This window comes from Budorcas taxicolor, chromosome 7 (genome assembly GCF_023091745.1).
Source record: "Budorcas taxicolor isolate Tak-1 chromosome 7, Takin1.1, whole genome shotgun sequence".
NCBI lineage: Eukaryota > Metazoa > Chordata > Mammalia > Artiodactyla > Bovidae > Budorcas > Budorcas taxicolor.
The window spans coordinates 21,612,403-21,756,581 of NC_068916.1; the positions used below are offsets into that span (position 1 = coordinate 21,612,403).

The 144,179-nt window shown below is 42.0% G+C and overlaps 3 protein-coding genes across 8 annotated transcripts; 2 read left to right on the forward strand and 1 right to left on the reverse strand.

Moving 5' to 3' along the window:
- The first annotated feature begins 6,463 nt into the window (after window positions 1-6,463).
- On the forward strand, window positions 6,464-32,485 carry SEPTIN8 (septin 8). Of its 6 annotated transcripts, none has more exons than XM_052642509.1 (10): window positions 6,464-6,596; window positions 17,627-17,747; window positions 18,745-18,940; window positions 19,282-19,462; window positions 20,500-20,661; window positions 21,228-21,324; window positions 21,521-21,689; window positions 21,898-22,030; window positions 22,117-22,307; window positions 31,507-32,485. In XM_052642509.1, the coding sequence occupies exons 1-10, from the start codon at window positions 6,567-6,569 to the stop codon at window positions 31,670-31,672; spliced, it is 1,446 nt and encodes a 481-aa protein (XP_052498469.1). In that variant the 5' UTR covers window positions 6,464-6,566; the 3' UTR covers window positions 31,673-32,485. The 6 variants fall into 6 exon arrangements, with proteins under 6 accessions (XP_052498469.1, XP_052498471.1, XP_052498470.1 ...); XM_052642511.1 differs by lacking the exon at window positions 31,507-32,485 and adding an exon at window positions 25,047-25,475 and having other exon boundaries at window positions 6,465-6,596; XM_052642510.1 differs by lacking the exon at window positions 31,507-32,485 and adding an exon at window positions 25,047-25,472 and having other exon boundaries at window positions 6,465-6,596; window positions 19,276-19,462.
- Window positions 32,486-42,876: 10,391 nt separating this feature from the next.
- KIF3A (kinesin family member 3A) lies at window positions 42,877-119,831 on the forward strand. Its single transcript, XM_052643323.1, has 19 exons — window positions 42,877-42,906; window positions 44,138-44,411; window positions 60,406-60,550; window positions 60,688-60,772; window positions 76,542-76,647; window positions 99,843-99,982; window positions 100,377-100,574; window positions 101,095-101,269; window positions 106,086-106,184; window positions 107,826-107,897; window positions 109,974-109,982; window positions 112,934-113,090; window positions 113,332-113,512; window positions 113,944-114,054; window positions 114,546-114,671; window positions 116,097-116,150; window positions 116,662-116,730; window positions 117,302-117,426; window positions 119,783-119,831. Exons 1-19 carry the CDS (start codon window positions 42,877-42,879, stop codon window positions 119,829-119,831), a joined length of 2,205 nt encoding a protein of 734 aa, XP_052499283.1.
- An 8,487-nt stretch (window positions 119,832-128,318) lies between these two features.
- Window positions 128,319-135,981, reverse strand: IL4 (interleukin 4). Its single transcript, XM_052644185.1, has 4 exons — window positions 135,847-135,981; window positions 135,524-135,571; window positions 130,678-130,803; window positions 128,319-128,417 (listed from the first exon to the last, which is right to left on the reverse strand). Exons 1-4 carry the CDS (start codon window positions 135,979-135,981, stop codon window positions 128,319-128,321), a joined length of 408 nt encoding a protein of 135 aa, XP_052500145.1.
- Window positions 135,982-144,179: the final 8,198 nt, after the last annotated feature.

The following is a 144,179-nucleotide window of genomic DNA, read 5'->3' on the forward strand; positions in this document are numbered from 1 at the left end:
AGATTGACAAAACCTTGAACATTCTCCCCAGTTCTCTTGACTCTGAAAAGAAACAGATACGAGTCCTGCTCTCCTAGTCTTCCTTTCCTGAATGAGTAGGGTTACAGAGTGTACTGGGGAGAAACAGGGGAAGCTTGGAGCAGGATCCATGGTGCTGACTCAGCAAATGGAAATAAAGACTCCAGAAACAACACTCCAGCTTGAGAAACTGATCCAAAGCCCGAGTTATTCTCCTTCCTTGGAAAAGGTATATGGTGTCCCACTATTCATCCTCATTCAGCTGACATGAGCCTTGGGCTGGACATTAATCAGAACCTCAGGACAGGAACATGCACAGCGATTCCAACAAACACCACACCCTGCTTTGGCTGACTGCCCCTCTTCCCCCGCGACCATTCAGACGACCAGAAAGTGTACAGGCTAAATCCCCAGCCTATTGCTTAGGTCAGAGGGAAAAACGGTTTGGTCCCAAACCTGGGGAGATGGTCAGTAAATGCCCCTCTCTTTCCATCAAGTTATAGCAGCATAAAGAAGGTCTGGACAGAGCCAGCAAATCAAGATGAAAAGAAATGGATGCAAACACATAGTAGCAAATGATAGATGATAAATGATAGAGGGGAAAACACAGCAAAAAAAAACCCAAAAAACAAAAAAAAAAAACCAAAAAACAAAAAACAACCCAAGGGCTCCTCTCCTCCCCAAGGGAAATTTCTTACAATGGCTTCATATATAAAGCAACTTAATAAGAATATGAACTTAAATTAGAGGCTCAAAGATGGGATGATAAAATAAGAGCATTGGTGGAAAGGCAACAAAATGAAGACAAAACAGCATCATTATAGAACAAATAGATACATAAGAACTAACAAGAAAGAGAATTGACCCCACAGAAGTTCAAATTACTGCATTGGGGTAACTAAACAAGGTAAACAGATTTAAGAAATTAGAATGAATAGAAATGGAATACAGATAAAGATGATCCAATATAAGGATTAATTGATATCCCCAAAGAAGAGAAACCAAAAATAGAGCTAAAAAAGAATGTTTAGTGCAGAAAAATCAAAACTAAAACTTCTGGTTGAAAGACATTATATTCCAGAAAAGCTTTATTCAGAATGGTTAATACTAAAGCATGTTTTAGTTAAGTTACTGAACTGGAAAAAATAAAGGATGAAGAGTGACTGCTTTAGACACACAAGCAGGAAAAAAAAAGTCACCCACAAGGGGGAAAATTCAGGCTGGCCTCAGACTTCTTCCTAGAAAAAAAGGAACAAAACTTACCACATTCTATGGGGGAAAAAAGTGAGACCTAAGAATATTTTATCCAGCCAGGATATAGTTCCAGTGTAAAAGCAACAGACAGACATGCTTAAACATCCAAAACCCTTCTCGAAAGAACAGCTTAACAATGAAATTCAGTCCATTAAGAGATGAATTGAAATAAAGACCTCGTAAATGGAGAATCTTTGATACTAGTTAAAGGACCAGTCATGAACACTGGATTTATTTAAATCTAGAATGTATACTAAGTAACTAGAACAGAACATGATTTTCATAAACTTGAACAATGTAACAATATGTAACAAAAGTCAGGTCGCAGGATCAAGAGCTGTGGAAAGATGGAAAGAATCATGAGAGCTAATACACACACACATACAGAAATGTGCAATTGAAATGCAAAAAAAAAAACCAAAAAACGGACTCCAGCCTCTTAATGTTTTTCACGGTTTTTACTTTAACCTCAGAGGTATCTTTTTAGGAAGTAATCTCTCTTGTGGTGAAGAAGCATTATTTGAAGCTCAACTTTTCCTTCAGTTTCACTTCTTTAAATTAAACTTCTTTTAAATTTGAGCAAAATTAAATTTAATTATTAAAATGGCATCTCTATTATTGTTCAATTCTTACAAAATATCTCTATGATATTTTCTCCTGTATGTAACTAGGCATAGTGGGTTTTCTGGAATGATGTAATATTAAGGTCATTTCTGTGGTTGATTCTGAAAGGTGTATATAGCTGGTTATTTTCTTGTCATTTTTCAAATTTTTCATTTCTCAATAAATAAATTAAAAATTAAAGAATTAGAAAAAAATTTCGGGCATCTTACTCAACACATTCAGAAACAGATTTAGCAGAGATTGCTACCATCCCCCAAAGTCTACTCTCCTAACATTTTATGGAATTTTTAGCTTGTCATACGATGGCCAAAATAAAGACCCCATTTCCCAGCAGTGGCCAATAGGATATAAACAGACGTGCCATGTAGCAGTTTCTGGAACCATCTGGGAGTGTTTGCTCATTGTTCTTTATTACCTCCATTCCCTCCCACTGTCTGGAATGCTGACTTCACCACGTGGGACCATGAGGTCCAGGCTTTTCAAAGCAAAGCAACAGAGGAGGTGTGGACAGAATGTCACATCACCGAGACTGCCTATCTGGATAATGTGAGAAAGAAATATCTACCTTATTAAAACAAGTAAACCTTATCCCACCTGAGCCACAGACCTACACACACAAATAGAAATTTAGTCTTTGATACCATTTGCATTGTACATCAAGTGGTGATGAAACAGTAGGTTTGGCACACACATAAACAAACCACTGAGGATCTAAATGTGAAAAAAATTAATGTTTCATTAGAAGATACAAAGAGAATACCTTTATGCATTTGAGATAGGGAAGGACTTTTTTTTAAAGGCAGCTTCCCTTGTGGCTCAGCTGGTAAAGAATCCGCCTTAAAGGAGATTTCATGGTGAAAACCATAAGGGAAATAACAGGTAAAATTTACAACATCAACATTTTAAACTTTTGTATGACAAAAAAAATTATAAACAAAAGTAAAAGACAAGCAACAATGAGGACTGTCAAGGTCAAGTTCAGTGTGTATGTGGGGTAGGGGCATAGAGATGGTCAATTAAGTTTGAGGAGGGCTGCATATTCCCTTTACCACTCCGACAGTGACGATGCATATTACCTTATCAAAAGCTCTGGGGACTTGTACAGAAACATTTTCCTGTATGGAACTAAGCCTTCCATACATACAGTTGTTTAACTATGGGACCACTGTGTGTATATGTGTGTGTAACAGCTATGAAGTTCTCCAGGGTTTCTAAGAAACACTAGGAAATGCTGCCCTGGTGGCTCAGCTGGTAAACAATTTGCCTGAAATGCAGGACACCTGGGTTTGATCCCTGGGTTGGGAAGATCCCCCAGAGACGTGAACAGCAACCCGCTGCAGTATTCTGGCTTGGAGAATTTCATGGACTGTATAGTTGATGGGATCGCATAGAGTCAGACACGACTAAGTGACTTTCACCATCACTATCAGGAAGTGCTGCCGTGAGAAATAACATTTCGCCTCATGTGAGAAATGATTGCTGTATTCAGCTTTGCATCTTCACAGATAACTCGCCCTCCTTCAGTAGTTCTGACCAGCAGCAACACTGAAGGAGGACGGGGCAAAGAAGGAGGAGGAGGAGAATGTGATGGAGGGAGCGAAGGAGAGGAGGAGGGGAGGGGAGGAGAAGGAGCAGAGACTGAAGACGAAGCGGGGAAGGAAGGAGAAGAGGAACAAGAAGGAGAGGACGAGAGGAAGAAAGAAAAACAAATTTGAGGTTTGGGGAGTAGATGTAAATTTTCCTAGTAAAGCCGAGCAAACGTATCCCAAGAGAAGGAAGACAGCTGTAATCTGGGCTCTTCCTTCTTACAGCCAGCAACTAGGGCTGCTAGAAGTAGATCATTTTGAAATATGACCCACTGGGGGCTAGTGGGAAGAATCATTTTAGAAATAATTTAGGGCAGGTCTCAGAAAGTTGTGATGCAGAAAATGGTAGTTGGGACAGATTTCTTGCCAGTTACATTGGAGAAAAAGGAAATAACAGATCTGGTCTGGGATGATCAACTCAACACCGAGTGACCGCCCCCCCCACCCCCCCCCAAACACACACACCCTCTCTAGGTTCTGATATTAAGGCATCTGTCATCTTGACAGGAAGATTTTATTATGCATTTTATTTCAAATATAGTTTAAAGCCCTTTACTCATTTTATTGTGTTTAATCCTGTGGCAGAGGTACTATAAGTGAAAGTCGTTCAGTCGTGTCTGACCCTTTGAGACCCCATGGACTACACAGTCAATGGAATTCTCCAGGCAAGAATACTGGAGTGGGTAGCCATTCCCTTCTCTAGGGGATCTTCCCAACGCAGGGATTGAACCCAGGTCGAGAGTGAAAAAGTTGGCTTAAAGCTCAACATTCAGAAAACTAAGATCATGGCATCTGGTCCCATCACTTCATGGCAAATAGATGGGGAAACAGTGGATAACTTTATTTTTCTGGGCTCCAGAATCACTGCAGATGGTGATTGTAGCCATGAAATTAAAGGACGCTTATTCCTTGGAAGGAAAGTTATGACCTAACTAGACAGCATATTAAAAAGCAGAGACATTACTTTGCCAACTAAGGTCTGTCTAGTCAAGGAGATGGTTTTTCCAGTGGTCAAGTATGGATGTGAGAGTTGGACTGTGAAGAAAGCTGAGCGCTGAAGAATTGATGCTTTTGAACTGTGGTGTTGGAGACTCTTGAGAGTCCCTTGGACTGCAAGGAGATCCAACCCGTCCATCCTAAAGGAGATCAGTCCTGGGATTTCTTTGGAAGGACTGATGCTGAAGCTGAAACTCCAGTACTTTGGCCACCTCTTGAGAAGAGCTGACTCATTGGAAAAGACTCTGATGCTGGAAGGGATTGGGGGCAGGAGAAGGGGACGACAGAGGATGAGATGGCTGGATGGAATCACCGACTCAATGGACACGGGTTTTGGTGGACTCTGGGAGTTGGTGATGGACAGGGAGGCCTGGAGTGCTGCGGTTCATGGGGTCACAAAGAGTCGGACACGACTGAGCAACTGAACTAAACTCCCACATTGCAGGCGGATTCTTTACCAGCTAAGCCTCCAGAGAAGCAAACCCTAATTCTCAATTTTAGGATGAGGAAAGAGAGGCATAGGTAAGTAAATTGCCTAAAGTTAAAAAGATAGCAAGGGATAGAGTCAGGGTTCTAACCCCGGCAGTTTGCTCCAAGTCCAGCTTCTTTAACCACAGCTTTGCCCAGTTCTTGTAGATAACTACAACATAGCTTGTGAAACACCACGATAGGGAGGAACAAAGTGAACACACTGAGTCAGAAAGGACCAGCAGGATGTCGGTTCACCTTAGTGAGTGTTTGCCCTGGAGAGAGGGGAGGGGAATGCCACTTCAGGGTGACAGGATCAACTACCTGAAAGTCAGCAGATGGGACAGGGAGGGGCTCCTCTTAAAGCCAGGTATGCCAAGTCCACATATGGTCTTTGGGCACCTTCAACCAGGACAATTTCCTGAGTCAGAGGGACAGGCTGGGTTGTTTCTCAGGAAACTGTTGGTGGGTGGGAGGGGTGTGGAGGGTGGATACACCCCGGGTGAGGCCACTGGAGGAGCAGGAGGCAAGCCTTGCTATACATATTTCCAAAAGAGAGAGCAGAGAGAAAGGCAGAGAGAAGGGAGAGAAAAAGAATATCACAGCATTTAGAGATGGATTTGATATAGTTAGTCAGTGAAAAGGTCCAGAACCCCCTGAGGCCTCTGGCTTGGGCAAAGGTATTCGTTTTTCTACGTTTTGCACAGGTTTTGAGCAGTGAGATTAGCAGAAAGAATGTGCATGCTTAGGGAGCCTAGTCCTTTCTGCACAGCGCCCAGATTCCATGGACATTTTCCCCAACCCTTGGGGGCAGGAAGGGTGACAGTCACTTGCAATCTGATGTCCTGACTGTCGCGCTCGGCTTTCCTATTGCATGAATCCCGAGACTGAACTGCGCATCCTGAGCGTTCGTTGCGCAAGAAGCTCAAGGCTGGTCCCTGGCCCGGGAAGGCCGCCCGGCCGGACGCGCGGGTCCCGCCCTGTGTGCCGCCCTGGCTCGGACCGGAGCATCAGGTGGGGCCCAGGGACCGGTCATTGGAGGCTGAGGCGCCTCTCCTGCACCGCACGGGCCGCAGGCAGTCGGTGGACACTCGGGCCGGTGGTCCCAGCGCACTGCAGACTCCGGCCGACCGGTTGGAAGCGGCTTGGTGGGGGAGACCTTAGGGCGCACGCGGCACCCCAGTCTCCTCCGGGCGGAACGGACCTCCTAGCGCGCGGAAGCCGGACACTCCCTCCGGGGCTCGGCCCCAGCCTCTCGGGGACCCGCGGCAGGCCAGCAGACCCCGGTCCCGGCCACCAGGCACTGCCCTCCCGGGCCCCCACCTCGGAGACTACAAGTCCCAGCAGTCCTCCCCGCGGAGGCCCCCGGCTGCCCCCGCGGAGGGGCTTGGGCCGCGCGCGCGGCCGGAGCGGGCCGAGCGGCGAGGCCGGTCCCGCGGGCGGGGGCGGGGGCGGCTCCGCGGCTTCTCCCGCCGCCGCCGCCAAGGGGAGTTTCCAGGAAGTGGCCATATTGGATCCATTCAGCCGCAGCCGTCCGGGCGGAGCGCGTCCCGCAGCCGGCTTGTCCCCGTCGCGGCCCGGGCGCTCGCCCCGGCTCGCCCGCCCGGTGCGGAGCTCGCCATGGCGGCCACGGGCCCGGAGCGCTTCTCGGTGAGGGCCCCGCGGGGCCGCGGCGCGCGCGGGAGGCGCGGGCGCGGGGAGGGGGCCGCCCTGCGGCTGGCCGGGGGCGCGAGCCGGGCTGTCAGCGCCGCGCGGCCGGGCCTTGACGCCAGGCGAGCCGGGGGACCCTGGAGCGGGCTCCTCGCGGCGCTGGTCCCGGGTCCCGGGGCGTCGGGCGCGGGCGCCTTGCCGGGAGGCTGGCGGGGTCGCCCTCCTTGGGCGAAGAAAAGCAGACCCTTTTCGCGAAACGAGCAGATAAATACCCGCCTGGTTGTGGCCGGGTGTGACGACAGACTGGGGCCCCGCGGATCAGAGGAAAGAGCTAGGATTCTCCGGAGCCCCCTCTCCCTGAGTGTTCTTTGCACGGCTGGGGAGATTCCTGGCCGCGCAGGTGCTGCTGGATGGGCACAGTCGGTGACGATGAAGCCCTAGGGATCCTAGGAAGTCCCTCGAATGAGCTCAGGGCAGTTGCAGACTTGGGTCCTGAAGACCTAGGCCTGCTGCTCCTTCCCGCTGCAACCCCCGCCCCCCCCTCCCCCCCCCCCGCCAAGCGCCAGGATCCAGGGTGCGATTCCAGTGGGTGCCTCAGTGGTCGGGTCTGAGGCAGCCGTTCCCCAGGAACTGGAGCGATTCCACATTCAGCCCAGTGGATGTTTGTTTGGCCCCAGTCCGGGTATGCCTCCTGCAGGGGTATCATCTCTGGTGGTCCCTGCAGAGGTCTCTGTGGACTTGAGCCAGCCAATAACCAACTTCCCAAAGGCTTTTATGATCTGTCCCTCCACCCGACTCCCCCCAGGGAGAGAGGCCTTTTGGGGATCGTATCTGCGTGTCCCCCAATGTCTAAGGCTGGATTTGGGTGTGTCTGGGAGGTTGAGCTGTGACAGTGAAGGAAACTGTGTCCTCTTGGCAGCATGTGAGGCCCTGGTTAGTGCTAAGGGGGAGGGAGGAGGGCCCAGGGATGTTGTGGGTAGGGGGGTAAATGCTAAATATGTGACTGATAAAGTATTGGTTCTGGGGCTAAATAAGGGATTCAGGACTTACGTAATTAATGCTATAAATATTGTCATCTGAATTTATATATGTAAATTTTCTCTTTAATCTGAAAATACATTTGTTGGTCTATTTTGGAAACATGCATAACTAAAGCAGGAACTCTTGGTGTCGTAATTTTAGACTTGAATGTTTTATGAGGGGGCTGCGAGTCAGTTCATTGAGTTTAAATACAGGAGGAGCAGATTCAGAGGTTGGGCAAATCAGAGATTCACCCCAGCCTTGCACTCTGAATGAGAATTTATGTACCCCAGGAGGGCTGTGCATGAATCCCAGCAGACCTGCTGGTTAGCTGGAGACCAGCAGCAGACCTGTGTTTGCACATCTCTGCCTGCATGCTTGTGTGCATTTTCTGTGCCCAGCTGACCAGAAAGTTATGTCTGGGTCTTGTCTTTCTGTGGCCAGAGGTGGCTCTAACAGTTGGTCTTGCAGGTGGGAGCTGTATGTAGAGTAACTGGAATCAGACTGCCTGACATGAATCCTAGATTACTACTTGTTGGCTGTGTGACTCTGGGCAAGTTGTTTAACCCCTCAGTGTTCTCATCTGTATAATGGGATAAAAATACTACGTCCCTCATAAGGTTATAGGAAGGATTTAATGAGAGGGTCCAGATGAGGTACTTAGAACAGTGTCTGGCACATGATGAAGACACAGTAAATGATACATGATACTTAGCACCCGTATGGATGTGAAGATTGCCCCTCTGTGTAAGAAGGTAGCAGAGAATGAATTTGCTCTTTTCCAGGGCACCCTCCCTAGGGGCTCCCCGCTACTACCCACCCAGAGATTATCCTCAGAGGCTGAGCTGAGGGGTCTAGCTGCAATGCCAGGCAACGGGCTGGAAAGGCTCTTCCCCTTAGATTCCTGTGTTTGTAAAGATTTCAGGTATTATCACCTTGGTAATAATGACTGAGGCATAGAGAGGGAACTGACACAAGTAAGGATGTACAGGCTGAGTTCAGGATGGATACCTTCCACACCCTTCACGCTCTGAGCCATCAGCCTCCTGGGAGGACTTGGACATGGTTGAATTTGGGTGGAGACCTTGGGTTGGGTTTGGCCTGAATCTCGGAGTCTGGACTCCATTCTCCTCTTCTATCTTGTCATCCTGGGAAAATGATTTCTTCCTTTCTCCTGCTATAAAGTGGAACAACCCTACTGATACTCTTCAAAGAGTTTATGAAGATAATTGCAGTCTGTGACATGTTTGGAGATATGTTTAGCTGTCTTACCAGCTGCAGGGTTGAACTGGGTGTTAAGCAGTAGCCATGAAGTTATAATTTGATAGAGCTGTGGCAGGTTGACACTGTTCCTCAGGCTAGCTTGGTGGTCAGACCAGCTCAGGAGGGCATGGGAATTGTCCCAACCTGGAGCTTAGATGAGCATATGGAATGATACTTTTTCTTGGGGGCGGGGGAGTCACATTGCATGAAATGTGTGATTTTAGCTCCCTGACCAGAGATCAAACTCACACCCTCTGCATTGGAAGCATAAAGTCCTAACCGCTGGACTGCTAAGGAAGTCCCTGGAATGGTACTTTGAGGTCAGTGTGTGCTGGGTTCCTATTGTCCACAGGCTGAGTGACCTTTACATTTTGACTGGGCCTTGCTCAATGCTAGATCAGCCCTGTGGTTATGATCAAAATCTCCTAGGATGTGCATGTCTGGGACAGCCCTCTGGGGTTAGGGTTAGGCTTAGGGTTTATCCACTCTTCCTGTGCCCTTCCTCCTTGCTGGATCCCAGACTCTTTTTCTGCCCCAGGGGCCATCTCCTGTGCCTCTCCTGTCAGAATCTCATGGGGCAGGGTTCAAACTCCATGGTGGGGGAGGACTGAGGAGGGGCTGGAGAAAATGAAGATCTGAGGGAGAGAGGGAAGAAGCGTGTGGCATGGCAGCCTGGAGCCTGGCACTCCTCCCAGCCAGTCGCTCCCCCCACCCCCATCTCCACTTTATCCCCAGCACCATCTGTCACTTCCGTTGTCACCCCTGTAATCTTGACACTTTCCCAAGAAGCAGGCTATCCAGGGAATGCCTATTCTGTCCTCAGGCAAGAGCTGGTGGGAAGGAATGTAGACAGCAACCCCTTACTCAGGTGGGGGTGTCACAGAGGGTGTCTCCCTATCCTATCAAAATGGCCAGAGACCTCTTTGCTGAGCTGCTCTGAAGGACAAGTGAGAACTGAGCAAGGGACATCTGTGCAGCTCTCAGTGCCTGGGGGTGGGGAGGGGTCATACATGGGCACCGCCTGCAGAGCTGAAACTCCATGCCCTTCCCCGGGAGGTTGGTCCACCCTGCTCTGCCCCCCATGGGCATTGTACCATGCTATGGGTGCTCACTTCAGGAAGGTCTGCCCAGGATCTGGATTGGCATGGACCAGAGCAGGGACACTGATGAGAAGGCGCTGGTGATCCAAGGGGGCACCTGACAAGGGATTGACCAGAGTAGGAGCAGAGAGGGTGGTAAGAGGGAGACTGGCCACAGTGCTGGCAGTGCAGGAGAACAGATGGAGGCTGGGAACCCAGGGCCGGATATTTATCAAAAGCTTTGGATGGCACGGAGGGTGCTGGGTGCTTTGTGTCCATCATCTTGATGCCAGCAGCTCACCTGAGACCTGCCCCTCAGCCCCCATGGACCCCTTGTGATGACAAGAGAGGGTGGAGCCCTCTGAGTTTGGAGCCCAAAGATGAGCTAGGTGGAGGTATGTGTTTGGGGCAATAACCACCATGCAGGTTTCTGTGGCTCTGGTCCAGCTCCCAGAGGGAAGCTGCAGCAGGATGACGGAGCAAAGGGCCTGAGGACTGGCTGGCCTCTGTGTGTCCCCTGCAGCCTCTCCGGTCTTCCTGCCTCTCTGCTGCCAGGTTGATTTTCTCTCAGGATCCCAAGTCCTGGCCCCCAAGGCACAGGCTTTGCCAGACAACTAGGTTTGGAGCTCTGCAGGCAGGAGGGAGACACGTGTGCCTGGGGAAAGGATGCCTCCCAAGGTCGTCATGCCCTCATGATAGAGCTGGGGTGCTCTTTACTGGAGCTGTCTGCATCCTCAGGGCTCACGTGAGGAACCGTGGCTGGGAAGAGGTGGTGGACGACGAAGCACGGGGCGTGTGGGCTGTAACATCCATCGCCCCTGATGGCACTGGGGCAAATTAGATGTTCTCCTCAGAACACATGGCTTGCAGATGGTTCTTGGTCTTTCTCTTGGAAGCTGCATTAGAGGGACAGAACCAGGAGAGGAAGTAGTAAGAGCCTATTTCAGATCACAGGTGCTGGCTTCTTTCTGAAGGCTCTCCTGGGCTTGGGCCACCTGAGGGCTGTGCTTCGAGAGGGGCTGTGGGCCATGGATCCAAGTCCACTCACCAGATCTGGCTGTGGGGCCTGGGTGCGAGTGTGGCACTCTGCCTGGTGCTGGGGTAAGTGGCCGTGCTGCCCTGAGCCCCTGCTGGCTCACGCTGGTGCTCATCTAGCTCTCTGCTTCTTCCCAGCACCAGCATCCATCCTGGGGTACGAGGGGGGGCATGATCACCTTTGCCGCTCACATTCTTCTCTCTGAAGTTGGGTGGAACAAAGGCCACCTCCGTCCCACGATGTCTAGACCCCTGTGGTCATCCCTGCTGCAGGGAAGTCCCCAAGTCCCAAGTGGAAAAGTATGAACACCTGGGCTTCCAGTACCTTCTGTGGCCCAGAGTGCCTTCCCCATCTGCTCTGTGGTGGGATGGACCATTCCCTCCCACGGGAGGCGCAACACCACAAAGCCTAGGAGCATTTTTGTGTCCTGGATCTGGGGAGGGCTGGGTGGGCCCAGAGGCCGATAACTGGGCTTTTGGCTTCTTGGAAACCTGATTTCGACATGGGAAGTGTGAAACAAACCATCCCAAATTCCTGAGTGGCAGTCCTGGCTGGCTGTGTGCAGCAAGAGGGAGGAAAGTGCCCTCAGTGAAACAGGGAGCAGGGAGACTGAGGCACTGGGTGGCTTTGGACTCCTAGGGATAGTTTTGCTTCCAAGGTCCCTTCACTTCTCAGGGTGGGGGAGAGGATGGTGGGCCTTGAGAGTGACTGGCAGCCTTCTCCTGGAGCCCAGCTGCCACCTTGCCGTTCTTGCCTCTTCTGCTACCGTGCTGGCACCAAGAAGGCTGATCCTGGCTTGTGTCTTTTTCCCAGGTTTGTTGCCGCCACAGGAGAGAGACTATTTGGTTCTCTAGTGTCCTCTTGAGTGGGGACAGGTATATCCTGTCTCTGTTCTTCTCTCCTGGTCCAGGGTGGCAGTATTCCCCCACTTCCCATCACCCCTACCCCACGCACATCCCTGTGGTTATTTCCCGTAACCTTTGACCTGGGTTTAGAGGCTTGCTGTGGAATCCTGGGACTAGAGCCTAAGCCTTTCCTGGGAAAATTCCTAGGATTCCTCTCAGACTCAAGGACAGTTGCGCCGTGACCACGGGTTCTGGCCAGAGGCCTCTGCTCTGGCTATTTAAGGCCCAGGCTGCTGAGAGTGGTGAGAGCCGAGGGGAGGGCGGTTTGTACCAGGAACATGGGTGGAGGGGGTTCCCAATGGCACAGTGACTCCTGGGTCCACTGCACAAGGACTCTGTAGGGCCTCCTGGAGCTGACTGGCGGCCTCCTGGGGCCCAAGTGCCCAAGCCTTCTCCTGCCTGCCTGTGGGGTGCTCAGGGTGGCGGGAGCCTGAGGGGAGAGAAGAGTCCGAAGTCTGATGCTCTTGGAGGGAACTCTGTGGAAGGCCTGAGTGGGGCTACTCTTTGCCTAGGATTTAGGAGCCAAATGCTTGAACGGTGGAGTGCCACCTCTACCGCTACCCCAACAACCATCCTCATTTGGGAGGTTCGTTCTCAAGGGGCTCTTTTCACCCATAGATTCTCTGCCTATGTTGGTTCAGACATTCAGCAGATTTCCACTTCCTTCTGGATAAAAGCCTCTTTCTGTGTGGGCAAGTGCCAGACATGGTTTCCCCCCAAATCCCACCTCTCTTCTTGGTAAAAGGGGCGGCTTCTTTCGGCTGGCGATTGGGGCTGCTCCAGAAGGCTCAGACAGCATTTCCTGGTCAGGAAAAGGACGTCCTATTTATCCACCGGGCTGCATAACAAAATGCCATTCTCCACTTTGTTCTGGGTGACCGGGCATGGAGGAACGCAGTCAGCCTGAGCAGTTATTATTTTGGTTGTTGTCTTTGATGTGCCAAAGAAATGATGACATAGACGCCTGGAGCCTGGCTCAGGAGCCAGAAGCTTGTTAGTGATTAGAAGGGGGATAAAGGCCCTGTGGAGTTTCCCATTGTGTGTGTAGAGCTTAGAGCTGCCAGCTCTCTATCCTGGAGCTTTGAGAACAGTTTGAGCCCCCTGAACTGGCCCCCTGGGAGCTGGGTGTGTGGAAAGAGTCAGAAGCAGCTAGGTCTGCCTCTCATCAGAGTCCAGGTTGAGTGGTCCAGCCCAAGGGCTCCTCCCCCAGAGCAGCCTCCTGTAGGTCTCCTTGCCCCACGGGTGCACCCTGGGTGTTTTGTCCTTCCAGGTCACCATCTTGCCAGTCCTGGGGTTGCAGACTGTCAGAGCATGGATCAGGTTCAGCCCTTAGACATGTTGACCTGGGCCCTAATGGTTTTCTCTGTTGGCAGTTGTTGCCAACCTTTGAAAACTAGTGCATTTCACATAAAAATCTGGATTTCTGGATTCTCTTTAAAATTGGAAGATTTGGCAGCACTAGGCCTGCATTCCCACAGTTGGCTGGAGTCATGGGACCATAGCCACCATGGACCGAGCCCAGCCTCTGCAGTTCCCCGCTGCGCCTGCCTTTCCCCGAGGGCCCCATGCTCAGCCAAGTCACCGGGGCCTTCGTCCAGCAGAGAGCGGAGTGACGCGGCCAGAAGTGTGGCTTGTGCTGTCACGCCATCACCCTTGAGATTCTGCCTTCGCCCTCCTGAGCAGTGTGATCTTGGGAAACTTACTTCACCCCTTGGGGCTTCAGCTGTCTCTTTCTATACAGTGGGCATAATATACAGCCTACCTCACAGGGCTGACGTGTGGACTAAGTGAGATTTGAGTCATAGCTGGTCAGCAGGTGATACCTGTTCCGTGGGGTTGTTGCCATTTTTGTTACCGTCTTTCACCCATTTACACTACCTGCCAGGCCGCCACAGCCATTTGAGTCTAGACTGAATTAGACTGGGCCCCTGAGGTCAAGGATCTGGTGTGTTCGTCTTTTCATTGGCTGCCATTCCAGTACCTGACACCCAGTGGATGTGACCAGTGAGCCTGTGTTTTGCAGCTGAATGAATGAGTTGGGAGCATAGTTAAGAGTAGGGGGCTGTGTAGCTCAGTGTTCTGGAGCATGGGCTTGGCTGCTCTCAAATGCCTACTCCACCCTGATTAGTTCTTTAGCTTAGGTGCACCTCAGTGTCCTTACCTGTACAATGGGCATAATAATAGTGTCCGCCACACAGGGTGGTTAAGGGCTATATAGGAGACGGTGCAAGTCACTTGGCTTAGCCCATACAGGTGTCCTTGGCGGGGTGTTGGTGTCATCATCTGATGTTCATTCTTTCCTGTGGTTGTAACACCACTTTTTTCTTCCCTGTCTTTATTCTCCTTGCTTTCTCTCTGTTCCTCTATGTTCAGAGTTTCACTTTGGGGACTGTAGCATCAGGATATTTTCAGTTGCATGTAATAGATAACCACATTCAGCTAGCTTAAGCAGTAGAGGGGAGATGTGGCTGGGGTAGAGGGAGAAACTGGGGTGGGGGATGCTGGCTGTCTCTCCTCTGTGATGTGCTTGGCTCTGTAGTCCTCAGTGAGTGGGCTTCAGTCTTAGGCTGACTCCCCTGATGGTTACAGGATGGTCGTGAAGGTTCAGTCAGGGTCGCTTGCCCTTTCCTGTACCCATCATGGGATTGTGCTGATTGGCTCAGGACTAGTAGGACCCAGCCCTGGAGCTGGAGCTAAGGGCTTCCCTGACAAATTGCAGGTAACCAGTGGGAAATCTGATGTTCTTTCCTGAGCTGTGGTAGCTGTGTCAGAGGTGCTTTGTAGGCTCCTGGCTCCTCCTGGGCTGAGACCCCATGCAAGTCAGCAGACACACCTGGGCAGGCACCTTGGAGAGAGCGGTGCACCTTGGGTCACTTGTTGTTGATGCCAAATGTAGGATCAGGGAAGCTGACATTAGTGGGAGTCACACCTCAGTAGAGCTGGGAGGTTAGGGCAGTCTCTCAAGACCGGAGAAAAACACTCTGTCTCCATGAGGACTAGCAGCCATTCTCTGTGTGCGTGTGTGCGCATGCTCTGGGGATTGATGCTCCAGGGATCCCTGAGGCTCCTGAGCAGGATCGATTACCCTAGGTCTGTGGCCCTTGGATTGACAGCACAGCTTCGGCGACAGCTTGGGGATGGAGACTGCCTTGTATTCCACACACTTCTCCGGAGAGCCCAGCTGCATGAGGAAGGAAGGCAGGGCCCACTGAACACAGGTAGGCGGACTTGTGTGAGACCCCCGAGTGCTGCTGTTAGAGTCGGGGAAACTCAGGAGTAGGATAGCTTCTGAATCTTTGCAAGGACTCTGTAACTGGGGGAGTGCGCGTGCGTGTGGCTTCCAGACACAGCCGACTTGGTGGGTTTTGGCGGCAGACTACAGGATGTTGGATTGCGTCCTGATTGTGTCACCCTTGGAAGAAGAGGATGAATAAACCCATAGCCTTCTCTGCAAGCACAGCACGCCTTAAATTTTGGAGATTCTCAGTCTCGCCCGAAAAGAAAAAAGCTCTAGACTAACAGCTCTGTCCTCCATTTGATCCTCAAGCTGCCATGAGCAGGTGGGACAGAGATGGAATAATGAAGCTCTGTGTAAGGTGGGCAGATGCGCCCGATGCTGCGGCAGTGAAGCCGTGCTATGATTTATAAATGGTGGTGTTGTCTAGCACGTCGGCCATGGTGGTGGGAGGGTGGGAAGAATGGGAACACTGACCTCCCCCAGCCTGTGGCCCACTTTGAGGAGCTCATGGAAGAGCTGAAAGTCACAGTGCATATCAGGGCAGCTAGTAGTGCGAGGAAATGGGGTCACAGCCAAGTGAAGGGTCTGCAGTGGGAGTACTTAGGGGCCAGGTCAGGGCAGGTGCCAGGGAAAAGGTAGTGAGCTCCAGAGCCCAGGGAGGGGGCCGAGTTTGAAAAGTATATCCAGAGCTAACCAGCTGTGCAGGAACCGAGCCTGGGAAAAAGGCCTCAGATGGTAAAGGGCCTGGAATGCCATGCTAGGGAGTTTGGACCTGACCCAGCACATCCTATGCTCCATTTACTGGTTTTGCTGTGGCTACCAATGAGAGGAAGCTGCCTTTGGGGCCTCTTTGTTGTTATGTTTGCAGCCCTGGAGGGACCTGGACTTGATTGGGAAGGTTGTGACTCAGTTCCCTGGGGATAGAGGACTCCAGCTTTGAGAGCAGAGACTCTGTGGAAAGAGGGTCATTGGAGAGAAGAGCTTAGGGGTAACTCTGATTTGTGAGCTTCCCCAAGGGGCCATGTGACGTCTAGGCTGCCCATGTGCACACTTGGGAGTCTTTGATGCGGGCATACTGTGACTGAGCTGGGGAAAGGGCTTGGGGAAGAGGCAGGAGGACTTAGTTAATGAGGAAGAGAGGGTTGGGTTTGTGTCGAGGGGCTCTGGTTGGGAGGAAAGAATGGTTGGAGGGTTCAGGCTGAGACAACAGGCTGTGGCTGCAGAGAGACTGAGGGGCCGCAGATGCTCCGGAGACCCCTGCGCTGGAGGGCAGGCAGCCGGGGCCCTACTGGCTGGTCCTCAGCCTCCTCTGCCCCCTGGGCCTGCACCCACATAAGGGCTGCCACTGTCCTGATCTGTGCCCCTGGGACTATCTTCAGCTGGGCCTGTTTCCTCCCCTCTGGAGCTGTGGGCTGAATGGCAGGATGAGACTCAGACCCATCATCTTGTCCTGTCCTTGCTCTGACTGGCTGGCAGTCAGGGCAGAAGGCCTAGGGGACAGAGGAGGTGTGTTTCTGCCCTATACGGAGCTGCCTGGGGTCTGTCTTCGAGGGGGCCAGACTCAGGAAGTCTGAGCCTGGGAACCTTCCCTCAGGACAACATTCCACCCCCATTCCCAGGGAAGCAGAGAATCCACACAACTTGGAGCCTGACCTTGACCCTCTGTTTAGGGTCCTGCTGGGTCTTTTTATAGTGCTGTGGGCCAGCTCAGTGACCCATGCTCGCTCAGGACCTGCTGCCCGCCTCTCTGGGCAGGCCTCCACATTCTTACCGAGAATCCTCTATCTAAGCAACCAGGACTGGGGCGGGGCTGGGAGAGGGCATGAGCCAGAGCCTGGGAGTGCCTAGAGAGTACCGCTGAGGCCTTGGGCTCGTGATGCCCCCGAGACCAGTCCTGGGACCCAGTGGTGGGTCTGAGCGAGTACTGGCTCCTTTAGCAGGGCTCATGTGTGCATTCCATGCTTGGGTGCATGAGAAGCAAGGGGTGCCCATGGAGGACTGTGAGCCCACCTGATGGGAGGGCCCTCCAACAGTGTGAGTGTGAAGGGGTCAAGCCAGACCTGCCCCTGTCTGCATCCTGCTTCAGCAGGAGAGGGCCCCAGGAGCATGGCCTTTTGACATCTTTAAGATCTAGGGAACATCTGGGGCCTCCCAGGCAGGCAGGCAGGTGAGCCCTTGGGGCAGCAGCCATGGACATGGGGCCTTCTGCCAGGAGACACCTCAGGCTCAGGCGTCCCTTGCCAGCAGAAGATGCAGGGCCCCAGGGGAAAGGGCCTTTCCCAGGTCGAGTCATGGGTCCTGAGGCCCGTGGGACTCCCTGTGTGGAAACTTGGCCTGGAGTTGGAGTTCCAGTGCCCTCAACGATGTGTCCTGAGATTTGCTGAGAACTGAGACAAGTTTGAGGGGCGTATTGACTCAGGTTTAGCCTCCCCTCTTCTCAACGCCTCTTCCCCAGTGGGCTCACTGCGTCTCTTCTTTTCTCTTTGCAGAGTGCAGAGCCGGAGCCCAGGAGCCTCTCCCTGGGCGGTCATGTGGGTTTCGACAGCCTCCCCGACCAGTTGGTCAGCAAGTCAGTCACTCAGGGCTTCAGCTTCAACATCCTCTGTGTGGGTGAGTATCATGCCTGGCCAGGGGACAGCCTCCACTGAGGATGGACGAAGCCCTCCTGGGAGATGAGATGCTGCTGTCCTGACTACCTGATGAGCTGCAAGGGGACCTCCCAGGCAGAGTGACACTTTGGGGGGTCAGGATGAGGCTTTGGTGTGTGTCTCTGCCAGGGTCAAGGATAGAGTTGGAGTCAGGGCCTGACTCAGTTGCCATGAAGAATAAACAGGATTAGGTACCTGAAAGTGCTTTGTAAACTAAGAGTATTTATCACAGTGGTTGGGATCCATTTGTTTGTTTTAAAAAACATGTATTGTTGTTCTTCCCGTGTGTCAAGGACACTGTGGTAAACCAGACTTTCTCTCCATTATGTTGTCATGTAGTAAGAACTTCAGTACTCATCTAAACAAATACACCCCCCAATAGGGAGGCACTGGAAGGTTCCATGTGTCTCAGGCCACACAAAGTTCTGACAGACCCTCCACAGGTGCTCTGGGAACCCCTTGGAAAGCAGCCTCTCCTGAACCTCCCCGCCCCGGTTAAAGCTTCATGGAGTTGAGGCCACCCATGACAGGTGGGCTGAGCCACTGGTGCCTTTAGACCTCGGCCCTGCTGGCCCCGTGGCCTTCCTAGGCCCAGGAGGAACGGCATGCAGAGCAGGTGACCAGGTCCCATTGAGGCCAGAAGAGGCCAGGGTCCGTTGGTGTCTCCCAGCTGCCTGGCTCTGCCTCTTCTCACTCCCAGCAGAAACATCTTACACAACCCACATAGCCACGTCCTAAGTCCAAGCCAGCCTTTTGGCTCTTCCTTCCACATGTTATTTCTGAGGCCACTAAGAAGGGATGGTTCTTGGGGTTAGGGACAGTGAGGGATGGAGTGGGAGGCCTGCCCCTCTCTTATATGGAGACCAAGGGTGCCTGAGCCCCTCCTGGCCCAGCTAGGAGCCAGGACAGCCCCAGTTCCAGTCTGTGACAGCCCCTCTGCCCACTCCCCGCTCCCCTAGGGGAGACTGGCATTGGCAAGTCCACACTGATGAACACGCTCTTCAACACGACCTTTGAGACCGAGGAAGCCAGTCACCATGAGGAGTGTGTGCGCCTGCGGCCCCAGACTTACGATCTCCAAGAGAGCAACGTGCAGCTCAAGCTGACCATCGTGGATGCCGTGGGCTTTGGAGATCAGATCAATAAGGATGAGAGGCAAGAGGCAGGAAGGGCGGTGTCTTCCCCGTCCCTCCATGTTGGCCGTGGTTCTAACACTCTGCCCTAGCACTCTGCACTCCTTGCTGCCCCCAGACAAGTAACCAAGCCCGCACTCCATGAGGTCCATGGGAGGGGCTGCCTGGAGAAGGTCTAACGTCCTGAGGCCCCCGAGGGGGACCAGGAGAAGGGGTCAGCCACCTGTACCCAGGCAGGAATCCCCAGGCAGAAGCTGTTTGTTCTCACAGAGAGAAGGCTGGTGGGCCGCTCGGCTGGGCTCCGGGCCCGGGGCCGCGGCTGCGCTGCCTGCCTCCTTGTGACGGAGCTGTCTGTAGTTACAGGCCCATCGTCGACTACATCGACGCACAGTTTGAAAACTACCTGCAGGAGGAGCTGAAGATTCGCCGCTCGCTCTTCGACTACCACGACACAAGGATACACGTCTGCCTCTACTTCATCACGCCCACGGGGCACTCCCTCAAGTCCCTGGACCTGGTGACCATGAAGAAACTGGACAGCAAGGTGTGGCCCTCTTCCGGCGGAGTCTGTGGGCGCCCTGTCCCCAGGGCCGGGGCGTGCTGGCTGCCTGTGACTGTCCACTGCAGTCCCCGGGGACTGGGGCTGGGGGCTTGCAGAGTTGGCTTGCTTCTCTCGCTAGCTTCTCTTGTGTCTGTCCCTGTGGCTCCAGCCGGCCCCCACTGATCTGACCTCTTCAGAGCTCTGTCCTTGCCTCTGGCCCTGGGCACCTTCCCTCCAGCTGAGATGATTCTTCTTCTCAGCCTGGTGGCTCCTGGCATCCTCCCCGTCCCCCTAGAGTTACGTCTCCACCTCGCCCCGTCCCTCTGCCCCCTGACCTCCGCTCCCCAGAGCGTGCCAATTCTCTGCTCTTTCTCTCTCTCAATTCCTAGTTCCTCTGCTCCCTTCGCTTCCCCTGTCTTTCCTTCTGTGAGTTTCCCTTGGGGTCCTCCTGAGGCCAGCAGAGAGAGGAGTTAAGCCCCAGAACTGGAGTAGGAATGAGGAGTGTGTATTAACAAGGCAACTTCATGGGAATGACAGGAGCGATGGGGGGTCGTGGAGGGTGTACAGCCACAGGGTCGCCTGTCAGCTCTCATGTGTCCCCATCTCAGAAGTTAATTTTCACTGTAAACAATGAGATAGCTTTGGCCTGGGAGATATTGAGGTCTTCCTGTGGCTACTGCTAATGGGTCATCTAACTTGTGTAGGGGCACAACCCCCTACTGCCACCCCTGTCAGGCCTCACACTGGCTAAGACCTTCAAAACACTACGGGTCAAAGCTGGGTATGCCCATGGGACAAATTTGGGGCTGCATGGAGGTTTAGCAGAGCAGGGAGGGGCCGTAAGAAGCACTGCAACCAATTGTCACAACCTGTCAGAATGGTCCCACCTGGCTGGGTTCAGGCTGGGACTCCACTGCGGAGCTTTGGGAGCAGCTCCATCTCTTTGGCTTCCTGCCCCTCTGCCCAGGGGTGTGACCTGAGAAGGGCTATCCACAGTCAGGGAGCAACTCACCCCTGACCCCTCTCCACAATCCTGGCAGGTGAACATTATTCCCATCATTGCCAAAGCTGACACCATCTCCAAGAGTGAGCTCCACAAGTTCAAGATCAAGATCATGGGTGAGCTGGTCAGCAATGGGGTCCAGATCTACCAGTTTCCCACGGATGACGAGGCTGTTGCTGAGATTAATGCAGTCATGAATGTGAGCACTGGGCAAGGGCCTGAGGGCTCTGGGGTTGGAGGGCTTGGAGCTAGCCCCTTGGCCACTGTCTTTTCCCTGGGTTCTAGCCTTAGCTCTCCAGGAAAGATGGCTGGGCACCAGGAGCTGGCCAGTCCTAAATCCTCTGGACAGGGGATGGGAAGAATCGGGTATTGGGCTGGTGCTGGAACTTCCCCAGGTTTAAGTACCCCAAGATATGAACTCAAGGGAGGGACCTGAAACCTGCAGGATTGAGCAGGCAGGATGCCCGGACTTGGGAACCTAGAAGAGAGGCCCAGAGGTCTTTTGAGGGAGCTTTTACTGGCCCCTGGGGAGCCCAAGGGCTGAAAGAATACCCTATAACAAGAGGAACAGGGTTGTGGGTTCAGCCCACTCCCTTGGTTGGAGGTCCCAGGATAATTCTCTAAAGGAGAGCCTGAAAGTGAGCATCTGGCCCTGCCTTGTTTGGGTCTGAGCAACCCATCCCTGGGGCCCAGGGGCAGCGAGGGTGGGTCTGTCCACTAGCGCATGTTTGCGCAGTGCTAACATCCACTTGGGCCCCTTTCCAGGCACACCTGCCCTTTGCCGTGGTGGGCAGCACCGAGGAGGTGAAAGTGGGGAACAAACTGGTGCGAGCGCGGCAGTACCCTTGGGGCGTGGTGCAGGGTGAGTGTGGCGGTGAGAGCTCAGCCCTGGCTGGGCGCCTGGACTCAGTCCCCTGTCCCGTGTCCTCCCCGTGACCATCTGCTGCCTGCCTTCCCTCTGGGGTTGGCCTCTGACACCCCACCGCTGTCCTGCACCCTGTCCCCTCTGTGCTGGTGGCCGGGTCCCTGTCTGATGCCCGCGTGCCCTCCACTTCCAGTGGAGAATGAGAATCACTGCGACTTCGTGAAGCTTCGGGAGATGTTGATCCGGGTGAACATGGAGGACCTCCGCGAGCAGACACACAGTCGGCACTATGAGCTCTACCGGCGCTGCAAACTGGAGGAGATGGGCTTCCAGGACAGTGATGGTGACAGCCAGCCTTTCAGGTGACAGCCCGTCTCCCCAGCCACAACCAGACTTGCCATGCCAGCATCTGTTCCAGGGGCTTGGGAGCCAGGTGGGGAGAGAGGCTGCTGGGACAGTAGCGTCCTCCCCTGACCCCCCATGTGTCCACGAGATTCCAGCCCTCTGGCTCTGGCCAGCCCCATCTCACTGTGATCCCCTCCTTGGTCTCTTCTCTCTGGGTCTCCACAGCCTCCAGGAAACATACGAGGCCAAGAGGAAGGAGTTCCTGAGCGAGCTCCAGAGGAAGGAGGAAGAGATGAGGCAGATGTTTGTCAACAAAGTGAAGGAGACGGAGCTGGAGTTGAAGGAGAAGGAGAGAGAGGTGTGTGCTGGGCTCGGGGGGTGTGTGTGGCAAGGCCAGGCCAGGAGGGCCCACACAGAGCTGGCCTCCCCACCTTCTGCTCCCAGCTCCACGAGAAGTTTGAGCACCTCAAGCGGCTGCACCAGGAGGAGAAGCGCAAGGTGGAGGAGAAGCGCCGGGAACTGGAGGAGGAGACCAACGCCTTCAACCGCAGGAAGGCAGCAGTGGAGGCCCTGCAGTCTCAGGCCCTGCACGCCACCTCGCAGCAGCCTCTGAGGAAGGACAAGGACAAGAAGAAGTAGGTGGTGGGCTCCCTGCCCCGCGCTGGCTCGCTCGCGCTCGCCCTCGCTCTCACTCATTCTCGCTGGCTCGCCATTTTGCTGTCTCCTTTCACTCGCTCTCCCACCTCATTCTTGCTCACCTTTCTTCTTTCAGTGGTGATCTTCACATCTTCAGGTATCAGGCGTTCATGCCCACTCTTGTGTTTGTGCACGAGTGGCTCCTCCCCCCACTCTTCCACCCCACACTCTGTTTTTTTCTCTGTCTCTTTTTCTCTTTCTCCTGCAGCCCCCTCAAGAGCTGGGTGGAGAAGGCTGGGCCACACAGGCAGGGAGTGGCCCCTGAGAGGGTCCTAGGGTCCCAGGGAAGGTCCTTCAGGCCAGGAGATGGTCAGGGCTTGGGAATGTCAGCCTTTCCAGACAGATTCCAAATGCTCCTGTGGTTTCTGCTTGGACAGCCGTGGTGCCTCCCCTGCAGTCCTGAGGCTGTGGACGTGGGTCCCGTTTTGGCAGGTGGGTGGTAACTGAGGGAAGTGGAGACCTGAGCCCAGCCAGCACTGATCCCCGGACACTGTGGTCATGACCTGCTAAAGGAAGGACAGCAGCTCCCTGGAGGGCTGTGTGAGTCCTACTGAAGAGAGGAGCTGCTCCTCAGGCAGAGGCTGGAGCTGTGGCTCCAAGGGTAGCCTTAGAGGAGAGAGAGTGATGGGAGAGGGGAGGAGATGGAGTGATGGGGGAGAGGAGGAGGCTTTTCCCGGCCTCCAGGAGTGCAGTCAACTTTGGCGTGGTGGGGGCCGCTCTAAGCCTCTTCTCCTTGGCATAGCCTGTTTCCATGGTCACAGCTGGATCCCAGATGCCCTGGCTCTGGGTGGGGGTGGGGGGTGCCTCCCTTCCCTGCCCCACTTCATTCAGTGTCCCCCAGAGCATCTCCCCATGGGGATCCTGCCTGCCCCGGCTTCTCCCTGCCCTTGGTCTGTGTCCGGTACCTTCTTTCTCTTGCCAGCCTGGAAACTAAGCAGGTATACTCACCTTGGCCCTCATTCTGATTCTCTTGGAATTCCGGTTCCTTCTTGAATGTTTGGGAATGTGTGTGTTCAGGCCGTTCCTTCCTTGGTGGCAGTGGAGCCTTGTGGTTAGGGCCATGCAGTCAGTGCATAGCTAACTGTGGCCCCGGGGTGCTGCTTGTGGCGTTGGCCCTCCCCTTGCCCCCCAGTATTGCGTTCCCTAATGCTGCACACATGCATGACACATGTACACTGTCTCTCTCTTGGCCCATCACATACACAGATCCAGATACATCTCCACTAAACACACACAGTCTCCGAGACACACAGGCACAGAGGCACAGACACATCGAAGTTTAAAAAGCTTCTCCCTGGGGAAGACCAGGGGGACAGAAGCAGGCATTTAGGAACTGGATGCTAATTCTTGTTCCTGAGGCCTGTCTCCTGCTTTGGGACAGACCCTGTAGTTTCTCCCATCCTGCTGACTGGTCCCCCCCACCCCTGCCCCCACCAGCCGTTGGCCCTGCTGCAGCAGATAAGCCCCTGCTGGTCCCCAGCCCCACACTCCTCTCAACCATGCACATTTCCCTTCTGCTTTGCATTTGCTTCCGGCCCTGGTGCCTGTCTAGATGTTGGTGAGCATGCAGGCTCTGTGAATTGCAACCCATGTGGATTCTGAGCTGGTAGCTCAGAAATCTGGTTTCTCCTGGGAAGTGGTATGCTATCCATGACCCAGTGCTGGCTCCCAAAGACACTTTGCCTTGCTCCCTGCCAGCTTAGCCCAGGCCATCTTGTTGTTGTTTTTTTTTTCTTTTTCTTTAAAAAAAAAAAAAAAAGGCAGAGTCCCCTAGGACGTAAGCTATGGAGAAGCCATTCAAAAGCAGCTCAAGGACCTGTGGCCAGGTCAAGGTGTTGAGGGCCAGTGGGGGTGGGGTGCAGGCTGGCTGCTGGGGCACCAAGCCAACTCAGGGTGGGGCTCATCACTGATGTCAGATCTCCTTGCTTTTTTTCATGTGATGTAGGCCTGGAGAACAGGTCTTTTCTGTTTGCTGGACATTCCAGAAAGCTTCAGTCAGTTTGGCCTCTGGGAGAGAGCCCTCTCCTCCCAAGCTGGCCTTGCAGAGGCCAGGAGTGGGGTGGGTGGGCTGGCTGGGAGCACCCCTTCCCTCTGCTCTGGTTGGGACGGGTCAGGAGTACATTTGGAGGGGGGATGTTGTTTTGTGACCATTTAGTTGAATGGCTCTGATTGATTGTACTTATTCTTTAAATTTTAATTCATTTTTACAAAATCACTTCCCAATCAGATCTTGACCCCTCAGCCTGGGATGCCATAAACTGAAGTGAATTCTCTGCTTTACGCGTCACAAGTGCCAAACTGACTGTCCTTTCCCAGTGTTCATCTTGCTGTCTTTTGCTTCTGTTTGATTTGGTCGTCTGTGTATCTTTTAATGTGTCTGTTTTTGTTCTGTTTGTTTTATTTTTATTTTTCAGTTAACGCACGCACAGACTTACTTGTCAAGAGCGGACTTTAGACTTTCATGTGTTAAGTTGCTTGAGTTACACCTTGTGACCCTTCTCCCATATCATGGTGTGAGGACGGACTGGGAGCCGGTACAGACTCCAGTGTTTACAGCCCTGCTTTGTCCCCCACCCCGTGCCCCAGGCTGCCCAGGCCTGGTGGGCCACCCTCTCTATGCAAACTTGTGAAAGCCATGACTGCTGGAATCCAAAACTGATGAGGTTTATTTTTTTCAGAGCCAGTGGCTGGTCTTCCATTTACAGTGTCACTATTCCTTGACGGAGCAGTTTTGTGCCGCTCTAGCAGAGGCCCCAGCCGGCGATGCTCGGCCTAATTGTTCAGCGTCAAGATGGCAACTCACGCAGTGCCCTAGGTGTGGCCACGTGGTGTGGTATACATGCTGCAGAATTCCCCCCACGCCCCTTCATTTTAATTTTTCTAACCTAGAGCTTAATTTCAATAACTTTTAAAGCACTTCTAAATTTTTATTTTGGCACGAGTGTAAAGACAAATAATACCCTCTCCCGTTATTTTCGTAACAGATTCCCTGATTTTTAAAAACTAAAAATATCTCTAAACCTTTCTTATGTATAAAGTATCCCTGTAAAATATAGGGAGAGGTGGGTAATAAACGTCCTGTAATGACAGTGTTTGGGATTTCTTTATGAATGAAAGTGGATCATGAAAAAGGCCACGTTCAGTGCTGTTACTGTGAGTGTAAATGGAACAGCAGCCCGCAGCCGTTATCTCTGAGCTCCCGCCCCGACCCAGGTGCTGCCTGTGAACAGGGACCAACCCCATGAGTGTGTGTTAAGTGTCTGACCCTCAGCTAAGACCGCCACCACCCCACCCCACCCCCACCCCCCGCCCCCAGCCCAACCCTGCCTGTTCCAAATGCAAAGAGTGCTCAGCGGGAACAGGTTTCTCTCTGGGTCATTCTTTCCTTTTTCCTGGCTGAGGTGCAGGGAAAGAGGAGAAGGTGCCTGATGTATGTGAACAATTAAGAAAAAAACTACCAGCAGAGGAGCTTTTTCCCTTTCAGCTGCATTCTTAAAGAGAACCTTCTAGGAAAGTACAGCATTCTTCTCTGTTCCTGTTGGTTGGCAAGCCCCTGAGACTGTCAGGGTTGAAAGTATGGCCTGATAAGATGGGACATAAAAAATGAATGGATGACGGATTCCACTTGATGAAGCACTGTGCTGGGCACAGGCTACCCAGAGCACCGCACAGCTCTGCCCTCAAGGAGCTCACAGTCTAGTGCGCCCCCTAGTTGGAAGCCTTAGGAAGCTGTGCTAATACATTGTTGCATTGGCGGTTTGTATTTTTATGTCCTTCGTTTTCTTTCCCATCTTCGTTTCCTTCTTCCTGCCTTGGCTTGCTTTACTGATTTCCAAGGCTAGGTTCTGGCTCCCTCCTGACCTTCTCAGATCATGTTCCATTCAGAGAGGGGTGGAGGGTGAGCTGTATGTATCCACTGAGGTATGACCAGGAAAAGGTGGTCTTTTTCGCTTCACCTGGAGCAGAGCAGATTTTGTTGAGACTCAAAGTGAAAATTCTCCAAAGTTATGCCATGACCACGGGTGGATACAGATTTTTGAAGGGCTCAAACTACTTGAGAAGCCTTAAGAGAACATGAGTATAAAATCAGGTACAGGGCCTTGGAAGAGGCCCTGAGAATTAAGTTTCATTAGCTTTAGAGTAAACCCACTTGTGGTTGTAACTGGTAACTGATGCTTCAGTGTGGGTACCTAAAAAGGTAAATCAGCATATCTAAGGCAGATGTGGACTGCAAGTGGCTTAACTCTAGGGTCATTATATGTCTGAAAGTGTATCCAGTTGGATGGAAGTATGACCTTTACAATAGCCTCTGTCAGCTAGTGTATTTCTGAAGATGAGGCTCAATGACCCAGCAGGCTCAGTTATGTAAGAAATGAGGACTCCTGGCCAATCTGGGGACTCTTACAGCGGGCAGATCCTGTTGCCCATCCATCCCCATTTGAATGGGGCTGCACCCAGGGCATACTTGGGTGGCTAGAATTGTGGCTGGTTATCTGCCTGCAGGCCCCAGGAATCTCGGGGGAGACCTGTCCTTGTTACATTTTCTGGGGTCTGGGCTGCCTCCACAGGACCCTTTGGCTTTAGTGAGGCTCACTGCACTTTTCTCTCATGCTGTTTGTGTTTAGAATTTTGTCATTTTTAGCTGAGACCAAATTAATCTTTGGTGCACAAGGTGAGCTTAAAAGCTTACCATTCATTGTTTAACAAGCTACCTGCCTCATGGAACGTGACCCCTGTCTGCAGGATCTGATTCCCCCTCATTTTCTGTCTCCGTATCATCTGTTGGCATTGTTAGGGCTGTCAGTGGGATCGCTGGCATTTACTATCATGTCTTTCATGAACCAAGTTGATTTTGGGGTAGAATCACCATATAATTTATTGCCCAAGCTGAGACTTTTGAGAGTGAAAGGAGATTTTGTTAATAATTATGCCAAGTCGACATGCATAAGCCATGACTGTCTCAGGCAAACTGGGAGGTATGGTCCCCCGAATTATGGGTAACCTGAGTCTAGGTGGTCTGTACTTGTGCAGACCGACTCCATATATGTTGTGTATGTCTTTGTGTGGGTTCTCTGTTAAGTGGGGCTCCTGTTACTGGATAAGAGGCCCAAGGGAAGTGTGGCTTGCTAGTCTGTTACGTTAACATGCCTTTCTAAAACTGCTTCACTTGTTAATTCATTTATTCCTTCATTCATTGACTGTTTTTGTTCCTTTCCATTCACTTTGTACTCATTTTTTTCATTAAATTTTGCATTTATTTTGAGTTTTTGTGGTGTCTTTTTTGGGCAGTGGCTTTTCTGATTTAATGTTTCTTCTATTAATCCCTACAGCTGTGGTAAAATACAGCTTGTTTTTTCCATGAACTTTGTGGGGTTGATCAGCTTCTATAGGAGTTATGTTTTAATAGTGAATCCTGCCACGGGCGTCTGTGAACAGCTCTCGAATGGGTGTGGGATGGAGGCAAGATAGGAAAGAGAAGCTGCAGCCTGTGGTCAAAGGATCTTTATCAGGCAAGACACGAGAGAAGGCAGACCCTGCCCTTGAAAAGTTTACATCCTTGTGGAGGAGGCTTGACATATAGGACCACTAACATTTGAGTTCTTACTGTGTGCTAGTCATTGTTCTAAAGTGCATTACATGTATTAATTCCTCTAATCTTTATAATAATCCTATGATTAGGTACCATTTCTCCTTTTTATAGGCAAGGCATGAGAGGTACCCAAGGTCACACAGCTCATAACTGGAGGAATTGAGGTTTAAATATTGCTATCCTGTACCCCTCTTTCCTGTGCAGTTTGACAGTGTAGGTTGGTGGACCTAAGAAGGTTTTGCTGAGGTGGGATGCTGTAGGAAGTAGGCAAATATTTGGTTGAGGAAGGGATGGCAATCTCCAGGGCCCATTTGTCGAGGTGCTTTCTCTGTTGGACACTAGGCTAATCTCTGGGAAGACCAAAATGAGGAGATGGAGGACTAGGTCCGGCAGGGAGACTGGCACGCTGGCCTCCCCAGGGAAGGTGCAACACAACTCTGCCCCTGGGCAGGCAGGTGCAGGGAGGCAGAGTCATCACCAAGCTTTGAAGGACCAAGACTTTCCAGGAATCCAGGGGAAATAGGGCCACCTTGGTGGAAGGAACTTGGCTAACCCAAATGGGGAGGTAATATTTGGACAAGTTTCAGATGTGTCTGTGATACTCATCTACTGTGTTCCTCTCTTAGCCCATCTGCCTCTGAGCCCTGTCCCGTCTGTTTTCAGCAGTCACAGCCCTTTACCAATCTCTGCCCTACGTAAATGGTGACAAATGGAAGATGGATCATGTCCTTATTTCTCCATCACAGTGAACCCCAGTCTCTAATCTGAAGTGGGATAGAAATTCCTAACTGCAGGGAAAAAATGTTAGAGAGTAAGATAGAACTTAGGGCTCCAAGGCAAGCTTGAACAACATAAAAACTTAAAAACAAACAACAAAAACCCCTCACAAGTGGTACTTTGGCAGTATGAAAGTTTGCTTCCCCAGAGAAGGGAATACTATTTACAGAAAGATGAGGCAACAAGGCTGTCCCTTACCCCCATACTGTGGCTCACAGGTCTACCTTCTTCTTTTCCCAAGAGATGGAGAGTTGGTTTAGCTCTGGGGAATGAAGCTTACATCCAGAGCTACTTGGTTCGGCGGGGGGAGGGTCCAGGTAATTCCTACCTGTTTTCTTAAGTCAAAAATAGCCTGAGTAGGCGTGGGCCCTCAGGATTAGCCTCTGTTCCACCAATGACAGTGCTGCTCACAGTGGAAGAAAGGAAGCAGAGGAAGCTGAGGCCATGAGCAGCAGGCTGCCCCCCAGCACGTTCATTTGTGCTGGGCTAGAGGACAGTGTTCTTGCCTGGAGAATCCCAGGGATGGGGGAGCCTGGTGGGCTTCCGTCTATGGGGTCACACAGAGTCGGACACGACTGAAGTGACTTAGCAGCAGCAGCAGCAGCAGAGGACAGTTACTGATAGGGTTTGAGAGACTGCATTTCACGTGTGTTTGACTCTGTCAAATCTCAATGCATGGTATCTACTGCTGCTGTTGCTGCTGCTGCTGCTAAGTTGCTTCAGTCGTGTCCAACTCTGTGCGACTCCATAGACGGCAGCCCACTAGGCTCCCCCGTCCCTGGGATTCTCCAGGCAAGAACACTGGAGTGGGTTGCCATTTCCTTCTCCAATGCATGAAAGTGAAAAGTGAAAGTCAAGTCGCTCAGTCATGTCCGACTCTTAGTGACCCCATGGACTGCAGCCCACCAGGCTCCTCCATCCATGGGATTCTCCAGGCAAGAGTACTGGAGTGGGGTGCCATTGCCTTCTCCGGCACGGTATCTAGTACATGTAAAATAAGACACAGAAAGGACTGAAAGGAAGTGTATTTGAACATTTACAGAAAACTGTTCACTGTGGAGGGACTTCACAGATGACCTCTAAATGTGTGGCTCAGCCATTCACATCCCCAGCACTGCTTCCACAGTCCCAGCTGGCATCACTGTCAGCTGGACTCCGCTGCCTAGAGAATGGCTCCATAGTGTCACTGCTTCCCAGGGGCAGCTGGCTTCTCCCTCACGGCCATGCTGGTGGTCTCTCCCTCCTCCTTGCAGTAGTGGGAGCTCAGCCTCAGGACCTGCTCATCTCAACCAAAACTCGGGGAGCTGTGCCTTCCCAACACAAGCATCACCTCGAAGTGTCATTTTCTAAACATAAAAATTCCTCTGGCTAAGCCTGTAAACTAAGAGTAACCAAGCAGAAATATGCCTACAGCTTGCTCTGGTTACTGTATATGAAATAAAGCAGATTTTATTAATCGAGTTCTTACAAAGAAAAGACTTAGATGCTGGGCAAGTCAGGGTAAATCCCATTTCTGCAAAGGCGAGCAGAGTACCTGGGACTTGAAGCCTTCACATGCTCTTGGTACAGGCCTGGGAAGCTGGAAAGACCCGGCCAGTTCTGGCAGGTGGAGCAGCAGAAACTTGTCTGTCAGCACCAGCCTGGCCCTTCTGCCCTGAGCAAGGCCTGCCTCTGACCTCATCGTCCAGCTATCTTATAGGCTAATACAGCCCTTGATGAGGAAGGAAAAGCAAGCTGCACTATGAGCATTTATTCCCTCTCCCTGGTTTCAGGCCCAGGTTTGCGAGGGAGGCAGGAGTCTGAGTTTGATTTATCAGACTACCTTTCCCTTTAGGGACCCTGACCTGTCTTTTTGCCCCCTTGTTGTTTTTGTTTTTTTCCTGAAGAATCAGGAGTCTTTTCTCAGTTGCTGTTTCAAGGCCTTGCTTTCTTGTTATAGGATCCATAAAGCCTAGAATATAGAGGAGTCTAAGTCCAGATTTGCCATTATGCTGTAAAGCGCCCTGGGGGTAGGGCACAGACGCTGGCAGGCGAGCCAGAAAGTGTCCGTGCAGGAGGGTGACTAAAGGCTTGCCAGTTGCTCCTTTACAAGTTCTCTGCAGCGGTTCCACTGCCCAATACCAACCTGTAATTAAAACGGAGTGGTCATCCTTGAGGCAGAACCATTTTAAAATTCTAAACAATGAGCAACTGAGTGCCAGAATGTCAGCATGGAGCAATTCCAGGAAGTTCCAACCACCCAACTTGAGAACATTAACCCCACCATCTCAGGGACACCCATCTTCAACCTCAGTAAAAACTGTCATTTTTCTAACTGCATTCCATGTTATGCTGTCCGTCCTGAGTGATTCTGACCTCCCCGTACCTACCTCATAGTACCCTGGTGCCTGGTACCATATAAAGGGTAAAGGGTCTGAAATTTACACTCCCCAGTGTTAAGCTCAGCGTTGTTTCCTCCTGAGCTCAACATGTCCCCACATCCTCTTGACTACTAGGGCTGCCACTGAGATACAGCTTCGCTCAGTGTCAGAGAAGCCCATTGTGGTGAGGGGAACGTGTACCTAATACTCAAGTCCAGAGGATATGCCATGTGTGGAAAGCCTAGCCCTTAGGAAGCCTCTTCAGAGTCATCACAGCCAGAGTATCTCCTGGAGCCCACAAGGGCCGAGAAGGGGCCACAGGTACTCTTTTGGGGGCAGAGTGCGTCAGCTGAAGGGCCGAAACAGAGCCTGGTGTGGGGCAAAGTTGACGTCTACCTGTGCTTTCTTCAGCAGATCAGATATAGGAGTACAGCAGCCGGGCATGAGCCTCTCCAGCTCTAAGGTGATGATGACCAAGGCCAGTGTGGAGCCCTTGAACTGCAGCAGCTGGTGGCCCGCCATACAGTGCTGCAGCTGCCTGGTCAGGGACGCGACGTGGAGGGAAGGATTCCTCTGAGGCATCAGCTCCTTCACGTGGGGCCAGCCCAGGACCACCAGGGCGTGGAACTGGAGACCGTGATTTTTATGTTAGAACAGAAAACCCCATACTTTTCATAGATCAATGACCAAAAGTGCAAAAAACAATTTACATTGTCATCAGGGAACATTAAATGTCGCCCAACCCTTTTCGATCCCATCCATGGCCCCAGAAGGGGATTGAGGCTTAATACCCACTGTGCGGCCAAGCTATGCTTCAACCCTGGTGAGAAAAAGACAGTCTGCTTTGTGACATGGTCATTAAGAGCCTAAAGTACCCACTTGACAGTGTTTCAGGTCTGACAAACAAGCATACAGTTCAAGATTAAGGTAGCAGAGAAGTTACTTATATGTGCTCGACATGAGAAGAAATGCTGCCGCTTGGCCACACTGGTCAGTTTTTATAATGGTACAGCCCTTCGTGATTTAATTGTCACACTTCATAACAGACCAAAACCCCATGACATTTCCATATTACATAATTTTGCCTTACTAACAGAATCCTATCCTTAAGGATGACCATCATTCTCTAACTAAAACAAATACAAACTAACATGACATTTTTAAGTGCCAGATCAATATGGTCTAAAGCCTCAGTAAGGATTGTGTGTAGGTGAATAAAAGACAGCTAAGTGAATGTGTGTAAAGTGCAGCAAAAGCAGACAGATTTTTATGTACAGTATTCATAGAATGGAAAGTTTAATATTTTTGCAGTGTGTATTTAAAAGAGAAGCTCACCATAATAGTGCCGTCTAAATATCTTTGTAAAGTTAATGTCCTTTAGAAGCGGGAGTCTGGCGGAACCGTGTTGGATGTAAGATAATATTTCACTCTGCCGTTATGTCGTGAGCCTTGTGGGTCACGTCACTGTGCTGCATGTGTAAGGATGTGTGCTTTGCCGTCCTATATTGTGAACAGCTGTTCCAAAGGCACAATGAGTCCAGGGTAGGCTCTGGAAGTTCCTCGTACTTACTATGGACAGAAAGTCCAGCGGTGTCCCGATGTAGAGGTCCCAGTGCAGTTTGTCCAGAATAGCCAGCTCCATCCTGAGGAGCTCATTCGGGGAATAGCCAGAGCCATAATGCTTTATGAAGTCTTTTATGCGTGGAATTAACTGTAAAAAGAAAATAAAAGAGGCCAAAGCCCTACACTATGTCATAGTAGCTTTTGTTTTCTTATTGCTGGGGACTGGGCATCCATGACCCCAGGAGAGCTGTCTCCCAGTGACCCACCACAGAAAACGCTTCTGAAAGAAAAACCAAACCAGATCTTGGCTATCTGTCAAGTCCCCAGGTAGTTGTGACAGTGCGTAGTAAACGCTGTGAGCAGCTCTCGATCCCCAACTGCACGGCAACTCCTACCCAAAGGTGCTTTGGGAGGCTGCGACTGTGCCGTCTCCCACATTGACCTGTAAGAACTCACCCAAAGCTTCCCAGCTGTGGACTCTACCCATTGCTGGTTCCAATCACTACCATGATTGTTAAGTCATAGAAGTAGGCCTTTGAGCTTCCTGGTCTGCATCAGACAGACTCACTGATAAAACTCCCAGAACCAGGTAACACCATAGCTGCAAACACATTCCTTTCAGCCTTTATTGAAGGCTATGACTTTTCCCCAGAGAAATTATAAGGCTTGTCTATGAGTAAACATTCAAGTACCAAGTGCACTGAAGACTTGGTCCTACTCTTTTAGAAAAACAAAGTATTATATAACCTCTAGAAATAGTTCTTTTAAGGGTTATTTACTTGGTTCTTAGTTGGACAAAAGCATCTTTGCAGGGCACACATTACATTCTAACAAACAGGGTTAAAATAGTTTTTATTGCAAGTTTGGAACTGGACACACCATGCCTTTTTCTGGCCCCTTGGACCTTGAGATCAGCTAAGGGGACCTTGTATAAATGGCAGTGGTTCCACAAAGAGGGAGAGGTTGGAGGGAGGGAAGTAGGAAGGGAGGTTTGGGAAGGATACTGGGAGAGGATCTTCTGAACAGAAGCCATAGTGAAATGGAGAAATTCAAGCAAGCCTGAAGCACTTACGGGGGCTTCTCTTCCACCCACTGCTCGTGGCCCTCCTGCCCCTCCCAGAAGAGGGTCCCACTCTCCCTGAAGACCAGTTTCTTTGACACAGGCAAGTCCTTAAGTCTCAAGCAGCTTTCTTAGATGTAGTTTCTGGGGGATAGCTATTAGGCCAGATGGTCTGGGAGGCCACTTTCCTCTGCTTAGTGGGAGGTGGCATCTTCCATCAACCAATGAGGCAAGATATATCTGCCAGGAGGTCAGGCTTCTGGGTTTGCTGGACCAGGACAATTCAGCTGTTCTATTTTCCCATTTGTGGGGTACCAGAATTCGCATGGCTCAGATGGGTAAAGAATCCTTCAGGGAGCCTAGGTTTGATCCCTGTGTTGGAAAGATCTCCTGGAGAAGGAAATGGCAATCCACTCCAGTATCCTTGCCTAGGAAATTCCACAGACAGAGGAGTGTGGCAGGCTATAGTCCATGGGGTCGCAAGAGTCGGACAGGACTGAGCGACTAAACCACCACCACCAGCGTCTGACAAGCCTAAGGAAGGGACAGCAGAGATCCTGGGAGGTGTGACTTTTCCAAAATGCCCATTCCCAAGACCACAGACCTTTCAGGAAACTTGAGTTTCCAATGTTACACACCCCTAAACCTCAAAAGCAGCCCTTAATCAGCTTCCAGGGATGCATACCTCCTCTTCTTCATTAACTTTTGTAGCAAGTCTCAAGGAAGTAATTGTGACACAATGGAGTAAATGCTTTTTTATCTGCCATATGGAAGAGACACATTTGAGAATATGAGTGTCAGAGACTAATCATAAAGCATCTGTGGGTTTTTTGTTGTTTTTAAGAAATCGAGTTTTTTTTAATTTTTAAAAAAGACATTGTATTTATTTGCAAGGAATTTAGCCCCATTTTTAGATGTGACCAATGAAAACCTCCTGGTTTCAGAACCACAGATGACTAGTGAATAGCTCTTTGTTAGAAGACGGACTGGAGATGGGAACTACAGCATCATCTCGGGGAACACACAGCCCCCTGCTGGCCTCAGGCTGACCACTGATGGCCACACAACACTGAGCCAGACAGGTAAGGTGGTAGGATTTTCCAATTCCAGTTCTATTCTTGGAGCCATTGACTTAATTTATAACGTTGGGTTTGAGCACCTGGGGTGGCTCCCTTGTCAGGTAGCAACAGGAAACAAAGCTCAGTTTCCACACCCACCCATCTGCCACCATCCCTCACAACTCCCCTACCTTTACTGAAACTATAAGGCGGCTGAAGATAGTGAGAGCCAGGTTAAAAGTGGTCTGAGAGAAGTCAAAGATGTTCTCAACGCTCAGGAGCCACAACACAACTTCCCTGAAGGCTTCGCAAATCTCCGCCTGCTGGAAGGAGGAGGTGGGGGAGAATAGAGAAGGTCGTTGGTCTCAGTCCATCAGTGGCTGGACCAGAGGGGTTGTAAGAAGCCCCGTCACCCTAAATAGCGGTCACGTAAAAGTGTCTCTCTTTGTCCTGTTGTTCCCCCATTCAGACCCTCTCCTTCCTGCGTCCGTATTTTGGGTCTTCAGCTGAATTCCCCGACTCAAACAAGCCCTCTTCCAAAGCCCTCTAGTGAAGCACCGTTTCAGTGAGATAAGCTGGGGAGTGAGAGGGACGCACCTGGGGAAGGTGCAGGCTCCAGGGTGCGGCTCACCTGGTCGCGGGTGCACGTGGAACCCGGGCTCGTCCCGTGCGCGCGTGAGGGAGGGGGATGACCGTGCTTCCCGGAGGGCCCCGCGTGGGTACCTGTACCTGGAGTTGGCCACCCCGCCACAGACGCGCCTCGCGGCCCTGGGCCTGCGTCAGGTAGGCGAGCAGCCGGCGCTGGTCCGGGAAGCCTCCCCAGGTTTTCTGCATGAGCCTGGGCGGGCTGGGGACTGGGGGCTGCGTAGATGGTGCGGGCGGCGGCCCCCGAGCTGCGGCGGGGTCGGGGCCTGCAGCTGGCCGAGCCCGCATTCCTCCCCGCACCGATCTGGTCCACGAAGGCGTGGGGAGCCGGAGCGCATCGCGCAGGCACGCCTCCGAGAAACTTTTCCGGATTGCCGCGGAGAGAGAGACGTTCCACGGCCGCGGGGGAAGCGGACAGCGAAGGGCCATTTCGCCTAGACTTTCGTCCGAACTCTTACCTGGACACCGGGAGGATCTAACCTCCGAGGCCGAATTCTGCGGCGCATGCTGCCCTCCGGAAGCCATGAATGCGTCAGATCCTGGGTCTGGGTCCCGGCTTAGCTTGGCGTTTTCTACCCCAGCGTCAGTGACTTGCAGCTGGGGAGGCCACGAGGCGGGGCGGGGCGGAGCGGGCTCAGCTGGCCCACCCCTCACCCCTGGCCCTGGGACTGCCCTGGCGCGCGGGGGCCCACTCCTCCCGGCCCTTTGTTCCCGAGGTGAGGGGCGCGGGCCTGGGACGCGGCGGGAGGGAGAGCGCGCAGGTGGGTGAAGGATCCTCTCTACTCTTACTCCACCCCACGCCCACCCACTGAGCCCCTCTTCCGCACCTAAAGCCCCAGGCGCAGAGTCCCCAGCCGGAGGGGGGAGGGGGGGCGGCTGGTGAGCAAGCCGCCCTGGAGGTTATCTATTGAAGGCTGCAATGTGTTAGGCGCTGGAACATAACAGTGAATAGAAGAGAGGTGGAAATTTTAGTCTAGTCAGGAAAGAGAAAAGCTTGCGTAGAATATATGAAAATCCCAGCAATTCCACTCCTAGATATATGTCCAACAGAAATGCATATGTGAACGTACATGTTCATAGAAGCACTATTTGTAATAGCCCTAAACTGGATACAACCCAAATGTCCATCAATAGTTGAATGGGATAAACAAATTGTGGTATAGTCACACGATATAGGGGATACTATACCACATTGTGGGGGAGAAGGCAATGGCACCCCACTCCAGTACTCTTGCCTGGAAAATCCCATGCGTGGAGGAGCCTGGTAGGCTGCAGTCCATGGGGTCGCTAAGAGTCGGATAGGACTGAGCGACTTGACTTTCACTTTTCACTTTCATGCATTGGAGAAGGAAATGGCAACCCACTCCAGTGTTCTTGCTTGGAGAATCCCGGGGACGGGGGAGCCTGGTGGCCTGTGGTCTATGGGATCGCACAGAGTCGGACATGACTGAAGTGACTTAGCAGCATACCACATTGTGGAGAAGGCAATGGCTCCCCACTCCAGTACTCTTGCCTGGAAAATCCCAAGGACAGGGGAGCCTGGTAGGCTGCAGTCCACAGGGTCGCTAAGAGTCGGACATGACTGAGCGACTTCACTTTGACTTTTCACTTTCATGCATTGGAGAAGGAAATGGCAACCCACTGCAGTATTCTTGCCTAGAGAATCCCAGGGACGGGGGAGCCTGGTGGGCTGCCATCTATGGGGTCGCACAGAGTTGGAGACGACTGAAGTCACGTAGCTTAGCATACCACATTGTAAGGAAGAATCTTACAAACATGATATTGAATGTTGGAAGACAGATAAAAAAGAATTCATACTGTATGATTTCATTTATAAACAGCATAAAGAATAGATCTATAATGTTAGAGTCAAGATAGTGGTTACCCTTGGGGAATATGTGTGTATGCTATAGAAAACTACAGAACATTACTGAAAAAAATTAAAGAAGATCTAAATAAATGGAGAGACATTCCATGTTTATGAGCTGGAAGATTTAAATTATTAAATAGCAATACTTCCAGAACTGTCTATAAATTCAATATAATCCCTATAAGTTTCTAGCTGTCTTTTTGATCCCTATATCATATTGTATACAAAAATTACTGAAAATAGATCATAGATCTAAACTAACAATGTATTTTAAAAATTCCTATGAACAACCAAGGAATTCAGAATGACCAAAACTACCTTGAAAAAGCAGACATATAGGCTTTGTAGTATCTAATTTCAAAACTTACTACAAGCCTATGGTAATCAAGACAATATAGTACTGGATGGACATATAGATCCATGGAATTGAATTTAGACTCTGGAAATCAACCCTCATATTTATGACCAGTTGTTATTTGCCCAGGTTGCTACAATAATTCAGTGGGGGAAACAACACTCTTTTCAGCAAATGGTGATAGGACAGATGAATATTCACATGCAGAAGAATGAAACTGGATCCCAATAACATATCATATACAAAAATAACTCAAAATAGATCATAGATCTTAACGTAAGAGCTAAAACTAGAAAACTGTTAAAAAAGAACATCTTCATGTCTTGAGTTAGGAAGTGGTTTCTTAGATTTGCACCAAATATACAAGAAAATAACAAAAGAAAAGTTTGGACTTGATCAAAATTTAAAACTTTCATGCTTCAAAGAGCAGCATCTAGTGATTCAAAAGACAACACACATAATAGGAGAAAGCACATGTATATCATATATCTGAAAAGACGTGTATTTAGAATATATAAGGAATTCTTACAACTTAATAATGAAAAGGGCAAAGAATTGATTAGACATTTCTCTGAAGAAGATATTCAGATGGTCAAAGAGTATGTGAAATCATGTCCAACATTACTAATCATCAAGGAATTACAAATAGAAACTACAAAGTGATGCTATTTTACATCAGCAGGATGGCCATAATAAGCAATTCAAGACAACAGCAGGTGGTGGCGAGGATGTAGAGAAAATTGTAAACCTCATACACTGCTGGTGGGAATGGAAATCCTCTTACATTGCTGGTGGTGCAGCCACTTTGGAAAATGACTTGATAGTTCCTCAAAATGTTAAACATTAGAGTTACTAAATGATCCATCAATTCCACTTGTAGCATATACCTGAGAGAAATGAAACATGTTCACAAAAACTTATTATCCATAGTACCAGAAAGTAGAGACAACCCAAATGTTCATCAATTGATAAATAGATAAAAATGTGGTATATTCATACAATAGAACATTATTTAGCCATAAAAAGTAAAGGATTATTGTTATGTGTTACAATAGGGATGATGCTTGAAAATATTATTCTAAGTGATAGACATCATTTCACAGAAGGTTACATATTATATAATTCCATTTATATGATAAGTCCAAAATAGGCAAATCTATAGATACAGAAAGATTAGTGGTTGCCTAGGGCTGGGATGTTGCAAGGGGAAAGGGGGAGTGATAGCTGTAAGTGTTTCTTTTGGGTGTGATGAAAATGTTTAAACTCAATTGTGGTTATGGTCACACAGCTCTGTATACAGTAAGAATCACTGAATTGTATAAATTGGTGAATCTTAATAAAGCAGATATATATTGTATCTATCATATATCAGAGAGTGATAAGTACTACGGAGAAATATAAAGTAGGGAGGGAAGATAACAAGGCTGGGACTGAAGATTGGAATTTTGTTTTCTGTTTTAGTTTTTGGCCGTACCCTGTGGCATGTGGGATCTTAGTTCCCTGCAGGGAACTGCATTGGACAGCAGAGTCCTAACCACTGGACCACTGGGAAAATATCTGAAGGTTGGCATTTTAAGTAGAGAGATCATTAGTAGGCTTCACTAAGGAGGTGATATGTGAACAAAGATATTCTGAAGGCAATGAGGGAGTCAGGCAATATTTAGCGAGGAGCTTTCTAGGCAGGGCCTGGCTTTGGATCTGGGCTTTGTCGCTGCCCATATGCATGACCTTGGACAAGTTACTTAATGGCTCTATGCCTCAGTTTTTTAAATCTGTGAAATAGTTCCTTCTATTTTCTATTAAAATGACTAATGGTACCTATTTCAAAAAGTTTTTATGTGAATTAAATTAATAATTTAAAAGGAATTAAAGCACTTAGAACAGTATGCTGACACTGTTTTATTAGCTCCTACTGCAAGCATAAAAGGCCTTGTATTCTATCATGAAACCATGCCTGCAAGGTCAGATGAGTCAAGGAGGCCAAGTGCAGCTGGTGTGAGAGGGATAGCTTGCAATGATGAGTAAGAGGGAAGATTGCAGGAACCAAGGACTATGATCTGAGCCTGTGACTTTTATGCTGGGAGATGAGAAATCACTGGCAGGTTATGAATGAAGGCAGTGTTGTTTTACTTGCTAAGCCGTGTCAGACTTTTTGCAACCCCACCCACTGTAGCCGCCAGGCCCTTCTATCCATGGAATTTCCCAGGCAAGACTACTGGAGTAGGTTGCCATTTCCTTCTCCAGGAGATCTTCCCCACCCAGGGACAGAACCTCCATCTCCTGTATGGGAAGGCAGATTCTTTACCCTTGAGCTATCAACAGTATCTGACTCATTTTAACACCAGCACTCTGCCTCTTGTGTTGAAAGTAGACTGGGATGGGCAAGGATGCACTGCAAGGAAACTAGTTCTGAGCTGTTTAGTAATGCAGGCGAGAGATGGTTGGTGCTCAAAGTGGTCAGATTCTGGTTCTACTTCTGAGACAGAGACAACTAGTTCTAGTTCTGTAGAAAGATTGGATATTAAGTATGAGAGAAAAAGACTGTGATTTAACCTGATCAATTGTCAGAATCCAGCTTACATTATTGTGATGGACTTTTAAAATTGTTTATTTTATATTTAACAGGTGTGGCATAGGTACTAGTAGGCGATAGGAAGTGGGAATCAACGGTTCAATTTTGGACATAATAAACTTGAAATTATTGCACGTCCAAGCAGAGCGGTGTTCAGGGGAGTGGTTCAGATAGGTCATTCTTTCTTTCACAAATATTTATTGAGAATCCACCTTGTGCCAGCTTCTATTCTAGGCTCTGGAGGTAACTGTGAGAATACTGACAAAGTTCCTCAGCTAATGGTGAGACAGGTCATAAGTTGGCAATCAAGCACAATAACATATGTAAAGTGGCTCTTCTGAGGAAACAGAATGTACAATTACTATTGTTGTTTATAATATTTAGAACATAGCAAGCGCTGGAAGATGGGCGGCGTTGTGCCTCTTCTTCCCCAACCGTAGTAGCCAGATATCCCACCTCCAAATTCGGTCAGATTTCCACCGGCAGCGGAATGGCAGCATTGCGCAAGCGCAGCCTCAGCCTGGCTTCCTAGGAGACGGACTCGGAAAGTTCTGGCGCAGGCGTAGTCCAAGTGGCGGAGGAAGCCTCGTGCCCGGGGATGGGGCGGGGCGAGGCGGAGTGCGCCTGCGCACAGCGAGCTCTCGCCAGAGGAGCCGCAGTCTTGGGTGCGCCAAGGCGGTGTTTCAGGAGTGTCTGATCCGCCTCTCCCGCGAAGCCGGCGTCGTTGGCCTGCACCCCGGGCGGGGACGTCCGCGGGGCACGGGAGGAAGCCGCAATGCCGGTAAGGAGAGTCACTCAGCCGCTGGGGCTCCTCCTCATCGCTGCGGCCTGGCCGGGTAGCGCGGCCGTTACCATGGAGGCGCGGAGCAGGCAGGCGGCCCGGGTGGGGCGGGGCCGGGCCGGGCGGGCCAAGCGGTGTGGGAGCCAGGCGGTTGGGCCCGGGCATGTGGGGGTCCACCCGACCCCGGGAGGGGCCCGGAGCAGCCCTTGCCACCTTGGTCGCTGCTGCACCCCGAAAGGCCTGGGGTGCTTGACATAAAGGCGCTGTGCCGGAGGATGCGCGCTCGCTCCCAGCCCTGTTCTCCGGGTAGGGCGTCTAGGAGCGGCCGCGGAGGGTTGGCTCTTGGATGCCCGGTGGGGCTCTGCGTCGCGGAGCCGGGCTCTGGAAGGCAGCAGAGCACGGGTTGTCTGCCCCTACTCCAGGCTCCTGACTCGAGCTGTCATTCCTCTCGTGGCGCCCTAGCTGACAATGCAGAATGTAATCCGTAGGTGTCTTTGTGTGTGAGGCGGGTGAGTGGTGGGTGATGGTATGCTTGTCTTGTAGGATTTCACAGATTATTATCGTGTGACTTAATAAGGGGGCGTCGTAAGTCCAGTCATGGGGAACCCTCCAACTGTGGCCGGTTATTTACGTGAGGGGGTGAGTGGTGGATGGTCGTATGTTCGTCATGTAGGATTTCATAGGTTATTATCGTTCACTTAATAAGCAGGCGTCGTAAGTCCATTATACGCTCATGGAGAACACCTGAGAAGTGGCCGATTGCGAGGCCCTGGGTAATTTATCTTTCTAGGTTCTTCTTTCCTGCATAATTAAACTTTTCCTCATGGGGGTATCAGGATGAAATAAGATAATACGCAGGAGGCTTGAAGGACAGTGCTTGACTTTTAGCATTAAATGCTTAATATTTGTTCCTCGTTGCTTTCTGTTTAATTATCAGTTTATTCAACAATTTATTACTGGGCACCAGCCACACTGTTGGCTCAGTGGTAAAGAATCCCCCTGGTAATACAGGAGAAGCTGGTTTGGTCCCTGGTTGGGGAAGTTCCCCTACAAAAGGAAACGACAGCCCACTCCAGTATTCTTGCCTGGAAAATCGCATGGACGAAGGAGTCTGGCCGGCTACAGTCCATGGGGTCACGACTTAGCTACTAAACAAAAACTACATACTAGGCACTGGAGATACAATATTGAGCAAAACCAGCCATGTTCTTGAACTTGAAGAGAAAAGCTTGCCCTGTAGGGCAGAGGTGAAAACCACACATAGTGATAGGATGCTTAACTAGGCGAAGTGGATCAGTGGCGTACAATAGATAGAAGTAGACTCTGGTGAATTGTTTAAATGTTGCCGTGTAGGAATGCTGGCTTACAAATGTCAGATATCTATTTGTTTTTCAGAGAATCTAGAGATTGTTATTTTAATGAGATTTCTAATTTTTAAATTTTAGCAACTGACTTAAAAGATTTTTAGATAATAGGAGCCAAACAAAAGACATTTGTGGGCCAAATTTAGTCCCTTGACTGAGTACCTGTTTGGAACTTCTCAGTTAGATACAGACACAGACTTTAATAAAATAAGAAGCCAAAAAAAAAAAAAAAAGTAAAATTGTAACCAGTGCAGAAGAAAGATTGTTGCTATCAGGACCTATATAAGGTCAACTCTAGTCAGGGAAGTCTTCCCAGGTGAAGGAGCTGTTGAGCTGAGCTCTGCAAAGTAATTGAAGAGGGTGGAGTATGTTTTAGGCATAAGAAACAGCACCTGGAAAGGAGTGTGGTGAGAGGAAGCATGGAGACAAGAAAAGGCCCAAAAGAAAGCCAATGTGGCTGTGACTAAGAAAGCCAAGCAGAGTAACTTGTGAAATAAAGCTGGAGAAGTGGACATGGGCCAGAACCAGATCTTACAGACCACTGTAAGGATTTTGACTTTTATCCTAAAATCTGTGGGAAACTATTGTAGATTTCTGAGTAGGGGAGTGACTTAATTAGATTTGTTGAAACTGACTGCCAGGTAGAGAACAGACCATATCGGAACCTAATTAGATGCAGCGATACAGTTGGTGGTGGTGTTTAGTTGCTAAGTCATGTCCAACTCTTTGCCACCCAATGGACTGGAGCCTCCCAGGCTCCTCTGACCTTGGGATTTCCCAGGCAGGAATACTGGAGTGGGTTGTCATTTTCTTCTCCAGGGGATCTTCCCAACCCAGGGATCGAACCTGAGACTCCTGAATTGCCAGGCAGATTGTTTATCGCTGAGCCACCAGGAAAGCCCAGCAGTACAGTTAGGAGTTTCTTATAATTCGGGACAAGATAATAACCTGGAATAAGGTGGTGAAAGTAGAGATGGAAAGAAGTGTGTTGAATTGATATCATCTATTCCTTGTGAATGACAGTGGCTCATGCTTGTTTCTCTGATGCTTAGAAGAGTATCTGAAAGAGTAGGAATTTAGTATCTGTTCAACTTAACTGTTAAACTGGATAGTAATTGGATTATATTTAATAATTGGATTGAATTTTAGTAGATGCTTAATCATAGAATTTCAGAGTTTGAAACTTTACATGTACAAATGTTCATGAGGGTAGAGGCATTAAAAAAATTTTCCAAGACATTTTTTTCTCTGCCATTAGGCTGTTTTTCTGTCTTTCACTAATATAGAAAAAGTAGACCATATGTGGATATAGTGTTTGATTAATTTCTTTTTTTTTAACTAATGGATTGTAGAAAAGAAAGTTGAAAGTCTGAGAGGGCACAGAGGACCTACTACTGGATTCTTGATTAAAGTTATTAACCACATTCACATTTGTTCTTCTATAGGCAGGAAACTCAGAGGAAGTCAGGGACTTTGTGCAGAAAGACAAGTCTCTTACACATTCTGATTTTCTGCCTGAATAACATTAACTATAAATGTAAATTAAATTACCTCTTCCCTTATTTGTATTATAAAAGAAACTATTTTTATACCTTTTTAGTAACTTTTTCTATATATCTATAAGATCTTTAATTAAATTTAACAAATAATTATGGAATGTTTAATGTGTGCAAGGCACTGAGGTGGCAAAGTAGCCTTTTCAGGTTTTAAATTTAATCTGTTGAAGGTAAAAGTAAATGTTCTTTTCGTTATTTGTAAATATTTTCTCCACCAGATCAATAAATCAGAGAAGCCGGAAAGCTGCGATAATGTGAAGGTGGTTGTTAGGTGCCGGCCCCTCAATGAGAGAGAGAAATCAATGTGCTACAAACAGGCTGTCAGTGTGGATGAGATGAGGGGAACTATCACTGTACATAAGACTGATTCTTCCAATGAACCTCCAAAGACATTTACTTTTGATACTGTTTTTGGACCAGAGAGTAAACAACTAGATGTTTATAACTTAACTGCCAGACCTATTATTGATTCTGTTCTCGAAGGCTACAATGGTGAGTAGTTTACTTCTAAACAACTTTTTATCAAGTTATTAATAATACCCAGTGAATTTACCCACTGTAATTGTATAATTGAACTGTACAGTTTGAGTTGTAGTAAATACATACTGTTGTGAAACCATCAGTTTTATCATCCCCATAAGTTCTGTGTCTGTTTGCAGTCCTACCCCCAGCAACCATGGACTTGCTTTCTGTCTAGTTTTGCCTTTCTTTAGAATTTCGTATAAATCAGATTATACACTATTTTGTCTATGTGTTTTCTTTGACCTGTTCAGTTGTGTTCAATTCTGTGCCACCTCGTGGACTGCAGCGTGCCAGGCTTCCCTGTCCTTCACTATCTCATCGAGTATGCTCAAACTCATGTCCATTGAGTTGGTGATGTCATCCAAGCATTGTGACTCAGACAGTAAAGAATCTGCCTGCAGTGCAGGAGACTGGGGTTTGATTCCTGGGTTGGGAAGATTCTTTGGAGAAGAATTCTCCAGTATTCTTACCTGGAGGATTTCATGGACTGAGGAGCCTGGTGGGCTGCAGTACATGGGTCTGAAAGAGTCAGGCATGACTGAGTGACTAACACTTTCTTTGACTTAGTGTAATATTTTTGAGGGTCATCATGTTGTGGCTTATATCAGTAGTTCCTTTTTATTGTTAAGTTTTATTCTATTATATGAAAACACCACCTTTTGTGATCTTTGGGTATTTGAATGATTCCAGTTTTTTGCTATTAAAAATGATGCTGTTAGGAACATTCTTTTGTCTTTTAAAAACATTAAGTCTTTGTGCAGGTAAATTTAAAAATTTGTCTTGGATAGGTACCTAGGAGTGAAATTGCTTGTGTCTTGTGGTTTATGTATGTTTATCTTTTGAAGAAACTGCAAAACAGATTTCTGTAGTGGTGACTGTACTTCTTTTTTCCCCAACAGCATGGTATGAGAGTTCTAATTTCTTTGCATTCTCACCAACTCTTAAACTATCATTCTTCTTAATTATAGCTATTCTAGAGGATATGTAGTGGTATCTCATTGTATTTCCCTAATGATTAACAGCATTAAACATCTGTGTCCTTATTGGTCATTTATATATCTTCTTGGTAAAATATCTCTTAACCTATTTTACCCATTTTAAAATCTGGTTGCCTGTGTTCTTATTATTCAGTCATGCTCTCTATATATTGGATTCATATATGTGACCAGATATGTGATTTGAAAATATTTCTCCCAGTCTGTGGCTTGTCTTTTCATTTTCTTAGTGATGTTTTTTGATAAGTTTTATATTTTGTTGAAGTCTCGCTATCAGTTTTTCTTTTATCACATGTTTTTTTGGTGACATAGCTCAGAAATTTTTTCCAAACCCAGGACCACAAAGATTTTCTCCTGTGTTTTTATCTAGAAGTTGTAAACATTTAGATCTTCAGTTCAGTTCAGTCGCTCAATTGTTTCCAACTCTGCAACCCCATGAATCGCAGCAAACCAGGCTTCCCTGCCCATCATCAACTCCCGGAGTTTACCCAAACTCATGTCCATTGAGTCGGCGATGCCCTCCAGCCATCTCATCCTCTGTTGTCTCCTTCTCCTCCTGCCCCCAGTCCCTCCCAGCATCAGGGTCTTTTCTAGTGAGTCAGCTGTTCGCATCAGGTGGCCAAAGTATTGGAGTTTCAGCTTTAACATCAGTCCTTCCAATGAACACCCAGGACTGATCTCCTTTAGGATGGACTGGTGGGATCTCCTTGCAGTCCAAGGGACTCTCAAGAGTCTTCTCCAACACCACAGTTCAAATGCATCAATTCTTGTACGCTCAGCTTTCTTTTTTTTTTTTCATCTTGCCTGATTGCTCTGACTTAGACTTCCATTACTATGTTGAATAAAATTAGCAAGAGTGGGCAGCCTCATTTTATTCCTGATATAGAGGAAATACTTTTTTCTTTTCACCATTGAGCATCATATATTGGCTGTGGGTTTGTCAGACAAAACTATTATGTTGAGGTTTGTCCCCTTTAATTGCACTTTATTGAGAGCTTTTATCATAAATATCTGTTGAATGTGTCAAAAGCTTTTCTGCATCTATTGAGATGGCTATATGATTTTTATTATTCAGTTTTTAATATAAATTTATTAATTTTAATTGGAGGATAATTACTTTACAATATCGTATTGGTTTTGCCATAGATCAGCATGAATCCGCCACGGGTGTACACGTGTTCCCCATCAGCTTTCTTTTATAGTCCAACTCTCACATCCATACATTACCACTGGAAAAACCATAGCCTTGACTAGAAGGACCTTTGTTGGGAAAGTAATGCCTCTGCTTTTGAATATACTGTCTAGGTTGGGCATAACTTTCCTTCCAAGGAGTAAGTGTCTTTTAATTTCATGGCTGCAGTCACCATCACTGCATTTAAGATCTTACATTTCCTAAAAATAATTGGATTTATCTTTTGGCTGTGCTGGGTCTCCGTTGCTGCACGGGCTTTTCTCTAGTTGTGGTGAGCCAGAGCTGCTCTCTAGTTGCAGTGTGCAGGCTTCTCATTGCAGTGGCATCTTACGCAGAGCACAAGGCCCAGTATACGTGGCACATGTGCTTAGTTGCTCCATAGCCTGTGAGATTCCTGGACCAGGGGTTGAACCCATGTCTCCTGCATTGGCAGGCAGATTCTTTACCACTGAGCCACTGGGAAAGCCCTCTGGCCCATTTTAATTTTTATATACGATGTGAAGTTAGGGTGAGGTTTTTTTTTTTTTTCCTTTCTCTGTCTCATTCCCTTTTTTCCCTATCTTGCTTGTGGATATCTAATTGTTCCAGCATCATTTATTGAGAAGAATGTTCTTTCTCTATTGAATTAACTTGGTAATTTTGTCAAAATTCAACTGACCACAAATAGGTGGGCTTATTTCTGGATTGTCTTCTATTCCATGTCTGTCCTGTTTTAATTACTATAGCTTTGTAAAATGTTTCGAAATTAGGTAGTGTATGTTTTCTAATTTAGCTACTCTGTCAAAGTTGTTTTTGCTTTTCTAGGTCCTTTGCATTTTTATATAAAATTTTAGGAACACATTGTCAATTTACACACACAAAACCACCTAGGATTTTGGTAGGGATTGTGTTGAATTACTATTCTGACAGTATTGAATCTTCCAATACATGAACATGATATATCTATTTATGTCTTAATTTCTCTCATCAGTATTTTGTAGTTTTTAATTGCAGATCTTGTACTACTTTTGGTAAACTTTCTTAAGTATTTTTTTGATGCTTATTGTGAACAGAATTGTTCTCATAATTTTCTTTCGGAAATTGCACGTTGTTCATGTATAGAAACGCAGTAGATTATTTTAGACTTTTTAAATTGAGATAAATTTTAAATAACATGAGTAAGAGGTAAAGTGTTAGTCATTTCAGTCATGTTTGACTCTTTGGGACCCCATGGACTGTATCCTGCCAGGTTCCTCTGTCCATGGAATTCCCGAAGAATACTGGAGAGAGTTGCTATTCCCTCCTCCAGAGGATCTTCCTGACCTAGGGATCGAACCTGGCCACCAGGGAGGCCTAACAAGTTCACTATCTTAAACATTTTACACTGCACAAATTAGGGGCTTTTAGTACCTTCATACGTGCAACCGTGTATCTGTTTCCAGAACATTTCCATCACCCCTCAAATAAACTATGTACCCATTAGCAGTTACTCCCAATTCTCTCTTTCCTACCCTGGCGATCACTTACTTTGTGTGTATGAGTTTGCCTTTTCTGGGCATTTCTAATGTGTAGAATCACATACCATTTATTCTGGTGTGTCTGGCTTCTTATTAACATGATTTTAAAATTTACTTACTTATTTATTGTTTGGCTGCGCTGGGTCTTCCTCGCTGCACTGGGTCTGTCTCTAGCTGCAGTGGCTTCTGTTGTTGCAGAGCCTAGGCTCTAGGGCATGTGTGTCTAGTTGCCCCATGGCATGTGGAATCTTCCCAGTCCAGGGATTGAGCCTGTGTCTCTGGTATTGACTGACAGGCAAATTCTTAACAGCTGGACCATCAGGGAAATCCTAGCATGATATTTTTGACGTTCATCCATGCTGTTGTATGTATCCATACTTCATTATTTTTTTATGGCCGAATGATGTTCCGTTGTCTGGATATACTATATAGTTTATTCATCAGTTGATGAACATTTGGGTTGTTTCCATTTCTTAGCTTTTATGAAGAATGTTGCTATGAACATTGTACAAGAACATTGCACAAAAACATTGTACAAGTTTTTATGTGGACATATATTTTCAGTTTTCTTAGGTACCTAGGAATATAACTGCTGAGTCAAAAGGCTAACTGCCTTCATGTTCGTGTTTGGCAGAAACCGACAAAATTCTCTAAAGCAATTATCCTTCAATTAAAAAAAACAACCCCCCCCCCCCCCAAAAAAAAAACAGTAACTGCCAGTCTGTTTTCCACAATGGCTATACCATTTTTACAGTCCCACCAGCAATATGTGAGATTTCCCATGTCCACATATCTTTGCCAAAACTTGTTATTTGTCTTTCTGATTATAGACAGTGTGGTGGGTGTGATCTCTCATGTGGGAGCTCATGTTTTTCGGCTGATTTTTATATGTTGATAATTGTATACTGCAACCTTGCTAAACTTATTATTTCTAGTAGGCTTTTTTGGGGGGCGGGGGGATAAACTCCCTAGGATTTTCTACACATGAGAGCTCATCTGAAAATGGCTTCTTTCTTTCCAGTCTTTTTGTTACCTGAATTGCCCTGACTGGAGTAGAACCTCCAGTACAGTGTAGAATAGAAATGGTAAGGGGGCACATTTTTGTATTGTTCCTAATCTTAGGGAGAAAGCATTCATACTTTTACCAATGTGATGTTCTCTGTAGATTTTTCATAGACACTTTACCAGATTGAGTGAGTTCCTGCCTGTTCTTAGGTTGCTGAGAGTTTTTTTTTCAGTAGTGTATATCAGATTTTGCCAAATGCAGTTTTTTGCACTTAAATTATTTTTAAAAGTTTTTAAATATGGTCCATTACATTGATTCATTTTTAAATGTGAAATCGGCATGCCCCTTGGTCATGGTATATTATCCTCTTGTATAATGTTAGATTTGATTAGCTAAAATGTTTAACATTTTTGCAACTGTGACCATGAGGGATGTAAGTAATGTAGTTTTCTTGTGGTGTCTTTATCTGGTTTTGGTATCAGAATAATGCTAGTTTCATAGAATGAGTTGAGAAGTATTCCCTCCTTTTTAATTATCTGGAAAAATTTGCCTAGGATTAGTATTATATCTTCTCTAAGTGTTTGGTAGGATTCACCAGTGAAGCCTACTAGGCCTGGAGTTTTTTTCATGGAAAGGTTTTTAGCTACAGATTGAATTTATTTAATGGATACAGGAATATTCAGGTTATATTTTTATTTATTTATTTATTTGGTGCTCTTTATTTTTTATTTTTTTACTTTACAATACTGTATTGGTTTTGCCATACATTGACATGAATCCACCATGGGTGTACATGAGTTCCCAATCCTGAACCTCCCTCCCACCACCCTCCCCATATCATCTCAGTGCACCAGCCCCAAGCATCCTGTATCCTGTATCGGATCTAGACTGGCGATTCGTTTCTTACATGATAGTATAATGTTTCAATGCCATTCTCCCAAATCATCCCACCCTCTCCCTCTCCCACAGAGTCCAAAAGTCTATTCTATACATCTGTGTCTCTTTTGCTGCCTCGCATACAGGGTTATCATTACCATCTTTCTAAATTCCATATATATGTGTTAGTATACTGTATTGGTGTTTTTCTGTCTGGTTTACTTCACTCTGTATGATAGGCTCCAGTTTCATCCACCTCATTAGAACTGATTCAAATGTATTCTTTTTAATGGCTGAGTAATACTCCTAATACTCCATATTGTATATGTACCACAGCTTTCTTATCCATTCGTCTGCTAATGGACATTTAGGTTGCTTCCATGTCCTGGCTATTATAAACAGTGCTGTGATGAACATTGGGGTACATGTGTCTCTTTCAGTTCTGGTTTCCTCGGTGTGTATGCCCAGCAGTGGGATTGCTGGGTCATAAGGCAGTTCTATTTCTAGTTTTCTAAGGAATCTCCACACTGTTCTCCATAGTGGCTGTACTAGTTTGCATTCCCACCAACAGTGTAAGAGGGTTCCCTTTTCTCCACACCCTCTCCAGCATTTATTGCTTGTAGACTTTTGGATCGCAGCCATTCTGACTGGTGTGAAATGGTACCTCATTGTGGTCTTGATTTGCATTTCTCTGATAATGAGTGATGTTGAGCATCTTTCATGTGTTTGTTAGCCATCTGTATGTCTTCTTTGGAGAAATGTTCTATTTAGTTCTTTGGCCCATTTTTTGATTGGGTCGTTTATTTTTCTGAAATTGAGCTGCATAAGTTGCTTGTATATTTTTGAGATTAGTTGTTTGTCAGTTGCTTCATTTGCTATTATTTTCTCCCATTCTGAAGGCTGTCTTTTCACCTTGCCTATAGTTTCCTTTGTTGTGCAGAAGCTTTTAATTTTAATTAGATCCCATTTGTTTATTTTTGCTTTTATTTCCAGAATTCTGGGAGGTGGATCATAGAGGATCCTGATGTGATTTATGTCGGAGAGTGTTTTGCCTATATTCTCCTCTAGGAGTTTTATAGTTTCTGGTCTTCCGTTTAGATCTTTAATCCATTTTGAGTTTATTTTTGTGTATGGTGTTAGAAAGTGTTCTAGTTTCATTCTTTTACAAGTGGTTGACCAGTTTTCCCAGCACCACTTGTTAAAGAGATTGTCTTTAATCCACTGTATATTCTTGCCTCCTTTGTCGAAGATAAGGTGTCCATAGGTGTGTGGATTTATCCCTGGGCTTTCTATTTTGTTCCATTGATCTATATTTCTGTCTTTGTGCAGTACCATACTGTCTTGCTGACTGTGGCTTTGTAATAGAGCCTAAAGTCAGGCAGGTTGATTCCTCCAGTTCCATTCTTTCTCAAGATTGCTTTGGCTATTTGAGGTTTTTTGTATTTCCATACAAATTGTGAAATTATTTGTTCTAGCTCTGTGAAAAATACCGCTGGTAGCTTGATAGGGATTGCATTGAATCTGTAGATTGCTATGGGTAGTATACTCATTTTCACTATATTGCTTCTTCCGATCCATGAACATGGTATATTTCTCCATCTATTAGTGTCCTCTTTGATTTCTTTCATCAGTGTTTTATAGTTTTCTATATATAGGTCTTTAGTTTCTTTAGGTAGATATATTCCTAAGTATTTTATTATTTTCGTTGCAGTGGTGAATGGAATTGTTTCCTTAATTTCTTTTTCTGCATTCTCATTATTAGTGTATAGGAATGCAAGGGATTTCTGTGTGTTGATTTTATATCCTGCAACTTTACTACATTCATTGATTAGCTCTAGTAATTTTCTGGTGGAGTCTTTAGGGTTTTCTATGTAGAGGATCATGTCATCTGCAAACAGTGAGAGTTTTACTTCTTTTCCAATTTGGATTCCTTTTATTTCTTTTTCTGCTCTGATTGCTGTGGCTAAAACTTCCAGAACTATGTTGAATAGTAGCGGTGAAAGTGGGCACCCTTGTCTTGTTCCTGACTTTGGGGGAAATGCTTTCAGTTTGTCACCATTGAGGATAATGTTTGCTGTGGGTTTGTCATATATAGCTTTTATTATGTTGAGGTATGTTCCTTCTGTTCCTGCTTTCTGGAGAGTTTTTATTGTAAATAGATGTTGAATTTTGTCAAAGGCCTTCTCTGCATCTATTGAGATAATCATATGGCTTTTATTTTTCAATTTGTTAATGTGGTGAATTACATTGATTGATTTGTGGATATTGAAGAATCCTTGCATTCCTGGGATAAAGCCCACTTGGTCATGGTGTATGATCTTTTTAATGTGTTGTTGGATTCTGATTGCTAGAACAAAGTACTGAGAGTTCCCCTATGTCCCAAAATGCACAGCCTTTCCCGCTGTCAGCATCCTGCACCACAGTGGTTACATTTGTTAAAATGGATGACCTGTATTAACATATCGCTATCCTTCAAGCCCCATAGTTTGCATTAGGGTTCACTCTAGATCGTGTTCATTCTGTGAGTTTGGACAAATATGTAATGACAGTTATTCACCACTGTAATATCATACACAGTTGTTTCACCCCTTACTCCACCTGTTCATCCCTCCCTCCCTCTTAAACCCTGGCAGTCACTAGTCTTTTTACTGTCTCCACAGTTCTGCCTTTTCCAGAGTGTCACCTAGTTGGAGTTTTATATATAGTATGTTGCCTTTTCAGGTTGATAGTAACACGCACTTAAGTTCCCTCCATGCCTTTTCATGACTTATTAACTCAACTCTCTTTTTTAATCAGCAATAATATTCCATTGCCCTGATGTAGAACAGTTTTATCTGCCTACGAAAGAAATCTTGGTTGCTTCCAAGTTTTGGCAGTTATATATAGCTGCTGTAAGTATCCATGTGCAGTTTTTTGATGAACCTTCTGTCATTTTAAGTATTAGTGATAGTTAGAAATGAGAAGACTGGGTAAAATCTCAGGCCATTTTTAGTTTTTAAAAACTAACATTTTAAAAGTTCATATGAAGGAAATGATAGCATTAGATTTATTAAGAGTGACATAAAGTGACATAAAGAGTGACAAAAAGTGTAAATTTGGATTCTCATTGCTGAGAATAAGATGAGATTCCTTGATTTTAGGAGATTTGTGGTCCTTCTTTCTCAGTTTTAATATTGTATATTAGTATCCTTTTATTTTAAAGTTTTTTAAAGTTTAATTTTTATTTTATATTGGACTATAGTTGATTTACAGTTTTGTGTTAGTTTCAGGTGTACAGCAAAGTGATTAGGTTACACGGATATCCATCTATTTTGGATTCTTTTCCTGTATAGATTATTACAAGTAATTGAGTTCCCTGTGCTGGACAGTATGTCCTTGATTATCCATTTTATATATAGTATGTGTTTTTGTTCATCCCAAACCTCCTAACTTATCCCTGCCTACCAAGTTTCCCCTTTGGTAACTGTAAGTCTGTTTGTTTTGTAAACAAGTTCATTTATATAATTTTTTTCGAGATTCCACATGTAAGTGGTATCATGTGATAGTTGTCTTTCTCTGACTTCACTTGGTGTGTTAATCTCTAGGTCCATCCATGCTGCTTCAGATGGCATTGTCTCATTCTTTTTTATGGCCAACGAGTGTTCCATTGTATGTAGGTACCACATCTTATCTGTTCTGTTGTTGATGGACATTTAGGTTGCTTCCATGCCTTGAGTATTGTAAATCATGCTCTAATGAACATTGAGGTCCCTATATCTTTTTGATTTATGGTTTTCTCTGGATAAATGCCCAGGTGTGGGATTACTGGATCATATGGTAGTTGTATTTTTAGTTTTTTAAGGAACCTCCATAGTGTTCTCCATAGTGGTTATGCCAATTTACATTCCCACCAACAGTGTAGGAGGGTTCTCTCTTCTCCACACCCTCTCTAGCATTTATTATTTGTAGACTTTTTAATGGTGATCATTCTTACTGGTGTGAGGTGATACGTCATTATAGTTTTGATTTGCATTTCTCTGATAATTAGTGATGTTGAGCATCTTTTCATGTGCTTTATGGCCATCTGTATGTCTTTTTTGGAGAAATGTCTGTTTAGGTCTTCTGCCCGTTTTTTGGTTGGATTATTTGGTTCTTTCATATAGAACTGCATGAGCTGTTTGTATATTTTGCAGATTAATCTCTTATGAGTGGCATACTTTGTAAATGTTTTTTTCCCATTCCATTTAATTTTGTTTATGGTTTCCATTGTTGTGCAAAAGCTTTTAAGTTTAATTAGATACAATTATTATTATTATTATTATTACCCTAGAAGGTGGATAGAAAACAGTCTTGTGATTTATGTCAAAGAATTCTGCCTATGTTTTCCTCCAAGAGTTCTGTAGTGTCTGGTCTTACATTTAGACCTTTAATCCATTTTGAGTTAATTTTCACATATGATGTTAGGGAGTGTTTTATTTCATTTTTTTTTTTTTTTTTACATGTAGCTGTCCAATTTTCCCAGCACCGTTTACTGAAGAGACTGTCTTTTCTCCATTGTATAGTGTTGCCTCCTTTGTCATAGGTTAATTGACAGTAAGGGTTTGGGTTTATCTCTGGACTTTCTGTCGTATTACATGGATCCATAGTTCTGGTTTTGTGCCAGTACCATGCTATTTTGATGACTGTAGGTTTGTCAGATAGTCTCAAATCAGGGAGCCTGATTCCTCTAGCTCCTTTTCCTTTCTCAGGATTGCTTTGGCTATTCTGGGTCTTTTGTGTTACAATATACATTAAATTTTTTTTGTTCTAGTTCTGTGAAAAACGCCACTGGTCATTTAATAGAGATTGCATTGAATCTGTAAATTGCCTTGGGTAGTATAGTCATTTTGACAGTATTGATTATTCCAGTCCAAGATCATGGTATAACTTTCCGTCTGTTTGTATCACCTTTGGTTTCTTTTATCAGTGTCTTAACAGTTTTCAGAGTACAGGTCTTTTGCCTCTTTAGGTTTATTTTAGGTACTGTATGCTTTTTGATGCAGTGGTAAAGGATTGTTTAATTTCTATGTCTGATCTTTTATTGTTAGTGTATATAGAATTGCAACAGAGTTTTGTGTTTTGACTTTGTATCCTGCAACTTTACCAAATTCACTGAGCGCTAGTAGCATTCTGATGGTATCTTTAGGATTTTGTATGTATAGTATCATGTCGTCTGCAATGGTGACAGTTTTACTTCTTTTCCAGTATGGATTCCTTTTATTTCTTTTTCTTCTCTGATTGCTGTAACTAAGAGTTCCAAAACTGTTGAATAAAAGTGGCAAGAATGGACCTCTTGTCTTGTTCCTGATTTTGGAGGAAATTCTTTTAGTTTCTCCCTGTTGAGAATGTGTGGGTTTGTCATATATGGCCTGTGATTATGTTGAGGTAGGGTCCTTCTGTGCCCACTTTTTGGAGAGTTTTGATCATAAATGGGTGTTGAATTTTGTCAAAAACTTTCTGCATCTATTGAGATGATCATATGGTTTTTATCTTTCAGTTTGTTAATATGGTTTATCACACTCATTGATTTGTGTTTATTAAAGAATCCTTATATCCCCAGGATAAATCTGTCTTGATCGTGGTATATTATCCTTTTAATGTATTGTTGGATTTAGTTTGCTGAGAATTTTGTTGAGAATTTTTGCATCTGTGCTCATCAGTGATATTGGAGCCTGCAATTTTCTTTTTTTCTGTGTGTGGTGTCTTTGTCTGGTTTAGGTGTCAGGATGATAGTGGCTTCATAGAATGAGTTTGGGAGTGTTCCTTCCTCTGCAATTTTTGGAAAGTTTCAGAGGTATTAACTCTTCTCTAAATGTTTGATAGAATTTGCCTGTGATGCCTTCTGGTCCTGGACTTTTGTTTGTTGGGAGTTGTAAAATCAGTTTTAATTTTCAGTTCAGTCGCTCAGTCATGTCGACTCTTTGTGACCCATGGACTGCAATATGCCAGGCTTCTCTGTCCATCACCAACTCCTGGAGCTTGCTCAAACTCATGTCCATTGAGTTGGTGATGCCATGCAACCATCTCATCCTCTGTCATCCCCTTCTCCTCCTGCCTTCAGTCTTTCCCAGCATGAGGGTCTTTTCTGATGAGTCGGTTCTTTGCATTAGGTGGCCAAAGTATTGGAGCTTCAACTTCAGCATCATTCTTTCCAATGAATATTCATGACTAATTTCCTTTAGGATTGACTGGTTTCATCTCCTTGCAGCCCAAGGAATTCTCAAGAGTCTTCTCCAACACCACAATACAAAGGCATCAATTCTTGGGCACTCAGCTTTCTTTATAGTCCAGCTCTCACTGGAAAAACCGTAGCTCTGGCTAGAAGGACCTTTGTTGGCAAAGCAGTGTCTCTGCTTTTTTAATATGCTGTCTAGGTTGGTCATAGCATTTCTTCCAGGGAGCAAGCATCTTTTAATTCCATGGCTGCAGTCAACATTGCAGTGATTTTGGAGCCCAAGAAGATAAAGTCTGTCACTGTTTCCATTGTTTCCCCATCTGTTTGCTATGAAGTGATGGGACCGGATGCCGTGAGGTTAGTTTTTTGAATGTTGAGTTCTAAGCCAGCTTTTTCACTCTCCTCTTTCACTTTCATCAAGAGGTTCTTTAGTTTCTCTTTACTTTCTGCCATAAGGATGGTGTCATCTGCGTATCTGAGGTTATTGATATTTCTCCCTGGAATCTTGATCTTAGCTTGTGCTTCATCCAGCCTGGCATTTCTCATGATGTACTCTGCATATAAGTTAAATAAGCAGGGTGACAATATACAGTCTTGATGTACTCCTTTCCCAATTTGGAATCCATCCGTTGTTCCATGTCCGGTTCTAACTGTTGCTTCTTGACCTGCATAGAGATTTCTCAGGAGGCAGGTCAGGTGGTCTGGTATTCTCATCTCTTGAAGAATTTTCCACAATTTGTTGTGATCCACATGGTCAAAGGCTTTGGTGTAATCAATAAAGCAGAAATAGATATTCTTCTGTAACTCCCTTGCTTTTTCTATGATCCAGCAGATGTTGGCAATTTGATCTCTGGTTCCTCTGCTTTCTCTAAATCCAGTTTGAATATCTGGAAGTTCCTGGTTCACGTACTGTTGGAGCCTGGTTGGAGAATTTTGAGCAGGAGAATTGAGCATTTTAGGAATCAGTGAACATTTCAGGAATGTTTTGGGTTTTAGTTCTAGAAGGTCTTGTAGGTCTTCATAGAACTGTTCAACTTCAGCTTCTTTAACATTACTGGAGGCAGTGATCAAGACCATCCCTGTTGTAACTTGTAATTGGTCTGTTTGTATTTTGTATTTCTTTTTGTTTCAGTCTTGGAAGGTTGTATATTTCTAAGAATTTGTCCATTTCTTCTAGGCTGTCCATTTCATTGACATTAAGTTGCTTGTAGTAGTCTTTTATGATCCTTTGTATTTCTGCAGTGTCCTTTATAACTTCCTTTTCATTTCTAACTTTATTGATGTGAATCGTCTTTTTTCTTAATGAGTCTGGCTAAAGATTTATCAATTTTGTTTATCTTTTCAGAGAAGCAACTTTTAGTTTGATTGTTCTTTTCTATTGTTTTCTTTGTCTCTATTTCATTTATTTCTGCTTCTTTGTCTTTATTTGCTTCTCCTCTGATTGTTTGATTTCTTTCCTTCTACTAATTTTGGGTTTTGTTTGTTCTTCTTTCTCTAGTTACTTAATATACTTTTAAAATTAGTAATGATCATGTATTTAATACATTCACAGAAATTGCTTTCATTTTATTTATGTATTTTTTGGGCTGTGCTAGGTCTTCGTTGCTTTGCATATGCTTTCTCTAGTTGTGGCAGGTGGGGGCTACTTTTTGTTGTGGTGCGTGAGCCTCTTATTATTACAGTGACTTCTCTTGTTGCAGAGTACAGGCTCTAGGTACACAGACCTCATTAGTTGTGGCCCAGAGGCTCAGTAGTTGGAGCTTGTGGCCCCTAGTGTGCGCAGACTTAGATAGTTGTGCCACACAGCCTCAGCAGTTGTGGCTTGCGGGCTCTAGAGTGTTGGCTCAGAGGCACGCAGGCTTAGTTGCTCCACAGCATGTGGAATCTTCCCAGACCAGGGATCCAGCCTGTGTCCCCTGTGGTGGCAGGCAGATTCCTATCCACTGCACCACTAAGTAAGTTCTGCATTAAGTAGGTATTAATTTTGAGTTAAAAAATTTTTTTTGGCCATTATATACTGGTAAAAAATACTTGGGCTGTGGAGCCAACTGGAGTATGTTCAGATTAAAATGACATAGAGCAAGTAATTCAACCTCTCTAAGCTTTTGTTTCCTCAGCTAAACTGTGGGGATATAAATACTGCCTAGCGCTTAGGATTGGGGTGAAAATTAAATAGGAATGCATATAAAGTATGTGACATAGCACATAGCAGATGATCAGTAAATGATAGCTGTTTTGTCTTTTCTAAGATGCAATATATGAGTTCATGGTATTTTTAGCTCCTTTAAATGTAGTAAGTTATATTCTTAATGAAAGAGTTTGAAATATTTAGGGAGTTAGAAAAAATTTACTTTTTTATTCCCACATATAGAAATGGTTTATGCTGTGATTATTTTCATTAGAAGTTTGACAATGATGACATTTGTATTCACTGAATAGAGTGGTAGTAGTTAAGCAACCTTGTGCATTTATGCCGTCACTTCCTAGGCTATCTACTGTACCCTCGCCTGAGGAAATCTCACCCCGTGCCATCGCTTCAGCTGGCAAATGAATCTCATCCGTCCGCCTGCCTGCTTGGCACATCCATTTGAGTGTATCGTAGACTTAAAGCTCAGTACCTCCAAACTCAGTGTATGATCTTCCCTTTCAAACCGTTATTTCTCCCAGTGTTGTTCACCATCTCAGTACATAGCTTAGCGTTACATTCCCTTGGTCAAGCCAGAAATTTGAAAGTCACCTTCAATTCTTCCTTTACCCTGCTCCCCTTTTGACTAGTTCTTTCCCAGGCATCTTGATTCTAACTGCTAAATGTCTGTGAAATACTTTCCATCTTTCTCATCCCCTTCTGTTGTGAGCACTATCTCTTACCTGGGTAACTGTGTCAGCCCTCTAACTGGTTTCTTCACTTCTCCCATGCTTTTTTCCGGTTCTTTGTATACAGTATAGCCAGTGATGGTGACACTCTTCTGACTGAAAAATCATTCTGTGTCTTCAGTTTGTTTTTAAGATAAACTAGTGTTCTTGCCTGGAGAATCCCAGGGACGAGGGAGCCTGGTGGGCTACCGTCTATGGGGTTGCAGAGTCTGACACGACTGAAGCACAGCAGCAGCTAGAACCTTGACATGTCCTTCATCACCCTGTGTAATTAATCCCCTCAGTTTCTCTAGCTCTAACCGCATCCACTGTCCTTTTCCATCTCTGTTTCTTCCATTCTGGTCTCCTTGCATTTTTGCAAAATCTCCATTCTCTTTTTTGCCTTTTGCTGTCCATCTGCTTCTAAGTCATGCTCATATATTAGATGGACTCTTCTGGAAAGCCTTCTTTGACCTCTTCCCCTTTCCTTCTTCCTTAGTTTTCTTGCCTCGATTATGTCCCTGACTCTCATGCAGAGCTCTGTGTTTCTCTTTCCCAGCACTCATCTTGGTTATGACTATTTGACTAATAGGTCCTCCCCAGGATGACACATACCGTGAGATTACAGATTGTGTTTGTCTTTGTCATTGTGTCCCTGAAGCATAGCACCACGCCAGACTCAGGTGTGTAGTGTTTGTTGAGTGAATTAATTTGGATAGTTAGAAAATTTAAGTTGTATCTGTAATTACTTTTAATATATTGTCACTTCCTTTTGTTAATTCCCCCTATTCCTTACAGCTGTTACTTAAAACTTTTGTTTTGAAATAACATACTTATTTTAGGATTAAGCTATTTGCTAGGTGTCATGTTGGTTGCTTGAAGTAAATTGTTTCATGGGATCTTACTTGTTTCATGTGATCAGTGCAGAATAGTTATTCTTATCCTCATTGTACTTTTGAGGAGATAATCTTTGGGTAGATAGTTTCTAAGGTCATGTGTCTGAAAAGTGGCAAATGTGTGGATTCACGCTGAAGTCTTTCTACTCTGGAACCTTTACTATACTACCTTCTCCAATTTAATGTCCGCATTAAGTAATTAACATAAACATAAATTTCTTAGGATTAGCTAAACTGTTCGATTTTACATTTATCTCACTGGCTCTAGAACTTCAACAGTACTGTGCTCATGTGCTCCACAGTTCATGGTGATTGCTGGTAATAAAGGAGAAATTTATATTAGAATAAACTTTAAATCCAGGCTAGAAATTGCATCACAGTGTCAAAAGAATTAATTTTAAGAGCTGTTGTTCTGTAGCGTCAGACTCTACAAAGTGATTCTCTTCATTGTTTTCAGGGACTATTTTTGCATATGGACAGACTGGAACTGGGAAAACGTTTACCATGGAAGGTGTCCGAGCTGTTCCTGAACTTAGAGGAATCATTCCAAATTCCTTTGCTCACATATTTGGTCATATTGCAAAAGCAGAGGGTGATACGAGGTAAAATAATTATTTTCTAATATTGAGAAGTACAAACATAAGATGTACAACCTTTATAAACACGTTTTTAAAACTGTTCTAATAAATATTCACTGCTTGCTTTTTTTTTGTGTTTAAGAATGATGTTTTCTTTACAGATTTTTGGTTCGAGTGTCTTATTTGGAAATATATAATGAAGAAGTTCGTGACCTTTTGGGCAAGGATCAGACACAGAGGTTAGAGGTAAGGATAATTGAAATTGGAGTACTTTCCAGAGCAAGAGAATGTGTACTGAATTAAGTTCTTCTTTGAACAAAAGGTACTCTTAATATTTTATTATTTTTGACCAGGAAACTTGGTAACATGCTTCAAAAATACAACTATTTTAAACACTTACACACTGAAAAGTCTTGGTTCCTACCCTGTTTCTCCCCACCCTAATTTAAGATAACCACTTTCGGTATCCTTTCAGTGTTTTTATGTAAATACAAATATAATTTTATTTTTACTCTAAATGTAGCACCCTATATACATTGATCTGCACCTTTTTTTAAACTAAAATTTTTATTGAGATAGATTCACATGCAGTTGTAAGAAATAATACAGAGGATTACCCTTTACACAGTTTTCCCCAGAGATAACATTTTACAAAGCTATAATGCAAATGGGACGATCCCGTGGCTCAGAGGTTAAAGCGTCTGCCTGCAGTGCGGGAGACCCGGGTTCGATCCCTGGGTTGGGAAGATCCCCTGGAGAAGGAAATGGCAACCCACTCCAGTATTCTTGCCTGGAGAATCCCATGGGCAGAGGAGCCTGGTGGGCTATAGTTACATGAGGTCGCAAAGGGTATCATAATCGTGATATTGATCTTGATATAATCCACAGATATAATCCATTTGAATCCATTGTTCAAATGCCCCAGTTTTTCTTGTAGTCATTTGTGTTGTATACTGTTTTATCATATGTGTAGATTATTATATCCACTACTGCAACAAGGTACTAAACTGTTCCATCTCAAAGATGCCTTATGTTGCCCTTTTATAGCCATATCCACCTCTCTGGTGACCACTCCCCTCTGTCCCCAGCCCAAATCCCAACAACCCTAATCTGTTTTCCATTTCTATGGTTTTGTCATTTCAAAAGTGTTATGTAAATGTAAGTGTATAATATCTAACTTATTGGAATTGGCTTTTGTGACTTGACATAACTCCCTAGAGATTCATCCAACTTGTTGCATGTATCAATTACTCATTCCTTTTTATGTTTGAGTAATATTGCATGGTGTATTTAACCATTCACCTGCTGAAGGACAACCATTCACCTGCTATGTACAGTTTGGGGCTGTTATGAGTAAAGCTGCTATGAACCTCCACGCATAGATTTTTACACAAATATAAGTTTTCATTCTCTGGTATGAATGCCCAAGAGTACTCCAGAATTTAAAGTCAGAAGTTGTGGGTTTTTTTTAAAATTTTGATTAACTAATTAATTTTTGGCTGCGCTAGGTCTTCGTTGCTGTACGTGGACTTTCTCTAATTGTGGCAAGTGGGAGCTACTCTCCAGTTGCTGTGTGTGGGGTTCTCATTGTGGTGGCTTCTCTTGTTGCAGAGGACGGGCTCTGGGGTGCATGGGCTTCAGTAGGTGCAGCTCAGGGGCTTAGTAGCTGCAGCTTGTGGGCTGTAGTGCCTGGGCTCAGCAGTTGCAGCACATGGGCTTAGTTGCTCTGTGGCACGTGGAATCTTCCTGGACCAGGGATCAAACCCATGTCTCCTGCATTGGCAGGCGGACTCTTTTAGTAAGTTTTTACAGTGTCAGAAATGTAGGTATTAATACTAATTATGAATGTTGTCACAAATATTTGTGTTTTTAATCTTTCTTTTACCTGAAGGAAAAACCAGACTTTCTGATTGAGAAACTCTAGTTTGTATACTTTTGGGTAATATATTTGCACTACTTTAATCCTACATCTTAGAAAAGGGGAATGTGAGATTATATGCATGACTATCAGTAATCACAAAAATTGTGGATTGGTTCATTATAGCTGATTCACATTCAGTATTTTTTCTTTTTTTTCCTCAAACTTTAAACTTTTATTTTGTGTTGGGGTATAGCCCATTAACAATGTTGTGGTAGCTTCAGGTGAACAGCGAAGGGACTCAGACTCCATTCTTCCTCAAATCATTCTTTTAATTGAGATGTAATTTACATAGCATAATATTCATCCTTTTAAAGTATACAATTTAGTGATTCTTTGTATATTCAGAAAGTTATGCAAGCATCACTACTATCTAGTTCTAGGACATTTTCATTATTCCTGAAGGAAACTCCATGCCCATTAGGTGTCACTCTCTATTCCCCTCCTCCCTCCTGGTAACCAGTAATTTACTTTCTGTCTCTATGAATTTGCCTATTCTGGACATTTCATTTAAATGGAGTCATACAATTGTGGTCTTTTGTGTCTGGCTTCTTTCACTTTTTTTGATGTCTTCAAGATCTATTCATGTTGTAGCATGGATCAGTATTTCATTTTTCCTTTTAACATCTTGTAAAAGTTTTTGTGTGAATACAAGCATACCTCACGTTATAGTGCTTCACTTTATTATATTTGTTGATACTGTTTTTTTCTTTTTAAACAGATGAATATTTGTGGCAACCCTGCATGGAACAAGGCTGTGCAGCTCTGTATTTCCAACAGTATTTGCTTAATTAATTCATGTGTCTGTGTCGCATTTTGGTAATTCTTGTAGTATTTTAAACTTTCCACCAGCAAAGAGATTATGACTGGCTGAAGGCTCAGATGATGGTTAACATTTCTTTTAGCAATCAAATATTTTTAAATTAAGGTACAAACATGTTTTAAACATAATGCTATTGTACATTTATAGTCTATGGATGGTATAATGTAACTATAACTTTTATATCCACTGAGGAAACAAAAATTCATGGTACTCTTTATTGTGGTAGTCTGGAACTGAACCTGCAGTATCTTTGAACTGTATATTTTTAAAGTCCTCTTGGTTATATATCAATGAATGCAGTCGTTAGATAATGTGATAATTCTACTTTAGGTACTGCCAGACTGTTTCCCACAGTGGCTGTACCATTTCGCATTCCTGTCAGTAATGTATGAGGAGTCCAGTTTTTCCATATCCTTATCGACACTTGTTATTGTCATTTATTACAGCCGTTATCGTGGGTATAAAGTGGTATCTCATTTGTGGAGTTCAGTTTTTCCATATCCTCATCGACACTTGTTATCGTCATTTTTTATATAGCGATTTTAGTGAGTATAAAGTGGTATCTCATTTGTGGGCTTGATTTCCATTTCCCTGATGGCTAATGACATTGAACATCTTTTTATACCATCTGTGTGTCTTCTTTGGAGAAATTTCAGTTCAGATCCATTGTTCATTTTTAATTGGGTCTTTATTTTTTATTAAATATTAATAATTTTTTGTATGGAGCTTCCCTGGTGACTCAGTGACAAAGAATCCACCTGCCAGTGCAGGAGGTGTGGGTTCGATTCTTGGGTCAGGAAGATCCCTTGGAGCAGGAAATGGCAACCCACCCCAGTACTGTTGCCTGGGAATTCCCATGGATAGAGGAGCCTGGAGGGCCATGGTTTGTGTGAGTTGCCAAAGAGTTGGACACGACTTAATGACTTACCAACAATTCTTTATATGTTCTAAATGCAAGCTTGTTAACAGATAATAGGAATTTACAAAAATATTCTCTTATGGATTGTCTTTTTACGTTTTGATGGTGTCCTTTTGGAGCATAAAAGTTTAAAATTTTGATCATATTTGCTTTATCTGCATTTAGTTTTGTTTCTTGTGGTTTTTGGTGTTGTATCTAAGAAATCATTGCTTCATCCAAGGTCACAAAGATTTATGCCATTGTTTTCTTCCTAAGAGTTTTTTAGTTTTAGCTTTTATATTTAGGTCTTTGGTTCGTTTTGAGTTAATTTTTTATATGTCTTGTGAGTTAGAGGACCAGCTTCACTCATACATACAGATATCCTGTTGTCTCAGCACCATTTTTATTTTTTGTAACTGCGTGTTGTGTGGGGTCTTAGCTCCCCAATTAGGGATTGAACCCACGCCCCCTGAGGTGGAGGTGCAGAATCTTAACCACTGGACTGCCAGGGAAGTCCTTCAGCACCATTTATTGGAAAGACTTTTCCCCCCTCATTGTACTTTGTTTTTTTTAATTTAACTGAGCAATGGATTATGACGGTCTTTCCATATAAGTAAAGAGAAATGCTTCTTCATTCTTTTGTCTTTTTTTTTTTCCCTTTCTGCCTCATAGAATCCTTAGTATGGACATAACTTTTAGTTTGCTTAGCCACCCTGCTATTGATGAACAGTTGGGTTGTTTAAAATCTTTTGCTCCTACAAACAGTTCTGTACTAACCTTGTAATTACACCATTTCATACATGTGCAGGCTTGTCTGAGGATAGATTCCTGAAACAGGATTGCTGAATCGAGTGGTAGATGACTAGTAATTATTGCCAAATATATTAAGATTTTGGTGTATGAGACCAAAGGTTAGCCTTTAAAATATTAATATTGGAATTTTGATGGGAATTGTATTGTCGATAAAATAATTAGAGAATAATGTGTTTAGAATAACAATAGAATAGAATATAGAATCGTGGTAGCCTCCGTTGTGGAACAGTGTGAAATATACTGAGAATAACCGTAGAATAATAGAGTATTATTAAGAAGCTCTTATAATGCAGCAATAGGCATTTAGAGTAGTAAATGGTGGTAGTAGTTCATATTTTATTTCATTTAACCTTTCATCAATTCAATTTTGTTAATATAAAAAAATGAAACCTAGAGGAATTTCCTGACTTGCTTGTGTAAGGTAAATGGATTAAGGATTAAAGGGTGATTTCTGAGGTTTTAACACCTTAGCTTGAATATTGGCTCTGATCTCTTAAGCAGATTACTTACCCTCTGTGAGCCTTAGTTTTGCCACATGAACATGGAAATAATAATAGTATCTACTTTATAGTATTATTGCCAAAGATAATACAAAATTTTAAGATTATTGCTTGACACATAATAAAGTATTTAATAAATTTTAGCTTTTTTAAAAAAAATTTACTACATGAACTGAACTTTTGGAGCAATATGTTACAGGCATAGGTGTTAATATTATTTGAATTTGTTGGACCTTAATGAAGACTTAATCCATAATGTTGTATAGACAACAAATATACAGATAAGTTTCTTTTTTCTGGTCATCTTTGGTTTTGATGGATCCCTTAATTCTATGCTTTTTACCTTTTAAAAGTTTGTTATTTGTACAGATTATTAGAATAAAAACCATTTGGAAAGAACATTTCCATTTTTATAATAGTAATTATAGATCACATTTATTCTCAGAAACAGTCTTGTCAGTGGTTCTCAAGTACAGTAGACCCAGTGTTCCTTTTTTATAACATACATTTTGTAATGCCCCTTTGATTATCCTGAAATAAAATTCATAGATGATAAAATCTATCTATACACATAATTTTAAAGATATCAATGTACTGTCCAATTATAATATTACTTTTAAAAAGTACTGGTATTTCAATATATAATATAAATGTTTATATGTGATCATACTCAATGACATATATAAATAGAGGCATATTTAAATCATTATGACTGCAATACCCACAAATGCAGACTGTTACAAGTATGTTGAATTGGTAATCTAAACACCTTGTTTGGTGTTACTCAATGACATGGTTGTTTACAATAGTATCTAGCTCTTGGTGGAGTTCTGAGGGAAATAAAGTAGTTCTTTCCTCAGTTTTCCTGCATTCCTATATTATTATTACCATGGGAAAGCACTTTGTCTTTATAGGTAAAGTAGAGTTAGGATCTAAATTCAGATAATTAAACTAATAAGTTGTTTTTTTCACCCACGTGACTATCTGGTAGGACATTCAAAGTTGCATGGGACCATTCATGATTGTGACCATCCCACCTACTTCAGGGTGTTCAGTATCCCAGTCTCCTGCCTGCAAATACTAATAGTGTCCTTAACTGAACCAGAAACTCCCCCTCAAGTTTCTGAAACAGTCTGGTCAGGGGAGTAGCTGCCTTCATTGAGATCCATTGTTTTGGTGTCACAAGCTATTGTTATACAAATTTAAATTTCTTTGTTTTTATGATAAAAATTCTTTGCTAGGATTGCCATCCAATTTTTAAGAGCTTTCATAAACAAATAGTAGTCATAGACAGTAATATATAACACTCACATGTTATATATAACAGTTCACATGCCTCACTTCTAGATGAACTTGCCAGCTCTGACTCAGCCTCATGACTGTTAGTGTCCGTGAGTGTCTAGACCACATTTAAGTTACCAGGACTCTAACAAAGGTGAAGGCCAGAGTCCTCTAATGAGGATCCGTGTCAGGGGTGTCTCTGAGAATGATTAATCCTTCCATTTCCTTTCTCTCATGGTGAAGTCTCCTCCCAAATCAGGTCCAGGATCCCCTAATGAGGGTCGAAACCAGAGAGGAAACAGAATTCACACTCGTGTACTGAGACTCCCAAGAAAAAAGTCAAGTTCATTTTGATGCAATACCATAAAACCTTTACATAAGGAATTTTATACCATTTTCTTTCCCTTTTAAAAAACAGTTCTAGTTGAATGTAGGTGTTCCAGTCTAAAGACAATTGAGGGGTCATTGTTCATTAGAGCCTGAAGAATATTAGGGCCATGTGGTTGTACAGTTAAATATCATTGTCTTTCTTTTCATGGGAGTACAGCTTAAGATCTTCCAGGTTTGTAAAATACACCTTAGGGAACTACAAGATGGAACATAGCTTTCATTACCCATTGTTCTTTCACATGAGTGATGTTAGCAGAAACAGACTAGCAGATCAGTATCTGGAGTCTTCTCAGGGTCAGTTACCTGGCATGAGAATGGGGGTGCAGATGAGCCTTGCTGTAACAGGGAGTTTCTCGATTACTGCTCAGGCAGTGATGGACAGTGAAGGGACTCTTTGATCTGGAAAGGAAGGTCAATTAAAGTGGTAGTGTGCTCAAAACCAGATGACAGTGTCCTACACCTCCCCCCCTCCCAAAAGTAGAATTCCAGTCAGGGCAGCCCACTAGGGAAGAATGCCCTGGACATGAGTGGTTGCACCACTTACTAGAGATCTCTTACAGACCAGGACCAGAACCTTGTTTCCTTTACCAGGGCATTGAAAACGCTGTGGGCCAGTGATGCCATTAGTGGTAGGCACTTGGGGTGTCCCTGAGACAGAAGTGCTCAGGCACCTGGTGGGCAAGATCTGAGTGCCACTGTCAGTCGGGGGCTGATGTACACTGATGAGATGCCTCTCAGGGTGGCTGTGCCTTCATGGTCACCAGAGTTGTTACTGAATCAAACGTAGGTCTGCTTGCCTGTCACACAGCAAGGCCAATCTATTGACAGGGGTTTGTGTTGAGGGAAAGCACAGTGTTTTATTGGATGGTGCCAAGCAAGGAGAACGAGCAACTCATGCTCCAGAGGCACAAACTCCCTAATGATTGTTTTTCGGGGAAGGTTTTTTTTTTTTAATTTGGCTGCCTGGGGTCCTAGTTGTGGTGTGTGGGATCCTCATTGCAGCACATGGACTCTCTAGTTGCTGAGCTTGGGCTCAGCTGCCCTGCGGCATGTGGGATCTTAGTTCCTTTACCAGGGATCAAGCTCGTGTCACCTGCATTGTAGGGCATATTCGTAACTACTGGACCACTAGGGAAGTCCTTCAGGAAAGGGTTTTTAAAGGCAACATTTGTGTTGAGGGTTGCAGGGTGCTTGACTTTCTTCTGATTGGTTGGTGGTAAGTTAACAGGGTGATGTTTTATGAATCTTAATCATTAACCTCCTAGTTTAGTCCAGTCTGGGGTCTAGTGCTTGTGGTCAGCATGTAGTCGTCATCCTCAAGCTGGATAGGGGTCTTAGTTTCTGCAGAACAGTTCTAAGATATGCATGGGATTGTTGAATATATTCCTCAAGGAGGAACTAGGACTCTGATTATAGATGAACTATTGTTTCAACTACAAAGAGCAATTTCTTGGCTTTTTCTTTGATTTTGTATTCCTTCCCTTCCTTAATTAGTGACTGCTTCACTCTGCTCTTTGGAATTCAGAAAAGGCCTAGCAGACTACATCCTTGGTGTACAAACAAGAAACAGGGAACATGGAGTGGCTTTTGTGCACGGGAGGGTCCTGCAGGGTCCTGTCTTTTTTTAACTTTTGTATTTTATACTGGAGTGTGCTTGATTTACAGTGTTGTGTTAGTTCCAGGTGTGCAGCAAAGTAATTGAGTTGTACATGTTTCTATTCTTTTTCAAATTATCTTTCCATTTAGCTTATTACAGAATGTTGAGCTCCCTGGGTCCTTGCTGGTTATCTGTTTTAAACATATTAGTGTGTATGTGTCAGGCTGAAACATTTAATGTATCCTTTCCACCCCGCCCCCCAACCTTTCCATTTTGGTCACCATAAGTTGGTTTTTGAAGTCTGAGAGTCTCTTTCTGTTTTGTAAATACATTCATTTGTACCTTTTTTAAAAAAAAAATATTCTGCATGTAAGCAAATATATTTGTCTTTCTCTGACTTAACTCAACTTAGTATGCTAATCTCTGGTTTCATCCATGTTGCTGCAAATGGCATTTCATTTTTTTTTAACGGCTGAATGATTTTCCATTGTACAAGTGTACAAGTGTACTGCATCTTTTTTAATCCATTCCTCTGTCGATGGACATTCAGGTTGCTTCCATGTCTTGGCTATTGTAAAAGTGCTGCAGTGAACAATGGAGTGCATGCATCTTCTCAAGTGAAGTTTTTCTCTTGAGTTTATGCCCAGGAGTGGGACTGCTGGGTCATATGGTAGTTTGTTTTTTTTCGTTTACTTATTTGGCTGTGCTGGGTCTTTACTGCTGTGTGCGGGCTTTCTCTAGTTGCAGTGAGCAAGGAGTTACTCTGTAGTTGCAGTGGGCAGGCTTCTCACTGCAGTGTTTTCTCTTGTTGTGGAGTGTGGACTCTAGGGTACATGGACTTCATTAGTTGTGGCACTCAGGCCTAGCTGCCCCACAGCATATGGGTTCTTCCCAGACCAGGGATCAAACCTGTGTCCCCTCTGGGAGGTGGATTCTCAACCACCGGACCACTAAGAAGTCCCATATGGTAGTTCTGTATTTGTTCTTTAAGGAATCTCCATACTGTTCTCCATGGCGGTGGTACCAATTTACTTTTCCTCTAACAGTGTAGAAGGGGGTTGCCTTTTCTCCATGCCCTGTCCAGCATTTGTTATTTGTAGGCTTTTTGTCATTGAGCTGCATGAGCTGTTTGTATATTTTGGAGGTTAATGCCTTGTTGGTGGCGTACTTTGTAAATACCTTTTCTCTTTCTGTGGATAGTCCATTTGTTTCATTTATGGTTTCCTTTGCTATGCAAAAGCTTTTAAATTTAATTAGGTTCCATTTGTTTGTTTTTGTTTTCATCTTCATTACTCTGGGAGGTGGATTGAAAAAGATATCTGTGATTTTTGTCAGAGTGTTCTGCCTATGTTTTCCTCTAAGAGTTTTAAAATATTTAGCCTTAACATTTAGGTCTTTAATCCATTTGGGGTTTATATTTTTGTGTATAGTGATAGGGAGTGTTCTAGTTTCATTTATTTAATGTAGTTGTCCAGTTTTCCCAACATCACTTATTGAAGAGACTGTCTTTTCCCCATTGTATATTTCTGCCTCTTTTGTGGTAGATTACTTGACCACAGGTACATGGGTTTGGTCTGTTCCTGTTTTCTATTTCTTGCTGGTTCAGTCTTGGAAGGTTGTACCTATCTAAGAATTTGTCCACTTCTTCCAGGCTGTCCCATTTTATTGGCATATAGTTGCTTGTAGTAGTCTCTTATGATCCTTTGTATTTCTGTGGTGTCCATTGTAATTAATCCTTTCACGTCTAATTTTACTGATTTGAGCTCTGTTTTTCTTGATGAGTCCAGGTAAAGGTTTATCAATTTTGTTTACCTTCTCAAAGAACCAGCTTTTAGTTTTATTGATCTGTTGTTATCCTTGTTTCCATTTCATTTACTTCTGCTCTGATCTTTATGATTTCTTTCCTTCTACTGACTTTGGGTTTTGCTTTTTCTTCTTTCTCTGATTGCTTTAGGTGCAGAGTTAGGTTGTTTATTTGAGGTTTTTCTTGTCTCCTGAGGCTGCTTTCATTTCGTGCCATGGCTTTCGGATATTCTTGCTTTTGTGCTCACTTGTCTCGAGGTAGTTTTTGATTTCCTCTTTGGTTTCTTCAGTGATCCATTGGTTGTTTAGTAGCATATTGTTTAGCCTCCAAGTATTTGTGTTTTTTACAGCTTGTTTTTTTTTTTTTTCCTTGTATTGATTTCTAATCTTATAGCATTTTGGTCAGAAAAATGCTTAATATAATTTCAATTTTGTTAAATTTACTGAGGCTTGCTTTGTGACCCAGTATGTGATCAGTCTAGAAAATGTTCCATGTACACTTGAGAAGAATGTATATTCTGCTGCTTTTGGATGAAATACTCTATAAAAATCAGTTGTCTCTCTGTTCCAGTGTCATTTAAGGCCCGTTTCTCCTTATTGATTTTCTGTCTGGATGATCTGTCTGTTGTTGAAAGTACGGTGTTTAAGTCTTCCACAATTACTGTGTTACTGTCAGTTTCTCCTGGTCTTAGCATTTGCCTTATATATTGAGGTACTTCTGTGTTGGGTGCATATATATTTACAATTATTATATATTCTCTTTAGATTGATCCCTTAATTCTTATGTTAGTGTCCTTTGTTTCTTGTAACAGTCTTTTATTCTGTTTTGTCTGATAGGAGTTTTGCTACTCCAGCTTTCCTTTGATTTCCATTTGCATGGAATGCCTTTTTCCACCTCCTCACTTTTAGTCTGCATGTGTCCCTAGACCTCAAATGGATCTGTTGTAGACAGCATATATATAGGTCTTGTTTTTGTATACATTCAGGCAGTCTGTGTGTTTTGCTTGGAGCATTTAATCCATTTACATTTAAGGTAATTATTGGTATGTATGTTCACTGTGTTGGTTATGTTTCTGTAGGTCTTTTTGATCCCCTTTTATTCTCTTTTTTGTGATTTGATGGTTAATTTTAGTGTTGTGTTTGGAATCCTTTTTCATTTTTGTGTGTGTATCTATTGTAGATTTTGGTTTGCTGTTACCATGAGGTTTTGATATAGTAGTTTGTATATAAAGAAGATTGATTTAAGATGCGGGTCCTTTCCAGTACCCTGCTTTTGTGCTCTCCTCTTATGATTATGATATCACATTTGTGTGTGGGTATTTCCTGCCTTTACTGTGTGTTTGCCTTTACTGGTGAGTGCTTCCATTTGCAATTTTCTTTTTTCTATTTGTGTCCTTTTCCACTTAGGGATTTTCCTTCAGCATTTGTTGCACAGCTAGTCTCCCAGAGCTGAATTCTCTTAGGTTTTGCTTGTCTAGTAAGCTTTTGATTTCTCCATCAAATCTGAATGAGAGTCTTGCTGGGTAGAGTATTCTTGGTTGTAGGTTCTTCCCTTTCATCTGTTTAAAGATGTTTTGCCACTCCATTCTGGCCTGCAGAGTCTCTGATGAAAAATCAGCTGATAATCTTATGGAGATTCCCTTGTATGTTAGTTGTTGCTTGTTTCTTGTTGCTTTTAATATTTTCTCTTTGTCTTCATTATTTGTCAGTTTGATTACTGTTTTGTTTTGGCATGTTCCTTCAGTTTACCCTGCTTGGGGCTTTCTGTATTTCTTGGACTTGGGTGACTGTTTCCTTTCCCATGTTCAGGGAATTTTCAGCTGTTATCTCTTCAAATATTTTGTCAGGTCCTTCTAGGACCCCTGATGCAAATGGCAGTGTGTTTAATGTTGTCCCAGAGGTGTCTGTTACCGTTATCATTTCTTTTATTTCTGTTTTCTGTTCCACGGCAGTGATTTCCAGTATTCTGTTTTCCAGCTTACTTACCTGCTTTTCTGCCTCGTTTACTCTGCTGCTGATCCCTTCTCCTGTGGTTTTTATTTCAGTTGTGTTGGTCATCTCTGTTTATTAGATCTTCTAGCTCTTTTTAAACATTTCCTGTATCTTTTTGGTCTGTGCCTCTGTTATTTTTTCAGATGTTGGATCAGCTTTACTCTCATTACTCTGAATTCTTTTTCAGTTAGAGTGCCTATCTCCATTTCACTTAGCTGTTTTTCTGTAGTTTTATCTTGTTCCTTTGTCTGGGACATACTTTCCTGCCATCTCATTTTGTCTGCCTTTATGTCATTGCTGTTTCCATTCCACCAGCTGCAGGGTTATAGTTATTGCTTCTGCTATCTGCCCACTGGTGAGTGAGGCTGATCTAAGAGGCTTGTGCAGACTTCTTAGTGGGAGGGACTGTGTCTTGCCCACTGGAGGGTAGAGCTGGACCCTGTACCTCTGGTGGACAGTGCTGTGTTAAAGGGTGTGTTTAACATGCAGCTGTAGGCTTGGTAAGATTCTATACAGCCTGTCGGCTGAGGGGTGAGGCTGTGTTACTGCCCTGTTGGTCATTTGGCCTGAGGTGTTCCAGTACAGGAACCTACTGGCTGTTGGGTGGGGTTGGGTCTTGTGAGAAAATGATGGCCTCCAGGAGGGCTCACATCAATGAGTACTTCCCAGAACTATCGATGCTAGTGTCTTTTCCACACAGTAATCCATAGCAGCTCCTGACTCCCTAGGAGGCTCTCCAGGACCAGCAGGAAGGTCTGGCCCAGGCTTCTGTAAAGTCACTGCTTTCCACTGCAGTATTCTTGCCTGGAGAATCCCAGGGATGGGGGAGCCTGGCGGGCTGCCATCTATGGGGTTGCACAGAGTCGGACACAACTGAAGCGACTTAGCAGCTCCTGACTCCCTAGGAGGCTCTCCAGGACCAGCAGGGAGGTCTGGCCCAGGCTTCTATAAAGTCACTGCTTTTCCCCCTGGATACTGTTCTGCATGAGACCTTGTGTGTGCCCTCCAGGAGCAGAGCTCTGCTTCCCTTAGTCCTGTGCTCTGTGGGCTTCTCCTCCCACTGCCAGACCCCCAGGACGGGAAGCCTGATATGGGCTCAAAACTTTCACTCTCATGGGAGGACCTCTATGATGTAATTATTTCCCAGTTTGTGTGTTGCCCACCTGGTGCAAATGGAATTTGATTTTATTGTGATTGCACCCCTTCTATGTCTGTGGCTTCTCCTTTGTCTTTGAATATAGGATGTCTGTTTTGGTAAGTTTCAATGTTTTTGGTGGTGGTGGTGGTGGTGGTGGTGGTGGTGGTGGTGGTGGTGGTGGTGGTTCAGCAGTTAGTTGTGACTTCAGTGTTTTCTTGATACGGTGTGAGCTCACATCCTTCTCCTCCACCATCTCGTCTCAGGGTCCTGCTTTATTTCAGAATCATATTCAGTTTTTTCATTTTTCATATATAATTTATGCTTAATAATTGTATATAGAATTAATAACTTGTGATTGGAAATGACCTTAGACTTTGCAGACTGATGCCAGTTTGAAGAATGTTTCCCATCTGCAGTAAGATAAGCATAGAAGTGAAAGTACATGATTGAAAACTTTCATTGCAATTAGACATTTTCATGACATCCAAGGGCATGATTTTTTTTTCCAGAGATGCCACTTTTCCACATTAGAAATATACACATTATTTTTTAACATAGATTTTCTGAGCATTGATATAGACTAGTAATATTCAAACGAAGGTTTAAAACATTTTAACACTTAAATCAAACCAGACCTTATGTGGAAGCCCAGTCTATAAAATACATGAAAGTAAAGTTCTCTTTAGAATTTGTCTGGGTCTGAAAAACCCCAAACTCACACTGTGGCCCCTTATTGCCACCACTAGGCAATCTAGTGCTTGTCAGGGCACAGTCTGAAACCCACTGCTTTATGGAGACCAACACATTTATTTACTGCTACTAAAATTAGGAATTAACATATATCCCATGACAGAGAAAAGGCAGTTTTTGTAATGTATAAATATATCTTATAAAAAAGCCCCCACACGCTAATTAGATTTAAAATCAACACCTAGAATTCAGAGTATTTGCTTTTGTGACTTTGTCTCTGATGTTGTTTTTTAAAGTTTTCTCATCTTTGTCTGTGAGGTCTTACTACCTGTGGAAATGGCTTGCCCCACTGGCAGCCACAGACCTCTACCTCAGTTTCACTTTATTCTGTTGATTTTTGGAGGTGACTTGTAGGCCATGCAAAATGAGTTTTATATTTCTATGTATATTGTACAGTTAGTATTAAAATACTATGTGTATTTTAGATACACATATCCTAAATACAACCTTCAAGTTGGGTCAAAGTTCTCATACAGTTACTCACAGAAAGATAATATTTTTACATAGATAACCATAGATCTGATTATTTCACTCACCTGTGTGAAATACTCTAGTGGTTTCAAATTGCTCTTAAAATAAAGACCAATAATTAGAGAAGTGCAAGTCAAAACTACAGTGAGGTATCACCTCCCAGCAGTCAGAATGGCCATCATTAAAAAGTTTGTAAATGCTGGAGATGGTGTGTGGAAAAGGGAGTCCTCTTGCACTGTTGGTGGGCATGTAAATTGGTGCAGCCACTATGAAAAACACTGTGGAGATTCCTCAGAAAACTAAAAATAGAGTTGCAGAGTGACCCAGCAATTCCATTCCTGTGTATATATCCAGTCAGAACTCTAATTTGGAAATATACATGCTCCTTTACCTCTTCTGAACAGTCCCTCAGAGCCATCTTTGAGGCTGTCTCTTGGGCTTAAATCTTCAGTATGTCCACTGAATAAAAACACAGTTCTTAACTTTAGGTTGTGCATATTTTTAAGTGGACACTAATTTCTTGGTGAAGCAGAGAAGGATGTGGATAGAGGGTCCAAGTCAGAATATAAACAGCAGCACTATTAACAGTAGCCAACACATGGAAGCAACCTGAATGTTCATCGACAGATAAATGGATAAAGAAAATGTGGTGTATCTGTGCAATGGAGTACTATTCAGTCATGAAGAGGAATGGAAGAATGCCATTTGCAGCTGCATGGATGAACCTAGAGACTGTCATACTTGAAGTGAAGCAAGTCAGACAAATGCCACATGTTGGTTTTTTGTGGAATCTAAAATATAGCTAAAAATTAACTTATTTGTGAAACAGAAACAGACTCACGGACATAGAAAACAGACTTGTGGCTGCCGAGGTGGGGGCAGTGCGGGAGGGATGGATTAGGGGGTTGGGATTAGCAGGTGCAAACTATTATATATAGAATAAGAAGCACCAAGGTCCTACCATATAGTACAATATCCTGTAATAACCATAATGGAAAAGAATATGAAAAAGAATGTGTGTATGTGTGTATATGTATGTAATCCGAGTCACCTTGCTGTATACCGGAAGCTAGCACAACATTGTAAATCAACTATAGTTCAGTAAAATCAAATTTGTCCGATACTGTGCTTAGTCTTATTTCTGCTTACCTCTTTAGCCAGGTATCCCACCTGTTCCCCCTGTGCTGCCTGCTGTTTACTTGGCTTGTGTTTGTTTACTTGGTTTCCATTTTTAAAATTACCTGGTTTTTTCTTATTTCAGGCTTCTTGCACGTACTCTTTCATCCTATTCTAACACACAGATCGAACCTGCTATTTCTTCAGGTCTTAGCTTAGACATCATCTTGGGGAAACTTTTCTTGTCCCTGCTTCACTAGCTTAAGTCTCTCTGTAATGTATTCTCCTGTAGTTTCCTGTATTTTTTTTTTTATGGCATTATCACAGTTAGAATAACTTTTGTGTGTAATTATTTATTTGTATGTTCTCCCTGCAGATTTTTACTTCCACCGTGTAGAAACTCTGCCTTGTTCATCACCCTGTCCTCACTATCTAGCAGTATCCAACATGTAGTAGATATTCGGTAAATACCTGTGGAGGAATTATGGATATATGTGTAAAATCTGTATTTTAATTTTTTTTTAGGTTAAAGAAAGACCTGATGTGGGAGTTTATATCAAGGATTTATCAGCTTATGTGGTCAATAATGCTGATGATATGGATAGAATTATGACACTGGGCCACAAGAATCGTAAGTGTAGTGCTTAATTGTGATTAAACAGTTACATGTTGAGTAGTCTGGTTTAGAAGCAAAGTTGCTATGGCACTTTGCACCATAAAGATTGGATTTTTTAGTTTCTTGTAAACCATTTATCTTTGATTATTTACTGTGTGGAAAGGATATATGAATGAAAGATATCACAGATGGCTTTCTGTGTTGTCCACAATTTTGTTGCTTATTGATAATGCTGTATCTGAGACTCTCATATCACTGTCTCTTGTTAGCTGTAATAATATTGGTAACATTTATTGAGTACTTACCATGTGGCAAGTGCTTATGCAAATGCTTTGTAAGAATGGTCTCTTTTAATCCTCAGAATGGACTTTATTAAGGTATTAAATTCCTATGAAAACTGATATTTAAGGTAAATTATCTAAGGTCATATACTGTTTAATAAGTGTCACAATGAGTATGTGAATCCACACTGTTAGTTAGCAGTAACGACTCAGCCAGAAAAAGGAACGAATGTGAGTTAGTTGAACTGAGGTGGATGAACCTAGAGCCTGTTAGACAGAGTGAAGTAAGTCAGAAAGAGAAAAACAAATATTGTATATTAACACATATATATAGAATCTAGAAAAATGGTACTGACGAACCTATTTGCAGTGCAGCAATAGAGACACAGATGTAGAGAACAGACTTGTGGGCCACGACAGGGGAAGGAGAGGGTGGGGTGTATTTTGAAAGCAGCATCAACCTACGTGTACCACCGTGTGTTGCATAGCTAGCTAGTGGCAAGCTGCCACCTAACACAGGGAGCCCAGCCTGGCGACCTGTGACAACCAAGAGGGTGGACTGGCCGGGGGGCTTGGGAGGGAGGCGATAGGTATATATGGGCTTCCCTGGCGGCTCGGCTGGTAAAGAATCCACCTGCAGTGTGGGAGACCTGGGTTTGATCCCTGGGTTGGGAAGATCCCCTGGAGAAGGGAACGGCTACGCACTCCAGTATTCTGGCCTGGAGAATTCCGTGGACTGTATAGTCCATGGGGTTGTAAAGAGTTGGACACGACTGAGCAACTTGCACTTCACACTTCACTTCAGTTCTTGTATATATATATATATGTATATATATAGTCATGCTGACTCTTGTTGTTGTAAGGCAGAAACCAACACAACATTGTAAAGCAAATATGCTCCAATTAAAAAATTAAAAATACATATTCAGCTTAAAAAAACCCCGGCAGTATAATGCCTTCCTTTTATTGCTAAGAAGGCAAACAGAGTGGCATTCTTTTTAGTAAGTTTCAGGTTTTTTATAAAGAAGGAAAAACTTGTGCAGTATTGCTGATCTCCCTCTGCCCCTCCCTGTCCCAGTACTAATGATGTGCTAACAGCAATTAGAAGTTTGAGGTAAAAGATAAGAACGTAGAAAGTAAACTTTTTTTTTTTTAAACATGAAACTCTGTATTTTGTATTGGGGTATAGCGGTTAACAGTCTGGTGGTAGTTTCATGTGAACAGCAAAGTACTCAGCCGTAGATACACATGTATCCATTCTTCCTCAAACCCTCCTCCCATCTAGGCTGGCACATAACATCGAGCAGAGTCCCATGTGCTGTACAATAGGTCCTTGTTGGTTATCCATTTTAAACATAGCAGTATGTGCATTACCTTCCTAAAGTCCCTGAGTCCCCCACCTCCTCCCCCCAGCCATAAGTTCATTTTCTAAGTCTCTGAGTCTGTTTTGTAAGTAAGTTCATTTGTATCATTTCTTTTTAGATTGCACATATAAGGGATGTCATATGAGATTTCTCCTCTGACTACTTCACTCAGTATGACGCCCTCAAGCTCTACCCATGTTGCTGCAAATATCATTATTCCATTCTTTTTAAGGGCTGAGTAATATTCCATTGTATGTATGTACCGCATCTTTATTCGTTGCTCTGTTGATGGACGTTTAGGTTGCTTCCATGTCGTGGCTATTGCATACAGTACTGCAGTGAACATTATGGTGCATGTTGGCCATCTGTATGTCCTCTTTGGCGAAATCTCTATTCAGGTCTTCTGCCCGTTTTTTGAGTGGGTTCTTTGTTTTGATGCTATTAAGCATCATAAACTGTTCGTAAATTTTAGAGACTAATCCCTGATAGATCACATCATTTGCAAATATTTTCTCCCAATCTGTGGTTGTCTTTGCTATTAAGCATCATAAACTGTTCGTAAATTTTAGAGACTAATCCCTGATAGATCACATCATTTGCAAATATTTTCTCCCAATCTGTGGTTGTCTTTTCATTTTGTTTATTGTTTCCTTTGCTATGTGAAAGCTTTTGCGTTTAAGTAGATCCCATTTGTTTATTTTTGCTTTTATTTCCATTATTCTGGGAGATGGATCAAAAAAGATGTTGCCTTGATTTATGTCTGAGGGTGTTCTGCCTATGTTTTCTTCTAGGAGTTTTATGGTGTCCCTTCTCACATTTAGATCTTTAATCCATTTTGAGCTTTTTTTAATGTATGGAGTTAAGGAATGATGTAATTTCATTTTTTGACATGTGGCTGTCCAGTTTTCTCAGCACCATTTGTTGAAGAGACCGACTTCAAACATCATGTGGTCTTGTCTCCTTTGTCATAGATTAATTGACCATAGGTTCATGGGCTTATTTCTGGGTTTTCTGTCTTGTTCCACTGATCTATATTTCTGTTTCTGTGCCAGTACCATACTGTTATGATGATTGTGGCTTTGTAGTATAGTCTGAAGTCAGGGAGCCTGATTTCCTCCAGCTCTGTTTTTCTTTTTCAAGGTTGCTTTGGCTATTTGGGGTCTTTTGTAATCCATACAAATTTTGAGATTTTTTTTTTGTTATTCTAGTTCCGTGGAAAATGTCATTGGTAATTTGATAGGGATTGTACTGAGTCTGTAGATTGCCTTAGGTGAAGGCAATGGCACCCTACTCCAGTACTCTTCCCTGGAAAATCCCATGGACGGAGGAGCCTGGTGGGCTGCAGTCCATGGGGTCGCTAAGAGTTGTACACGACTGAGCGACTTCACTTTCACTTTTCACTTTCATGCACTGGAGAAGGAAATGGCAACCCACTCCGGTGTTCTTGCCTGGAGAATCCGAGGGACGGGGGAGCCTGGTGGGCTGCCGTCTATGGGGTTGCACAGAGTCGGACACGACTGAAGTGACTTAGCAGTAGCAGTAGCAGTAGCAGTATAGTCATTTTGACAATATTGATTCTTCCAGTCCGTGAACATGGTTTATTTTTCCATCTGTTTATGTCTTCTTTGATTTCTTTCATCAGCATCTTATAGTTTTCAGAGTACACATCTTCTGTCTCCTTAGGTATTTTATTTCTTAGGTTTATTCTTAGGTATTTTATTCTTTTTGATACAGTGGTAAATGGAATTGCTTCTTGAATTTCTCTTTCTGATCTTTCATTGTTATTGTATAGAAATACAACAGATTTCTGTGTATTAATTTTGTAACCTGCAACTTTACCACATTCATTGATGAATTCTAGTAGTTTTCTGGTAGCATCGTTAGGATCTTCTACTTACAGTATCATGTCATCTGCAAACAATGATGGTTTAACTTATTCTTTTCCAATTTGGATTCCCTTTATTTCGTTTTCTCTGATTGCTATAGCTAGGACTTCCAAAACTATGTTCAATAAAAGTGGTGGGAGTGGACATCCTTGTTTTGTTCCTAATCTTAGAGGGAATGCTTTCAGCTTTTCACCATTGAGTATGATGCTAGCTGTCAGCTTGTCATATATGGTCTTTTTTTATGTTGAGGTATATACCCTCTGTGCCCACTTTCTGGAGAGTTTTTATCATAAAAATGTGCTGAATTTTGTCAAAAGCTTTTTCTGCAACTATTGAGATGGTCATGTGGTTTTTATTCTTCAGTTTGTTGAGGTGGTATATTACAGTGATGGGTTTGTGGATGTTGAAAAATCCTTGCATCCCTGTGATGAATCCCACTTGATGATGGTGTATGATCTTTTTAATGTATTGTTGGATATAAATTGCTAGTGTTTTGTTGAGGATTTTTACCTCTGTGTTCATCAGTGGTATTGGCCTATGATTTTCTTTTTTTGTGGTATCTTTGTCTGGTTTTGATATCAGGGTGATGGTGGCCTCAAAAAATGAGTTTGGAAGTTTTCCTTCCTATGCAACTTTTTGGAACAGTTTCAGAAGGATAGGTATTAACTCTTCTCTAAATGTTTGATAAATCTGTCTGTGAAGCCATCGGGTCTTGAACTTTTGTTTATTGGGAGATTTTTAATCACAGCTTCGGTGCTTGGGGTTGAGCTCTTCATACTTTCTGTTCCTTCCTGGTTCAGTCTGGGGAGACTGTGCCTTTCTAAGAATTTGTCCATCTCTTCCAGGTTGTCGATTTTTTTGGCATACAGTTGTTCCTAGTAGTCTCTTAAAAAATGCTTGGTATTTCTGTGGAGTCAGTTATAACTTCTCCTTTTCCATTTCTAATTTTACTGATTTGAGTCCTCTTCCTTTTTTTTCTTGATGAATCTGGCTAAAAGTTTATCCATTTTTTTATCTTTTCAAAGAATCAGCTTTTAGTTTCATTGCTCTTTATGACTGTTTTCGTCTCTATTTCTTCTCTGATCTTTATGATTTCCTTCCTTCTGCTAACTTTAGGTTTTGTTCGTTCTTCTTTCTCTAGTTGTTTTAGGTGTAAAGTTTGGTTGTTTATTTGAGATTTTCTTGTTTCTTGAGGTAGGGTTGTATTGCTGTCAGCTTCCCTCTGAGGACCGCTTTTGCTACATCCCTTTATTTTTGGACCGTTGTATTTTCATTTTCGTTTGTCTCTAAGTATTTTTTTTCTTCTTTTTTTTTTTTTCAGTGATCCAGTGGTTGTTTAGTAGAATATTATTTAGCTAAACACACATGTTTGTGTTTCTTTGAGTCTTTTCCTTGTAGTTTATTTATAATCTTACAGCATTGTGATCAGAAAAGATGCTTGATACGGTTTTGATTTTCTTAAATTTACGGAAGCTCGCCTTGTGGCCCAGCATGTGGTCAGTCCTGGAAAATGTTCCGTGTGCACTTGAAGAATGCATAGTCTGCTGCTTTTAGATGGAATATTCTATAAATATCGATTAAATCCAACTTGTCTGTAGTGTCATTTAAGGCCTGTGTTTCCTTACTGATTTTCTGTCTGGATGATCTGTCCATTGATAGAAGTGGAGTATTCGAGTACCCACTGTTGTTATGTTAACTGTCTATTTCTTCCTTTATGTTTGTTAGTATTTGCCTTACATACTGAAGTGCTCCTGTGTTGGGTCCATATATATTTATCATCGTTATATCTTCTTGGATTGAACCCTTGATCATTATGTAGTGTCCTTGTCTCTTATAACCATCTTTGCTTTAAAGCTTATTTTCTCTGATATGAGTATTGCTGCTCCAGATGTCTTATGATTGACGTTTGCATGAAATACTTCCTCCCATCCTCTTACTTTCAATCTCTATGTATCCGTAGATCTGAGGTGGGTTCTTACAGACAACATAAATATGGGTCTTATTTTTGTATCCACCAAGCCAGCCAGTCTATGTTGGTGCATTTAATCCATTTACATTTAAGGTAATTATCGATATATATGATCCTGTTACCATTTTGTTAATTGTTTTAGGTTTATTTTTGTAGATCTTTTCCTTCTCTTGTGTTCCTGCCTAGAGAACATGCCCTAACATTTGCTGCGCAGCTGGTCTCATGGTGCTGAATTCTCTTAGGTTTTGCTTGTCTGGTAAGCTTTTGGTTTTTCCATCTAACCTGAATGAGAGTCTTGCTGGGTAGAGTATTCTTCGTTGAAGGATTCTCTTTTATTACTTGGCATATATTGTGCCATTCCTTTCTGGCTTGTAGAGTTTCTGTTGAGAAATTAGCTGATAACATTATGGGATTTCCTTTGTATGTTGTCTTTTTTCCCTTATTAGTTTTGTCTTTAATTTTTGTCTGTTTGATTACTATGTGCCTTGGTATGTTCCTCCTTGGGTTTGTCCTGGGACTCCCTTTGTATCCTGGACTTGGTTGACTATTTCCTTTCCCATGTTAGGGAAGTTTACAGTTGTTATCTCTTCAGATATTTTCTCAGGTCCTTCCTCTCTCTCTCTTCTTCTCGCATCCCTACAGTGCGAAAATTGGTGCATTTAATGTTGTCCCAGGGGTCTCTTAGACTGTCTTCATTTCTTTTCATTCTTTTTTTTATATTCTGTTTTGCAGCAGTGATTTACACCATTTTGTCTTATGAGTCACTTATCCATTCTTCTGCCTTAGTTATTCTGCTGTTGATTCCTTGTAGTGTATTGTTCATCTCTGCTTGTTTGTTCTTTAGTTCTTCTAGGTCTTGGAAACATTTCTTGCGTCTTCTCCATTCTTTTTCTGAAATCCTGAATTGTTGTCACTGTCATCATTCTGAGTTCTTTCTCTAGAGGGTTATCTATCTCTCCTTCACTTAGTTGTTATTCTGGGGATTTATCTTGTCCTTTATCTGGGACATAATCCTATTTCTTTTCATTCTGGTTAGCTTTCTGTGATTATGGTATTAGTTCTGGAGAACACAGGATTATAGTTACTGCTTTTTCTGTCTGCCTTCTGGTAGATGAGGATAAGGGGCTTGTGCAAGCTTCCAGATGGTAGGGATTGGTTTTGGGGAACACTGGGTCTTGCTCTGGTTGGCAGAGCATACTCAGTAAAACTTGAATCCAGTTGTCTGCTGATGAGGGGGCTGCACTCCCTCCCTGTTAGTTTGGCTTGAGGCAACCCAGTCCTGGAGTCTGTAGGTTCTATGATGGGGCTCTTGGCTACCTCCAAGAGGACTCAGGCCGAGACGCATCTCCCAAGACTGCTGCTGTTGGTGCCCTTGTTCCTGTGACGGGCCACCACCAACTGACACCTCTGCAGGAGACCCTCAAACACTCACAGGTTGATCTGGCTCAGTCTCCTGTGGACTCACTGTTTCTTTCCCCTGGGTCCTGGTGCACACAAGGTTTTATTTGTGCCCTCCAAGAGTGGAGTTTCCCCGGAGTCCTGTAACCAAATCCTGCTGGCCTTCAAAGACAGATTACCTGGGGATTCCCAGTCCCTTTGTTGGATCCCCAGGCTGGAAAGCATGATGTGGGGCCTAGGTATTACTGTTCTCCAGTTTGTGGTTTACCCACCCAGTGGGTTTAAGATTTGATTTTATCATGATTGCACCCCTCCTACCGTCTCGTTGAGGCTTCTCCTTTATCTTTGGATGTGGGGGTATCTTTTTTTGGGTGCCTTCCAGTGTCTTCCTGTTGTTTGTTCAATAGCTAGTTGCAATTTTGGTGCTCTCGCAGGAAAAGATGAGTGCACGTCCTTCTACCATCTTGAACCAGTCTCAGGTAAACATTTTTTTAAAAAAAATATGTGACTAGACTAAAATCTAGTAAATTCAGGGAAATGAAGCAAAAATTAAAAAAAATCAATTGCCTTCTTATAAGCCAAATAATAGAAAAATAGAAGACCAAAATTTTTACAGGAAAACGAGCAAAAGATATATGTGAATATGTTGTTCACAGAAGAACTATCCACAGCAGTAAGTATATGAAAGGATGTTCAACTTCACAAGTAATCAGGAAATGTATATTAAAACAACAGTGGGAGATATTTTGCTCATCAGTTTGGATGAAAGGATATCCAGGTTGGTGATACTCTGAAGAAATGGTCAGTGGTGATGGAAATATACAGCCTTTTTGAAGGGTAATACAAGTGTATCTGTTGAAATTTCAAAAATGCAGTCCTTTGACCCACTGTTTCTATTTCTAGATATATTGAATATATTCTAGAAAGATTTTTTTGATGTGAATAAAAAATACCTTATTGCAGCATTATTTGTAAGAGCAAGAAGTTTGATGCAATCTAATCATCAGTGAAATATTGGTTATATAAATTATGGTGCAAAAATACTATGGACTATAATGAAGCTATAAAAAACAACACTGAGTTAAATCTACATGTAGAGACTCAAAAGACTTTACAGATGTAAGTGAGAAAGAAAGCTAACTAGCAAAGTATGTACTGCATTATCCTATTTATATATGTGTTAAGAAAGCCAAACTATTAAACTATTATATATTTAGGCATTGTGTGTGTGTGTGTGCACATGTGTGTATGTGAAGTACGAATGAAAAGACATTTAATAGTGGTTACATTTAGTAGAAGGGAAATAAGATTGAAAGAAAGGGCTGTAAGGGAGCTTTCTCTTTATGTATATTTGTATTTTTAGACTTTTTGTATTAGGAATATGTTCATGTATTGCTTATTTAATTAAAAATTTTAACATAATGTATTCATAATAGTGACCAAAACTGTCCGTTAACTACTTAAAAATTAATTTAACTTGAGATGTGAGGTTTGTCCAAGGAAAATGAAAAAAAATTCTAATGAGAGAAATGAAAGGAAGGTAAAGAGGTTTGAACACCTAAGATAGCAGGAAGGAAAATAATCTTAATAAATAGATTGAGTTCAAAAATTAAATATTTAGGGTGGAGTGGGAGGGGGGAAGGGAATCCCACACTATTGGTGACAGTGTAAATTTGGTGCAGCCACTATGGAACATAGTACGGAGGTTCCTTAGAAAACTAGAGTTGGCCATATAGTTGAGCAGCCCCACTCCTGGGAATATATCCAGACAAAAGTATAATGTGAAAAGATATATGCAGAGAACAAGATGTGGCGTACATCTCTCTCCAGGAATACACCTTCAGACACAGAACCGTGTGCGGAACACCAGCTGAGAGTGGACAGGAGTACCTGACGGGCAGAAAAGGATATATTGACTCACACAAAACTCAGTAGGCAAGACTCAGTAGGAGGAAGGAACTAGGGGGAACAACAGGAGTGTTAGTAGGACCGGACCTGCCTTCAGCGGGTGGGGGAGCTGAAGCAGAGGTCCGGTCCCCACATCGGGGCAACTGTTTGAGTCAGAGGAGAAACATTTAAGGCTGAGAGTGAAATAGCTGATCTGTGGCAGCCTAAATGGAATGAGAGTCCTTGCTGCAGCCAAACTTACCCCAGATGGCGCAGCGGCTGGGGAGGAGATTAAGGTGGGAAACGCCTGTGGAGGAAAGCGGGGCAGCTACAGAAGCAAGGTCATGCTGCTGAGTCTCGCGTAGGGGGTGGAGCCATTACCAGAGCCTCTCTCCCCCCACATGCCAGCAGGTGCAGCTGAACAGTAGAGAGGCTGGCCCATCCAGCGCCTGATGCACCAAACTACAGAGTAGGACCCCAGCCAGGGGAGCCCTTCTATGTGCCTGTTGCTCTGAACAACAGAGAAGGACCCCAGGCAAGCCTCTCAGTGCCTGATTGTGCGCAGAGAGACTGGCCAAAGAAGGCTTCTGATCGCCAGCTGCAAGAGGCTAGAAAAAAGACTCTGATAGGGCCATAACTCCTGTGGGCAGAGGCAGTCCCTGTCCCTGCACACTTGGCGCGGCAAGGGTCCCCGCGAGCCAAGCAGCTGCGCCACCTTCACGCTCAATTCTCACTGGGACAAAGCTGCCACAGGCAAAAAAATCTTGTGCCTTTGCGTGCAGGGTCACTTACGTAGTGTCTGACTCTTTGCAGCCCTGTAGACTGTGGCCTACTAGGCTTCTCTGGCAGTGAGGGGGCTTCTCCAGGCAAGAATACTGGAGCGTATTGGCCAAAAGGTATTGTCATACCCTTCTCAGTTCAGTTCAGTTGCTCAGTCGTGTCCGACTCTTTGTGACCCCGTGAATTGCAGCACGCCAGGCCTCCCTGTCCATCACCAACTCCCAAAGTTCACTCAAACTCACGTCCATCGAGTCGGTGATGCCATCCAGCCTTCTCATCCTCTGTCGTCCCCTTCTCCTCCTGCCCCCAATCCCTCCCAGCATCAGAGTCTTTTCCAATGAGTCAACTCTGCATGAGGTGGCCAGAGTACTGGAGTTTCAGCTTTAGCATCATTCCTTCCAAAGAAATCCCAGGGCTGATCTCCTTTAGAATGGACTGGTTTGATTTCCTTGCAGTCCAGGGGACTCTCAGGAGTCTTCTCCAACACCACAGTTCAAAAGCATCAGTTCTTCGGCACTCAGTTTTCTTCACAGTCCAACTCTCACATCCATACATGACCACAGGAAAAACCATAGCCTTGACTAGACAGACCTTTGTTGGCAAAGTAATGTCTCTGCTTTTGAATATGCTCTCTAGGTTGGTCCTAACTTTTCTTCCAAGGAGTAAGCGTCTTTTAATTTCATGGCTGCAGTCACCATCTGCAGTGATTTTGGAGCCCCCCAAAATAAAGTCTGACACTGTTTCCAGTGTTCCCCATCTATTTCCCATGAAGTAATGGGACCAGATGCCATGATCTTTGTTTTCTGAATGTTGAGCATTAAACCAACTTTTTCACTCTCCTCTTTCACTTTCATCAAGAGGCTTTTTAGTTCCTCTTCACTTTCTGCCATAAGGGTGGTGTCATCTGCATATCTGAGGTTATTGATATTTCTCCCAGCAATCTTGATTCCAACTTGTGCTTCTTCCAGCCCGGCGTTTCTCATGATGTACTCTGCATAGAAGTTAAATAAGCAGGGTGACAATATACAGCCTTGACGTACTCCTTTTCCTATTTGGAACCAGTCTGTTGTTCCATGTCCGGTTCTAACTGTTACTTCCTGACCTGCATACAGATTTCTCAAGAAGCAAGTCAGGTGGTCTGGTATTCCCATCTCTTGAAGAATTTTCCACAGTTTATTGTGATCCACACAGTCAAAGGCTTTGGCATAGTCAATAAAGCAGTAACAGATGTTTTTCTGGAACTCTCTTGCTTTTTCCATGATCCAGCGGATGTTGGCAATTTGATCTCTGGTTCCTCTGCCTTTTCTAAAACCAGCTTGAACATCTGGAAGTTCACGGTTCTAGAGCACTATATTTCCTGCTCCCCTGGCCGCTGACTCCCCTGAGTACCTGGTGCTTCCAGAACCCCTGTGACCCAAGCAACTGCACCACCTCCACACCTGGTCCTCACTGGGACAGACCCAAGTCCTCCAGGGCAGCCTTGGGAGCAAACCCCAGTGGACGACCCACATGCACAGGTGGAAATAAAACCACAGTTGAAACCCAGGGGCAGTGTAACTAAGGAAGAAGACCCAGAACCCTCCCACCAGCTGTGCAAGCTGCAGATTAAATCCACATGATCAACTTCCAGACTCTGTGTCTGTGAAATATATAAAGGGTCATTGAGAGCTCCCATAAAAGAAAATGCACTAGTTCTGATAGCTGTGGACATTGGAGGCAAGAACACAGAGAGGAGTAGGACCAGATTAGGATCTGAGCTGCCCCCATAGCAGGTCCAGAGATCAGCACAGTGTTAGAGGGCATCCTAGGGAAGTGAGGTGGACTGTCACTCCCAGCGAGGGAACGGACTCTGACAGCAGTTACTCAAGAAAAACATTTTTTATTCTTATGTTTTGACTTGCTCTGTATATTCTTTTGGATTTTTTTCCTTTTTATTCCTCCCCGTCCCATTGTAGTTGTCGATTTTATTGGCACTATGAAATCTAATTAAGCTTTTGAGCTTTTTTTTCTTTTCTTTTTTTTCTCATCACATTTTTTTTATTGTTGTAAATCTCTGCCTCTATGTTGGGCTTTTGCAGTTCTGGGGAGTTTTCCTTTTTTTTCCTTTTCTCTTTATTTTGATTTTGAAAATCTATTATTATTTTTCTACATTTATTCCCATGTTTGCTTTTCCCACTGTTCTAAATATAATTTTTTATTTCCTTTGTTTGCTGGGTCAGTCTGTTGTACTTGATTTTTGTTGGACTGTTTTGACTTTGCTCATGGGTATATATGTATATGTGTGTACTCCATTATTATTATTTGCCTGATTTTGTAACTGCTTTTTGTCTGGGGCTCATCTTTGGTTTCTCATTTTTGGATATTTGTTTTAATCTCAATTAATGCCATAACAAACCACTTGTGGAATCTTTGTTTCTGACCAGAAATCAAGGCTCAGGGCTACCAAGACCCTAGACTACCAGAGAACTAACCCTTGGGGGTATCAAATAGTGAGAGCTTACACAAAGGAAATCACTGGAATACAAGACCCGGCATCACCCAACCAGGGGTATCAAATAGTGAGAACTTACACAAAGGAAACCACTGGAATACAAGACCCGCCATCACCCAACCAGGGGTATCAAATAGTGAGAGCTTACACAAAGGAAACCACTGGAATACAAGACCTGCCATCACCCAACCACCAATAGCACCCTGTGCAGGAACCCTCATTTAAACAACAAACCAAACAGAAATACAAACCCAATCATCAGTAGACAGGATTACCACCTCACTCAGCCTGCAATGCAGGAGACCCTGGTTCGATTCCTGCGTTGGGATGATCCCCTGGAGAAGGAAATGGCAATCCACTCCAGCATTCTTGCCTGGAAAATCCCATGGACGGAGGAGCCTGACAGACTACAGTCCACGGGGTCGCAAAGAGTTGGACACGACTGAGCGACTTCACTTCAGCCTTGCCAATCAGAGGAAAAACCAACAAACAAAAATTCAGAACAAATTTCACCCTATACACAACTTACACAAACCACTGGACCAACCTTAGGAGGGCAGAAACCAAAAGGAAGAAAGAATTCAACCTTGAAGCCTGGGAAAAGGAGACCTCAAACACAATAAGTTAAAAAAAATAATGAAAAGGTAGAGAAATACTACACAAACGAAGGAAGAAACTAGAAACACAGAAGTCCAAATAAATGGAGAGGAAATAGGCAAACTACCAGAAAAAGAATTCAGAATAATGATAGTAAAGATGACCAAAAACCTTGAAAGAAAATGGAGAAAATGCAAGAAACAATTAACAAAGACCTAGAAGAATTAAAGAATAAACATGCAGAGACAACACAATTACTGAAATTAAAAATACTCTAAAAGGAATCAATAGCAGAATATCTGAAACAGAAGAACAAATCAGTGACCTGGAAGATAAAATGGTAGAAATAACTTCTGAAGAGCAGAATAAAGTAAAAAGAATGAAAAGAACTGCAGATAGTCTCAGAGATCTCTAGGACAATATCAAACGCACCAACATTTGAATTTTAGGGGTCCCAGAGGAGGAGCAAAAGAAAGGATATAAAATTTTTTTTGAAGAGATTATAGCTGAAAATTTCCCCAGCATGGAAAAGGAAATAGCCAGTCAAGTACAAGAGGCACAAAGAGTCCTGTACAGGATAAACCCAAGGAGAAACACCCCAAGACACATACCAATCAAACTAACAAAGACGAAACACAGAACATTATAAGCAGCAAGGGAGAAGCAACATGTGACATACAAGGGAAACCTCATACCCTTAACAGCTGATCTTTCAGCAGAAACTCTGCAGGCCAGAAGAGAATGGCAGGATATATTTAAAGTACTGAAAGGGAAAAATCTACAACCAAGATTACTGTACCCGGCAAGGATCTCATTCAAAATTGATGGAGAAATCAAAAGCTTTTCAGACAAGCAAAAGTTAAGAGAATGTGATACCACCAAACCAGCTTTACAACAAATGTTAAATGGGCTTATATAGTCAAGAAATACAGGGGAAGAAAAGAGATCTACAAATCATCCTAAACAATTAAGAAAATGGCAGTAGGGACATATATATCAATAATTACTTTAAAAGTAAATGGATTAAGTGCTCCAACCAAAAGACACAGACTGGCTGAATGGATAAAAAAATAAGACCCATATATATGTTGTCTACAAGAAACCCACTTCAGACCAAAAGACACATAAAGACTGAAAGTGAGAGGATGGAAAAATATATTCCATGAAAATGGGGAGCAAAAGAAAGCTGGAGTAACAGTCATTTTATCAGACAAAATACACCTTAAAGAAGATTACAAGAGATAAGGAAGGACACTACACAACGATAAAGGGATCAATCCAAGAGGAAGACATAGCAATGGTAAATATCTTTGCACCCAACATAGGAGCACCTCAATACATAAGACATAAGACACACTAACAGACCTAAAAAGAGAAATTGACTGTAACACAATAATAGTAGGAGACTTGAACACCCTACTCACACCAATGGACAGATCATCAAAACAGAAAATTAATAAGGAAACAAAAGTCTTAAATGATACATTAGATGAGATGGATCTCATAGATATCTTCAGGACATTCCATCCAAATGCAGAAGAATACACCTTCTCAAGTGCACATGAAATATTCTCCAGGATAGTCCACATCTTGGGTCACAAATCAAACCTCAGTAAATTTAAGAAAATTGAAATCATATCAAACATCTCTGACCACAACGCTATGAGATGAGATACCAGTTACAAGAAAAAACTGTAAGAAACACAAACACGTGGAGATTAAATAACACATTTCTAAATAACCAACAAGTTACTGAAGAGATCAAAAGGGAAATCAAAAAATTTCTAGAAACAAATGAGAATGAAAACATGACAACTCAAAACCTGTGGGATGCAGCAAAAGCAGTCCTAAGAGGGAAGTTTACAGCAATACAATCCTACCTCAAGAAACAAAAACATAGACCAGACAACCTAACTTTACCCCTAAAACAACTGGAAAAAGAACAAAAAACTCCCCCAAAATTAGTAGAAGGAAAGAAGTCATAAAGATCTGAGCAGAAATAAATGAAATAGAAATGAAAGACACAATAGTAAAGATTAATAAAACTAGAAGCTGGTTCTTTGAGAGGATAAACAAAATTGACAAACCTTTAGCCAGACTCATCAAGAAAAAAAGAGAGAAGACTCAAATCAACAAAATTAGAAATGAGAAAGGAGAGGTTACAACAGACAATGCAGAAATACACAGGATTATGAGACTATTATGAACAACTATATGGCAATAAACTGGATAACCTGGAAGAAAGGGACAGGTTCTTAGAAAAGTTCAATCTTCCAAGATTGAACCAGGAAGAAATAGAAATTATGAACAACCTAATTATAAGCACTGAAATTGAAGCTGTGATCAAAAATCTCCCAAAAAACAAAAGCGCAGGACCAGACGGCTTCACGGGAGAATTCTAGCAAACATTTAGAGAAGAGCTAATGCCTATCCTTCTAAAACTCTTTGAAGAAATTGCAGAGGAAGGAACACTTGCAGACTCATTCTACAAGGCCACCATCACCCTGATACCCAAACCAGACAAAGACAACACCAAAAAAGAAAGCTATAGGCCAATATCACTGATGAACATAGATGCAACAATCCTCAACAAAATTTTAGCAAACAGAATTCAGCAACACATCAGAAAGCTCATACAGTATGATCAAGTTGGGTTTATTCCAGGAATCTAAGGATTCTTCATTATATGCAAATCAATCAATGTGATATACCATATTAACAAATTGAAAGATAAAAACCATATTATAATCTCAATAGATGCAGAAAAAGCCTTTGACAAAATTCGCCACCCATTTTTGATTAAATCTCTTCCAGAAATGGGCATAGAAGGAACCTACCTTAACATAGTAAAGGGCATATATGAGAAGCCTACAGCAAACATTATTCTCAATGGTGAAAAACTGAAAGCATTCCCCCGAAGATCAGGAGCAAGGCAAAGGTGTCCACTTTCAACACTATTACTCAACATAGTTCTGGAAGTCCTAACTACAGCAATCAGAGAAGGAAAAAAATAAAGGAATCCAGACTGGAAAAGAAGTAAAACTCTCATTGTGTGCAGATGACATGATACTGTACATAGAAAACCCTAAAGATAGTATCAGAAAATTACTAGAGCTCATGAGTGAATTTAGCAAAGTTGTAAGATACAACATCAATACACAGAAATCACTTACGTTTCTATATACTACCAATGAAAAATCAGAGAAATTAAGGAACCAATCCTATTCACCATTGCAATAAAAAGTATTAAATATGTAGGAATAAACTTACCTAAGGAGACAAACACTGGACTGGAAGAAACACAAGCTGGAATCAAGATTGCCGGGAGAAATATCAGTAACCTCAGATATGCAGATGACACCACCCTTATGGCAGAAAGTGAAGAGGAACTAAAAAGCCTCTTGATGAAAGTGAAAGTGGAGAGTGAAAAAATTGGCTTAAAGCTCAACATTCAGAAAACGAAGATCATGGCATCCGGTCCCATCACGTCATGGGAAATAGATGAGGAAACAGTGTCAGACTTTATTTTGGGGGGCTCCAAAATCACTGCAGATGGTGATTGCAGCCATGAAATTAAAAGACGTTTACTCCTTGGAAGAAAAGTTAGGACCAACCTAGATAGCATATTCAAAAGCAGAGACATTACTTTGCCGACTAAGGTCCGTCTAGTCAAGGCTATGGTTTTTCCTGTGGTCATGTATGGATGTGAGAGTTGGACTGTGAAGAAGGCTGAGCACTGAAGAATTGATGCTTTTGAACTGTGGTGTTGGAGAAGACTCTTGAGAGTCCCTTGGACTGCAAGGAAATCAAACCAGTCCATTCTAAAGGAGATCAGCCCTGGGATTTCTTTGGAAGGAATGATGCTAAAGCTGAAACTCCAGTACTTTGGCCACCTCATGCGAAGAGTTGACTCATTGGAAAAGACTCTGATGCTGGGAGGGATTGGGGGCAGGAGGAGAAGGGGAGACAGAGGATGAGAAGGCTGGATGGCATCACCGACTCGATGGACATGAGTCTGAGTGAACTTTGGGAGTTGGTGATGGACAGGGAGGCCTGGCGTGCTGCAATTCATGGGGTCACAAAGAGTTGGACACTACTGAGCGACTGAACTGAAGGAGACAAAAGAACTGTATACAGAAAATTATAAGACACTGATGAAAAAATCAAAGACAACATAAACATGGAGAGATATTCCATGTTCCTGGATAGGAAGAATCAATGTTGTGAAAATGACTATACTGCCAAATGCAATTACAGATTCAATGCAATCCCTCTCAAATTACCAATGGCATTTTTCACAGAACTAGAACAAAAAATGTCACAATTTATATGGAAACACAAAAGACCCCAAATAGCCAAAGCAGTCTTGAGAAAGAAGAATGGAGCTGGAGGAATCAACCTTCCTGACTTCAGATTATGCTACAAAGCTACAGTCATCAAGACAGTACTGGAACAAAAACAGAAATACAGACCAATGGAACAAGATAGAAAGCCCAGAAATAAACCCATGCACCTATGGGTACCTTATTTTTGACAAAGGAGGCAAGAATATACAATGGGACAAAGACAGCCTTTGATAAATGGTGCTGGGAAAACTGGACAGCTCCATGTCAAAGAATGAAATTAGAACACTTCCTAGCACCATACACAACGATAAACTCAAAATGGATTAAAGACCTAAATGTAAGACCAGAAACTATAAAACTCTTAGAGGAAAACATAGGCAGAACACTCAATGACATAAAGCAAGATCCTTTATGACCCACCTCCTAGAGTAAGGGAAATAAAAACAAAAGTAAATAAGTGGGGCCTGATTAAACTTAAAAATTTTGCACAGCAAAGGAAAGTATAAGCAAGGTGAAAAGACAACCCTCAGAATGGGAGAAAATAATAGCACATGAAACAACTGACAAAGGATTAATTTCCAAAATATACAAGCAGCTCATACAACTCAATGCTAGAAACTCAAACAACCCAATCAAAAAGTGGGCAAAACACCTAAACAGCCATTTCGCCAAAGAAGACATACAGAAGGCTAACAAACACATGAAAAGATGCTCAACATCGCTCATTATTAGAGAAATGCAGATCAATCCACAATGAGATATCACCTCTCACCAGTCAGAATGGTTGTCATCAAAAAATCTACAAACAATAAACACTGGAGAGGGTGTGCAGAAAAGGGAACGCTCTTGCACTGTTGGTGGGAATGTAATTTGATACAGCCCTTATGGAAGATGGTATGGAGATTCCTTTAAAAAAATGGGAATAAAACCACCATATGACCCAGCAATCCCACTCCTAGGCATATACCTTGAGGAAACCAGGGTTGAAAAAGACACATGTATCCCATTGTTCATTGCAGCACTATTTACAATAGTTAGAACATGGAAATAACCTAGATGTCCATCGACAGATGAATGGATAAAGAAGTTGTGGTAAATATACACAATGAAATATTACTCAGCCATAAAAAGGAACGCATTTGAGTCAGTTCTGATGATGTGGGTGAGTCTAGAACCTATTATACAGAGTGAAGTGAAAGACAAAGATAAATATCGCATTCTAACGCACATGTAAGGAATCTAGAAAAATGGTACTGAAGAATTTATAGGGCAGCAGTGGAGAAACAGACTTAGAGAACAGACTTATGGACATGGGGAGAGGGGAGGAGAGGGTGAGATATATGGAAAGAGTAACATGGAAACTTACACTACCATATGTAAAATATAGCCAACAGAAATTTGCTGTATGTCTCAGGAAGCTCAAACAGGGGCTCTATATCAATCTAGAGGGGTGGGATGGGGAGGGAGATGGGAGGGAGGTTCAAAAGGGAGGGAATATATATATATATACATATATATATATACACACACACACCTATGACTGGTTCATGTTGAGTTTGACAGAAAACAACAAAATTCTGTAAAGCAGTTATCCTTCAATTAAAAAAATATATATTGAGCAACTTAAGAAAAAAAAAGATACATGCAACCTAGTATTCATGGCATTAATATTCACAATATCCAAGACTTGGAAACAACTTAAATATCCATTGACAGATAAATGGATATGTGGGGTGTGTGTGTTTGTAAATTAATATATGTGTGTATATACTAATATATATATTTATGTGGTATATAAAGTAATACATGTATGTATATATAACATACACATGTACACATTAATACATAAAGTATGTACATATTAATATAAACATATATATATACATATAATGTGGTATGTACATATAATGCATATGTGCATGCTAAGTTGTTTCTGTCATGTCTGACTGCAACCCCATGGACCATAGCCTGCCAGGCTTCTCTGTCCATGAATTCTCTAGTCAGGAATATTGGAGTGGGTTGCGTGTCCTTCTCTGGGGGATCTTCCTGACCCAGGGATTGAGTCTGTGTCTCTTATATCTCCTGCATTGGCAGGTGGGTTCTTTACCACTAATGCCATGTGGGAAACTCAGTTACTCAGACACAAAAAAGAATGAAATAGTGCCATTTGTAGCAATATGGATGGACCTAGAGATTTTCATAGTAAGTGAAGTAAGTTAGAAAGACAAACACCATGTAATATGACTTATATGTGGGATCTAAAATACAGCACAAATGGACATATCTATGAAAACAGAAACAGACTCAGAGAGAGCACAGACTAGTGATTGCCGAGGAGGAGGAGAGAGGGTGGTGGGGAGGAGGATTGGGATCAGTTTTTTGTATCATCTTGAAAAACAAAAAACATTTCATTTTATATTCTAAACTAAACATTTTGACAAAAATTACAGCAATGGAGGTGTTTAGTTTTATTTCCATTATGTGCCGTATCATTAGGTTGGGTACTGAATCTACTGAGTTGCTGCAAGCTGTTCTCTCCTAGCATCACTGTAAAATTTAATGTAGGTCGCTTCTGATACAGTGTCTGTCACATTGGTTTGTTTTCATAATCGGAAAGAGAGAAAAATCATAATCATAAGTAGCATGCTTTACTGACATTGCAAAAATAGTAGGTATTAAAATATTAAATATGACTTTTTCAAATTAGACTTCCTCTCTAAATTAAAACACTGCTATAGTTTGATTGGATAATTACATAGCTATAAAACTATTCCTATCCTTTCATAAGGTAGTTCCAGTTTAAAAGATACATCCCGTGGATATAATTCTAAAGAGAAAAAAGGTATCTGCTTAAAGATGCTCATAATAGTTTCCTTTATAAAATATAACTAGGACGCAATTCCAAATATCTCTCAGCAAGACAATAACAATCAATTTTAGTAAAAATTTTAAGTTGTTTTTAACATGGAAACATATGTAGAGATAATGTTAAGTGCAAAAAAAAAATAAGATAAAATAAGACCTATGTTGTGGAACCCTAAAATCCTAAAAATTGATGCTGTTAAAGTGCTGCACTCAATATGCCAGCAGTTTTGGAAAACTCAGCAGTGGCCACAGGACTAGAAAAGGTCAGTTTTCATTCCAATCCCAAAGAAAGGCAATGCCAAAGAATGTTCAGACTGCACAATTGTACTCATCTCACACGCTAGCAAAGTAATGCTCAAAATTTTCCAAGCAAGGCTTCAAGAGTACGTGAACTGAGAATTTCCAGGTGTTCAAGCTGGATTTAGAAAAGGCAGAGGAACCAGAGATCAAATTGCCAACATCCGTTGGATCATAGAGGAGGCGAGAGAGTTCCAGAGAAACTTCTGCTTTATTGACTGTGCCAAAGCCTCTGACAGTGTGGATCACAACAAACTGGAAAATTCTGAAAGAGATGGGAATACCAGACCACCTTACCTGCCTCCTGGGAAATCCGTATGCAGGTCAAGAAGCAACAGTTAGAACAGGACATGGAGCAACAGACTGGTTTCAAATTGGGAAAGGGTACGTCAAAGCTGTATATTGTCAGTGTGCTTACTTAACTTTGATGCAGACATCATTGTGAAATGCCGGGCTGGATGAAGCACAAGCTTGAATCAAGATTGGTGGGAGAAATATAAATAACCTCAGATGCAGTGACACCACCCTTATGGCAGAAAGTGAAGAGCTGAAGAACCTCTTGATGAAAGTGAAAAAGGAGAGTGAAAAAGTTGGCTTAAAACTCAACATTCAAAAAAATGAAAATCATGGCATCCAGTCCCATCACTTCATGGCAAATAAATGGGGAAACAATGAAAACAGTGACAGACTTTATTTCTTGGGTTCCAGAATCACTGCAGATGGGGACTGCAGCCATGAAATTAAAGGATGCTTGCTCCTTGGAAGAAAAGCTATGACAAACCTAGACAGTGTATTAAAAAGCAAGGCATTACTTTGCCGAGAAAGGTCCGTTTAGTCAAAGCTATGGTTTTTCTAGTAGCTATGTATGGATGTGGGAGTTGGACCATAAAAAAAGCTGAGCACTGAAGAATTGATGCTTTTGAACTGTGGTGTTGGAGAAGACCTTGAGAGTCCCTTGGACTGCAAGGAGATCCAACCAGTCCATCCTAAAGGAGATCAGTCCTGAGTGTTCATTGGAAGGACTGATGATGAAGCTGAAACTCCAATACTTTGGCTACCTGATGTGAAGAACTGACTCATTGGAAAAGACCCTGATGCTCGGAAAGATTGAAGGCAGGAAGAGAAGGGAACAACAGAGGATGAGATGGTTGGACAGCATCACCAGCTTGATGGACATGAGTTTGAGCAAGCTCTGGGAGTTGGTGATGGACAGGGAAACCTGGCGTGCTGCATTCCATAGGGTCGCAAAGAGTCGGACATGATTGAGTGACTGAACTGAATTGACGCTGTGGAAATATGTATAGTGTGTTTCTTCTGATTAGATGATTTGAAGTGATGTTAGATTTATTTGTTTTTTTATATCTTGTGGAAAATTTCATAAATTTGATTTTTAAAAATCATGATTTGAAAGAAAATAGGAAAAGATTATGTACAAGGAGTCACAAATCCTTCCATTTTCCCTCACTGATTTCCATTTTATGTTCTTTCATTGAGCTTTACTTTTCCTTATCTATGCAATTTACATTCTAGTTATCTGACTTCTAATAGCTGTTTGCTGATAAAGAGTACCCTTTTAATGTTTAAATTCTAAAATCACAGCTGGCCTGTACATGAATGTATAGTAGGAAAATAATTTTGGTGTTGGATGAAATTAACATATTGCTTTTAAATACTTTGGAATTTAAGGAAAAAACCCACACATGCCCACTGTGGAAAAAAAAGCATCTTTTTTATTTATTTATTTTACTTTACAATATTGTATTGGTTTTTGCTGTACGTTGACATGAATCTGCCACGGGTATACATGTGTTCCCCATCCTGAACCCCCCTCCCACCTCCCTCCCCATCCCATTCCTCTGGGTCGTCCCAGTGCACCAGTCCCAAAGCACCCTGTATCATGCATCGAACCTGGACTGGCGATTCGTTTCACGTATGATATTTTACATGTTTCAGTGCCATCCTTCATATCATCCCGCCCTCGCCCTCTCCCACAGAGTCCAAAAGACTGTTATATACATCTCTGTCTCTTTTGCTGTCTCGCATACAGGGTTATTGTTACCATCTTTCTAAATTCCATATATATGCGTTAGTATACTGTATTGGTGTTATTCTTTCTGTCTTACTTCACTCTGTATAATAGGCTCCAGTTTCATCCACCTCATTAGAACTGATTCAAATGTATTCTTTTTAATGGCTGAGTAATACCCCATTGTGTATATGTACCACAGCTTTCTTATCCATTCGTCTGCTGATGGACATCTAGGTTGCTTCCATGTCCTGGCTATTATAAACAGTGCTGTGATGAACATTGGGGTACACGTGTCTCTTTCAATTCTGGTTTCCTTGGTGTGTATGTCCAGCAGTGGGATTGCTGGGTCATATGGAAAGCATCTTTTTGTTTGCACAATATATTCATGTAAAACATTTATACACACTCAAATTCTTACTATATTTTGAATGGATGCTTTTGTTTTGCAGGAATAAGATTATACTCCTAACTTTTTTCTCTCTAGTTCATATGTTTTCGGTATCTTTCCATGTCATTAAGATCTACCTTATTTTTTTAAGAGACTGCTTCATCATACATAGTGTGATTATTCTATTAACATAATTGATTAACTGCTGCCCTATTGATTGTTTTTGATATCTTGCTGTTGCAAACAGTTTTACCCTGACGATTTTTGTTATCATCTAATGTATATATGAAAGTATTCCTGTGATTGTTTCCCAGAATATACCTGTTAGAGACAGCTGAAACAGAAGTTTATTTTTTGAACTATTTAACATATATTTTAAAGTCAGTTAATTTTTAAGCCAGTAATGCATGAAATTAAGTATTTTGTCCTAAAAGTACTTCTTTAATGTGAAAAAGTTAGTTTTTTGTTAGCAGCATAAATGTCAGAAATTTCATAGCTAAATACACCTAAGCTTTTGTGTTTAACCATGTTCTCTGGCTTTTGGCTGTGATGAAATTTAGTATTTTGGATATTATTTTTAGAGGCATTCCCTGTTGTTAATAGTTTTAAAGAGATTCCTTCTTTTATTCAAGGTTCTGTTGGTGCAACTAATATGAATGAACATAGTTCCCGTTCCCATGCCATCTTCACAATCACTATAGAATGCAGTGAGAAAGGTGTTGATGGTAACATGCATGTCAGGATGGGGAAGCTTCACCTTGTAGATCTTGCTGTAAGTAAGAGGATGCTAGTTAAGAATAACTCTGGTAGCTTCTTTTTATTTTATAAATGAGTGATAACTCAAAAGTTATTAGGAGTGATTTTATATATATATATATATGTTTTATATGTGTGTTTAACTTACTATTAATTATGGACTGTTTCTAACCTATACAAACAAAGAATAGTATAATTTTCCATGTACTCATCACTCAACTTTAATAGTTATCAGTTCATGTCCAGTTCTATTCCTTCTCTACCCTCAGCCACTTCCCTTCTAGTATTATTTTGAAGTGAATTCCAGATATCATTAGAGTTTTTACTGTTAAAATACTTTTTTTTAACTTTGGGAAGAATATTCTGTATTTTTTTGTTTTAGCTTTACTTCTGTCTCTGTTTATTGCTAGGGTTCAGAAAGACAAGCAAAAACTGGAGCTACTGGACAGCGCCTAAAAGAAGCTACAAAAATCAATCTTTCGCTTTCCACCCTTGGTAATGTTATTTCTGCCTTGGTTGATGGAAAAAGCACTCATGTGCCTTATCGTAACTCTAAGTTGACTCGTCTTCTTCAGGATTCCTTAGGAGGAAATTCAAAAACCATGATGGTAAGACTTAATTGGTGGTTTAGTTACCATCAGGAAAATTTTAAGATTCTGATTGATGCCAGCAGTTGATATTCATAACATTTTAAAAACTGTCGATTATTTTACTTTTTAAAATTTATGGGTTTTTTTTAGCACACCATGTGTGCTAGCCTATAATTGGATTGTTTGGAAACCCATGGGGTGATGCCCTCTTTTTCACAGCCAGAGTGGAAGTATGTTCCAGAGTTCTTTGGTATATGCGTAGTGGTAGTGTCGATTTTAAGTGTGTTGGAACTTCCCTGGTAGTCCAGTGAGTGATTAAGACTTCGTGCTTCCATTGCAGGGGATGCTGCAGTTTCCATCCCTGGTCAGGGAACTAAGATCATGCATGCCATGCAGCATGGCCAAAATAAAAATAAATTTTAAAAATTAAAATGTAATAATAAAAATAATATAAATATTATTTATTTATAAAAATAAATTAAAGTTTTTAAACTGTATCATGTGTACAGCAAAATGCTTTGTGTTCCTAATTCAACAGTGTGCAAATATTGGGCCAGCAGATTACAATTATGATGAAACCATCAGTACGTTGCGGTATGCTAATCGTGCTAAGAATATTAAAAATAAAGCTAGAATTAATGAGGATCCAAAGGATGCTTTGCTTCGTCAGTTTCAGAAGGAAATAGAAGAACTGAAAAAAAAGCTTGAAGAAGGTAACATTTTCTTGAAAATATTAATGTTGGTTAAAAATGTGTTTTTAACCAATAAGTGTTCTAATAAAACCACCTATTAAAAATTCTCTGAACCTCTGATATTGATGTTTAAGGGAATATTTTTGCAAAGTAACTTGCTACTTAACATTATTAAGCATTTTCACATTAAGCTCAAGTAAAATTATGTAATATTTGTGCAGTGATTTAAAAATTCATTTGATTTAAACCTCCATCTCAGTCCTCATGATCTTCTGTAAAGATTTCATAAGACCACTTATTAAACAAGTTTTTGATTCTCTCTATATGAGTGAGTTCTACCATACATGTAGTTAGTTATTATGACCAGAGTTCTTTGTAATAGATGTCAGGCACTATTATTTGAAGTAAATAAAGCAATCACAGAGTTATGTGTAAACCTAGTTTGTTGTTTGTTATTGTTGTTCAGTTGCCAAGTTGCATTCCACTCCTTCCAACCCCATGAACTGCAGCACATCAGGCTTCCCTGTCCACTGTCTCCTGGAGTTTCCTCAGATTCCTGTCCACTGAGTCAGTGATGCTGTCTAACCATCTCATCCTCTGCTGCCCCCTTCAGTCTTTCCCAGCATCAGGGTCTTTTCCAGTGAGTTGGCTCTTTACATCAGGTGGCCAAATTATTGGAGCTTCAGCATCAGTCCTTCCAATGAGTATTCAGGGTTTGTTTCCTTTAAGATTGACTGGTTTGATCTCCTTGCAGTCCAGGGTCCTCTCAAGAGTCTTCTCCAGCACCACAGTTTTTTACGGTCCAACTCTCACATCCATAAATGACTACTGGAAAAACCATGGCTTTGACTATGTGGAACTTGGTTGGCAAAGTGATACCTCTGCTTTTGTATCTCTGCTTTTGCATATGCTGTTGAGATTTGTCATAGCTTTCCTTCCAAGGAGCAAGTGTCTTTTAATTTCATGGCTATAGTCACCATCTGCAGTGATTTTGGAATCCAAGAAAATAGAATTTGTCACTGTTTCTACTTTCTCCCCTTGTATTTGTCATGAAGTGATGGGACCAGATGCCATGGTCTTAGTTCTTTTAATGTTGAGTTTTAAGCCAGCTTTTTCACTCTCCTCTTTTACCGTCATCAACAGGCTCTTTAGTTCCTCTTCACTTTCTGCCATTAGAGTGGTATCATCTGCATATCTGAGGTTGTTGGAACTTCTCCCAGCAATCTTGATTCCAGCTTGTGATTCATCCAGCCCAGCATTTCGCATGATACACTCTGCGTAGAAGTTAGATAAACAAAGTGACAATGTACAGCCTTGTACTTCCTTCCCAGTTTTGAACCAGTCAGTTGTTTTGGTTCTAACTGTTTCTTCTTGACCTGCATCCAGGTTTCTCAGGAGGCAGGTAAGGTGGTCTGGTATTCCCATCTCCTTAAGAATTTTCCACAGTTGTGATCCACACAAACAAAGGCTCTAACATAATCGGTGCATTGACTGCTCATGTAAACCTAGTTTACTGTAAGTAAAAATTGATTGCATGGCCTTGAAAATATGCTTTCATATTTAAATTTGAACATGAGATTCTATTTTGGAAATCCTTTTCTGACAAGATATAATGTTAGATGTTTAGAAAATTTGAAGACCTTGTCATGAGGGTGAGAAATTTACCAACCATTGTTAGGTGGTCAGTAACTCCGTGAATCTTCATGCTATGAACTAGCTGGCACAGGGCTTCTTTACATACCTGGTGAATAAAGGGCTTTGAAATTGCCTCTCTCCAGTCTATGGGGAAGCTGGTTAAATCAGATATAAAATCTAGATCCAGACATCGCAAACATTTGAAGAAGGTGCTGATTCAATAAATTTGAGCAAGATTATTGAGGAAGAGCTATAATTTAGCTGCCTCTTAGATAATGGAATTTGGTATTTTAACTGTGACCACTAGGTGGTATTTATAGTCAGTATGTTTCAAAGATGTAAAATTTCTTAGATTTGTTAGTATTGAGTTCATACCTTTATATTTCTGACCCAGTTTTTGCATTTTAAAAATTGTGGTAAAATATATACTACATAACATAAAATTTACCATTTTAAGTATTTTTGTGTGAAGTTCTGTGGTATTAAGTACATTGGCAGTGTTCTGCAGCTGTCACCACCATCCATCTCCAGGACTTTTTAATAATCCCAAAATGAACCTCTCTCTGTACCCATTAAATGCTAAATCCCCATCCCTCTCTCTCCCTCAACCCCTGGTAACTGTTATTCTACTTTCTGTCTCTATGAATTTGACTCTTCTAAGTACCCCGTATAAGTAGAATCATACAGTATGTCTCCTTTTGTGTCTGGCTTATTTTACTTAGCATAAGGTCCTCAGTAGTCATCCATATTGTGGCGTGAGTCAGAATTTTCTTCCGTGTCTCTTTGATCCTTTCATCTGTTGATGTATACTTGGGTTGCTTCTACCTTTTGACTATTGGGAATAATGGTGTTATGAATGTGGGTGTACAAATACCTGTTCGAGTCCTTGCTTTCAATTCTTTTGGATATATATCCAGATGTGAAGTTGCTAGATATATGGTAATGCTAACTTTATTTTTAATAAACTTCATTTTATTTACACTCTTAGGACATTTCTTATAATCCAGTTAATAGAGTTGATCATAGGAGTAATCTAAAAATAGGCAAAAATATTAAAAGAATAACTTTTAAACTTTTATTTCAAAATAATTTTAGGTTTATAGAAAACTCACAAGTATAGCAAGGAGAGTTCCTATGTACCTGTTACCCAGCTTCTCCTGATGTTAACATCGTACATAATCATGTAAGATGATTATCACACCAGGAAATTTACAGTGATACAGACTTATTAACTAATCCATAGATTCTTACTAGAATTTTGACAGTTTCCTCTTTACTGCCCTTTTTTTGTAGTTCAGGATCCAGTTATAGATCATGCATGGCATTTATTGATAGTTGTCATGTCTGTTTAATTTCCTTCAGTTTCTGATTCCTCAGTCTTTGTAATCATGACATTTTTGAAGAGTATTGGTCATATATTTGTAGAATATTCCTCAATTTGAATTTATCTGTAGTTTTCTCATAATTCTGCAAATTTTCACCACTGAAAGATCCCCTGGAGAAGGGAAAGGCTACGCACTCCAGTATTCTGGCCTGGAGAATCCCATGGACCGTATAGTCCATGGGATTGCCAAGAGTCAGACACGACTGAGTGACTTTGACTTTCACTTCTCATAATTATTCTGCACATTTTCTCCACTGTAAATTTATTTTATTTCCTTTGTAATTAATTTATATCTTGTGGAGATATACTTTTGACATTATACAAAACTTCTGTTTCTCATCATACTTTTCTTCCACTAATTTTAGCATCCAACAGTAGTTCTGTGGATTTGTTCAGTGATAACATTTTCTTCCCATTTTTCTTTCTAATGTTTAGTGTTCTGAATTTTAGTGTAAGGAAGATCAGTCTCCTCTCCTCTGTTTGTTTGAGTATTTTTTAATGTCAGTATGGATTCATGGGTATTTATTTTAGTCTGTGGGTGTATAATACAGTAATATTACTTATTTCATTGTTCAAATTGTTCCAGCTTTGGCCGTTAGGAGATCTTTCAGGGTAGTTCCTGTATCCTTTCAGCATGCTCTCATCAGTTTGCTTGCTTATCACTTCTTCATTTTCTGGCACCACAGGTGTTCGGGGCTCATTTTTATATTTTCCTTACCTTGTTCTTAAAATCATCTGTTTCTCCCTGGTTCCTTTCATCAGAGAATGGTATTTAGAAACCAAGATATAGGCATTGGGTGTACTCATTGCTTCCAGGGTGTTATTGTTTCTGGACCTGAAGAAATATATGTTTAATGAATGTCTTCTCCCAAGACTGTGAATTCTTTCCACTTTTTGGTTTTTAGGTTCAACTGTTAGGATTAGTGTATATTTTACTCCCTCCCACCCAGTTATCTTTATTTTCCTAGACATTTCATATGTGGACAGTGGTAATTTTAAATAACTACTTTGAAGGTGCCATAGTACTGATTTGCATTAATATTAGCTTTATAATTTCCTTTTTAAAAAATGTTTTTAAATTAACATATTTGTTGTACAAATAAGCCCTTCTATTACTTGATGCGATATAGTCCTAAGAGTGGGATCATGTGTTAGATGACAGTTGTATGGCTCTTAAAATATAAAAAGGTTGAATAAATTATTTAAAATCTTAGAGATTTTCCTGGTGGTCCAGTGGATAAGACTCCATGCTCTCAATGCAGGGGGTCCAAGTTCGATATCTGATCAGGGAACTAGGATCCCACGTACCGCAACTAAGCCTGTGCGCCATAACTACAGAGCCCACGTGCTCTAGAGCCTGCCAGCTGCAACTGGAGAAGCCTGCACATGGTAACGAAGACCCAGTGCAGCCAAAAAATAAAGAAGCAAAAGAAATGAGCCAGTGAGATGTGGCATTTATAAAAATAAATAAATGAAATCTTAAATAGAAAACTGAGGAAAAAATGCTTTCCAAAAGTGATCATATTTTTCAAACATTGAAATAATACCTCTAACATGTAACATTTAAAACTGTAAACTAATCACTTGAAAGTTTAAATAGGTCTAGGTCTAACTTCTCTTTAGGAACTTTAAAAATAAAACCTCTGTGTATATCATATCTGTTTCTGAGGCTAACATATCTGATATACTCTCTAGGAATATTAAAATAAGGTTTGTTTAGGGCACAAAAACTTAATGAAGAAAGTTGATACAGGCGTTTCCTGAATAAGCAGTGACCTGGTACAGAATAAATATCATTGTATTAAATTTCTGTTCAAGGGGAAGAAATATCAGGCTCTGATATCAGCGGTTCAGAGGAAGAGGATGATGAAGAGGGTGAGGTTGGAGAAGATGGAGAGAAAAGGAAAAAAAGAAGGAGTAAGTTCATTTCAGTGTTCTAGAAATTAAATGAGATTGCTGCCTAATGATGGTTTAACATTCCTAAGGCTGTTGAGTACATGCTTTTTATTTTGCCATTTTTTAATTGTGGTAGCAGTTTGAACAGAGGATTTGCCATATACCTGGTTAACTTTGCATTATTTTTTCCTCCTATACTGATCTGTTATTTCTAGATGAATCAGCATACAGTATGTTCTAGTTTTTTATACTACTTAGAATTATAAAAATCTGTGATAGTGTATATTCCATTTTTAAATTTCATGTGGGATTTTAATGTGGGGACTTTTATCTGTGTTAGAAATCTGAATACTTTAGGAAGTTAAGATACTGTGAATTTTTTTCAAATATGATTAAGCTTTAGAAGTTATTGAATTTTTAATTTGTAGAAGGATTCTATTATATAATAGCATGTAAAATGTATTTTCTTTATAAAATGTACTGATCTGTTAACAGAGTGTTTGTTTCCAAGTATCAATTAAAGCTGTATATTGTGATAAAGATACAGATGACAGTGCAAAAGAGAGAGACACATTATAATGGCCTACATTTCAGATCTTTTTATCTGAATGTTTATTTCAGAACTCTCTTCCATTAATGTGGATCATTGTTTTCGAGCTGGTGCATATTTTGCTTGTCTTATTAAGATGTTCTTGCTGAAAATAACTCATCACTGTTTGATCAGGTGTCCCAAATTTAAAAGCCATAGAGAATCCTTCAAAAGGCAGGAAAAATATAATTTAGAGCAAGAGTTGGCAAGTAGTCTGCTGACCAAAATCAGCCCACCACCTGTTTTTGTAAATATAGTTTATTAAGCAGCCATGTTCATTTGTTTACATACAGTCTACAGCCATCTTCACATGCGTCTGTATGGCCTGTGAAGCCTAAAGCACTTATCTTCTGTCCCTTTACAGCAAGTGTTTGCTGATCCCTGATTCAGAGAAACGGTTTTGTGTCCATACCTATTTTTTCAGAGTAAGCTATTCAAAGCTAAGACAGATAATAGATTTGTTTAAAAATGAAAATTTGAATTTAGAAAAATGCTACTGCTTACTTAGTATATTAAAACATTTAATAGTAACCTCTTCCTTCCAGGCTTAGAAATTTTCAAAATTTCAGTAAGCCTTCTAAAGTTCTGCTGTGAAACCTTGAACATGTATATCTGTTAGTTTGATGTTTTGGAGATGAAAGAGTGAAATTGGAGACATACCCAAACTGTTTGTATTAAAGGGTAATTTATCATTCCTATGACTTTAATTGTGCAGGACTTGAAAGCTCAGTTCTTTTAGTTTATCAACGAAAATGGTTTAAATAGACTTACTTGTCACCAAGTGACTTGTTTTTTATTCTTGTCATTCCAAACCTCTGAATTACTATACTTTAAGTGAATAGTGAGGTTTGCCTACAGTGGATACTTAAAGGAATACAGTTTCTAATTCCCCTGTATGGCTTTGTAATTAGAGAATACTACGTAGACTGCCAAGACTGATTTTAAGGGAAAGTAAGTTTTGGTTCTTTAATACAAAACTTGATTGTCCTTTAAAATTCTTTCTCTGTGTATGTGTTCATATTCTTGTTTCCTCTTTCTTTGGTTCCCGTTGGGCTCATTTCTTTGTCTTCCAGGCAGTAGCAGCAGCAGTAGTTCAGACTCCACATGTTCTGTCATAGAGAAACCTCTGGATAAGTTCTTGCCTAGTGAGTGGTAGCTCTTAAATTCTCTAACAGAGCTTTGGCTTTTCCATAACTCATGGGCTTCATTTGAGAAATGCTGCACCGCTCCCTGTCATGACTTAAAGAATATATGTTGGACTTCTGAGTAAAACAAAGCATGTGGTGATTTTTCCTCCCCTCTTCATTGCTTCCCGTTAACCATAATTGTTAAAACATATGCTTAAGCTTATGTTTGAGACAATGGAAGAGAGATTCATGCTTTTGCAGTTGAGATAATGTAAAGAGAGCTAGTAAGCTGTATAAGAGAATAACTTATGGTTCCTTTTCGTGTTTCATCATACATCCTAGTCAGTGCAAGGGACCTACCTATAAAAACAAAATTCTGAATTTCATACGGTACACATTACATTTGGAAGTACAATGGTGCCCATTATAACATATCTTGTAGCTAAAAAGATTTTATGCTTTGGTGTCCTATTCTTAGGGGTAACTTAAGACCAAAAGCTCCCAAATAAAGAAAAATGTAAACTTTGAAGCAAGTAAAGATAAATTGAATGGTATTTTATATCAAATGACCATTTATCTCTATTTCAAAATGACCTGATTGATTTTTAAGAAACTTTCTATGTTATGATTAGAGAATTCCGATCCACAAGAAATTGTGCAGGATCTGTCTTGACTTATTTCAAACCTAAAGCTTTTTCTTAAACCATAATTTAATCGATTATTTTGAAAAGTATTATTAATTTTATTTATATTTTAGTTTCAGAAGAAAAGAGAATTGATGCTTTCTTGTACTAGCTTGCAGCTTACTGCTTTTTAAAGCATTATCTATATATTCTTACCTTTCCAAAACTAATAACAAAAACATTTGGTTATTCTCATGCTTTTAGCTTTCTAGAGGAAGAATTCTCAGAATATTAGGAATTATTTTCTCTATTGTTCTTATATTTTTTCAAGACGATTAATTTTATAAGCTAACTCAAAAGACATGACATTGCTTTAGAAACCACATAGAAGTCTCATTTTGTATATTATACATTGCTAAATGTAAGAAAATATCTGAGTGGGAGGTACTATAATTTTCTGTTTTAAAATTTTACCTTAATTCTTAAAAAGTATTTACATGAAAATTTGTTATGAAATGAATTGTAGTTCAAGCAGTTTTAGTTACTCTTTGTGTACCTAGTGTATAATGTTAAGTTCTTTTGTTGCACTGTGGGTATGTTGATGACATGGAAAGATGGTTGCCCCAGCATGTGGTTGCTGTGTGTAACATGTATGTACCTTCCTTTTTAAAAATATGAATGGCCCTTTTTTTTTAGGTGTTGTTTGCTTGAATCATCAATTGATCATTTACTTCTGTAGAATCATTATAATTACCCTTAACAGTCTACTAATAGATTGAATGCAAGTTTGTTACTGTACAGGTGTACTTCACTTTATGCAATAAGCATTTCTTGAAAATGCTTATAAATCAAGTTGGGAAATCAGTTGTATTGGGAGAATTGCTGTCTTTAAAAATTATTTATTAAGTGCTTTTGTTAGTCACATGATCACTGCAAATTTCTCTAGTTTGTTTAGTTGGTTGAAGGTTTTGCGTTCGATTTTCTTAAAGGGGGGCACACCTGTAATGTATCCTTACTAGAGGTCATTGAATTGGGAAATTTTGAAAATGGACAGTGTGACTTTTGCTACTTTTAACTTACTAATTTTTAAAATTGGCTTTATTTCCTGTTTTGCTCTTTATATTACTTGGCCAGGTCTTAGCAGGTTCCCAATTCCATGTCCTCCATTTGTTGCTCAACTGTTACATTTGCAAGTTTGGGAGTCAAGGTTGATTAGAAATATGACTAAATTAATCTTACTATCCTTGCTTAAATTATCATCTCTGATTATGTTGAATATACTTTTCTTTTTGCATAAAACTGCTCTATTTCAGTTTGTATAATAATTTTACTCCTATACTTATACTATAAATAAATGCTATAATACATTTTTCTTTGTTTTACAAAAGAAATAATGTTTTTTTCTTTTTTTCTCTTCATCTCTGTGCATATGCTTCCTGTCTCCGATTTGCTTACTACTACTTGTTGAAAGATCAAGCAGGTTGGTGTGATTGATTTGCACTCCACGTGGTACAATTATTTAAACTATAGAGAACTTTGTTATTTAACCACATTACAATTTTTTAATTCATTTTTTTACAAGGTAAGTATCTGTCTTGTATTTTAAAGTATCTTTCAGCTTTAGCTTTTTTTAATTCCTTTTTTATTAAATTCTTTTTTAAAAAACTTATTTCAGTTTTTATTAACGAAGGTATTAGGAACATTTTAGTTTCCGAATTACCTTCTTAAGGAAACAATTCTGAACTACAAGCTTTACATTGACAAACACATTGTATATTCTAGACCTAATTAACAAAATAAACAATAAAAATAAATATATCACCAGAACCACATGGCATAATCATTTCTCTAAATTCTTAAAGACCTAGTAAGCCAAATTTTAGAAATATAAATGATTTCATATAGGAGCATTTTTCTCCTTTTTTTTTAAAGCGAGGACTCAAATGCCTGGTTATGTATGGCCATGAATACTCATGTAATGGAAATGAAGTTAATTCAATTAACAGTTCCTAAAATTCTTCCCTTTAATTTTGCCTTGCTGAAGTCCACCTCAGTTTTGGTTAGAGGATGTGGTAGATGGGAATTAAAGTATTATCACTCCTCTTTGGCTCAGTTAAATATTCTGTGGCATTAACATTCTTTTTAGATTTTTTTACCTGAAACTTTGTGTTAAATTTTTACCATTTTAGAAGTTTTTTTTGGTTGGTTGGTTGGTTTGATTCATTAATATTTTTTTAAATCTTAAAAAAAAAATCCAAACGTAACTTTTCATAATATCATGTTTTTAAGTGCCTTGTTGGAGTTGGTACATATCCACATTTAGCTTACAATAAATACAATTCATCAGACTAATTCTGACTAAAATAATATATTACTTAAATATCAGACTTTTGAAACTGAAACTATGTATATATGGTCATTTTTATGAAGATGCTGTGAGAACACAGTAAGATTTTTGCTGCTAAAACATCACTTTGAAAATATTACCTGAATGATTTTGAATAAGTGAGGCAGTTCAGGCATAGTAGTAGTTCATCAGTAGGCATGTGCTTTTGTATCTCTACACATATTTATATTTTCTTATTTAGGTGCTTTTTAATGCATTTGGAAACTGTGTATTTTTAACTAACAACACAGTTGCAACCCTAGAAGCCTAAAAAAGGAATGTACGTGTGTTGACGGGACCATTTCCTCTATACACGTACGGTTTTCACATGTACAATTTTTAACGTATTTGCCATTTTTTCTTCACCATAGTTTTAGAATCTAAAGGAAGTCATAATTATTTTAGTGCATACACTTACTTTATACCTGAACTTACACTTTCCCCCCTCAAATTTCTGAGAAATAGTTACTACTGATGGGAAATTCTTTCTAGGAATTCATTGGGAATAAGAGTTAAATTACTGTTTAATATTACTTTTTAGCAGTATAGTTCAGTGTGTTCAATACAGGTGATTGTGCCAAAAAAGCCAATAGAGTCAGGTCTATATCCTGACTTTGGGATGCAATGAATCACACCACACCAAAGCATGAATTTGGATCAGTGCTTTTGTTTACTCTTTTATTTAACTTATTCATCTTGTGGCTTTAGTTTGCTTTGGACTTATATTTCTGAAGAAGTGAAGGGTTATGTATTTTAAACATTTGGGGGTTTTATATGATTTTAACCCAAAGAATTAAAGCCTGTGAATGATTCATCATCTTGTGGTTCCTGAAAGAGTTTATTCAGATATATATATCTCCATCATCTTTATTTTTCAGTTCTCTTTCCTTGTCAGCATGTGGGGTTAGTTTTTGGGTGGAGACATTAACAGTTTATAAATTCTTCTACACTCTTCTGTGGTCCTTTGGGAAGGAAGTTAAGAATGACAGAAAGCTTTCAGGAGAGCCTCAGACCAGTTCTACGAAAAATTTGATTGTTTTTTCTGAAGGAAAGTACATTTCAAAGAAATTGTATTACCAGAAATGAATTATCTTTAATTCGGTTTCATAACGAGTTTAATAAGCTGGTTTTTCTTTTTTTATTTTTCATTTTAATTTCATGATTTTGAAATTCATTAAATCTTTAATGAACATTTATTTTATATATATATAAAACATTGTGTTCGGCATTATAATCAAAATAGTCATTTGGAAATAGTATTTCTAGCTGTATTATTTGATAATATTTCTACTTATATTTCACACTTGAAATGTTTAATCTGACTTGGGGAGATTTAGGATCCTGAATTTGACATAATAAGTTATTTAGTTGTTCATTTAAGAGTTGATGATATGTCATAACAGCTCAGCAACTAAAAAATGCCTGGTTAATTACTGTGTAACTGTTACATAATTAGTGTAGCATTACTTCCTTTAAAAGTATGCTATGAAATAAAATATTTTCAAGTAATTTTATCAAGTAAAATTTTTAAAAACCTCTGGAGATATATTCAATGTTAAAAACTACTTGATATAAATTCTGTCTGATTTGTGTGTGACTTTTACTTATTCATTTATTTTAATAAATTTTGTGGGAAGGTGTTTTGAGAAGCAACTTGGTTTTGTACCTGGTTATCAGAAAAAAGTAACTAAATAATGATATTGCTTTTTTGATGAAATATATTATTTGGAGATACAGAGGTCTTTGCTTTTTTATTTATTTCGTTTTCCTGTTAATCTCTCTCTTTATTTTTTCCTACTCGTCTCATGTTTCTCTTTTACTTACTTTTGTTCTTAGTTATCATTGCACAGTTGGACAACAGTTTGAATTTAGCAGTTAAAAATCTTAGGAACATAATAAGTAGAAATAAAAAATACTGTTCAGTTGATTTCCTTAAAATGTTGAGATTTGATTTTGTATTCTTGAGGAGTATATCTTTTGAACATAATGTGTACGTCTGAAATACTGACTCTGAAGTGATTGTTGCAATTAAATGACTCAAACAGGTAAAAAGAAAGTTTCCCCAGATAAGATGGTTGAAATGCAAGCAAAAATTGATGAAGAGAGAAAAGCACTTGAAACAAAGCTTGACATGGAAGAAGAAGAAAGAAACAAGGCTAGAGCTGAGTTAGAGAAACGGGAAAAAGATCTTCTTAAGGCCCAGTGAGTATTACTGAATTGAGATGAATTTGTGATTTAAATTTCTGGTTTTTTTCTTACAGTATTCATAAGCAAGAAAATTGAATTGTAATTAAAAGCAATACTACCCAGTTGTGTAATTTGAGAGAGATGTAATTACATTCCTATTTTGAAATTATATATCTAAATTTTTGTTACATTTGGGTAAATTTAGTAGAATAGTACATAATTGATGGATATTGTGTATTCTCATTTTAATTAACAGACAGGAGCATCAGTCTTTGCTAGAGAAATTATCTGCACTGGAGAAGAAGGTAATTGTTGGTGGTGTTGATTTGTTGGCAAAAGCTGAGGAACAAGAGAAACTTCTTGAAGAATCCAACATGGAACTGGAAGAAAGGAGAAAAAGAGCAGAGCAACTTCGTAGAGAACTTGAGGAAAAAGAGGTAATGTGAATTTTTATTGTTGGTTGATGTTTCATCTGAGGTATTTACTTTTATAGTGAAAAGCTGAACGTCTATAATCTTAATAAAATTTTAAAGCATATCTATGGATTGCTTTGAAAGATAATGACTTCCCCGGTGGCTCAGACGGTAAAGCGTCTGTCTACAATGCGGGAGACCCGGGTTCGAGCCCTGGGTTGGGAAGATCCCCTGGAGAAGGAAATGGCAATCCACTGCAGTACTATTGCCTGGAAAATCCCATGGACAGAGGAGCCTGGTAGGCTACAGTCTATGGGGTCGCAAAGAGTCGGACACGACTGAGCGACTTCACTTTCACTTTGAAAGATAATACTTGCTAAACATTTATATCATTTGTTAAATAATTAAGTTTTAATGAAGAAAATTATTCTGAAGTTCACCACTTTTTGTCATAGCAAGAACGCTTGGATATTGAAGAAAAGTATACCAGTTTGCAAGAAGAAGCACAAGGAAAGACCAAGAAATTAAAGAAAGTTTGGACTATGCTGATGGCTGCAAAGTCAGAGGTTGATCTCTTAGAAATTACCTATTATTGTTGTTTGAATTTTTTAGCTTTGATTAAGTATGATTATACAGGAGAAGGCAATGGCAACCCACTCCAGTACTCTTGCCTGGAAAATCCCATGGACGGAGGAACCTGGTAGGCTGCAGTCCATGGGGTCGCACAGAGTCGGACACGACTGAAGCGACTTAGCAGCAAGTATGATTAAGAATCCTAAAGGAGTCATAAAGTGTGCTTACAGTTTTACAGAAATGAAATTTTCGCCTTTTGTGCAATTTTAAATTTCATCTGTTAAGCTAGTAAAAATAGTTTATTTTAGCCTTAACTATTAATGTGGTGGAGTAAACAGTGATAGTGTTATATTATTCTGTCCATTGTTTTTGCAAAAGAACTGGGTAAGCTTTTACAAGGTTTCCTAGACTACTGCCCTGTCAGATGAAATTGTTCTGTATTTAAAATCTTACTTGTCCTTAGTATTTTCATTGATTCTGGTAGATGGCTGATCTCCAACAAGAACATCAGAGGGAAATTGAAGGCCTCTTGGAGAACATTCGACAACTTAGCCGGGAACTGAGACTTCAGATGCTTATTATTGATAACTTTATACCTCAGGATTATCAAGTAAGTGGGAAGTTCTCTGACTTAAATATTAGGTCACTTGGCTGGGGTTAAGGACTAAAGAAATGCAATTTCTAATTTAATTAGCGGTAAATATTTACATGTCATTTGCTGATAAAATTTTCTTTAATTCCATCATATTTCACTCCAGCTGTTAACTTTTCTTAATATATTATTCTCCATTTGAGTAACTAACTATCTGAATAAGAATTCCTCATTCCTTAGGAGAAAGGCCAGATTCATGTAATTCATGTAAAGGCATAGGTCCTATTTATTTTTTCAACATTCTTTACCTTTGAATAGAATAAACAGAACTGTGCTAATTTTTTTTTCCCGTTTATGGATGCTAATTCTGTGCGTTTGAGGTGAAGTGGTAAAATAGACATACGAAATTCACCATTTTAACTTTTTAAGAGTACATTTCATTAAGTACATTCACAATATTGTGCAATGATCACTACCATCCATCTCTAGATAGATGCTAACTCTGAATACTAGAATAATTTTAAAATCAGAGCCTCTATTATTCTTTTCACCAAATATCTCTTTCTAGTACATTTTAGTAGACTTTAACATTGATTTTTAAATTTTATTTTAAATCTATGTACAGTTTTAAGAAATTTGTCTAAATATAAGCTTTAATTTTTTATCTTTTCCTTTTAAATTTTCTTTTAAATTTGTGTACAGTTTTAAGAAATTTGTCTAAATATAAGCTTAATATTTTTTTCTTTTTCTCTTTAATTTTCTTTTCTTTCTTTCTTTTAGAATTAATATTTGGTTCACAGTACACTGTCCTTGATGGTCCTTGGATGGCCTTCTTTTATTTACTTATTTTGTAGTTAACTTGTCACCCAGAACAAAATCTAGGACCATTATAGTGACCTATTTCTAACCAAATGGTTTCTCTCTCCCCTCTTCCATCCCTTTACCTCTTCACACTCAAGGTATCCACCATCCTGAATCCTAAATTCTTTGTTTCCTTGCTTTTTATTTTTATATAGTTTAATTGCATCTACTTATATTCCTTGAAGGTATATATTTTTAAATTTATAAAAGAGGCATCGCATGTGCTTACTCAGTTGCTCAGTCATGTCCAACTCCTTGCAAACCCATGGACTGTAGCCTGGCAGTCTGTTCTTTTCATGAGATTTTCCAGGCAAGAATATTGGAGTGGGCTGCCGTTGCCTTCTCTAGGGGATCGTCCCAACTCAGGGATTGAACCCTCATTCTCCTGTGTCTCCTGCATTGGCAGGCAGATTCTTTATCACTGAGCTATCTGAGAAGCCCAAAAAGGGCATCATGCAATACATAATGTTTTGAAACTTAACTTTTTTCACTTAATATATTAAGATTTTAGTTCCATGTTTAACTTAGTATTTTAAATGTCACTAAATATTAAAAGTAGATCATCCTTGACTCTTTTAAAAGGAAATGATTGAAAACTATGTCCATTGGAATGAAGACATAGGAGAATGGCAGCTAGTGAGTATTAACCTTCATCCTTTTATGAAACAGTTAATGGAATACTTCCTATAGACCGGAGTTGTGCTGGCCACAGTGGGGAGGTTGGTCCAGAGGATGAATCCGATGGTCATCCACTAGGATGGATAAGATGATTAAAGGTTATAACACAGAATATTCAGGAGAGATGGTATTATTGGTTGGTGTGTAGGACTGAATGACCTCTGGGTCTTCCTTTGTGTCCCAGCATTCAAGTCATGTTTTGTTCTTTTTTAAAAAAACATTTATTTACTTATTTGGCTGTGTTGGGTCTTAGTTGCTCCGTGGCATGTGGGGTCTTAGTTTCCTGACCAGGACTTGAATCCATGTCCCCTGCATTGGCAGGTGGATTCTTAAACATTGGACCACCAGGGAAATCCCTCAAATCATGTTTTATGAGTGTACCCTCAGAATATCTCATAGTGATTTGCCTCATTCATAGTATTAATTGCTAATTAAGATAATTCCCCCTGTCTTTTTTCTCTTTTTTGAGAAATGTGTTGCCTACACAGGAAATAACATGAGAAAGCAGACTCCAGTTCCAGATAAAAAGGAGAAAGATGTAAGAGTGCCTTTTTTTTAAAAGAAAACAAATTACAGTTGGTTCTTTATAAGTAATGTGGTCACTAGATTGTGTTATCATGATATCTGTATATCAGCTCTGCTGAAAAATAGGCTAATCTTTTGAGAGTAGAGGCTCTAGAATCGGGTGATTATTAGGACAGTTCTGCTTACCTGCAGTCATGGGGGCAGCTTATCATTTCTGTATCACAAGAGGGGCATGGAGTCCTCTTCAGAAACTCTTTTACCACCTCTCTGGGTCTTGGGGATTTGTTTAGAGACTAGAATGTGTCTGTCCCTCTCAAAGCTGGTCCTAATCTTAGGTTAACAAGAGAAAGCAACAGCTTTAGGGAAAAACCAACAGTTTCTCTTTACTACTGAGGAATTTATAGTGGGTCAGGGTTTCTTCACCAATGATTGGTGAATACATTTGCAATATATGGCATTAGAAAAATATATCTGTAGATACTTATTTGGTTTTGTCTCTGGCTTTTTTCTAGGAGTTTATTCAGTATTTTAAATCTTCCCTCAAATCTGTGTGTTAGAATGTCTTATTCCTTTCCTTTATATAGCCCTTTGAAGTGGACCTTTCTCATGTGTATCTTGCCTATACTGAGGAGAGCCTTCGGCAGTCCTTGATGAAATTAGAGAGGCCACGGACTTCAAAGGGAAAAGCAAGGCCAAAGACTGGGAGAAGGTAAGAACTGGGTCCCATGAGCCAAAGGCAGTGAGATTTTCAAATTAGGTACATTGATGCGAAAGCTGAAACTCCAGTACTTTGGCCACCTCATGCGAAGAGTTGACTCATTGGAAAAGAGTGATGCTGGGAGGGATTGGGGGCAGGAGGAGAAGGGGACGACAGCGGATGAGATGGCTGGATGGCATCACCGACTCGATGGACATGAGTTTGAGTAAACTCCAGGAGTTGATGATGGACAGGGAGGCCTGGCGTGCTGCGATTCATGGGGTTGCAAAGAGTCGGACACAACTAAGCAACTGAACAGAATTGAAGGGAAATTTAATTAACATGATAGTGAAAGTCACTCAGTCGTGTCCAACTCTTTGCTACCCCATGGACTGTACAGTCCATGGAATTCTCCAGGCCAGAGTACTGGAGTGGGTGATCTTCCCAACCCAGGGATTGAACCCAGGTCTCCCTTACTGCAGGTGGATTTTTTACCAGCTGAGTCACAAGGGAAACCCAATTAACATGGTAACTATTTAACTAAATAATTCAAGTCCTTATATAGTTCGGATTTGAGTGAATAAAGATCTGGCTAAAGAAATAAGGTCTTCTAACTTCTTTAGCCCTCCTGACCAGTAGAATTTATTTCTAATTTACTTTGTTCTTTCCAAATGTGTAATAAGGCATATTCCTCGATCTTGTATTAATTTTTCTGATGAGATGCCAGTTAATTTGCCTAGGTTAGACTCTCAAGGTATTGTATTCAACTGATTCATTTTTTCTGTCATGAATATTGCCTCAAGAACCTTGATTTCCTCAGTTACCAGTTAAAGAAAACTTCTCTGACTACCATTCCCTCTCCTTTGTGGTCTAGTTTTGACTGTTGAGTAGTTTAAACATATTGTAATGTAGCCCAGGGAAACCAGGATATGAAAGTCCTGGGCTGGAGCTTGTTTATTCTCTCCCTTCCTTACATCAAATACTGTTTAGCTTATTTAAACTGACTGTAAGACTTTGGGGCTCCTAAAATGATAGGTAATAATAAGCTTTTATTTTTCCCTACTTTGAGTCCATAGCCTTCACCCTACATGTAACTCAAAAGTCTTAAGTTTTAATGTTTTTGTGTTACATAATCTTATAGGCATAACCTAACTTTTATAAATTTTGGAAGGAGAAATCAGCATATTAAAAGTATACAAATTTTTACATTCTCCAGCATTTAGATGTCAGACATGAAAAGCTTTTCATATGCCAAAGGAAGCCGTGCATGTATTATTAATGAATGAAGCAAACTGGTTCAAAGAAATACAAATTCCTCTAGATCATTAAGTTTTTCACTTTTAATGGAGGTATTTTCCTCCTAACTTTGCAGTTAGTAAAAAAAAAAAAGTAACAGACAAGTGTGATGACAAATGGTAAGACAGTTGGCCTCAATGCAGGAGATGTGCTGGGGTAAAATGGGACAGAGCGCGCTCCGAGTAGCTGCTGCCCTGTTTCTAGTGAGTTTGGGGGAAGAGGGCCCATTGTTTCTGGATCTCCCTGTATCAAAGGAGAAACCAGAAATAAGAATTATTTATATGAAGTCTCTGTTTTTAGTCACTTTTAAGAAACTATGTGGACCTAAAACAGCCAAGCAAATAATTTAATAAGGTATTTGGATACAGATTTCAGAATGCTCATTTTAAAATAATGTACTTTTTTGTTAATCTAAAAAAAAAAATGTGAGTGAACATTAGATGAGCCAAACCCAGCACCTCTGTGTACCAGAATTAGCCTGCTGTATTGTGAAAACAGTAAATGGTCATAAATATAGACAAATATACACATTAAATGGTTTTTGATATTAAGTTACATTAGTTGATAATGTTCAGTGTGATGTTCCTCATTAGAAACACATAGTTCAGTGTACTAAGCAAAACTGCACTAAACATGATAGATTAATGGAGCATTTCCATCAGTTCCTACACAGTCATCTATGAGGGGTTGCTCCAGGTAATTTGTGGCTCTGATTTTCACTGAATAAGCTGGAACCTTTAGCACACTCCAGAAGAGATAATCAAGGAGTTCAAATCTGGCAGGCATGCAGACCACTCGGCCTGTCCACATTGTCTAGTCTGATTTATCATTCACTCATTCCCTCATCACTGTGGGTGGTGGAGAGCAGTGCCATGCTCTTGGGCTCACTCTAACTGACTTTTCCCTAGCCTGAAAAGGCAGGCATTAATTGATCTCTTAACATAGCATGTCAAACCTTGACTGGTTTCTAGATTCTCTGGGTGCTTAATATAATCTGCTGCATAATGTAAAGTGTTTGTACTTTTGTCTTTTAGGGAAGCATTCATGTTTTCTTTTTCTCTTCTCCAAACAGAAAGCGTTCTGCAAAGCCTGAAACTGTAATTGACTCTTTACTTCAGTAAACGTTACAGACTTAAAGTCAGAATAAAAATTAGTGATATTCTCATGCCTGGATAAAATATTTAATTAAAACATTGAAGACTTTTGTGTAATTTCCAGTAATGCAACTTGTAAATCATGGAGTAAGACTGAAACTAATAATTTGCCTAATATCTTTTAGTCCATATATATTAAGTTAATATAACATTAAAATTGTACCACTGGTAATTGTTCAAATTGTCATAATTACTTTTTCAACTTATACTGAGCAGGGAAGTTGAAGGAGCAGTTCATACTATAGAGAGTTGCAGTTTAAATGTATGCATAAGTCTACTAGTGATTTACTCAACTACTATCTATTTAGATAACTGGACAGATATTCAAAATAGAAAAAAAGAAAAAGTCCTGTTTTGCACATAGAAAGTTGCAGGTCTAGTTGTCCTGTGGTTTCCTGTTGGATATGAATGTATGGGCTGCATAGCTAAGAGATGATGGAATCCTAACACACACCTGGCCTTCTGAAATATGTTCTAATTTTTATACTCACATTCATTGCATTTAATGTATGAGATGGGTGATCTTATTGATCTATAGAACACTTTTATGATTTGATAGTCTAGAAGTATACTTGTTTAAGAAACAAAAGCTGAAAATATGTTTCATCTGGACCTCTCTTGACCTTTTCTGCCACTTTAACTTCAGGTCAAAAATTTTGATTTCATGTTTCTTGAAACATTGAATTTGTAACTAAATATAAAGGAGTCACCCAGTTACAGAAAATTAAGCTAAGTATTGGTCACTAATATTTGCCTCTGTAGGTATTATTTTTTAAATTCACTTTGAAGCTTGATTAACAGATATTTTCCTGTGTCTGACTTCTAAATTGTGAGGGAAATTGCTCTGTCTCTCCCAATTAAGAAAGATCTCCATTTTCTGGAAAATACAACCAAAGCAGGAAAAATACCTTTTAATTCTTTGTCTTTAAAACACTTTGTTTTGTCTTTATTCTTATTTTATAAAGAAAAAAGTCTTCCCTGAATTTCTTCCATTGACAATTCCAATTAGACCATACCTCTAAAGTAAAAATTATTTTTATTTTATAGTAAAAAAGAAAAGTTTGTCGTAGATAGAATTATTGTTTTTTTGTTGGCTGCTTGAAAAATTTTTATTTTTTTAAGTTATGCTACTCTAAAACCACTATATATATATATTTATCTTTTAGGGGTTTTAAAATTATGTAGTCACCCCTGAAATACATTGGCTACACGTTTTAAGACTGCATAAATTAGTAAGTTTGGTTAAATATTGTTTTACAATTACAAAGCTATGTATAGAATGAGAGTGAAGGTAGCATACTTGTGAGTTGTGTAAAAATGTGTCCATAAACTTAAAGTACATTTCAGAGGTAATGTACTAAATATCTTGTGTATGGTGAATATTTTCTAGGTAAGAAGAATTGGATTTAACTAACAGCGTTTTCTTTGTGATGTGCAAGATAGTTAGACATTTATCTTTGCGGGGCATTGTTTAGATACTGTGAAGACTTGAGGTGAACTTATGTCTTGTAAAAGCTTTGTGTAAGCAGAATATCTTGGCAGTTATAGATGCACATTTAACTCTTTTAGTAATTACTCTAGAGAAATCTTAATTTTATCAGTAAAAAAAAGTGACTATGTCTTCTTTTTAAAAGTCCACAGGTCTAGCCTTTAACCATCCATTTAATAGAAAAGGGATAACTTTTGCATTAAGCTTTAAAACATTAAGGAAAATTTAAATCAGTATCTTAGAGTTTTTTCTTTTCCATGTCACTGCAGTAACAAAAAGAAAGCTATAAAAAGTCAAAACATTGAGAAATTTTAAAAATAGGCTGCTTTAGCGTTACTTTAGAACTGATATCAAGATTAGATATTGGAGCCAGGCCTGAGTATCCATGTGAAAGCATAGGAACCTAATGTTAAAGCTGTTCACTTAGCTCCAATCATAGCAGTCCTGTGGTTTCTTCATATTTACTTTGTGTCATTGTCCACAAATGAAATATTTTGTAGCTTCAGTGTTAGTTTCATGAGAAGATATAGATAAATGTGCTTATTATTTGAAATAAACATTTAAAATGAGTGTCACATATAAGTAGGTTATTGAATGTGAATGGCAATTTTTTTCTCTTTAATTTAAAAAAGTAATATTTATTAAGAGGAGCCTTGGTAGAATGTTGTTTGTGGTATGTTCTTTAGTAAACCTTGCAAATATATGTAGTAATAACTGGGACATTAAAATATGATAGTATTCCCCATTTTTGTGTAGATTCTTGTGAAGTGTAGGGGTAATTAAGGTGGGAGGTTTACATCCATGTGTTCGTCCCACAAGTAGAATCAGTTTCACATGCTGTGTCATCTACTTTTTGTGAAGAGGGGACCTTTTTTTGCCGCAAGAAATTTAAGGTTACTTTGGGGGAGAGGGTGGTGCTACTTCAACTGTAACATTTTTAAAAATTATGATTATAGCTTAAGTTTGTTGTGTTTCTTTTTCATCTTTTAATAACATTTTTCCCTTAACTGTTATCATAAGGAAAGTCCCCCTCTTTCCTGCAGGGCTGTAAATTAAAGGATGGGTAGAGTTTACATTTAAGTACATCAATGTCTGCCCAGTTTATTAATGTATGCATCTGTGTTCCTTTTTAGTTACTCTTTGATATAAATGCTAGAAGAAAACATAGATCTTCCTAGTGCCTTTGAACTTCTACTGTAGTCTAGTTTAATCATCAGTAACTTCAATAGCATTATTACAATACTGTATACTGGCCAGAATTACAAATTGTATGATGAATTTGTTGCATTAATTTCAAAAGCCACACTTTCCCTGTATTTTATGTATAAATTGTATTTGTTCAAGTTGTATATATTGATATTGTATGTATACATACAGCATGCTTAAGAAATAAAAATCTTTAGCCTAATGCCTGTAATTGTGGTCTGCTTCTTTACTCAACTATTTTTGTGTTTGTGTCCATCTTGATCTTAATAATTAATAAGCAGGTTCTTTGTGCTTGACATCTCAATTTCATGAGGTTAAGAGAAGCCTGTGTAGTTTTGTACCAGGAACTCTTAATGTTGCGGGTCTTTAAACAGAAGTCATCATGATACAGAAACCTGGGAGAGATGTTTTTAAAAATGCTTCTCATTGATAAAAATTTATCTTCACCAAGAAAAAATTTAATCTTAAGTTTTATTATCCTTGTCATTAGGTATTTGAGAACAGAAACTTTAAAAAGTGTGTATGGAAAATGTATCTCGCTAAAAGGTAAAAGACATATCTTAGTGGTAATGGTATCATCATCTCTTTCAAAAACTTAATTTGCTCAAAATATCTCAAGCCATAATATTGCTTGAACTATTGTTAATCATGCATTCTTTTCACAAACACTTTTTGATTATTAGGCAGCCACAAGAAGTTCACAGTGGACATTACGAAGTTTTGATTTGTCGCCAAGTTTCAAAGGATTTCCCTGTGCTTTTTGTATAGAGAGGGGACTCCTCTGGTCATTTCAGATCTTGCTCTCGCTCTTCCCAACTGCTTGTTGGTGTAAAACTGCTACACATGTGTAGAATATGAAAGTAAGATGAGAGGCCTGCCATAGTGTAAGCAAGAGAGTCAGTACTTGCTGCCCCTCCTCCCCAGTTGAATTCAGGAGCTAAGATACTCACTTTCACCAAGCAACACCACTAAGGAAGCCTGTTGCTGCTTGTGTTGTCAGGATGCTGCTGAGGTCATTGTTCATCCCATCGAGATGTCTCTTTTAAATTCAAGTACTAAAAACAGAGCAAAATAAAAATCCCAAGTACCAGCCTAAGGTACCTCAGTTCACATGTGCCTACAGGAACTGTGAACACAGTTCTGAAGCTGCAGCCTAAACTTAAAGTGAGCCTTCTAAACAAGCTGTAAGATTATCTGAATGTCTCATTCTTAAGCTGTTTCATTTGCAAAGCAAATCAAGTATTCAGTCCTCCTTCGGAAGTTGAACACATGTGTGGGAAAATGATTATGAAGAGGCTACTTCAAAAAGAACCTGTTTCCTCTCAGCATTTATCTTGGGCTTCCTGTGACCCAATCTTAAAGTTACTTTTATCAATGTTATCAGAACATCACTTTGTCTTACCCAAACACGTTTATGGCTCTGACTAAAGAATATGACAGATCAGACATTCTTCTACACCTGCTCCCCTCCCCCACCCCTTTTTAGAGGCCTGGGGAAATTTTAGTTTTTAATCAAAGACTTTATTTCTCCAGCTTTACAAAGGAATTTAACTGGGACTTTACAACTGAATAGAATATTTCTCAGAGTTGATACCAATCTTAACAAGAGGATATTGCCTAACCCAACCTAAACTGCTAGAGTCATTACAGAAATATTATGTTGACCTTGATTTCTATTCCATCGTGGGTTATGCCGCTCAGTCACCAGGTGTCTTCTGTATTTGCTGTGGACCTATGCAGGGCTCATGCCCATATGAGTGGAGAATGACATGTCAAGGGCTGTAGTGAAGGAGGGTGAATGGTGAGCTACCAGGCACAGCATTCCTCCCTAGCAACTGACCCAATGCCTAGCACATGTCTGTCTGACTGGAGGGTCAGAAAAGGTTCCCCCGAGAAGTGCTGTTCAAGGTGTTAAAGCAGCGGAACGGCAAGGCATTCCAGGCAGGAGTAATGTGAGTCTTACGTGCCTTGGGGGCCTGCTTGAAGTAAGGCAAAGGAGGCAGGGACTGATAATCCTGCAGAGGAAAGAGACAAGCCAGGATCCAGCTGTCGAAGAGTTTTCTTTAAGCGGTGAGAGGCCACCGAAGGATCTTAAGGGGGTGACTTGCGTTGTTTGTGTTTTAGAAAAGCAGCTGCTGAAGAGATTGTGAAGGATTAGATTCGGAGGAGCTGGGAGAGCAGATGATGTACACACCTGTGCCTTGGAGGCTGGGACAGTCATGGGCCAGAGGAGCCAATGTCGTCTTCTCCTTGCTGGCTGTCTTGCCCTCAAGACTGGTCCCTAGGCTGAGGGAACCTATGTATCTTTACTTTTCTTTACTGATGTTGCATAGCAGGTACCCAGGAATGCAGTCACCACCACCTAAAACATCTGAACATGCTTGTGTTTGGTTTAATGCTGGCTAATAGGAAGCAAGCAAGGAAGAGACAGCCTAGAGACTGAACATTGAACAAGGAAGAAGGTGACATGAAGGATGGATCAAAAGAAACACTAGAGCTGAGGAGAAAATTTTGAGTGTTCAAGGGCAAAGGCAGCTAACTAGGAGGTTTGAAAACTCCACGTGGGAATGGAGCTCCAGTTGCACTGATCACTTGAACTGGGAAATCAACTCCGAGACTAGGCAAAGTGCTTGCTTTGTCCTCAGTGGAAGGTGGTAGGAATTGCAAGGCTAACCTTGTATGCTGAGAGGCCAGGCCATGAGAAAACTGTGCCCTGCGCTTTGCCCTGAAACTCTGCATTCTCAGGTGATTTGGGCACCCTAATAAGCTGACCAAGAGGACCTGCCGAGAAGGGTGGGAAAAAGTCAGACAGGGCACTGGCGACTAGCAACAAGAGAGCCTTTGGTGCACTTTTATCAGAGGCTGGCATTTCTAGCTTGCGTTTCAATGAAGATCATTCAGCTATAGATTTGAGCAACCTGGCTTTTCTTTCATTTGCTTATTCAGTAAGTATTTATTATCTACAAATGCCAGTTAGAGATAGTCTGCTCATAGGTAAAAGGTGGAGGTAGGGTCAGCCTGTGCTGTCCGTGTCACACATTCCAAGTGTGGACAAGACGCACGTCCCATGAAGTAGGTGTGGGCTGTAGCTAAGTTTCCTAAGTGAGCGTGCTTAAGCGATTAGCATCTCAACTTTCACTTAATCCTGACGTTTCTCTGCTCGCCCTTCTTACGTGTGTCCTCCTCGGTTCATGTTCTCTCACTCCCTTGCTAAACCCCAGCGCTTACTGTTGGATATTTCCATCCATGACAGACAGACGTGCCTGGAGCCTACGTACGATCCTTCCGTGGCCTGTTCTCTTTGTTCCGACTGCCTTTCTTTTTACCATCCTGGCCTCATACACAAACTATAACCCACAAGTCATATCCTGTGGCAGACTACAGCTCACATTAGCCATTGAATGCAAATGAATTAAAAGTTTTCATTGTGGCCTTAGAAGGCTCCATGACTCTCTTAGTTACTTGTTGCCCTTGGCAGCTGGTATTTTATGTGGGCAGGGTGAAACTGGCTGTGGTCAGGGTGAGACTTTAAGCTTTTGATTTGTTCCCTTATTTTGAAAGGGTTAAAAAGATGTTACATGTTTTGGTATAATTTTAGTACTAGTATTAATTTTTGTCATGTGTGTGAGCAAGAATGAAAAGAGAATGCTCATTCACTGTTACTAGATCCATATTCTTGCAGACATGTCTTTAAAGGCACATTTCAATGACTTGACATTTGTTTTTTGCCCTTTAATTGCTTAAAAAAGCAACTTTGTTGAGGTATGTCACATACTCTAAAATTCATCCTTTTAAGTATATAAGTTAGTGGGTTTTAGTAGTTTCACAGAGTTGTACAGCCATTATGAGTATCTAATATCAAAGCATTTTCATTACTCTCAAAGCCTGTATCTATTAGCAGTCATTCAGTCTTCCTTCATCCCCTCAGCCTCTAGCAACCAGTATTCTACTTTTTGCCTCTGTGGACTTGCCTCTTCTGGGCATTTCTTATAAATGAAATCATACCATATGTGGCATTATTGTCTGGCTCCTTTGAATTAGCATAGTGTTTCCAGGCTTCATCCATTTCATAGCATATGCCAATACTTTTCTTTTTACTGCCAAGTAATATTTGTATGGCTATACCATATTTTGTTTATCCGTTCATCAGTTGATTGACAGTTGTGGTATTTCTGCTTTTTTGCTATAAATGAATAATGCTGCTGTGAACATTTGTGTGGAGATTTTTTTGTGGGCATGTTTTCAGTTCTCTCGGTGTAGATACCTAGGATTAGAATTACTGGAGTATATGGTAGCTATGTTTAATCTTTTGAAGAATTGCCATACTGTTTTCCAGAATGGCTGTACCATTTTCCAATCATACCAGCAATGTGCGATAGTTCAGTTTTTTCACATCTGCACCAATGTTTGTTACTATCTTTTTAATTTTAGTGCTTTAACTTTTAAACTTTAATTTGTTTTAATCTTTTGGCCTCACCTCATGGTATGTGGGATCTTAGTTCCCTGACCAAACTCACACTCTGTGCGTTGGCAGTGCAGGATCTTAACCATTGGACTGCCAGGGGAAGTCCCCTAACTTAAACTTCTAAAAGCATTTTCTCACTTGTGCCCATGGTCATACACACAGACTTCAAGTAGAAAGCCAAGAATCTCCTGCCCTTTCACTGTTCCTTATTCCAAGTCCCATCCTCAACAATCCACCTTCCCCCCCTTTTTTTAGTTTCTCTGGTGGTTACCATTGTAATTCCAAGGTTTTCTTGATTTACTCACTATCGTTCTCCCCTCCCCACTTTTCATTGTAAAAACTTTCAAACATGTAAAAGCAGAGTAATGCAACCAAACTTCATGTACCCCTCTCCAACTACAACATTCATCAACACATGACCACCATGCCAACTGTTTTTATCAAACTTGAGATATTTTGTGTTGGTTTCTCCATTGAAAAATGAGAGTCTGCCTTATTTATACTAATCCAAATTTTTGTAGTAAGCTATTTTTACATCTTCTGTTACTTTTGCAATTTGAATAAATATTTGACTTGTTCATGTTCCATCAACCTTTGACAATATTGCTGACCTCTCCCTGAGTGGGGGGTATTGGTGCCCGCACCTCTCTTTCTCTTCTTTTACTCTTTACCTCTTAATCATTTTCAGCTTATTTTTATGTTTTCAGTTTGATATCATTTACAGTCTGTTCTTTAAGCATAATTAAGTCTTCCATGCTTTGTCTATTGGTTGGTTCTAAGACTTGAGAATCAAAGGGATTTACATTATTAGGACTTTAACCCTTGTTTACTGTAGTGCCGTGTAGTGTGCTAGAATTCTTCCTCCCACCCCCGTGCTCGTGGACTAAATATAACAACCCTTGTGGCAATAGGAGAAGAATGTTCTAAGCATCCAGTTGACACCTTTTCAATTCAGAATTTTTCGATAATCAATGTGACTTATGGACTTAATCTGCAAGCTCTTTTAATCATCATTTACATCTTACGTGGCCTTGTATTCTTTAATCATACCATGCGTTATGTCCCCAGTGAGAAAACTTGAGAGGGAAGGAGTGTTTCATTTTTGACTCTCACACCAATTTTGGTCCCTTCAGTAAATGGGTTTTCCCAACAGTTGGCAAGCAAATATAGCCTATGCCATTAAAGTGACATCATGCATCAGATTCTACATATACTTTATTTTATGATGAGTTATAAATATATAAATATGTTTAAAATAAGGCTATTAAAAAGTCATAAATTAAAATATTCAGCTTCAACACTTTGAGTATTTCTCCTTCATAATAGTCTTTAGCCTTTCCAAGAGGTCTCTCAGCGTACTTGTACTCGTCTTGGCTTCATTCACAGAACAGGTCTACAAAAGAAATATTTCATTAGTTTGCATTGCTAAGTATTTGAATCTTGCTCGTGCCAGTCTACCCAGGTCAAGCCTGCGCTTGCACTTGCCAGTTGAACGGTGATCAAACCAAGGCTGCCAGTCTGGCTTGACTCTGCTGCTAGGCTAACCGGGTTTAGCTGTTTCTCGTGCATGCTGCTTACGTTCCAGAAATGGCCACTGTAAATCCGTAACTGTCTGCCTTCAGGGTGTGGCCATCCCTGGACAGGTGTGTCACAGCTAGGTGCTGCTCAGGGGCATAGCAGGGATGTGGAGGCTCAGACCTGCCCACTGCCATCTTGGGCCTTCTGTGTGGCCACCTGGACTGCTGAGAGACAGATTCAGTCCATTTGCCATCCTGCCCATTAAACAGCAACATAACAGGTTGGCAGCACTTCAGTTGGGAAGGATTCCTGCTGCCTACCACCTGGCCACTGCTTCAGTTTGAATCTCAGCTCTAGTTTATTAATTGTATTGCTTAAGACAAACTGCTTAGTTTATAAAAGCTTCAGTTTTCTCCTTTGTATAAAATGGCAACAATAGTGCCTACTTACTAAGATCATTAGGAGGGTCAAAAGAGACAATGCGTGTAATGTCTGCTCCCTGTTCTGTTACCTTATAAATCAAGCAGCGTGCCCAGAGAGAGGATGAACATCCCCAGTCCTCTACTTGGCCTTAGGTAACAGCCGCTCTTGGCTCTGCCACTTTCTCTCCATCATCAGTTCTCCCCTCTTACTAGGTCATTCCCACTGGTATATTGACATGCTCCGTATAGACCTCATCTTAAAAGAACTTCCTTCACTTCATACCTGCCTTCAGCTATTGTTCCGTTTCTGTGCAACCCTAGAGAAAAATACCTTAAAGCAGTTTTTCATACTCAGTACCGCTTTCTTTTCACTCCTCCCCACAGCTGTTCTCTATGGAACCCACTCTTCTCAGACCTTCATTCCCTCATCTCTATCTGCGTCAGCACCATCAGTAACCTCCATCACGCCGAGTTCAATGACCATTCTTAGTGTCCATCTTACTTGACCTTTCAGTACATTCGACACACTCCCTCCTTCTTACAGGAGTTTCTTCTGCCTTCTGGGGTACCGCTCGCTCTGTGATTTCCCCCTGCTTCCCCGGCTGCTACTCGGTTTCTTGCTGGCCCCTCCTCTTCCTGACTTCTATGTGAGTGCCTCTGGGCTCAGTGCTTGGATCTTGTCCTTTCTCTGTGTCATTCAGGTCTGTGACTTAAAGATCTTTCTGAGAACTCCTCACTTAATACCACAAGTTCTGACCTCTCCCTTAAGCTTCAGACTTTTTCAACAGTCCTGTCAGTATCTTCACAGCCTCCAGCCTTGATCACCCCTAGTCTTCCATATCTGTAGACAGCGCCAACCATCCACCAAGGGGCCCAGGTTAGGAACCAGGAGACCATCTTCTCCTCTTTCCATTACCCTGCACCATAGATCTGTCAGCAAGTCCTCCTGGCTCTATTTTTGATCATAGCCCAAATCCAACAATGTCTGCCACGCTTACTCTGCAACACCCACCATCGTCTGCAGCTGGAGTACTGTGGTCGCCTCCCAACAAGCCATCTTACTTCTGTGCTTACCCCTACTCAGTCTGTTTACCACACAGTAGCCAGAATGATCATTTAAAATCACATAAATCAGGTGGTAGTCTCTGCCCTGCTCAGAACCCTGTGGGAGTTTCCCACCATGTGTGGGGCAGAATCCATAAGGCCCTGTGTGGTCTCCTCCTAAAAGCCCCTCACTTGCTCAGATCCAGCCACATTGGCCCTGCTGTTGATCTTTGAACACATAAAGTTCATTTTTACCTTAGGGCCTTTGTACAGCCATTCCCTCTGCCTGGAATGTTCCTTCCAAGTTAGTGATGTGGCCAACTCTCTTGGTTAATTCAAATATCTGCTTAGATGATGTCGCCAGCTACTAAATCAGCCCTCTCCCTCTTGACCCCTATGTTCTTTACTCCTTTTTCTTCATAGCACTTATCACTACTGGACATCATGCTATATGCTTTTCTCACTGACCCATTACAGCATTCTGTGAGAGCAGAAAATGTATCCCCAGTGCCTAGAACAGTACCTGTAAGCAACACTCTTCAACAAATAAAATTTGTCGAATGAATGAACAAGCTGATTAAAAGTGTACTGGTAGTCATAAGGAGGACTATTTTAAGAAGTAGTACTGCCATCCATTGGAAGGCAGGCTGTTGGCATAGCACAGCTTACCTTGCTTGCCAGGCTGCTGAGATTCCTGTCAAGTCCGCCCAGGAATTTGTTCAAGCACATGTGGCTCCTGTAGATACGCCTAAGCTCAATTCCAGCCCTGCAGAAGGTTTCCTTCTCAGTTGCGTTCTAGAAAGAGAAATGCTACAGATAGCCACTGGCCAGCTCGAGAGATTTCCTTTTGATTTCTTCTTTCCAGGGGGACAAGTGGAGAAGGTGAGTTTGCTCACCTGTGGTCCAGCTATTCAGGTATTCCTGCCATGTGAATGGAGGCTGCTCATCACAGTAAACAGCCTCTCCCAGTTACTTGCACATGCAGTAGCCTTTTACTGAAACCTCCCAATGTCTTTTCCTTTGGAGGGTTTTATTGAAAGGGTACCTGAAGCAAGTCACTCAACTTAAGTTAATGAGAGAGTGGGGTCTGAATGCAGGGTTACCTGTCTACAGCCCATGTCTATCTCTTCACCCTGTGCAAGCTCTTCTCTCTGTGGAGGGAATCTTAGGTACATGAGCTCATAATCAGAGTCTGCTCTTAACTCCTATAATTTATAGTTTTTGAATCTAGGTTTCCCTGGAAATCCCACATGCTTATTGAGAAAATAAATGTCCATCCTTTGGCCTGGACAGTGCTGCTTTCGCCCCAGCACTCTCCCATTTAGCCCTCCTCCTGGAAGGTAGCAGCGTGAGGAGACAGACATGTCCCCTCACAGCTGGAGGTGAGTTCCTGGATCAGGGCCAGGTGCCCCAGGAGGTGGGCCTGGGAAGATGAGAGGCAGCTTCTGAGAGTGCTGGCCCTTGGACGGAGTTTCTCTAAGGGGCCTTTGGCCTTGAATGTGCAGGGTCAGAACCTCTTTGGAATGCTGACAGCTCTGATGTGAGTCTGGCCACATGGTTCTTCTCTTTTTTATGAACCTGGGAGAGGGAATATGTCTCGGCCAGGTCAGGCCTGGTGTGTCCTCTCGTTCTACTGTAGGACAGAGTCATGGAGCCTGGATGGTGTGTCTTAAGCTTGAGCCCAATCCAGCTCAGATAAACCTGTCTTCAGTCTCTGCCAGGACCTATTCTCATCCCTTGCCACTCAAAGTGAGGTCCGTGAAGCAGCAGCATGGACGTCACCTGGGAACCTTGTTAGAGATGCAGAATCTCAGGCTTCCCTCTGGACCCGCTAAATCAATCTGTGTTCACAGGATCTCCAGGGGGTTTATATGAGGAGCTCTGTCCAAGCAGCTTTTTGGGTTCTCCCATATTTTTTCTGATTATCAAGGCTTTTTACTGTAAAAGTTATATGCATTCAACAAAAATGGATTTTTTTTTTCATTAACCGTCAGCCGGAGAGAACTACTGTTACAATTTTGGTAACTATATTTCCAGATTCTCTTTAATACTTTTTTTTTTCAATAGGGACCAACTAGTGATATTCTTTTCTAACCTCTTTACGCTTCACATATAGTACTAGCAATTCCTTAAATCCTTCAGTAGTATTTGAGAACATGAGCTTGAGAGCTGTGGAGGAACGTAGGCGTATATGTGCAACAGCTGATCAGTCCCTACCTTTGCATTGTTTTTACTTATATCACTACAGTAGCCTCAAGTCATCTGTATAGATCTTTGAATTCATCTCTTATTTTTTCAGGCTGAATTCTAGAAGTGCTGTTGACTTTTTTAGGGTTTTTCCAGGAAAACCTTGACCCAGACCGAGGCACCAGAATCCCAGACTACAAAAGCTTCCTCTTTGCACTGTGGAGCTTGATGGCCCATGGTCAGGGCCTTTAGAAGGGCGTGTATATAATGAACAGCCGTGAACCCTCCTGGGTCCTGACTCTAACTGGAAGTTTAAGAGTAGCACTGGTGTCTCTGGGCTCTGGGAGTCAAGAAACCTCCCATAAAGCACCATATCTCGGGGGGGGCATTGTGGGTGAACAGAGGTGATGAGGCAAGAAGACAGATACCAGCTGTGTATGCAGATGGAGGCAGATGCCTGTGCTGTTGGGGACAGAACAGTGAGGTTCAAGAATGTCAAAAGGAGAAGAGATCCTTTGCGTATTTTTCCATCAGAATCTAATGAGACTTTTCTAAAACTTTGACTTCTTTGACTAGGGACTTAGAACTTACACTGCCTCGGTTTTGAGAAAACATCTTCTAAAGAACTTTCAAATGATTTCTAAAGATGATTAGGATAAGTATAGAAAAGAGTTTGAATCAAATGGAAAACCTTTAAGAAAAGAAATTCTAAAGGCAGTTTTAGTTAAAGGCCTTAGTGTTTTAGTTCCATTGGGATTGTAGCAATAGGGTGACACTCTGTACCGCCTGGATTTTCATCTGCGTGTCCAGCTTTCACTGCCTGGAGTAGATTGTTCGTGGCTCAGGGGGCACACTCTCAGGAGCCATGTGTACTCTACAGTTCAGAACTGCTCAGGAAAGAGGCTCAAAAGGGAGACCTGGTTTCCTGCCAGAAAGAAGCCTGCCCTTCCTGGGAGTATGACTGGTGGCACACCATTCGGGAGACTTCTGTGCAGGGTTTCTGCCAGAGTTCTGACTAGGGTCTTGACTAGCTTCTCTTTGGGACAGACAGATCTATCCTGTATGTATTGTATCCATTATCTCCACTTATGCACAAATTTAATCAGCCAGTGCTATATGTGAAAAAAGTCCTCTGCTTTCACTTTTGAAGAAACATTTGAGGTTTGGCATAGAGCTCTCTGAAAAATTATGGACTTTTGCACCTTTTGGTAGTAGCAAATGCCTCCAACTAATAGTCCACCAAAGAAGTCCTTCCTAGACCTGCCAGCTTGCTTGCTTTCTACCTCGCTCACCTTACTTCACAGACACTGGGAGCCCTGCCTGCAGAACCCAGCATTTAGATCAGCACATTGTTCCAGCATCTGCCAAGAGCAGGATGCCACCTAACTGGAGCTTAATGGGCCTCTGGATCTCTAAAAGCACTAAAATTAGTATGCTTGATTTTGGAAAGATATTCTTGAGAACACAAGAAAGTAACTTCTCCTCCCATATAGCACCCTTGTGGGTTTTGAAAATAACAACCTTTCTTTGTTCTGAAGTATCTTGAAAGGTAAGTAAACAGTGCTGAGTCTTTGAGGAAAAGAGAATGGAAAAACGAGATTGTTAATCCAGGAGGAATAGAAAGCAGTTCAGGAAGGCATGAGATAGGTAAGAGAGAAGGAAGGTAGTGGGAACTGACCTGCACCTCGGCTGGGGAGAGGATTGGCTGTCTTCTAGAGAAGCCCAGAGTGGGGTTGCCCTGGGCTCGCAGTCATGGAGAGTTGATGATTTCAAACCCCTGGCCCCTCTCTCTCAGAATGATTGCTTCTCTACAACCAGTTTTTGCCTTTAATCAGAGTTATATAGTAACATTTTCCACTAACTCAAGAGTTGGATTCCAACCAACTTTCAAAATTGCTTTCATGTCTTCAGATGTAGAAACTGAGGCACAGAGAGGTGTAGAGGCTTGTCAAAGGCCACATAGTGAATAGCAGAGCTGGGGCTAAAGCCACCAACTGTCTCACTTCCAGCCTCACAGTGCTTCTGCTGGGCCTTGCCTTTGGCTTTGATAGCACCCTCTCAGCAGTGAGCCACCCCCTGGAGAACCCAGAGCATGACTCAGTGACTCTGGGCTATTTTATTTCTCTCTATATAAAATATTAAGTAGATGAAGTATTAGATATATACATAAAATATTAAATATATAAAGTATTATTCACTAGATATGAAATTTTATGTATACATATATATAAAATCCTTCCAACCTGCTGTTACAGGATTTCTGATACAGGATAAAATTCTGAAGGATAAAACTATATAATATGTATTATATAGTACATATGTTTATATTATATGCTATTATATAATTATTACATTTCTGACTCCTGGAATAATCTTTAATGCAAAATGAGATAGTCTGGATAAAGGCCTGAAGAATAGTTTTGCTCATGAGCAGGACAGGCCTACGCTCTGGCCCTGGCCAAGTTACCCACTGGTATACATGGAAAGCAGGTGGTTAGGAGACCACTGGTAAATTGAAGCTTTGGGTTTTTCATTCTCACTTGTGTGTTTCCATGAAAACAGGAACTGATGTGCTGAAAGCTATTGATATGGCTGTAGTCATGTGTTTGTCAGAGAAAATACACTATCAGCTGTCAAATCTATCTCCTCCCACTGAAGATCGGGGGGCGGGGGTGAGGCGCAGGAGGAGGAAAGGTGAGATGCCCTGGCAGGAGCAGCCGGAGGCAGGGATACGTTGGCCCCTGTCTGATAGGATGGTTCTGGACTGGCCAGAGGGGAGTTTGCTGGACAGAGAAAGCTGAGGGTCTCTGGACAGCCGTGCCCGGAGCTGGTGGGCTGTTAGGTGACCAGGCTGCGGAAGAGGAGGGGCTCTGGCGATACATTTTCTGTTGCTATAGGAAGTCTCTTAGACAAAATGAAAGCTCTCTCAACCTGTAATCTGAATATCTGTTCTTGTGAGAGTATTTGGTTTTTCAGAAATGTATGGGCCAGAAAAATTCTCTCCTTCAGCAGCATTAATTGAGTGCCTCCTATATCCCAGGTACTAGACCTGGGTTGGGTAAAATCTTGAAGAGCTTTTCCTTGATTGAGGTCTAAATTATGATTATAAAACCCAAGCTTTCTACTATATATCTTCTAAGTCAAGTGAAACCAGAAACACTAAAATGCATTTGAGAATAAAGATCAGAACTCTCAGTCTTTGAAAATATTTCATACATTATAGTTAGTTTGAGCCTGTTTGCTTTCTGTTAAATTTGTTTAAACACTTGTGAATGGCTTTCTTCACTAAGTCACCCATTTGCCAAAGCAGACCCAGGACAGCTCTTACCTTTGGGGCAGCAAAGACGTCTGCTACAGGCAGCTCCATGCATGAATTCTTGGCCCAGGCAGGAACAAGAGAACAAGAGAGTGAGTTACCTTCAACTGCACAGGGTAAGCCTTGCTGAACAGCTCTGACAATCTCAAACTAAGAAAACTTCCTATAGTCCCTTGGGGGGGGGAAAAAACACCAGGAGAAAAATCTCCACAGTGCTCAGCATCCTACCGCCAACCACCAAGCCTCTAGGAGCTGTTGTGTTCTTTTCACAGTCTAAGAAATAGGCACAGCATCACCAGAACATCTGGAGAGATGGTGCCAGATAGCTTACTCACCTTTCTCGATGTGAGGATGTTCAGCGTTTTGATGATCTCTTCTAAGGTAATATCACACTTGTGTCCATGGACGAAGTGGCTGGTACATACCAGTAAGCAGACCAGCGCTGGGATCAGCTGGGAGGTGAGACCCATTAATAGTATCTCTATTTGCACTGACAGTGTGAGACAATTAGTTTACCAGGAGACGCCAACAATGCAATTCTGATAAAGATATCTCTATATATAGATTTTAAAATTGCTGAAACTGAGGGAAAATAAGTTTACATTGGAAATTTTCATTACACCAGGTTGTCAGTCATTTGGGGCCAATCAGCACCTCTCTTCCAGGAGAAAAAATGCCTCACAAAAACAGGTAAAATGTTCCTGTGAAATCAGACCAGTAGGAAAATGAAACCTTTTTTTAAAATTAACTACAAAGTATCAGCATAGGAAATTACACCATAATTTTCTCTTTAGATTAATCTTATCAGCTTGGGGTTGCTGCTGGCTTTTTACTTTGCATAGAAGGAAGAGGCCACAGGTGTCCGAGTTTGTTTTAGTGCAGCCCTCCTGGGGAAAGATAGAGTAATATCAAGAAAGTTTGACTTGATTAGTATTTCACCTTGGCTTCTTCCAAGTATGGGTGGCATCTGGGAAACTCTCCTTTTGTGGAAAAGCTGATCTGTGGTTCTTTTCTCTGGGTAGAAGGAAAGTAACAGGCACAGATTCTCTCTTCTTGTAGCATTTAAACATGCCTTTCTTCCACATTTAGGATTTTGGCCAAGGACATGTAATATGTGGTGGAGCTTCATTAGGACCATGTCAGGTCCACAGGTCTTTAACAATAAGGAGGCTCTAGGCAAAGTATGCCTATCCCAAGGTTTCAGGAATGACTCCTTTGAGGGACTTTCCTGGCGGTCCAGTGGTTAAGACTCTGCACTTCCACTGCAGAGGACATGGGTTCGATCCCTGGTCAGGGAACTAAGATCCCACATACTGTGTGGCAAAAAAAATAAAAAATAAAAGTAATTTTTAAAAAAGGAATGATCACTTTGAAAATGGATTTGAAATACAACCTCAGTTAATTAGGGGAAAAGAGTGATATTTTCACAGATTTGCAAATCAGTTGTCCCGGTCAAGGTGCCACCACTTGCCCTGGCACCTCAGTCTAATTCCTGTGGGTGCTGCACACCCATACCACTGACTCAGATGCCTGCGTCCCAGCACATCACTGGTTAGTCTTCCCTGAGCCCTTCCTTCTCTTTCCTCTCAACTTACTTTCTGTTGGTTTCTCACCTTCCTCTCCAGTGATTTCCTCTGGAAGGTCATACAGAAATGATGACTGCTAAGGTCATTCCTGCACTTGGGCTCTTATTTGTGGTAACTTGTAGTCCATGAAAGAATCTGGACAATTGTAACAGGAAGGTCCTTGGACCATATTTAGGATCCTTCCATTGGGACTGTGCAGCGAATTTGCCGGGCTCAGTGCAGTGACATGTGACACCAACTGCATGACGCTGGGCCAGACTTCCAGGTTAAGGGCACCGCCTCCACAGTGCTGTCCTCACTTCACACTGGCTGATCATTCAGGGGTCCCCGTTGCACCTTCACGTCTGTCCAGCTGGCTGCAAAGTTGAGTCCCCACTATCCTCTTGGATTCATAATTTGCTAGAATGACTCACAGAAATCAGAGAAGCACTATATGTAAGGTTATAGTTTTATTACAGCAAAAAGACACCAGTCAGACTCAGCCAAAAGAAGAGACATGGAGACTGAGGTCTAGGAGTGTTGCAGACACGAAGCTTCCTCTGTTCTCTCCCTGGAGTCAGAACACATCGCTTCCCCAGCACTTTGATGTGTGACTCCACACAGATCGTGCCAACCAAGGCAGCTCATCAGAGCTTTGGTGTCCAGCTTTACTGGGGTGTCATTCAGTAGATGTGACTGATTGAATCCATGGCCACTTGGTTGACCTCACCCTCCAGCTGCTTCCCTGGAGGATGGGCTGATGATGCAACAGCTTAATAGTGTAACTGGTCTCCATCTTGAGTGGCCTTATTAGCATGAACCGTCAGGTTCTGCCACAGATAGCAAAGACACTCCTGTAACTTGGAAGATCCCAAGCAGTTACGGCCTACCTCCAGGAACTGGTGACAAAGACCTGTCAAATTCTTTATTCAAAGGTTTTAGAGGTCACCTCCCAAGAGCCAGGACAAAGGTCAAACTTCTCTGGGTAAGTTCTTTTTTTATTTTTTACAATACTTCTTTTTTCCCTCAGTTTTATTGAGATACAGTTGACATGTCACTGTATAACATAATGATTTAAATTATATATATCAATATATTGTGAAATGATTACAGTAAGTTTAGTTAACATCAGTTCTCTCATATAGATACAAAAAAAGAAAAAATATTTTCCCTCATGATGAGAACTCTTAGGATTTATACTCTCAACAACTTTCAAATATTCCATTCTAGTGTATTAACTATAGTCATCATGTTTTATGTTATATCCCCAGTTCTTATTTACAGCTGAAAGTTTGTACCTTTTTTTTAAAAAAAATTTGTTTTTCTTTCTTTCTTTCTTTGGGCTTCTCTGGGTATTAGTTTTGGCATGTGGGATCTAGTTCCCTGACCAGGAATAGAACCCAGGCCCCTTGCATGGGAACTTGGAGTCTTAGCCACTGGACCACCAGGGAAGTCCCTAGTTTTTACTTTTTGATTGCCTTCATCTAATTCCCCACCCCTCCTCCCTCCACCTATGGTAACTAAAACTCTGATCCCTTTTTCTATGAGTTTTGTGGGTTTTTTTAGATTCATATATAAGTGAGATTATACAGCATTAGAGTTTTCACTTCAGCATCTATCTCTGTTATCATACATGGCAGGATTTCCTTTTTATGGGTAAATAATATTCCATTGTATATGTACTGCAACTTTTAAAATTCATTTGTCTGTGATGAACACAGGATGTTTTTATCCCTTAGCTGTTGTAAATAATGCTGCTTTGAATATGGGAATGCCGGTATCTTTTTGAGTTAATGATTTTGTTTCTTTTGGATACGTTCCCAGAAGCGAAATTGCTGGATTATGTGGTAGTTCTTATCTTTTAATTTTTTGAGGAACCTGTATAACTGTTTTTCATAATGTCTTTGCCAGTTTGCATTCCCACCAACGGTGCATGAGAGTTCCTTTTTCTCCACATCCTTGCCAATGTTCTTGTCTTGTTGATGCTATTCTAATGGGTGGGAGGTATTATCTTATTGTGGTTTTGATTTGCATTTCTCTGATGATCAGTGTTGTTGAATACCTTTTCCTGAACTTGTTGGCCATTCATATATCTTCTTTGGAAAAGTGTCTATACAAATTTTAGACATTTTAAATTTTGATTATTTGTGGGTTTTGCTAGGGTATGTTTATTTTTTGCTACACAAATAGGGGGAGTTAATGAGAAGGTCAGACTTCCTTCCAGAATAGATAGAGACTTCAAATCCAGATTAGCTGTCATTTGGAGTAAAATGGTAGTCCTTTTTTAAGAAAAGGTTCAAGGGGTGTAGAGCGCACCTCTAAAGACTTGAGGTTTGAGGCAGAGCTGGAGAGGAGGAGAGTTCACCAGAATCCCAGCATGTGTGGGAGGCAATAGAAAAGCTGTCTACATATTGAACAGTTGTTTGTTTTTTAAACCTTTGCTGAGGGCCAAACCTTGGGCTTGGGGTTCTGGGGTTAAAGATGTGAGTCAGAAAAGGAATATAATTTGGTATCCATAGCTCAGAAGCAGAATGCAGCTTCTTTTTTGCTGTTTCAGTGGTTGGATGAGGCCAGAGAAAAAAGGGTAAACTCTCCAGACTATCAGGAGTGACCAGAAGGTCCCCTCAAAGAGTGGCAGCTAAAAATGGTCACCCTGCCTGCAGGGTGGAAGCATGGCAGCTATGCATGTGGCTGGGTGTTCAGAAGCTGGGAAGGTGGGGACCTGCATGTCGGAGACAGCAGCCAGCCCCTAGGCCTGTGAGACAAAGGAGCCTTTCCCAGCCTGCGGCAGCTCTGGGCCAGGATGGCGAGGCAGGTGGGGCAGCACTGAAGTGCCATGTTCCAAAGGACAGCATCTGAATCTGCACAGGCTGGGGAGTGTGTCTGCCTCCCCCAGTGCTGGGGGGGCCACGAGGCTGTGAGTGGACAGAGGGTATGCCTTGCAGGTCTCAGAAAGAAAACAAAGTCGAGACCGAGAGAAAGCAAGCAAGAGTGAAAGTTGGTTGCCTCAAGCCCAAACTGGGCGGCGCCTGCAGGTTACCTTGACTTCCTGAATTCCTAGGTTTCGGCACCAAATATGATCTCAGGTGGCATCGGCTTGCAGCAGCTTGAAGCCAAGCTTCGGTTTCCCACCAGATTGAGGTCCAGTCTTGGCAATGAAAGCATCGAATCCTAGCCGCTAGACCAGTGGTCAGTGACAAGGCCCTCGCCATTTGGCTTTTCAGAAAAAGAATTCCCACAAAGATGGAAAGTAGTGAAACGGGTAAAGTACTGATTAGGAGGAAAAGAAGTATAGTATGTGCAGACAGACACACAGTCGGACTCAGAGAGCTGCTGAGTCTTGGTGAAATCATTTACCTCAGATTGGTACTTGAACCCATGTGCTGGAACTCAAGCCCAGCCAAAATCCAGTTTGGGATTTGAATCCACATGACTGGGACTCGAACCTGGCCACAACCCACAATCTTCCAACGAAGATCACACACCTGGTTTCTGGACTTAATGAAGCTCAGGTTCTTTGTGTCTTAGTGCATAAAGAATTTAACTAGAGGCAAAGTGATAGGCAAGAAGTAGATTTATTAATATAGGATGCTTGTAAGAGATGCAAGGGGGCAGGCGAGGGAGCTATGCCCTGAGGATTAAGTGAGCTACAATTTTATGTGTGTGCTTAATGCTCAGTCCAGTCCAACTCTTTGTAACCCTTTGGACTGTAGCCTGCCAGGCTCTTCTGTTCATGGGATTTTTCAGGAAAGAATACTGGAATGAGTTGGCACTTTTTTACTCCAGGGAATCTTCCCAACCCAGGAATAAATTTTATAGTCAAAGGAAAGTGAGGGAAGGGAAAAGATAGTCTTCTTTGAGTAGACGTGAGGCTTAAATTGCTAGCTTCTCCTTCATATCAGGCAGGAGAGTATCTGACCCTGTGAGGTCAAACTAGGATGTTCATAGCATTTATTTGAATCAGTAAAGAGATGGTAACATTTTTCTTTCACTTAATGGCCTGAGGCATATCTCATGCTTTTGTTTATAAGCAGTCTTTATAGTTTAGCCTGGTTCATGGTGGGGTGGTGTGACTTTTTTTATTTCACTTAATGACCTGGGGCATATCTCATACTTTTATTTATAAGCAAGCTTTTACAGTTAAGCCTGCTTCATTCAGTGAGATTCCAACAGATCATTAACTTACAGTGGTCTCCCAAAGTTTCTTAGGTTCCCCTCTATCTGCAGTTCCCTACTGGGACTTCTACGGCTACCTGCAAAACTGAGCTACCCTCGTCAGAGACGGTTTGAATTACTTTTATGGGGCATTTCTTTCAGGTTTTCTTTGGCCAATCATTTTGATTTGTCTGGTTCAGAGTCCATATTTGGCATATCTCAGGATCTTCCCAGCTGTGCACACACATCAGTTATCCAAAGAGGCCTATGGGTAGTCTGGCATCAGTTAGCATCACTCCTCTTCTGACCTCCAAGGAGGCTTTCTGCTGATGTGTAGTTGGGGAGGTCTCCTGACTTCGAGTGAGAAAAGTGTTTTTGGAAGGGCCCAGCCTCCTCTCTCAATTGTCCTGCTATTCTCATCCTGGAGTTTTGGTCCGTGGGGAATGAATCTCCTATCAGTGTACCGAGGTGAGGGGGGATGCCCATCTTCCTGCTTCTAAAGAGTTAGATTAGAGAAGCAAGGACTTAAGACCAGTAAAAGACTGTTGTGATCAAAGGCTCAAGCAGGGGTGGGAATCTGGTTGTACAAGGTAAGCATATCTTTGTTACTTTCAGGCTTTAAAATTTAGTATCTTTCTCTATTTCTATAATGGAAGATCTGAACCTATTGGTCCCAGACCTCATTCTTGGACTGAAAGGTCTTAGTTGCAGATGCCTGAGAAAAGGGAGGGTTATAAGAGAATGGAAACCTCCTCTTGGAAAGTTTTTAATACCTTGTGGGATCCAGGAAAACAAGTTAGAGAAACCATTTTCAATTTCCCCACCTATATTCGTTGGGTGGATTGGTGGTGAATTGTCTGTTGAAGCCAGGTAGCTTGCTGTCAGTTTTTTTACATGTCGATCTCTACCTGGGAAGGAGTGTTAACATATGTGCAACAAGAAGTGTTGACAGCTGCACATACTCCTCCTCATTCTGTCAACAGATAATCCAGGGCCAGACGGTTGTCAGGTGCCACCTTGACCAGCGAATCTAGAGACTTCGGTAAACTAGTAAGACAACGAGCTGTAGCGGTTAAGAGGAAAGTTTTGAAGAACACGTTGGTGAGCGTCTACTCCCCACCATGGTAATGAGGTGTACCCAGAGAGACAGGCATGTCCATCTGGGCTACCAACAGGTGAATCTCGAGTTAGTTGAGTATACAGTTCAATGACCTTGCCCAGTGCTTGGATTCATTTAAGGAGTGGATTGAGAAAGGAGTAATCAAGGCTCCCAGCATACACGGTGTGGACATGGAGTTATTGTGTAGGCAATTAGTGGCCCATGGTTTCTTATCTGTTTGGCATATGTTTGCTGGCAGGGCACAGCAGACTGACTAACGGGTTTAAGAATTTAAGACCTAGCCATCCAACTGGACCTAGCCAACTCACTGGAAAAGACCCTGAAGCTGGGAAAGATTGAGGGCAAGAGAAGGGGGCAACAGAGAATGAGATGGTTGGATGGCATCACTGAATCAATGGACATGAGTTCAAGCAAACTCTGGGAGATAATGAAGGACAGGGAAGCCAGGCACGCTGCAGTCCATGGGGCTGCAAGCAGTTGGACACGACTTAGCAACGGAGCAACATCCATTTCTATTGTAATGGAAATGTTTTCCAATCATATACTCAATGTGTTCCATCCACGTCCATCCCAGTACCTGTTCCTGTAAGGTGGACCCTTCTTCCTTTGTTCAGGTAGCGAGTTAGAATTTGAGCACAAATAGGTAGCTGGAATTATGACTTAGGAGGATCCTTTATAACGTGCTGGGGTGCTTTAATGCCAATTCTTCATCCTCCCAGTTTGATTTCATGTTCTCCTTCTGTTGCTAAGGGGAGGATTAGGCAAGAGGCATTAGAATTTTCTTTAGTAGGAAAATGAACAGTTCTAATCCTATACATTACTGCTTCGAGCCTTGGGTCTCTGGTAGAACCAATTTCCATCAGGAACTTGGCTAAAATTCCTCACGGGATAGACAGGTTGCCATGGCCCATGATGAACTTAACTTGGGTAAACAAATCCAGCAGTCAACCAAGTGGAGGAAGCGTGAGTTTGTGCAGTGTGGAGTAGAGACTTGTACGTCCGTCCTATAGGTTAAGAGAAATAGGCATAGAGACGCTGAGGCAGTTAGTAGCATCATAATAGCACCCGTCAGGGTCAGTCAGCCAGTTAGTAGCTACGGGTACTTAGCCTAGGGTCTCAGAAGTATTTTTTTATCCTTTTTGAATAGTAGCGTCAAGTCTTGTAGTGGCTCACTCATCTGCCTGGAACTTTCAGGCTCTTCTGGGTCCTCTGGATCCTGTAGAGACTTGGAGGGAGGGGTGAGTTCACAGGGATGACTGGACTGTGGGCCTTGAGGTTCCTGTAACATATCAGTGGAGACAGGTTTAATCCTGGATGGATGAACGCGGTGGGTGACCCCCTGGAATTTGACTACCAAGTCCTACTCAGCAGGACTTGGTAAAGACCCTTCCATTTTGGGAGTCACTGGTCACCTGGGGACTCATTTTTCAAGATCTTTAAAAGTGCCCAATCTCCAGGTTTTACAGCAGGGTAGCTAGGACTGTCATCTGAAAAGGGCTTTAGTACACTTCTGCCATATTCTTATATAGCCTTCCGGACCTGGCCAAGTTTATAATGTACTTAAGATGAGCCTTGGTTTCTGGGTCAGCATATCCAGAGTAAGGAATGGTCATTTGTATGCCATTTTGAAAGGGGTTAATTTAGTGGTTATTTTAGGAGCTGCCCTGACCCTTAAGAGAGCTGTTGGCAGCAGGGAGTACCACGACCCTGAGGCAGGAGGTAGATGGGCCCCACTTCCATGGAAAAATGATAGGACGTTCATCTCCTGTGGACTGAAATTCCTCAATGAGAATAAAGAGGAGTCTGGGTCCTGCCCAGGCCACGTATT

Coding starts and splice junctions, on each gene's coding strand:
- KIF3A (XM_052643323.1), top strand. CDS start 42,877: ATGGGCCAGAACCAGATCTTACAGACCACT. Junction 99,983..100,376: donor TTCACCTTGTAGATCTTGCT/GTAAGTAAGAGG, acceptor GTTTATTGCTAG/GGTTCAGAAAGACAAGCAAA. Junction 117,427..119,782: donor AGGCCAAAGACTGGGAGAAG/GTAAGAACTGGG, acceptor TTCTCCAAACAG/AAAGCGTTCTGCAAAGCCTG.
- IL4 (XM_052644185.1), bottom strand. CDS start 135,981: ATGGGTCTCACCTCCCAGCTGATCCCAGCGCTGGTCTGCTTACTGGTA. Junction 135,572..135,846: donor ACATCCTCACATCGAGAAAG/GTGAGTAAGCTA, acceptor GCCTGGGCCAAG/AATTCATGCATGGAGCTGCC. Junction 130,804..135,523: donor ACGTCTTTGCTGCCCCAAAG/GTAAGAGCTGTC, acceptor TTCTCTTTCTAG/AACGCAACTGAGAAGGAAAC.
- SEPTIN8 (XM_052642509.1), top strand. CDS start 6,567: ATGGCGGCCACGGGCCCGGAGCGCTTCTCG. Junction 21,325..21,520: donor CCCTTGGGGCGTGGTGCAGG/GTGAGTGTGGCG, acceptor CTCCACTTCCAG/TGGAGAATGAGAATCACTGC. Junction 22,308..31,506: donor AAGGACAAGGACAAGAAGAA/GTAGGTGGTGGG, acceptor TGCTTTCTTCAG/CAGATCAGATATAGGAGTAC.